Source organism: Candoia aspera, chromosome 5 (assembly GCF_035149785.1).
Source record: "Candoia aspera isolate rCanAsp1 chromosome 5, rCanAsp1.hap2, whole genome shotgun sequence".
NCBI classification, from domain to species: Eukaryota; Metazoa; Chordata; class Lepidosauria; order Squamata; family Boidae; genus Candoia; species Candoia aspera.
This window is the reverse complement of record NC_086157.1, coordinates 33643729-33751672: the sequence shown is the minus strand read 5'-3', so window position 1 is coordinate 33751672 and position 107944 is coordinate 33643729. Positions and strand designations below refer to the sequence as shown.

Genomic DNA, 107944 nt, shown 5'->3' with positions numbered 1-107944 from the left:
CAGCAATTTGTATAGAAAGAAGAAACTCTTGACAGTTTCATACTATTATATTGAACAGTTAAATGCAAGCTGGTTATAAGGACTGTGATTTAACCCCCATGACATTTAAATGTAATATGTAATATTCTTTGGTTTGTATTGGGAAATACAGCTTGTAAAATGTTTCTTTTGCTTTATTAATAGTTGAGGCTGGGTGTTATCCTCTGCCTGCTTGCAATGTAAGTGTAACTTAGGCTGTATTCCCAGATGTGGTTACCAGGGACTAAGCCCCACACTAGAGTTTACTTTTGGAGAATCTTTAGCAGCAAAAATTAATCATATTAATAAGCTGAAAGATTTTTTAAAGAGGCAAAATCCTTCATTACTATGCTATTTAAATGTGGAGCACAGCATAATTAGGTAACTTTGTTTCTTCTGGTATTTCTAATACTACTTTTTGTACTACTATTATTAGACACAGTCTAGCAGGATTTGTTTCCCTGCATTTGATTAAGCAAAAGATTAATGGGCAGTCCAAGGGCTCTTGTCACCAAGTGCAATGGGGTGTGTGAACGTACATACTTCTCAGTGGATGTGGTGCAAGATCACATAATGCTCTAGTGTGAGCCATTAACTTCAGGTGTGTTCTGGATATATTGTTTATATATCATTTGGAATGGTGGTTCATAAGCACTGTAGCAATTCCCTTATTTTTAAAGCTGTTTTGTCATTTAAAAGAAATCCTTTGTTGCCAAAACATTTATCATGTTTATCTGTTGTTTCTAAAAGAAGTATCATATTCCACTTAGAAATGTTTGCTCTCTTTTGAAGTGATTTTAAGTACTGTTTACCCACACACACACACACACACATATACACATATATATATAATTTTATTTATTTTCTATCCCACCTTTATTATTTTTATAAATAACTCTAGGCGGTGAACATACCAAATACTCCTTCCTCCTCCTATTTCCTATTTTTTTATTTTTAAAACCTTTTATTTATGGCTTTAGTGCTTCACAGTTACTTTATTGCAAATTATTTTTAAACAATCACTTTAACAATAGTGAATGAAAGCCATAGATAATAAGCAGATAGCACCTAAAACAAGTTGGTTATGGCATGAAATCTTCATTCACTAAGGAGTTTAGCACGACAAACAGTATAATTCAAATTATGTAAATAAAGCAACTGATTAGACATAGTTGTAGTAGTTTGTTAATAACTGCCAAATCTGATATTCTATTTTGCTACATTTAATGATGAAAAACTTCCAAAGAATGACTTTCAGCCAAGAGATCAGCAGACTTGAATCTGAAAAATCCAAGTGATTTCTGATTCCATCTGAGATCAGGTCTCTGGTCTGTTTATTTTGTTTTATAATTTATATAAAATGAGACTAATAAATATGCTATTTTATACTGACAATGTATAAAAAAATGGAAGTGTATAAAATGGAATGAAATCATTCACCGGAATTGTCATCTGATACAGCAAACGGGTTACAGGAGCAGTATGAGGGATATAATGATTTATTAAGAATTTTTATTCTTGAGAAATTTCTTCCTTTATCATCTAAATTCTAAGGGTCATCTTCATCCAAGGTGACCTACCAAAAGGAAGGAGAATGGGGGAGATAGATTAATATTTAGATAAAAGCACTCAGTTACAGTATATGGAAAATTGGGTCTCATGTTGGCCTGTATCAAAAGAGAGCTTCTTTAAGCATTGGCTTTTTAGATTTGAAAGAGAGGGAGATACAGGCATTATCTTGCTCCCTTTAATGACAGACAAAACTTTGTGAGGAAGGATGGGCACTCCTCTGCTCTTTTTCAGTTGCCCTCTGAAGCCTATCTCTGTATGCAGGGCATGCCCTTTTACTATGAAGGAACGAAAATAAGCAGTTGTTGTTCATAATTTATTGAATAGAGTTATGACTTGCTACTTGGCTAATAATAATGTATTGTTATCCTTATCTATTCTAAGAATGGGAGGAGGGCAGGGTTAGCTATCTGAAGACAAAGAGGAAAATCAATAATTAAAAGCTGCTTGGCTTTTCTGAAATCCTTTTTTGCACGGAAGCTCTGAGGGCCTTGCAAAGTTTGTTGACTTTTGTCACAGAGATACAACTGATTCCAAACTTCACTTTTTGGTACCTGGTTGAAAGTTTGTTAATATATTACAATACATGTTCCAGGTCCTGTCTGTTATAGAATGTCATCTAGTGGGACCCAGGAAGGGTCGCCCTTTTCTGTCATGATGCTCACCCTTTGGAACATCATTCCCGACCCTCCTGGCCTTTAGTAAAGCCTTAAAAACGTGGTTCTGCCAGCAGGCTTGGGATCTGGATATGGGGTAGAGCCTGTGCAGGGGTTATGTTGAGTGTTGGTGGTTTTGGTACCTTGGCAGCTGATTGTGTTTGTGTGGTTTTCATATATTTTAAAATGGTGTTTTATATTGTTTTTTTATTTTATATATCTATTTTAATGGTTGTTATCTGCCTAGAGTCATGTATTTGAGATGGGTAGCCATATAAATTGTGTGTTTGTATGTATTTATGTAACTATATCAGAATCACTTTTACCTCTCTGGCAGAAGTAAATAAATTTTCACCCCACTAGAGAAAGAGAAAAAGAGGGAGGGTGGGATGGATGCACGTGTGCACACACACACACACACACACACACACACACACACACACACACACTGGTGGTGGTGGTCTCTTTGTGTGTATACCCATTCCCACCGCCATCTCTCCATATATGTATTGTCTGTAGTCAGTACCCAGGTACCAGGCAGTTTTGATGAAAGGTAGTACTTTATAATGCCCGTGTGCGCACACACTCACACACACATGGTGACTGGAAACCCCTAATGGACTTTTTGGGTAAAAAAAAAATATGAACTTATGATTTATAGTTTTGATTAGACAGGATAGATTATAGAAAGAAGAGAGTCAAGATGTAACTTTAGAGAGAGAGGTTAAACTATAATTGTACTTACTGTATAACTGCTGTAAAGAAGATCAGTAGCCACTTCTTTATATCTTCCTTTATATCTTTTTCTTCTATTTTTCCTCTACTGTTTTTCTCTTTGCACTTTTAGCTTTTTGTTTTATTTATCCCTTTCTCTTTCCTCTTTCCTCCTCTCTTTCATTCTATTTTAGTTCTTATTGTTAGAATTTTCAATAAAATTATATATATAAAAAAACAAAATACACAACACAGATTCAAGAGCTAAGACATATGAAAACAAGTCTGTTGCTTTGGATGGACTTGGTCATTCAAGAAAGAAAGAAAGAATCGTATTAGTGCATAAATACATCCTAAACCTTCTCCTGCTCCAACAGAAATATCCCTTAGGACATTTGTACATGCAACACTAAAAGCAAATGTGAATCTTCCTTGCCCTGTTGATGCCCACCGTGGCTTCTATCCCTAAAAGAATTGCAGTGCCCTGGATGGAGTTCTTTTCCAGACTCAATTTCAGAGAAAGAAGTCAAAACTACGCCAGCAGCCAATTTAAAATGAAAAAGAGTCATGTTAAGTGCAATTATGCATTTTAAATCTGATCTCACTAGGGTGTCAATTATTCTGACTTGAGAAGGAGCTCTATTATCTACCACTTCATTTCGCACTGCATAGAATTATGCAAAGGCCAGCTGTTTATGTACTTGGTATGCAGACATAATGATTATGAAGCTTTGGGATGGAGTTGGCCACACTCTTCCTTTTTGTCTCCATTGTCATTTGCTGTGCCTGAAAAGCACCCCCAGACAGCCCCTGGTCTTTGACTTGCAACCTAAAAAACACATCACCAATGTGATTATCACGGAAGAAGGGGAGAAGGATGCCACACTTCCTATAGCTTTGCCTTCTCAGCCCTTTCTCCCTTTGCTGATGGTAGATACTTTCATCACAAGAGGTCTGAGTGGTCTGAGACCTTCAGCTGGAGCAGGTTGGTTTTTCTAGCAGGAAAGAGAGAAGCAAACTTCCTAGAGTTATGCTAATTTTGGCCAACGGAACAGGCAACATTATTCTCCCATTTGCCACAATGTTGTTTTGTCCGAGGATCGCTGGAGTGCAGAATGGTCCTCCTGCATGGTTACCAACTGAACCCAGGTAAGACGGAGTGGCTGTGGGTTGATGGCTCCTCTGTATCTGGGAAGTTATCATCTTTAGTTCTGAATGGGGTTGCACTGCCCCATTCTGACCCGGTGCATAACTTGGGGGTACTCCTGGACTCACGACTCCTGCTCAAAGAGCAGGTGGCAGTCATGGTCAGAAGGGCCTTTGCGTAACTTCATGTTGTGCACCAGTTATGCCCTTTCCTGGATTGAGAGGCCCTCCAAACAGTCACTCATGCCCTGGTCATCTCCCATATAGACTACTGTAATGCGCTTTACATGGGGCTACCCTTGAAGAGTATCCGGAAGCTTCAACTGGTCCAGAATGTGGCCACGTGAGCAGTTATTGGTGCCCCAAGATTGGCACATGTGACATCACTGCTGCGCGAGCTGCACTGGGTACCAGTTTGCTTCCGGGTCCAATTCAAGGTGTTGGTTATCACCTTTAAAGCCTTACATGGCATGGGGCCAGGTTACCTGAGGGACCGCCTCATCCCCCTAACATTGACCCGTCCCACCCGGTCATGCAGAGAGGGCATGCTACAAACCCCACCGGTAAGGGAATTCTACCTGGCGGGGTCCAGGAGGCGGTCCTTCTTTGCAGTGGCAGCAGCCCTCTGGAATATTCTGCTCCCAGAGGTGAGACAGGTCCATTTGCTCCTGGACTTCCGGAAGAACCTAAAAATCTGGTTCTGCCGCCTTGCTTGGGGTGGGAGGGGCACCAGTTCATCTTGGGGGTGGCTAGTATCATAGATTTCTCCCCAACAAACAAGATCTGGCTTCTTGGATTTTATATTTTATATCTATTTTATTTTTTTACTGATCTATTCATATTGTAATTTATATGTTTTAATTGTGATTTTATTGTAAACCGCCCAGAGTCCCCTTTTTGGGAGAGATGGGCGGTGATAGAAATTTGAAAAATAAATAAATAAAATATTGTTTGGGCTTGGAAAAGACACCAGGAGCCAAGGATGGCTTTGTTGAGCTTGGAAAAGACAAAGAGATGCCATTGCTAATGTGCCTGCTGCTTTCCATCCCCACTCTTACCTTATTATGCATCCAGACAAATATCTTCTATATCAAGGGCAGTTCTAGAGGCTTTGGAAAAGGATCAGAAAAGCACGTGGGTGCCACACGTTTAGAGTTACAGCCTAATTGCCAGGGAAAATCCCAATTGGGGTTGAAAAAAAAATGAAAATGAGCATCACTGAGAAAGGATGTGACTCATAAAAACCCCGTACTGGCCTTCTAGGGGAACCTTTCATAGTCTGATTCATTTATTTATTTTTTATTGTGGTGACTGTTGTTTTATTTTACTTAAACGTATAGTTATCCACATTTCAGAATTACTCTTACCCACTATACAGTTAATTAAAGCTGCACAAATATGGCACCTGTAATAAAAAAAAAGAATCTTTTACAAAATCTCCTAACAATTGTCCGAGTTAAAATTAATGGGAATATTTTCAAGGCTTTTCTTTTCTTTTTTAAAGTATTCTTTTCAGTAAGTAATATGTAAATCAGATCAGTATGATTTAATTTCCTTGCTCGTAGCCAATTTCTGTTATACTGCCGGTAAAGTTAGTCACACCCTGACTGCCCACAGATGAATCCACCACCAATTGGAACATTCTTATACTGTTCTGTTATTCTTATTTTATTTTTAATATGTTTTATTTTGAACTCTGGTCTGTGACCGTCATAAACTCTATCTGTGTAAAGTCATTCCAGATTGGAACTGTTTAACCATACTGAAGGAACTTTATAACATTATTAAAGGGATGAGCATTTTAACTTCTCTCTTGTCTGCAAAAGAGGCTCTGGAGCCTGCCATTCTAGTGCTTCTAATTTATAGTGATTACCCACACCAAATTATACTGCACACCACACATGCTATCACACCCTTGATGTGAACATATGCGCTAATCAGCAGCAGAAAATACTTCTATGGAACCATTCATTGTTCAGGAAAAGATTACTGGCCCAATTCAACAAGAGAATCAACCTTCCCTTGGTGCCTCTATTCACATCACTGTGGTACCATTCTTGATGCTGATTCTTCATCTATTGAAATAAAATCCCTAGTTATAAGCCAGTCTTTCGCCCAGCATTCATTTCTGCATCTGCATTAGGACACTACTCAGGAGAGTGCTGAGATTGGAAAGCTGTCATTTTCCAGACAATTACCTAGCCCAGGCCTCCCTTGCTTTGTGTATTAGGCTTAAAGCTTAATGCAGCTTCACAAATGCTTTATTAAGTAAAACTTCCATTTTAGAAGGAGACAATGCATCCTAAGGGAAACATGAGGAGTTTACTGCCCCCTTGCAGAACGGAAGAATATTAAAGCAGAGCTAATTAGATGACACCACAGATGAACTCTTCTCTCCAGTTAGGGCACGTAAAGCGTTAAAGCAAAAGATCTGCACGCAGACACCAGTCAAAAAGGAATATGGGGCTTCAGATCCCCAGACTGGCCTCCTCAATGACATTTTGTGTGATGAAATTACCCAGAAAAGGCTGCCACAGTCTCTTTGCAGTTAGCGGATTAAGTGTGTTTGTATTGGTGCTCAGGGACTGATCTATTTCTGACATATTTGGTCTCCCAGACGTCTCCTTCTGATTTTTAACATTCAGAAAGTAAGAAATAGCATTTCATTTCCACCTGAGGATGCAGGGTAGGACAATTAGGCAGCTTATTGGTTTCTGGCATTACAAAGACTCTTCACTATCTCTTCCTGGCAAGAGTCATGTGGGTGGTGGATTGGGGAATCATTGTTTCTCAAATTAGAAATAAGGTTTCTGAATGCAGTTTTACATTTCCCTCCCACCTACTCTCTCCAGTAAACCAGGTTAAATCAACAGATGCAGACAGGCAGGCAGGCAAAGTTGCTCACAAAATGGTCACAACCCTATTGATAATTAAGTTTATCAAGTTTATCAGATTAAGCATGCCCTATATTTCACTTCCAGCTTTCCATTCCTCAACTATGGCAATAAATTAATTCTTGTCTTAAAATAATACTCCCTTGCAGCTGATGAAATGTACTTCAGTCAAGAAAAACTCATATCATAATAAACTTCATAAGCCTAAGTGAACTCTGCAGCAATCTCGCTCCACATTTGGAAATTGTTATATAAGTCATAGTCATAGATGTAAATCTCTGGTAAGCATTTCTACTATCCCACCCTGCCAAAGAGTGTATTGGAATTGGCCCAGCTTAACGAGAAAGTTCCTTATTTCCTTTCTACCATTCTTTCCCTGATAAATTGAAACCCACAAGAAGAGATTGAAAAGACCAATAGCTTTATATCTGAAGGTGTGATAGCTTTTTCCAGTCACACTACAATGCAGAGAAGTAATGTCTGAGTAGGGAGATGCCCAAACCCAGCCTCTCAATCTGCTGGAGGATTACAAGAGGCTGTCCAGTGAGGCTATCATGTCACCAGAAGGGATTGGCATGGGTTTTCATCTCTTCCATGTTTGCTATAGGGATTAGGGTAGGTATGGGGGAAGAAGGCTCTGAGAGGTAAGCTGCTCTCTTCCCACCTGTAATCCCCTTCAAGCAACATGAAACTACCAAAATCATGGTGCTAGAATGCAGAATGGGGATCAGGAGGTGCTGCAAATGGGTGCAAGGAACTGCAAATGTCACTTGGGTTGTCTACCGTATACATTGAGGAAGGTCTGCTGAGTCATGATGCAGGAAGGTCTGATACAGATGTCCTGTGGGTTTCAATTAACCTATGAAAGAATAGTAGAAATAAAAGTGCGATCACAATACATTCATATCTCTAAGCTGTAAAAGGACTTAGTGCCTTCTTCACTGGCCCAGCCGTTACTCATAGAGATCCTCAAGAACAGCCTTTCTCAACCTTCTCAACCCTGGAGGAGTTGAAATATTTTTCAGGCCTTGGGGAACCCCTGCACATTCAGGCTCAAATATAGGCCAGAAATTACAAAATTATTATGTTTGTATCATGGGTAGGCCTGTATATATTCATTAACAGTGTTCTTGAACTAAAAATAAAGAATGAAACCCACCTCTTTAATGTGAAGTTGCCCAAATTTGAAATAATTTTTTAAATAAAATGTGATCTCCCAGGGAACCCCTAGTGACCTCTCGCAGAACCCTAGGGTTCCACAGAACCCTGGTTGAGAAACCCTGCTCAAGAAGGATCAAAGTCTCAACTAAGCATCACAGAAAGATGCACTCACAGAAGCCTTTTCACAGTGGCTTTCCAACCTAATAGAATGTGGAAAAGAAATTATGTAAAGGGGCTGCCAGCAGCTTAACTGAACAGAATGGGACAACATTTACTGCAGAGGGGAAAAGGCAACAACAACAACAAAAAAAGCTTGAGCTCATAAATGGGCCAGCAGGGACTGCAGAGAAAAGTATTTCTGAACATTTTCGCCATGCATCCCTATGGGACAGGTAGTTGGGCACCATTACCACTATCATTACAATTATTATGTATTAACTGCAAAAATAAAATCAAATTAAAATTTAGGCATATTAATATTTTAGCCCAGGTTGTCCATTTTCATAGTAAACAAAAAAAAATTAGGACTGATTCTAATTTCAGCCTTTGAGAGTCTTCTAACATCTTTGACAAGGGAACATTTGTTTTGTTTTGAGCAGAGGTAAAAGTGAACAGTTCTGAATGAAAAAGGTTTGTGGTTGTCTTATTTTGAAAGAACTTGGTTAATAACTTTTCCTGCTTTCCTACAAACTCTAGTTGCTTCAGCTGGAATCTAAATTATCCACTGTAATTTCCTAAAGAGACTGTCTCTTTTCTATTGTCTGGATCAAGTATCTAACAATATGATTTTAATCTTGCAATGTTAGCTTTTGTTAGTACAGAATTTTTTTTTAGGTTGCATTCCAAGTTAACAGGAATATAACTTTTCCAGGTATTAATGAATCTGCTGTTGAAAGGGATAATCTTTGACAAGCCTACTATAATGTAATGCAAGAACTATTTTTTGTTTCAATAGAAGAGAATATATGTATGTCTGAACTGTTGGATTCTTGGGTTGGGTAACATCAACAACCCCAGTTTCCCCTCCATTGATGATGTTACCTAGCTAGGTAATAAAATGTCTACAAGAAAGCAACCAAGTTTAGAGAGCACCAAGAACCCAACTATTTCTGGTGATATGAAGTTCCCTCATTGGGTAGGGTGATGTGCCCAACTTAGGTTTTCTTTAATGAACAAATTTAACACCAGCCCTTGTAGTTTTTGAATGGTGGTTAGGGCACTGAATGGACTAGAAGTGAAGTCCTGTGTTCTCAATGGACTGAAGAACCTCCTGCTTTTCTAACCCTTCCCTGTGGGAATGCGTTCCTGCGGGAAGAGCAGTTTCTCAACGGAAGGATTGCACCTGGAAGTGCCGGGTGCTTGCTTTGCCACGATGGGTGGGAGCAGTAAAATAGCAGTGGGATCCACTTATCAAGGATCACTGTAAGAATGCTCCATAGACAACATGAGGTCAACATGGCCAAAGCAAAAAATGATTTCTTTTCCAGCCACTTTATGCAAGAAGTAAAACAGCTTAAGGCTGCACTGAAGAAAAAATTGGAAGTATACTAGCTTGCATTTTTGGTGGATGTGTCTCTCAATCTCAAGTGAGTAGCATTTCCTGTATGAGGTGTTGTCGGATATCCACCAGTTGTGTTAGGCTTTGATGATGATAATCTCCAGCCAATATACATCTTAGTTATGCTTGTGGCGGCTTGCAATGGTAGTCAATGATATCTAAATGGGGGGAATCAGGCAGTTGAAGCCCTACCCCTTTTTAATGTGGGCCTCACACACACAGCTCACACATGTGAAAAGGGACCCAGCTTCAATCTCTGGTCCTGCCTGCCATTTTGATGTCTGTTGACTGCCCTGGGGATGCCCCTGGTCTGCTGGCAGGGGATGATGGTGGTTCAGGGTGAGGGACCTGGGTCAGGGATTGCTAATACACTCTATTGTTCCTCAATGGGTTCCTGTATGTATGTACACCCATGCATTTTGTGAATGTGGTTTGGCAGCCATGTATGTATAGAGATGTGCAGGAATGATGAAGAGAGAAACCCCTGAGAGAGGGAAACAGTTTTTACTACTTTGGAGTACATTTGGCAGTTGCTGAGTAGCGCTACAGTCCCCACCCCGGTGTTGTTTTGCAATTGTATTGGGGCTGGAACCGCCGTCTCGGGTGTGCTGGCGGAATAGCTGGAACTGTAGTCCTCAGACCTTTCCGGCGCCTCCAGCTGGGAAAGCCGAATGGCTTTGCCTCTTGAAACCTGGCAAGCCGGCGCCGTTACTCCAAGGCGATCCCCCGCCCATTCCATGGCCGGGACCCCCTTCCTTCCCTCCAGCCTGCGAGGGAGCAGCTGGGCAGCGGCCAACGAGAGGCGCCCGCGGGGCCGGCGGCGAAAGAAACGCGCCAGCCGGACTCTCCCGCCGCGCCCTTCCCACTCAGCCGCCTCGCGCGCGCTCTTCTTCCCGCAGGTGACCGAAGGACCGCACCGCGTGGAGCGAGCTCCGCTGAGGCCCCGCCGGGATGCCGCTGCAGCGCCCCGCTTGGCCGGGGCGGGCTGCTCTGCCTGTCGCCGCGCTCGTGGGGCTTCTCTTCCTCTGCCTGAACCCGGGTGAGTCATCTGGGCGGGGGGCGCGGCGGGCAGAGCCTGTGCGCTCGGGAAGAGGAAGGAGAAGGGGAGCGATTGGCGAAAAGAAGGGACGCCGCATGTGGCCCTGGACGCGGGGGGGGGGGGCGCTTAGCCTAGGAGAGACACCCCACCCCGTTCTTGAATGGGGAATGCTCCTTTAATGACGTCAAAGGAACAGGGTCGCACCTGGCTTGCAATCATTCTAATAACAAGAACAATTCCGGGGTAACTCCGGATTCTAGAAATGCTGCCCACCTGGTCGAGCACATCTGTAACTACTGGGAGGCAGATATGTTCCTTTTGCTCCAGCTGTTGCATTTCTGTACCTCAGCTGCTCTTGAAAGGGCCGATCCAATGGCAAAGACAAAGGTCCCGGGGTTTTTTCAAGGAGGATGATTGGCAGGAGTGGGAGCGGAAAGAAAAATACCGCAGTGGGCACAATCATCTGGGTTTGGGATTGGATTTTGGCTGGTTGGGATAGAAAAAGGACATGGTGTTGTCAGCCCCCTTTGCAATAACCACAGGGACTGGCAGTGCTGGTTGGCTGCATGTCAAGGGTACATTTGGAGTCATCACTTTTGATAGAGATCAGTGAAGAAGGGTAGGTAATACACCTCTTCCCTATAGATTGGTGTTTCTCAAACTTGGCAACTTTAAAGATGGGTGGACTTCCAACTTCCAGAATTCCCCAGCCAGCGTGGCTGGCTGGGGAATTCTGGCAGTTGAAGTCCACCCATCTTTAAAGTTGCCAAGTTTGAGAAACTCTGATATAGATGCTCTCAGCCCTGACATGCTGGTTGGGTGCATATAATGGAATTGTAGTCCAACTCATCTAGGAAAGGTGGTATTGAGTAGCAAGAAAAGACTCACAACAGCACCTGTTTTTGCCTTTTTTCCCCTAGCCTGATGAACCAGGCAGGATTGCTTCTTTCTAAAAATGGCTCACACCAAGCCTGGTGGCTGATTCTTTGCTTTTTCCTTTCTTTCTTAAAAAAACAGTGCTACTGCTTACTAATTTTTCAAATTAATGCAACATTTTTTGTGCATGTACAGCTCTAGAAACAGATTCCTTAATAAATCATATGGCATGAATATAAACACATAGCTGTATTCTCAAATATGTAGAGCCTTTTCCTGAAATAGACATGCTTCTTTAACAAAGAGGTTAGCTATGTAGTCTTAGTCATTCACTGATGTTAGGAAATGCACATACTACACCATAGTTTCTTTTAAGTACTGAAGCATTATTTGCACTAAGCACAGAGCAGGAAAATTATTTGTGTTCCTCAGTCACATAATTACATCTTTCTAAAAAGTAATACTGTATAGGAAATGTGCATCATTTATTCACTTAACTACTTAATTTTGTTTTGCTTCATTTAGGTGTTTCAAAGGGAAATAAACTTAAGCTGTTGCTTCAGAGAAGAGAAGGTAAGTCTATCTAAGATGATATGGCTTCTCTTACATGTCAGTTGGAAAAAATAGTTAAAAATAGATAACTACGTATTTTGCCCGCCCAATTTCTTCCCTGTAAATTAAGAGAAAGTGACTTGGCTAAAAAAAATCCCTGGCCTGTTTATCGTGTACAACTCTTCCCATTAAGTTAGTTGACTTGGATTTGCAAGAAAAACATAATGTCTATCCTCTAATCCTTACATCTAAATCTGATTTCTGTAAGAGAAGATGTTGTCACCATTTCAAGTCACAAAACAGAGGTAGGACATATACACCTTTCAGGCCTTTTCCTTTGGCTAAACACAGAGCTACCCATCAATGACTGAGCCAACAAAAAACTATAACAGCCTAAACTTTGCAGAATGGGGAGTGTGAATTTAGAACACTCAATAGTTTGCATCCATATAAGCTTACTGTGAAAGAATGTAGATCTGGTCTTGGGAAGGGGGAAGACATCAATGAACCAGTTATTTGTAGCTCAGGGTTGGAATGTTGTATTTTGGTGTTTACTGACCTTGGTTTTTTCTTGCAAATGTTTCATGGCCAAACTAGGTAATACCATCAGTGCTGCACCTAGTAATCAACATGTAGATAAGAAAGAACTAAGACAGTAGCCAGGGACACAGCCAGGTAGGTCAGTCAGAAACAAGCACGCAAACTACAACAACCCTGTTAAAGACAGCTAGGACAAGCTGCCATGCATAAAAAGCCAGTAAACTTCACTTCCTTGCATCAAAGCCCTGACAATGTTACCTCGTTTGGTAGTAAAATATGTGCAAGAAGAAACCCAAGTTCTGTGAACACCAAAATCTCAAGAGAGCAGTGAACCTTAAGTGGGGAGAAACAGCAACTCAGTCCTGCCAAAGTAGAAAGTGTGAGAAAGAAACTCATAAAAACCCCATCTTGATTTTGTTTGGTATAAGATGGGGCAAAGAGAAACTCTGACAAGCTTTCAAGATTCTGTTTCTGAAGTGATAAAGAGCACTCCTGGAGTCCCTGCCACTTCTGTTTCTTGTTTCTGTTTCCACCTACAGTTGTAATCGAAATTATTCAACCCCCATTGCAAATCAGGTTGATTGTCAAAATGTACAGACTTTCAGCTCTTTGCAATGAAGAAATCAAACAAAAGCAATTGAAATAGCTCAACACAATGAATGTTTCAAGTGGTGTCCCCAAAGTCAACTGAAAATGCAACTTATAATGATTTCTCCAGTCTCAAAATTATTCAACCCCCTGAATAGAATTCATCACAACAGCACACATACAGTATGCAAAGCAGGTGTTGTCTCAAGCACACGTGATGCAACTAATCAAGGGCTTCATTAGCTGCACCAGGTGTGCTTGAGCTGGAACACATGAAATACCTGAAGTGGCTAGGGGGTTGTTGAGTGTCACGTTTGACTGCATGTTAGAAATACAGTATGGCTAAGTCAAAAGAATGGTTCAAAAAGGTAAGAGAAGAGATCATCGCCCTTCACAAACAAGGAACAGGATTCAAAAAGATAGCGAAGGCACTGAATGTTCCTAGAGACACCATTGGACGGATAGTTTGCAAGTTCAAAGTTAAAAGAACAATGGTTACACTACCTGGATGGGGCAGAAAAAGGAAGCTGTCAAAAGACCTGCAGCAAGACTTGGTGGCAACAGGTTTCAGTGAGCACAGTAAGGCGCATACTAAACACAGAAGGTTTCCATGCCAGAACTCCAAGATGTACACCGCTACTGACCCAAAAGCACAAGAAAAGTCAGCTCCAATATGCTCAAAATCATATCAATAATCCACAGAAGTTTTGGGATTCTGTTCTGTGGAGTGATGAAACAAAACTGGACCTTTTTGGCCCAATGGATCAGTGGTATATCTGGAAGAAGAATGAAGCATACGCTGAAAAGAACACTCTGCCTACAGTTAAGCATGGTGGTGGCTCGGTGATGCTCTGGGGCTGCTTTGCATCCTCTGGCACTGGAAACCTGCAGCATGTGGATAGCAAGATGGATTCATTGAAGTATCAGGAAATCCTAGGAGAAAATGTCATGCCGTCTGTAAGGAAGCTGAAGCTTGGGCGTCATTGGACCTTCCAGCAGGACAATGATCCCAAGCATACCTCAAATTCCACTAAGGCTTGGATGCAGAAGAAGTCCTGGAAGATTCTACAGTGGCCATCACAGTCACCTGACTTGAACCCCATAGGAAATTTCTGGTGGGATTTGAAGAAGGTGGTTGCAGCACGCAAACCCAAGAATATTACTGAACTGGAGGCCATTGCTCATGAGGAATGGGCTAAGATTCCTCAGGAATGCTTCCAGAAGCTGGTGTCTGGCTGTACATCTGGTTTGCAGCAGGTCATAACAGCAAAAGGGTCCTCTACTAAGTACTGAAGATGCTTGCCATGAAGGGGTTGAATAATTTTGAGACTGGACAAATCATAAGTTGCATTTTCAGTTGACTTTGGGGACACCACTTGAAGCATTTGTTGTGTTGAGCTATTTCAATTGCTTTTGTTTGATTTGCTCATTGTAAACAGCTGAAAGTCTATACAGTTTGGCAATCAACCTGATTTGCAATGGGGGTTGAATAATTTCGATTACAACTGTAACTGTTGATCAGCATGCTCCTTGGGCAGAACAGAAACATGTTTGGAAAGAGTGTGAAAACCTTTATGGTTTACCTGCAGAACCCCACTACTTAGCAGTTAAGTTGTTGACAGCTGGCTGGCAGGATTTGAAACATGGTTAGACACATGTGTAGCCATTTTTTAAAATTTACCAGCCAGAAGCCAAGACTGCCTAAGAGATGATTGGTCTTGTAGGTGGGCTTGCAAGAGGGCTGCTGTGTCAAAAGCACACCTGTTCAGCAGCTGTGCATTGGAACTGCCCAGTAAAGTAGGAGAGTCTTCCCTATGGGTGGTCCTCAGCTATGGACTAGCTGTATGGGGGACTTGTTTGGGCAAGGGTGTAGTGCAATGTTTTTCAAACTTAGCAACTTTAAGATGTGGGGACTTCAACTCCCAAAATTGCTGGCTGGGGAATTCTGGGAGTTGAAGTCCACACCTCTTAAAGTTGCTAAGTTTGAAAAGCTTAGTGTCTGCTGAGCCAGTTTAGCAACTTATCATGGGAGCCGCCTGGTAAATCCATGTTCTGCCTCCATAGTCTCTGTTCTGCTTTGCATCTGGATGGTGGTATAAAGCTTTCTCTGCTTTAGAGGCAGTTCCCCCTTCCCATTTCCACATATCATTTGCTTTGTGAACTTGTTTTCAGTACAGGTTTAATGGTCTCCTGCTTCAAGATTCAGACCAAGTAAAACATTTTAGCATCCTTAACTAGAACCAATCATTCCACAATATGCAGGGATATTTTAAAGTCATGGTGCAACTTTACCCTGTTTTCAGTTATAGTTTATCTTTTTTTTTTAACAATTATCAGATGCACACAGGATTTTTTTTTACTAAGGTGACTGAGGATTCATAAGCATATGGCAGATTAAACTGCAAATGCTTTACATTTTGACTGTCAGAATTGTATTAATAATTAATAATTAATACAATTACAGTCAAAATGCAAAGCATTAATTAATATTAATATTTAACAGTATAGTTTTGTAGTAGATTGTATTCCTGCCTTTACATTTTCATAGCAATTTGGTAAATGTAGATCTTTTAACTTCCAAGTTCATAGCCTTACAATGAATCAACCAGTTTATGTAGTCTGTTAGATATGGCTGTGGCTTGGAGTACTGTGTGGACCAACCCACTGTGATTTCTAGAGTGTTGTAGGAACTGGCCTTTATATATATATATTCCATAGTTCAGCATAAAGTATAAAGATACCATGCCTGCCATGAACCTATCACTGACCTTCATTTAGCTTATACATACAGCTGCTTCCCAGCTCCTCTTTTCCAACTCAGTAGAAATGTAGTTATTCAATATAGAAACTGTGATTAATTTTAATGATGTTTAACTGCTCAAACAGGATAATAAATCAGGGTATATTAGTTATTAGTTATTTAACTATGTAACTAATCACTAATTATTTGCATAATTACTGGGCAAGTCATCAGGTGTTCAGATTCAAAGTTAGAGTGTCACTGCAAATTGCAACATAAGACTGCTTACAGCTGCACGTTTAATTAAGATGTGTAGCTTTGTTCTGAAATAATCACTTGAAGGGTGATTAAGTGGCCATGTCTGAATATAAGTATGCCAAGGTATATATCCTATGACTAAGCTTTTGATTTACATCTAAACATTTTATATTATCCAATATTATTTGTACTATATTAGGGTACTGTCCCTCTAGATTCTATAGAGTATATAGTACTTGTTTCCAGAACAAAATATCCAGAATTTCTAGAAACTGAAAGCACCTCTGTCTATAGTTATCTTTTTTTTAAAAAAAATCTAATCTTCATTAAAAAAACAGAGTAAGAACTAATTGCAGGTTTCACTTAGTACATTAGTATCTTCATAATAAATTTACGTTATGAAGTTGAAATAGGACACGGTTAAGTTATTAAGAAGAAAAAAGACAGCTAGAATCTGTAGAGACTGAATAGACTTTGTAGGAAACAATTCATCCTAGATTATATTTTCTAACATGAAAAAAGAGTTATGTTAAGAATTTTTTATTCAGGGACTGTGTTGTGCTGATAATATAGCATATTACTTTTTAACAGTGGTATTCAATATAGAAACTGCGATTAATTTTAATGATGTTTAACTGCTCAAACAGGATAATAAATCAGGGTATATTAGTTATTAGTTATTTAACTATATAACTAATGTGCAATCACTAATTATTTGCATAATTATTACTGGGCAAGTCATCAGGTGTTCAGATTCAAAGTTAGAGTGTCACTGCAGTATGTAGAACGAGAACTGTTGGTGGTAATAGACCCTGTGTTTTTGGTCTTTGTTTCAGCCCCTGTTCTGATCAAGGAGGAGGTGTCTGTTAAAGAAGATAAGGCCAAGGAATTCTTAAACAATCTGAAACGTCAGAAGCGCCAACTCTGGGACAGAAGTCAGCCTGATGTACAGCAGTGGTACCAGCACTTCCTCTATTTGGGTTTTGATGAAGCTGTAAGTGGCACAGTTGTGTTTTAGCTTAAAAAAATTAATTCAGGGATCTTAAGCACTGGGGAAATCACTCTGGATTCAGAATAGTTTCTTAATGTTTTATTTTCTTCGAAATAAGGCTTTGTATTTCTGTTTTGGGTAGTTATAGACATGATATGGGAGGGAATTCAATTCAGTTTGAGCCTTTTTATATTCATTAGATACGGGAAACCTGCCCTCTTTATCAGAGGAATCATCCCACTTATTATAAGGGAATTTGAGAAGGTGAAGCTTTGAATACTTGATAATGGTCACAGCAGGTCTGCCTGATAGCTGCTTCAGGAATCCACTCAGAGCAATTTAACTTGACTCTATGGCAAAGTTTCTCCGGAAAAAGCAGATATTTAATGACATGAATGCACAGGAGAGTATTTCAGCATTATGATTTTACTGAGGCATAAATGGAACATGCAAACAAAGCACATTTGTATTGTGGATAAAGTATTTCATATTGCAAACAGCAGCCTGGAATTATATGCTATGTCCCCCCGCCCCCATCCCTGTTGCCAATGATGTCCTAGAAGTAGAATTCCAACAGTTCCTCAGCATGGGAAGTTAATGAATCCATTTAACATGCAGGCATTTTACCTGTCAACTTAAACCACTTTAATTTTAGGAGTGTGTGTATGTGTAGAGAGCGAGAGAGAAATCTGAATCTACGATATAGTTGTTTTTAGAAGGAAAAGGCAGAGAAGCCATACAAGAAAAACTGAATGAGAAAATGCTAAATGCCAAATGCTAAACTGAGAGGATAGGAAGGAATAAGAAAAGGTGGAGTGAAGTCTTATAAATTGGACAAACCATTATAAATCGAAGACGCTGTGGGGTTTGATGTATACTGAATGTGCATCAGGCTTGCTGCAATACTTCAGAATTTGAAAAACCTAATTCATCGAGTTCTATAATTTTTTCTTTTCTACACTAGGTTATACTGGTGTATTTTCTTGATTTCCAAAGAAAAATGTAGAAGTTACTTATAAAGAACACTGGAAGACAGAGAGAGGCTGAATCCTAGATATAAATTGACTTCCCAATCAGCACTTTTGTTTTTTTTTTAAGCAGTTGAATAACCACTTAATGCAAAAGAAGTGAATGGTATCTTTCAATTATGCAGGGCCTTTTTTCTCTTGACTCACTTTTTATGACATTGTCCTGTTGCAGGAATGTTTGTTGGAAAGCAAAGCCTTTTTTTGTTCTAATATTTCTATAGAAAAAAATTGCATTTCATACGGGTTTTGACTAAGAATTGCTGGTAGTTATTAAAATGAAGTCATGTGTTATCCAGATAAATGTTTGTCATAGTAATTAGAGTGCTGAGTTTTGACAGAGGAGAGGCAAGTTCAAGTGTCCATCGGCCCCAGAGCTTGTTAGATGTCTTCACAGCCAACCACAGATCCCGGAAGAGGGAAGGGGGAAAGCGATGAAACATCCTGCATGCCTTGCATCCAACACTGGGATGCAAAATATACATTTCTTCTGGTCATTTTCATGTCAGCGCCATTTGTACCAGACACTTTTGCTACTGTCAGGGCTGTTGTGGGTGTAAAATGAGATGAGGCCCTCATGTATATTGAATTTCCAGTAGAAATGTTGATTGCAATATATAGACAAGATCTGGGTAAACCATAATCACAGCATCTCTTTATTTCTTCTGGCATACAAGCAGAACCAGCTAGTTTACCATGGCTTCACCTGATAAATGTTGGTTAATAGCTTCTAACCAAGCCAGGATCTGTTGTATTTTAAGCCTGTATCAAAAATATTCACAAAATTAGGCAGGTAATACATAAATCTACTCAAGAATACCAGAGTCAACTTTAAAATCACTTTTAAAAATCTGACTGTTATTGTAATAATGCACACAACATCTTCAAGAAAAGAAGACATCAATTCATTTATTTCAAATAACGTGCATAATATTCAACTGTAAAGTGTTGAAACACTATAATGAGCAGTCATGTATGCAGAAAATATATAGTAGCTAAACACTGATAAAATATCTTAAAATTTGAAGCACTATCTTACCTCATTAAATAGTTTGAATAATATCGGGTTTCAGAGTTCAAGGTAAAATGTGACTCACCCTGCCAGCAACACTCTATTCTCCACCCAAAATTCAACTGAATTTCTTGGCTTGTTGGAAATAAGCCTTTTCCTACTTTATTGGTGCAAAGAAATTGTCTGTAATGTTCAATGATCACATAAGCATACACAGAAAGAAATGGAATGCTAATACTTCTAAAGCACTTGGAGCAATCTGTGTTAAATATTAAGCAGAATTTGGCATTCCTATTGGGAACTTCTGTCTACTGCTGACATGAAATAAACTGTATAGAGTTTTGATGTGCTCTTCATAGAGTAGATGTTATATTAATGGAGCTGTGTATCCCACTGACTCTGTTCCTTATACGGTCATGCCGATTCCAAGTGAGGATGTTGCAAAAGTTCTCCTTCAGGAACTCAAATGGGTTGTTAAATTGAGCTGGAGAGAAAGCTGTTCACTTTATAGGTAGTTTGGACAAGTAGCAAAAAGCAGGTTTCTGAATTCTCTCATCATACACCATCTTAAAGATAGGAACTATGCTCAGCTGTTTCTGGAGAGTAGCACTGGCTGCTTTTCTTTGATGAATGCTTTAGCCCTCTCAAATACCAATTGTATGAAACATTGAGTAGAAAGCTTACTAATACACATGATCTCTTCGTTAGCTTTTCCCCAGTTTGATCTGAATCCATCCTGAAGATAGAGGCTAGGACGTCAAAATACATTATTTTGTCAATAGTTTAAACACTAAATCCATGTGATAAAGATAATTCCTGTTTCCAGGAGCAAGGGGGCACTGAAATGGACCATCTCTTTGGACCATCACTATTTTTACTGTACATCCACAATAACCATAGACCTTATAGGTACAGATTTGAGATTCATACAATATTTGAACAATAACTTTCAAAGCTTCGCCATCTTAATATATTCTAGATTGCTGGTCAGCTATCTGTGGATGCTTTAATTGGGATTCCTGCACTGAGAAGGAAATTGGACTTTGGAAATTGGATGGAGTTAATGGCTTCTTCCAGCTTTATGATTCTGTTGCCAAAACTATCAATTAGCTTTTTAAACTTGAAGATTATCCTCCAGAGTATATTATAGAAGACGGTATATAGTACATATACCATTTTGGAAGGAATTATCTGATCAATAATGAAAGAAAAATATATTTCAAGTGTCTAGTAAAGCAGAGCATTCATATTATTTTTATGATGAACTTATGGCTTCAGCAAATTGATTGTCATTTTTTCTCCTTTTCTGCAGAAATTTGAAGATGATACCTACTACTGGTCAAACCTAGGCCGTAGTGGCCATGAATATTATGGTGGCTATTATCATCACCATTATGATGAGGATGCTCCTATTGGCCCACGAAACCCACATACCTTCAGACATGGAGCAAATGTCAACTATGATGATTATTAATCCTTTCTCCTCTGTATCAACTATGATTATTAACCCTTTCTTCTCGGTGTAAGGACACTAGGAAGATTTTTTTTTATTAATTCTACTTTTAATCTGGTTCTTAATTTTAGCTGATCAGAAGGGAGCAAGAAAAAGTGGTCTTGCATATATTCCCTAATACTTGTATCTGCATTAGAATTAAAGCTTTTTTCATAACACATTTTAATTAAGTATTTTGGTGAAATAGTTCTTATGAAGACTAACTGTCCTTACTGAGACCAATATGGCCACCCATTTTATATACAACAACAATGGGCAACTCACCACAACTAATAAAAACATAAATATAGAACAGTGTCACACAATAACATCCTATTTCCCACCACAGTGCCATGACCCCACCATACCAACTTTGCATTTGCTGGGTTCACTCCCATCCTAGTCCAACCCTTGGGGGAAGAGTCAGGTTCATGGCCTAAAGGTTCAAGGCTAAGAGGGTAAGGGTTCTCTGGGTCCCAGGGGGCCAAAAATGGAAAGCCATTCCGTCTTGCTAGGATTGAGTTGTAGTCAGTTCTTCCTCACCAAGGCACTCATAGGCTCCAGGCACTGGGTCAGCGCCTGAACAGCATCACTTGCCCAGTCTAGGGTGGAGATGTATAATTATCATTTGTATATTGATACTGCACCCCATGCTGCCAAGTGACCTCACCCAGAGGTTTCATTAGGTGTTAAATAGGAGTGGTGAAAGACCCAAGCCCTGAGGCACCCCATATAAGATGGGCCTAGAACTAGACCTCTCCCCCATCAACCCTAACTGGAACCAGTGACAGAGGAAAGAGAACAACCGAAAAACAGTGACTCCCACTTCCAACCTGCAAATTCGATCCAGAAGGATACCATGGTTGATGGTATTGAAGGTTGCTAAGAGATCCAGAAGGGCCAGGATGGATGTACCACCCCCATCCCAAGCTTTTCCGAGATCGACAAGCATGACCAATGCCATATCAGTACTTTCACCTCACCTGAACCTTACTGAAAAAGGTCTAGATAATACACTTCATCCAGGGCCCTCCAATGCCAAGCACCCACTACTCTCTCAACAGCCTTCAAAAAGTTGCCACCTCCTGAAAGGCCTTAACCAACCGGGAGGGGACAAGAGTCCAGACATGTGCCAGAGCTTATAGGAGCAAGGACCTTGTCCATTTCCTCAGAATCAACTGACTCAAACAAGCTAGTCACTTCTATAGGACCTGCCCAGCCAGAGTCCAACTCAGAGCAAAGCCAAGTGACTTTGTCTGACAGTCGCATAGAATAAAGCTGCTGGTTGCCTATATGCAGATGCAATAAGAGCGGAGAAGTGAGCTCACTTTGCTGCCCTTCTCACAAGATCAGTCCTAATAAAGGCTCCTACCTGCGCCTGGTGGCTTATTTTCCTCAGCAATGCTCCAGGTGTCTCTTGTGTCATTACCTCTCCTGAAGACCCTTGGTAAATCAGGGAATCTACAGGATCCACAATCACAGAGTCTGCACAGAAGTGATCTGATCTTGTTACATGCTCATTCCAGGCTGCAACTAAGGCTGAACCATGCACCACAGCTTCAGGAATAACCCCACGTCCCCTTTGAAACTCATCAGGTTTCTGCATCCATCAGTTGCATGGGGCCAGCCAGTCGAATAGACCCCTCCTCCCTGCAGTGGGGGTGGCTTATAGAGAACTCCCAGGCCAAGAGGGAGTGGTTTGTCCATTACAAAGAACTGATGATAACATTCCCCAACTCCAGATCACATTGCCACTGCCCCAAGAAAAAACCAGATCTAATGGGTGACTTCCTCTGTGAGCTAGGCCTCTAATAAATCAGAAGAGGTAAAAGCTTGTCATGGTGGCCATGAACTCCCAAGCCACTACTGTTTCCAGGCCAAGAGAAGGTAGGTTGAAGTCCCTATCTTAAATACTCCAATGATGTATATCCATGTATCATATAATGAGTACAATCAGTCTTTTCTACTTCCTAAATGGATTTAATGACTTCTTTTCTGAAAGAAAATGCTTACACACTGTAAATGAAAGAAGTAGCCAAAATTACCATAGTTTCTTTTTTATCTCTGAGCAAACGGTAAGGCATATGCATCCTCATGTATCACTCTCATCAGGACGAGCACAATATGGCTAGCATTATTAAGTACCACTGCAGATCCATTTCACAAAAAACGATTTAGTCCTGCAATTCACTGCACTTAAGTATTCTAGTCAAGAAACCCTTTTTCTTAAATGCTGCCATTTGGAACGACATGGATGTATGGAGCAATTCTATCTGCATGATTTATATCAAGGAGGGTAATTCATAACTTCCTGATCCCACTACCATATCTTGGCAATAAAACTGCTGAAAACTCACAGCATGGTTTTGTATCATTTTGAGAAAAATTATAGTGCAAGCTCTGAAATGCACCTTGGGGGAAAAATATTCTTGCCCAGCCTACTGGCCTGACTACCCTTTCTCTTTGGACCATCACTTTTGCTTCTTTAGAAACACTGAAGTGTTTTCACCAAAAGGGTCTTCTCCCTTGATTTACATTAAGGATTGTTATAAAGGCTTGGAGATAGCAAGCACAATTTTGTCTGAGCACTGTTACTGTAGCTCGACTTCAAGACAAAGGAAGTTGGCTGGCCGTTTCCACTCCCACACATCTTAAATTTTGCCTAGAGTTAAGACATGAAAAAATTGTAATAGGATTCTTTAAGACATTCAAAAACATTTCCCTTTTAAAGAAAACAGGATGCCATTGTTTCTGTAGGAATGTGGGATTCAATTGTGTCCATATTAATGGTATTTAAAACTCTTGTGAAAGTGGCACTGATTCTTGGTTAGAAGTGGGTTAGTACTGCAAACAGCAATACAGTATTGCTATTATAGTATAATTGTAGTATAATTATATTGCTAGAGAAAGGAGAAGTTTTCCGTGTTTGTTCCTCTCCTTCCTCCCCTGCCCAGCTTGCTCTGGAAGATCCCTGGCAATCCAGACCAGGCTTTGAAAGCAGGCAGAAGAGAGGATTCTCCATTCCACAGATGGGGGCAGAAGAAGAAGAACACTGAATTTCATCCATATGTACCTACTTGATTTTTAATTTAATTCCACAGGGTTATTTGTAACTGAATTGTATTCATCAAAAGGTATACTATCTAAAAACTCACATACTATTGTTTAAAAGGATCAGTTACTCAGAGGCAAACAGATATAACATCAGTTTGTTATATCTGTATAATAATATGTCCACAACCACAGGATTTTCATTTACTTAAATCTGTAAGATTCAGTGTTTTATTAAAATAGCATATTTAACCACTGGTAACCAATAATACATTAACTTTTGCCCAGAGTATGCACAATACAGTAGTGATTTAAAATAGCATTTATCCATGGTAATCAGTGGAAATAGTTCAAATTCAAGTGTGCATCTAGAACTAAACATTTGGGGGGGGGGGAAATGGATTTAAAGAATAGATAAAGCTCTTGTACAGATTGTTTACTAAATGCCAGTGTTTGTCACCTGACAATACGGCTACCTTTTCTCCTTTATGCATAGTATCTCTCATTTAAAGTACCCATTTTATAAATAAATTGGCAATTCTGCCCCTCTTATCTTATCCGCAGCTTCACAAAGAAACCAGTAAATAAAACTGTCAAGGACAGTTACAACAAATGATCTCACAGCAAGATATAAAACCTGAAGGTACTAAAAAAGGATGCATCTATTTTACATAAAAAGACAGATTTAAAAAGTGCAAGGCAAGAATTGCAGTTTTCTTGTTGAGGCACATCCACTTCTTTAAAGCAAGCTTCAGAGTGAAATTCCAGTTTTTTTTTCTTCATGATACCTGTTTCTGAAGTCTTTTCCAAAAGACATAAGACATCTTCTTCAATACAAGGTAAGAAATTTTATTTCTTGTCCAATTGAGTTTTTAGTTATGTCTGGTTCTTCCTTTTTTTATCCTAGCAGGTTTTGGTTTAGGAATATATTGGTTATTTGCTTGATATTCCAGTTCTTTCCGAAAATAATGAATTGCTTTATTTAAACCTTCTTCCAACGGAACCTGTTCCGGGGAACAAGAGGAAGAAAGTGATTGTCCGTGTATCCAGAATACTGAGTACCTAATTATAACCCCCGCCTCTGGAAAATATACCCCTCCAACTATTCATGGAAGTTTGCTTGTTTTAAGGAATCCAGTGACATTTGAAGTAGCAAAAAATTAGACATTTACAGGGGACAAATAGAGATTTACATATTTTGTTTCAGCTCCTTTGTTAAAATGACTGGTCTCTGGAGTTTCTCCTAAGTTTAATTAACTTTATGTAAAGAATCAATAGAAGAGACTGGCTATGTTTTAAAATGCCTGTTTTTCCTATTCCTCTAAAGGGAGCACAACACAGAATAAATTTCAATAATTTGCCTTAAATAGTTTGAAATAAATAGTATTACATTTTAAAACTACAACACAATTGATTAACATTACATACCACAGGTTCCCAACCAAGTAATAGCTTGGCTTTCTTGATATCTGGCTTTCTTTTTTGTGGATCATCTTGAGCTTCTGACAGAAACTGGATTTCACTTCCACTGCCTGTAAACACATTTTATAATTAGGCATATTGTTGAGTGACTGCTGTTACAACTTCAATTTCTACAAAGAGGTAATTTCCTTCTGCAAGACATTCCACATCAAAGGTTCCATAATAATACAATGCACACACTACACTTGATCTTAGCCAAAAGGCCGAGAAGTGATACACATTCAAGGTATACATGGACCCCAGGAGTTTTAAGATCTATAGGCCTATAAGGAATTTTTTCCTTTCTTTTTATCATAATTATTACATCCCAACCTTCATTGGGTTTTCTATAGCAGCTCCAAATTAAATCATTTGATTTTTTTATTTATTTGTTTATAAAATGGATCACCTCCCATCTAGCAACTGGCAAGAGACACATGTCACTTAAAGTCTGAAGTTTTATGTTTTCTTTAAAAAGTAATTATGTGTTGTACTTACCAACAAGCTTTTTAATTAATTGGGCAAATTCTAGGATAGAGTGTTCTTCTGGATTTCCCTAAGGATACAACAAGTATGATTAAAATAATGTTCTTAAACACTTATTTTACATTAGAATGACTAGGAGGAAAATACAGGCTTTGGTCCTAGTTTCCATACCATAAAGAGTTCTTTCCTGAATCCTCGTGTCTCTGCCAGCCAACTGCAAAATATATTCCCAATTGCAGAATTCTCTGTTACAGAATGAAATCTACTACAGGGAATTCCCAAAGGGAAAGATGGGAAGATTCCAAAGATTGGAATCCTGCCCTTTTTCTAGCAGAAATTCCTGTTGCTTTCACACTACTCTTAACGGCAAACCTAAGGAAATTCATTTACTACATCATACTACTAAATTCAGTAGCAATGTTTACTATCTGCTTTACTTACTTATTTACTACTATGGCAAGTCAACAGCTTTAGCTACTTTTTGATAGGGCAACAGAATCTCAGGAAGATTAAATATTATGGTGGGAGAATACAGCTATAAAAGTGGGGCACCATATCAGAAACAGGGAACTGGATTTATAAAATGGGGTCTGCAAAGGCTTTATTCGCAAAACTGATGGCATTTAAGGTAGAAAAATGGCACCATGCTAATTTGTCCTCATATTCTTTGGTTGCTCATGTTTTTAATAATAATAATAATAATAATAGCAACAACAATGAGGAGGAGCAGGAGGAGGTGGTGGTGGTGGTGACCAAGAGCCTGCTACAATTTTCAGAACAGGACAGTACCAAAGGCTACAACGCAGCATTGTTTCCAGTCACTCTGAATTTGGGGGTGCTATTTTGTTTCCACGCTACTTTACTCAGTTCTCCATCAAGGTTTATAACAACAAGAATGTTTTGTTTACCAAGTTAACAGGACTGCTAACGTTGCTATTCATTAAGGCCACAAGCCCATTCACAAGGTCACTGAAAAAAAAGAAGACACAGCATGAGAAGGGAATCATTTCCTCACTTATTTATGGTCTGGCCTCACAAAGTGCTGGTGCCAAAGAAAAACAGTTCTCTTGGGGGAAGTTTTACCATAAGTAGTGGTGTCCGTGGGGGGCAGGGGTCAAGGGGCGCAGACTGACCAAGTCCCATCCCTTTTATACATGCAGTACACCACCACCTTCACCATTTGAATGGGAACAGGAAGCTTCTGCAGATGGCCAAGCCCAGAAGTCAAAGCAAGTGAACCACAGCATCTTATTTTGAGTCCACATGAAGGGATGGCGCAAAACACTTTGCTGGAACAATTTTCACAAAAGACACAATGAACCCAAGGTATGTGTTGAGACAATGGGGTGAACGAGTTACCAGGGTGTCAGATTTAGGTGCAGAACTTTAAAATCAGAGTGGGGGACTTTTATTAGACTGAAGGCTAGACTTGGTTTCTGAGCAGCACATCATGGCCCACATTTTAATCACTGGTGTGGCCAAGTCAAGACTCAGATGAATTATACTGATTAAAAATAATTAGTGGGATTACTTCTTTTGGCTTTAATAATGCAAATTAAATAATGACATTTACCCACAACTTTTGGCAGGGGTCAGCATGTGTAGCCATGCTTTAAAGAGGGCAGAAAGCTAATTTTTACTCAGGCAAATGGTTAGTTTGCAGACAGCCTGGGGACAAGCAGATATTCAGTTACCTCTGGTTGTAAGTCTGCTATTCACTGTCTAAGTAGAACATTTCCAAACAAAATGTAGTGTGACTCTTCCACTGTAGTCATCACGGGTGTCCACAGGGGTCAAAAACTCAAGAAGTAGAAAAGACTGATTTCTACCTTCTGGGCTGGGCTCTGGCAAACAAAATCAATGGGGAACTGCATGATTCACTTAACAACCATGTGGTTCGCTTAACCCCTGTGGTGATTTGCTTAACAACCACAGCAAAAAAGGTCGTAAAATTGGGTTGGATTTGCTTAATGACTGCTTCACTTAGCAACCAAAATTCTGGGCCCAATTGTGCTTGTTAAGCGAGGACTACCTGTAATGAACATTGATGGCAAATTCACTCAGTACATCTATCAGATAGGAAAGAGTTTTGATTCCCTGAGCGAACCACAGGGGGGGATTCTCTTCGTATAATTAAGCTATGTGATTTTTTTTTCCCAACAAAATTGAATCAGTGTAGAAGCACAGGCATATGTGAGTGTGGAGCAGCAAAAGCAGTCACAGAATTTAAGAAATTAACACAAGTACTGTGCTTTTTCTAGGTTAGTGCTTAGCCACCATGATGCTGGCTAAAACTGAAAGAATACTCTTTACAATAAAAACTGCATATCCAGATGTTCAGCAGAAGGTGGCAGTAGTGGTTTAAAGCAGAACAGGAAACCCAAGGGCTTCTGACTCTTCTTTTGCCACTTAGGGTCACTTTTTAGTGTTACTCTGTGTGGTGTGTATCTGTGTGTGTGATTATTACTAAGCACTTTATGTTGACTATTTCCCATTTTATAAAAATTACCTACTAAATGCTATGCACAGACAAATAGTGGGCATAAACAGACAGCCTATCCCTGCCAGGGTGGGCTGAATTAAATCTACCCAAGGCCCTGCTAGGCAAGCACTCTACTCTGAAACCGCCTCAGGTGCATAGATTTCCCACGCTCTGCTCCCGACAACACCTGAATGGTTGGCCCAGCACCAAAGCCTCTGCTTGGGCCAAGGTTCGACCAGCAAATATACATCATTGGGACTGACGCAGACTTATTCACACCTTTGGCAGACCTACTGGCCCATTTGCCTCTTTTTTTAATTTTTAAATCTAAAACAACTATTTATTTGCAATACTTATTAACAGCTTTCACTCAAAAGCAGCACCTCAGCAGGGATGCAATGAGAGAATCAGATGCAGAGCATACAGCATGACGCTGGCTGCATTGTTATTTTCAGTGGTGTCCTTTATATTTAACAGTTTGACACATTGTTTAATTATGCTACATATTGTTAGGAACTGCTCCAGGACTGTTGGTACTCAGAAATATTTAGCCAGTGATTTGATAGTAGAAGATACTCGCCATGTAATTTTTTGACTGTTTTTTTAAAATTCAAATAATCCATAAGAATGTTAAGTTCATAACTATGAACTTCAAAAGCTGAGTTTCCTAGGGTTGTAAGTTTAGGATTCTCACAGGCAAAAAGTTAAGCCAGCAATGGCATATTCGGTGTACAGAACTTGTTGGTTGAGTCCTGGTTATCTTTCTTCATGATTTGAAGCCCAAACTGTACAAAGAGGTGTTTACTAAAGAGTAGACATTAAGAGCTAGGTGGACGTACAACTTACTAGCTGTAATGAGAGGTTACTAAGTTCTAGGAGACCAACACGGATCTGATCTGCAAGAATTCCTGCCTTTGAGTAGAGCAAAATTAACATTCAGAATTTGTAGTTATTACTGCTTACAGCAAGATGTTTTATTTTTCTTTCAGTTACTAAGGCAAACAGGCAGGCTAGAAGAAATATTATTATGCTCTCTCCATCCAAATTCCTACAAACAGTGGTTTTTTTTAAAAAAAGCATGGTTTTGAAAGCTGAATCTGTGTGTTATCAGACAATGTGCAACATGAATGAAACTATTCAGGAAAGGTGCTAAAACGTTATATGGCAAAACTGTGGCATGCTGGAAAACATGCCTTCCCACAAACACTTTACATTTATTTTAGTCACTACTGAAACAATGAACATAAAAAAGTTTGCTGGCTAAAGGCCATAATAAAATTAAATTGAATTGAGCATAAAAAATGTATACCTGACATACTGGAATGCTCTGGTTTGAGTGCCAGGCCCATATACCTGGAAGAATTAAAACTGACATAAATTTGGATAGTAAAGATACCACTTTGTAGACATGCAACTACCACCCATCGGTCCTCATGTGTTTGTCCTGATCTACCAAATGGTTCTCTGAGGTTAGATGGAGAATAACCTTATTACATGCCTCTTAAGAACATAGTTTTTCACTAGGCTCACGGAGTGCCATCAACATGCTTCCCAGGTAGTTTTCCACATAACCAAACAAATCTATTTGGTATTTCCCTACTCAAATATTGGGTCCAAGATCCAAGCCAACAGAACAATTTCATATTGATCTATTTCTTCATTTTTATAGGACCTCTGTACAAATTCTTACCAACAAAAAAATCCACTGGTTTTCACCTGTTGCTTTTTGGAAGAATTTGTTTTTCAAAAAAAGTTTCCATAGCAGATCATGCCCCCAAATAATTATATATTTGCTTTGCAAATGAGAAGGAAAAAAAAGTTTTTAAATTGGCTAAAAAAAGGATCTATGTCATCCATGCTGGCTTTTCTGACAATCTATAAAGAATTTAAATTTAAATTTAAACCTTCTTTTTTTAGGGCAAGGTGAGAGACTGAATGCTTCATCGTGAGCCTTAGCAACAGTCTTGTCAACAAGCAGATTACATGCACTCTGCTGGAATATGGTTGTTTGCCAGAAAACAAAACATTTCCATTTTGAGAAGGCTGGATCTCCTGAGATTCCACTGTTCTTCAAAAGGATTTCAATACATCAAAACATCCTTGTCTGAAAATCCTCCTCAGGTTTACTTTTATTTTGCAAAACTGCTCTGCCATTCTAAGATAAAGGGATTACTTCATGTGTAAATGTTTATTTGAATTATTAAAACTCAGCAGTAGTTTTTAATGTTATTTTAAAAGGACTCATTTCAAAGTATTGCTTGAATCACACCAAATGCAATTAAGAAACAGTTTACATGCATATATTTGTCATTTCCTGAATTGTAGCACTAAGTGATAAATAGACATGTGAATATCTGCTATAAGTAAACCACAAGAGATACATGTGCTGTATTAGCAAATGTCAATTCAAGAACACGTTTCAACAGAAACAATTCATACATTGCTTCACTTGATTTCTTACCAACACGCGCCAAGGAATCTTCCATGTATGAGGAACAATTTCTACTACCTTAGGTATCTTAATATTAAATGGCACTTTTGAGTGTCAAATATATTTTTATGTATCCACATTTAAAATACTGATTGTTCAAAAGGACATAAGCTTTGTTTCTGAATAAAGCAGCTTTGAATATACTAATATTACAATCCTATGGAACGAATTCTATTGAACATTAAAACATTATACAACACAATGGGCTTAAGTGATTAAATACCAGGTGAAGCCTTAGAATGTTTTGATTGCTAGTTTAAGATTCTTTACTAAAATACTGATCCTGTGAGATTTCACAACATGGCAGACTTTGATATGTCTTTGCCACATAAAATGGACAGTCATTAAACTGAATGGACAAGAAGGTGAATACATACAGTTAAGGGTTCTCCTTGAAGGGCTTGCAAGATAAAGTTACTAACAACTCTGCCATCGTTCATGTGCATGCGAGGGCCAAATGTATTGAAGATTCGGGCAACTCTTACTTCAACACCTTCCTGAAAGTACAAGAAAAATAGTATCTTGTAAAGATTCTATTACAAAATGTTCATGCTGTGTTCTAATATTTTTGGCATTATGCCAGACTAAGACACACACACACACACACACACACACATACAACTTGAATTATTTATATGGTCCGATTTAATTATAGATCTACTACCCGCCAACCTGGCATCCTTCAAATATCTGTTACAACAGCTCCCACCTTTCCAGCCAGCCTCTAAAATGGGTTGGCAGTAATGAGAGTTGTAGTCCAGTATATCTGGATGCTACAAGCTGGGGAAGACTGGTTAGTAGTATTGTTGTTCAGAGAATTATTTCTCAGCAATTTCTCTTTGCAGGGACAATGTAATGATCTATCAAGAGTGTTCCTGATTAAACTAAATCATTTTTTGTTAGGCTGTTTGGGACATGAAACCCTTCAAACTAGTAAGCAAGACAGATACTCTAGAGGCTGCTATGAATGTTTATAGATCTTGACAACAGCAGGAAATGTTGCCAAACAAGTTCCAATTATTCTCTTTATAATATTTCTAGAAGAAATCTCAGAAAGTATTAGAGTTCACACTGCCTCTTTCAATGTTTGCACAGTCAGTCTGCCTTCTTAGTAGCATGGCAACTGCAGAGTAGAAAGTGGATTACACCACACAGGATGAAATATAAACAATTGTTTAACTAGTTTATTCTTACTTTCACAAGAACCTTGTTCCTATCCAGATAGAACCTCTACTGGATGAAGCAGACTTTTCACTGAAAGCATTAATACAGCTAATTATAAAGCTAAAGCTTATGTTGCTGGAGAAGGCAACAGGGATGTTTGGGAAAATCTAAGGCAATTTAAAAAGCGGCCGAGAGGAGGCAAAATGTCTAGATGAAATTGCTGAGTGCTAGATAGCATCTAGCATCTGACAGCACAGTTTTACAACAACCCAAGAAGCAGTTACTGAGAGAATGGTGTACATCAGGTCACAAACAGTTGACTGTGACCACATAACCAAACAAGAAACAAAAAACAGAAAACCATTGGTGAAAAACACAATTTTTATATTAACATATATGAAAGAGAAGATGGGGCAAATAGACTGAAGACTGCCTTCAGCCCAAAGAGATTATCACCTATCTCACATCTGAGAGATTTTATGTTTCTCTGCAACTGCCTTAGTAATTGTGCTCATTTTTCAAATTCTGGACTATTATGTTAAGACTGAGAGGCAGTTTGCGTAGTGGTTAGGGCAGCAGGCTAGAATCCGGAAGACTGTGAGTTCTAGCCCCACCTTAGAAACAAAGCCAGCTGGGTGACCTTGGGCCAGTCCCCCTCTCTCAGCCCTAGGAAGACGGAAGCAATAGCAAACCACTTCAGAAAAATATTGCCAAGAAAACTGCAGGGACAAGTCTTGGCTGTTGCCAGGAGTTTACATGAACTTGAAGGCACATTCATACACAAAAAGTTATTATTGTGCAAATCTTGCCCTCAATACCTGTTTCATATAGGCATAGCACATGGTTTCAGCAACTCGCTTTCCTTCATCATAACATGCTCTAGGTCCTATAGGATTCACATGGCCCCAGTAATCTTCATTTTGTGGGTGAACTTCAGGATCTTGAAAGAAAAAAAGGGCTTTCAATTATCCAGTAACATATAACAATATTAATTACTTTTGATAGAACATCTTTTTCCAACCTTAACCTCCAGATGTGTTGGTTGTACAGCTGTCTCAGGATAACAATTCAGCAGTTTTTAGTTATGCTATCTAGGAACTGACCAATTGCGGTCCCAAAATAGCTAGAGAAGAAAGAAGGCTGTTCTATAGAATGGATAGCAGAGCTTGGCAAAAATGTTTCCTGAATTTGCTTCCTGCCTTGAAAAAGTCATTTTCTTATCTTTCTGGGGCCATCTGCAATTTCCTGCAGTTTCAGTGCAAATTGTGGGGAGTTCATTTGTTCTTAAGTGGTCCCAGGCAATCAAGGCTTATACATATGGGCTATTAAGAAGTTTAATTAAGAACAAACATAACCCATTTAGAAAAAGGTCAGTGTGGTGATCATATAGCTCAATCATAGCCACTTAAAAGTTACTATTGAACACCAGCATTTTCTACAAAACAGTTCGCAGCTTCAGGATTTTTGATTAAAAAAAAAAGGAAAGAGAATTGCCTCAGTTAATATAAAATAGAAAAAGAGCTATACCTAAAACAACCAGTATTTCTTCCCATTTCTACTTTATTTTCTGGCAACTATAAAAAGCAACTGGAATTCTTTCTTATGAGCCACAGTATCATTTGATAAGGAATTAATTCACTTAGACTTGACTTCTTTTTAAAAATTGGTTTGATAATGAGACACAAAGATCTGCTAAAATGCTTTACTGAAGGTTACTCAGTAAATGATAAATGAACATACCCAGCAATACAAACGGTCCTTTAATTATCTGCAGTGTGGCAAGAACAAACTGTTCGTACACACCATGGTGATAATGTATGGTTTTTAAAGTTATTAAAAATATTTTTACTGCTCTTAAATTGCAGTGTTTATATTGTTTTGGTGCTTTTATAGTGTTTTTAATGGTTTCTGAGCCCCCCAGTCATATATTTAAGATAGGCAGCTATATAAATTGCATGAATGAATGAATGAATGAATGAATGAATAAATTCATATTAGGTAGCCCAAATATTCTGTGCTGTTCCCAAACAGTTCAACAGTCACATCACAGATATGGCCTAAACTGTACATTTTAAATCACTGAAAATCTGAACTAATTTCAGTTTCCATCAATAAAAATCCAAAAAGAAATCAACCACCATTAGAAAAATAAAGGTTTGATTGTACTGCATACCTAAACCATGGTTTAGCAAGTGAACTCCTTCAGATGTTTCGGATTTCAATTCCTATAGGCCCCAGTTAAGATGGCCAGTGGTCAGGAAATATGCGAATTGTACATCTTAATGTCATTAGGACACAGCTTTTCAACCAGGGTTCCGTGAAACCCTAGGGTTCCGCAAGAGCTCACTAGGGGTTCCCTGGGAGATCATGATTTATTTGAAAATTTATTTCAAATTCAGGCAACTTCACATTAAAAAGGTAGGTTTCATTATTTATTTTCAGTTTAAGAGCACTGTTAATGCATATATACAGGCCTACACATGAAATGAATGAGAGTGCCTTGGACTGCAAGAAGATCAAACCAGTCCATACTCCAGGAAATAAAGCCAGACTGCTCACTTGAGGGAATGATATTAAAGGCAAAACTGAAATACTTTGGCCACATCATGAGAAGACAGGACACCCTGGAGAAGATGCTGATGCTAGGGAGAGTGGAAGGCAAAAGGAAGAGGGGCCGACCAAGGGCAAGATGGATAGATGATATTCTAGAGGTGACGAACTCATCCCTGGGGGAGCTGGGGGTGTTGATGACCAACAGGAAGCTCTGGCGTGGGCTGGTCCATGAAGTCACGAAAAGTCGGAAGCGACTGAACGAATAAACAACACAATAATTTTGGCCTATATTTGAGCCTGAATGTGCAGAGGTTCTCCAAGGCCTGAGAAATACTTCAAGGGCTCCTCCAGGGTCAAAAGGCTGAGAAATGCTGCATTAGGATGTCAAACTCTGAACCAAGCAATAGGCCAAACTGAGTATAATCAAATTAAAGAGTAGAACAGTGTAACAGAAAATGTGGAAGATTTATCAGTCTATGCTTTATCACTATACAGCCATTACATCTATGGAATATATGGTAATACTTTAAAGAGGAGACAAGTAGGGTCGGGGAAAAGAATGTAGCTCAGTAATGTCTTTATGAAGTGGGACTTCCCAGATCAGTCACTTCTTACCTCCATATACTTCAGAGGTGGATGCAAGGAGAAGACGGGCTCCAACACGTTTTGCTAAGCCTTAACAAAAAGAGAACATTTTTTTAAAAGGAGCAGACACATCCTTATTTTACTTCAACCAACCCGGAAGTAAAATTTATTTATTTATTTATCAAATTTTTATCACCGCTCATCTCCCCCACACTGGGGACCCTGGGCAGTTCACAATAAAAACAATTAAAATTCCAATAAAATCATAAATACAACCATTAATCAGTCAGCATAAAATGCAATAAAATCCAAGCCATGGCAGATCTAATTCAAACCATAAGGGAATAAAACCGGTCCCTGCAGAACTAGGGAATCAACCAGCTCCAAGAATGGCTCTTCCCCTCCCTATTCCAGGCAAGGCGACAAAACCAGGTCTTCAGCTGTTTTCTGGAGTCCAGGAGGGAGGGGGCTAACCTCACTTCTGGGGGAAGGATATTCCAAAGGGCAGGAGCTGCTGCAGAGAAGGCCCACCTCCTGGACCCCTACAGAATACTACAGATCGGCATTTCTTTCAGTATTGAGCTTCAGAACAAAGCTGACTTGTGATTCAGGAAGCAATTAACTATGGCAAGAAAATCTGTACCAGTTTTAGGAGTTTCTGGAAGAGCATGTAGCCAGATTGTATATTAGCTCCTTAAAACTCAAAGATTTACCTTATCATAAGCTTTAGTGGACTGGAGTTTACTTCAGTGCATGCATTTGTTTTTGCCATGAGAGACCACTATAGTATTAGAGAAGTGGTTAACAATTATTTATAATCTGGAGTCCATTGTTATTTGTGGCTGATGCCACATATCCTTCTGTTCCTTTGGTTTAGTCTCTATGAAAAGTCTACAAACCAAAATGTAATAAAATGAATGAATAAATGCATGACTGGATGGATGGATGAATGAACTAGAGTGAACATGGAAAGTTTACTTTCCTCCTGCCATAAGAAAACCAAGAACATCAAGGCTGAAGGCTACAAGACAAAGAATGTAAGAATCCATAATAATGAATGGCTTTAGCCACACTTGTGTATACATGTGAACAGCCCAACTAATAATCATTTAGTACTCAACAGAGCAAACATTTTAAAACTTGGGGCCTATGAGTACTGAAGTATTCCCAGGCGCCTCTACAAAGATCCACTAGGCTCCCTACCCTATCTTATTTTTAAATTATTATTTGAATTTTAAAAAAAAACACCTACAATGCTCCAAACAAAGCACAGCCCTCTAGTATCCTACTGATTTGCAGGAGTGATCCTTGAGCGGTACAAGATCCCACTGGGATGGCTGAGAGGAATCTGGGGGCCAATATAAGTTTCGGCAAAAGACCTTTTATGAGTGGTTATGTCCTCGACTGCACCGTTTTCTGAATGGGCAAAGCTCCTATTGCAACTATTTTTTGAGTATAACTAAAATTCCAAATGTGCCCCCAGCTATATCTGTGTCAATGTACTCTGCACAATCTTGTTCTAAATAAAGAGTCAGATTTATTTTTTTAGGTAGGTACATCTGGGAATATTATTGGTGAAGACAAGTTCTTTCCTACTTCTGAGGCCAATGCTCAGTGTTTTGGCCTGAAAATTTTATCATACAACTGTCCTGTTACTGTGCACTGTTAAATATCCTTTGCTAACTGTGTCAAAGCAATGGCAAAGGATCAGTCATTCATCAAATTTGTGAATTCTTTCTCAGTTCACTCCGTCACAACTTTCAGTGATTAGCATGAGCTGTATGGCCTTGGTATTATTAGAGTAGATCCTTTGATAACAACTTTATAACCAAATTTCTCAATGGAATGGAATAATCTGAAATTATATTAGACATGAATATTTGCTTATATTCTCTGTTAATAATATTATCTTGCCAATCCAGCCACCGTAAAAGGGCTGCTTCAGCCATTACATTTGCACTCACAAGCACATGTCTTGGTTCAGTTGGGTCACACACACACACACATGCATACAGTACACACACATGCACATGCGCATGCATGCACACACACAAAGACAGGGTGGTCATTCGACAGCCCAAGGCCCCTTTTTGTCAACTCTGGAGTCTATATTGACCATGCTTGCTGAAAACTGACAACACAGTGTCTGATCATGCCAAATCTTCTGTAAGATTTAAAATAGTTCAACTCCAGTTAAAAGGCAAAGAAATTGCCTTAAACTCTCACCCCATTCATATGGGTAATGTGGCCCCCTACACAATGGGGCCAACTTTCTTCAAAATTCTAAGTGGGGTCTTTGGCAACCAAGAATTTACTGCTGAATGAGCCACGTGCTGGCGCATGCTACAATCCCTTCCACAGCTGGATTGTAAACTCTGCCCTCGAGTTGAATACCTGAATGGGTACAAGCAATATGGCTGCAAAACCATATTTTGTCTTAGCATGTTGTGTGAACTGCTTCTGCACAACCAATTCAGAACCACTTTTGGCATTTCAAAAAGATAACCTTTTTTACCATTTCAAATCAAACAGGAGGATCAGTCTGCAACAAGCACACCAGCTACAGAGAGACATGCCAATGCAAAAACTGAAGAATCAGAATGCTGGGTTATCCCTCCTAAGTGAACAGAAAAATACTGCTGCACTTGAAATTTATACTCACCCAACATATTTAATGTCCCAATTGTGTTTGTCTTTAAAGTCTTTATGGGATTATACATATAATTTGGAGGAGAAGCTGGAGAGGCTAAATGATAAATTTGGTCCACTATATGAGAAAAAGTTAAAAAAAAAGAGAGAGAGAGAGAGAGAGAATATTTATCTTACATCAGACTTTAAAAAATCGTAAGATTCAACAAAGTAATTACACAACTCTTCTGAATGTACTAGATATATGCATGCCAAAGCCCTGTTTATTATTGCAAGATCCTCTTGTAACCAATATCCTAAAAGAAACAGAATTAGAGTACAGGTACTGTGATGGAATGCGTCCCTGAAGGGTGTGTGTGATGTGGTGGATTTTGGTGCTGCCCCTAGCTCTCAGGAAGGAGGGAGCACATTCCAGGGAGATAAGAGAACTCTCAGTAGTCCGGAGATTGCTGGTGGGGAAGTAAAGAGACTCAAGGTGGCCCCGCCCTAGAGTCTCTCGAGTGATTTGTGCTTGGATTAGTTAGAGCAGCTTTAGTCTGGCAAGATTCTGTCTGTACGGTGAGAACAATAAAGAACGAGAGTTGGAAGCCACTGACTCAGCGTGGTTCTTGGCCTGGTTCCGACAGGTACATATCTCAGAACTCTGGGTTGGTTCATAGCCCCTGCTCTATAGTATTGGGTAATCAAGTCGGAAACAAGGTGAACTCATTTTGCTGAAGAGCAGTGCATCAAGTATACAATGGAAAATTCAAGCTGCCACCCAGTTTATTATCAGATGATTGATGTGCACAGGTGAAAGTTATTTTTCAACTGCAAGATATTTTGTATTAGGTTACCTGCACGTATAGGCAAGATACATCTTGAGAAGCACAGCACAGATTGAGATAGATAGCCAGAAAAAGTGCTAGTGAACATGAAGAGGCCACTTCCACAGCAGCTGTAATAAGACAACCAGCTCTGCCAGGTAGTCAGTTCTTTAAATCCTCACTGCTTGTAACTGGGGGCCTTCCTTACAAGCCAAAAAATAAACATGCATGGCTGAAGTATGACTTTTAGAAAGCCAAAGGAAGGCAAGGCCTTCAGTCAGAAGAACCAGGAGCTTTAGAAGGTGATTATATATGCAAGACATGAACCAGAAGTAGAAAAAAAGGAATATAATGATTATGAAGTACAAACTATGAATACAGCAAATTTAATAGCTAGTGATGAAAACGAAGAAAATGCACTTTGCACACTACCCAGCTAACCACTATATAAAGAAAGTGAAGTAATTCTTCAAGTCCTATGCCATTACTTCCCAATGAATGTTACAAAATTCTTGCAAAACATCTTGCTAACAGGTTCCTTATGAATTTCTTTTCAAAAGTCAGTTGAGTGAACATTTTGGCTGTCTACATTTTGGTATGCCAATTCAAGAATTAACCTTTTACAATCAATGGTGATTTCTGCATCTATATTGTCATGTTGTTACAGGCTGATGGAGCAGATACTTTGTACTATGAAGCGTCTGATTCTATAAGCAAAGTACTGTGGGCCATGAACGAACTGCAGCTAAACTGATGCAAAGGTAATCTAGGGGATCCAACCAGTCGGAAAACGTATTAATCCCAGCATGTAACATTCTCACTGAAAAACTCTGCTCCCATCCTGTCATTAAAAGAGTATGATACAAGGTCTGTGGGAAGAATTCAAGAAACAACTGAACAAATACTACTCTTTTTTCACTTTCTTAGGATGCTTAAAGCTCTCCTCTGTATTAATAAACAGAACCAGGCCCTCTACATGACTTCATTGAATTCAAATCACAATGAAGAAAGGCAACATTTTATCCCCTTGTTCTTAAGATGCATGCATGGACCGGTGGTGGAGGGCAACCCCCCTACTTGCTATACATGGTCAATATCAAACTGACTCAGATTGGATAAAGGTTAGAGAACTTAGAAATTCATTCAATTTAAAACCATGGCCATTCTAAATTGGCAAGATCTCTAGGTTCCACAGAATGCCTGGTATAATTAGGAGACTTAATCCATCATATCAGTTCTCCAGGTGTTTCTACACTTTCCATTTTAATTGCCTGTACAGGCCAGCCTTTCACAGTGTGATGCTCTCCAGGTATGGGTGAATTCAATGGTATGCAAAACATATCAAATTTGAAACATTTCAAGCTCTGAAAACTTCTGGAATGTTCAGAACAGCATCACACACCTCCAATAAGATAAAAACAACCTGTTTTGGTCTTGAAAGAAGGGTATGAAACCTCTAATTGAGCTTCAAATATCACAATAATTACTCGGTGTATACCACGCTGTCTAAGGATTACGGAAAATGAGATTTAACACAACGTGAGGATACCAGGTAGAAGAAGCTGGTGTAGAGACATTCCAACCAGACAGAGGAGGTACTTCATGCAAAGGCAAGAATGGCTCCTTAGTGTCATACCCAGCACATATGTCTCAGGCTACTCACCTTCAATGTACAGGGGCTCTACGACATCATGATTAATCAGTTCAAAGTTCTCATGGCCAATCCAGTGTTCCACGTTTCTTTTCCTGCCCGTAAAGAAGTTGTCCACAACTGTAACTTCATGGCCATCCATCATTAGTTTGTCAGTAAGATGAGAACCCACAAACCCTGCTCCTCCAGTTATCTGCATTAGGACAGTTTGCATATAAATTTTTCTTCTACTTTAAATGAAAACACCAGACAAAAAGTCCACAAACATTACAAGAGAGAATAACAGCATTCAGAATTTTTCTAACATCTTGGCTGAGGAGCCACATACCAGATTTTCATCCAGATCAATCAAACAAACTGAAGGTATCAACGTTTACAATCTCATGAAAGAAATCTCCCTTTAGGTTAGCACATAAGTTATGTAAGATACAGGAAGAGAAGTAAGGCTTTAGGACACACATACAGTATAGTCACACATTGTGTAGGACATATTGAGAACATTGTTTTTAATCAAGAAGAGGATTCCGCCACCTTCTTAACATGCAAGCTTCTCATGAGGATGTGGGAGCTGACAGAACAGAAGAGGCATGCGGAGACAGAATGCACACAGAAGGGTTACAATGCAGACTGGACGTACAATGCTGCTGCCTCACCATCTTCACTAAGAGGGCTCTTTCCACAGCTACTATTTCACTATTAAATAAAGGAATTAAGCAGAACTACATTTTGAGCAAAGACCCATTTTCTCATGGTTTTCCTGTAAGCCTTCTCATCAGCTTCGCACAGCTAATGGGCAAAAATTGTAGGTCATCTAGTTTGTCATAGAAATACAAAGCTCCTTAGTTGGTGCCATTTAGAATCCTGATTACCCACAACATTCCAAAGACGGTGGAAAATGACTGTGCCCTATTGAACTGTGAAGGAAACAAGTGGGCTTCAGTTCGATATGACAACTTCCTAAGGGTCAACCGTGTAACAGCCAAATGTGGCATTCAGTCAAGACAAGCTAGAGAGCAGCTGTGAGGCTACAAGTGATTGCAGATATTCCAGATAATTAACAGTGGAAGACTTCCTCATACTGAGAAGAGAGGCAAGTCTTGAACATGTGCCAACTTGGCTATTCATTTGTTAATTACTGCCTTTACAATGGTAAAACACACTTGAAAGGGGGACAGAAAATTACAGGTGGAGAAAAAAAGAAATTTTTCTACTTGAATTTGAGAGGTCATCCCATTTAAACATTACAGTTTATGTATTTTTATTTATTAATTTTTTATTTTCTATCCCGCCTTTATTATTTTCATAAACAACTCAAGGCGGTGAACATACCTAATACTCTTCCTTTTTCCCCACTACAACAACCCTGTGAGGTGGGTTGGGCTGAGAGAGAGTGACTGGCCCAAGGTCACCCAGCTGGCTTTCATGACTAAGGAGGGACTAGAACTCTCAGTCTCCTGGTTTCTAGCCTGGTACCTTAACCCCTAGTCTCTATTATTTAGTATTATTTAGCTAAAATGGCTGATAAAATGAATGAAAGGTAAAAAAAACACCAATAACCATCTATTAAGGATTAAAGAATTTATTTTATTTATTTTAGATTCAGTGTATCTACCCAAGACAACTAATAAACAGCGATGTCTTCAACTAAATACATGCTCCTGGTGCAGTGCAACGTTTAATTACTGAAGCAAACATGGTGCTCCCTAAATACACTGAGAATTCTCAGCCATCTTGACAACCCCAAGAGTTTGCAGGCTTCCCAAGAGCATTGTGGAATATGTCGCGAACTGTTCCAGTTTGCAATGTCCTACTGTGCAAGAGAAATTCTACTTGCTACTCATAGGATCCAAGTCATTAATTACTGACCCACCATGTTCAAAGTAGGAAAAATGATCTTTAATGTAAATTAAGATTAAAAGGTTCTACTTTTTTGACCTTTATTATGAGAGTTGCTATGGCACATGAACCACTAAAAGACCAGCTGTATTTTAATGTAGATTAAAGCTTCAGGGCTACATCCTGAACATACCTAATAGATGCCAGATTGGAAGTGTTCATAATACTGAGTACAATATTTTTACAAATAATCATGCCATAACAAGCTAATAGATTTGTGGGGGAAGAGCATGCAACCGAAAATAGTAGGCATGTTGCCAAAAGTTTACTATTTGCATTTAACGTACTGGTCATTTTGATGACAATTTTATACATATTTGAATGTTTGTCAAGGATCATCATCCAAGAAAATCTAGGTTAGATTGATATATATCTTCTTTCTAGTAATTATAACCTTCTGAAGGTGGTACATCCCATAGAAACACTTATTGTATTTATATCCTTTTCCAGTGCAGATGAGCAGAGAGACATCCATGAGAACATCCAATCTGCAGAGATTTCAGTGTCTGTGTGTGTGTCTGTGTGTGTTGAAAGAAGTCAAGATGGAAGACACAACAGTAAAATTGGGGCTCCATTTCTTTTTACATGCATGCAACATGTTAACAGGGGGGCTTCAACCGCACAATTGTGCCTGCCATCTTGATTTTTTGAACCCACCCCAAGAAGATGCCCCTTGATAAGACATACACTGTTCTCCAATTCTCATATATCCACAGTGACTGCTTAAGATCAGTCCCTATAATCTTAACATTTGCCATTAATCTATGATACCTTGTGTTGCTTGGCATTTCTTTGGACAAATGAGGGCTGGCAACTATCCCAGGAAACTGGGATTAGGAAATGTTCCTTAGGAGATTCTGTATAAATATGGAAGCATTAATTTGCACTGTTTGAAACCCTGGTCCATTTTATATGCTATTTCATATACATAATCAGCTTTGTATTGGATACTATGAGAATCACACATGAGTTTGCCATCTGATGTATGTTTTATATCTAAGCATGTATTTGAACACCACCACAAATGCCTGCAAGAACACAATATGATCAATGAAGGAAAGCATTTATACAACCTCCTCATGAACATTCATATTACGAAAGTATTTTTTGTGAGTAGAGCATGAGAATAGGAAACAAGAGATCTGCAGTTTATCTTCTGCATAATTATTTTATTGAGCTTTGCGGATTGATATTATGTGTGTATGAAACAATAGAGAGATTTGTGTTATGATGGAAATGCAATTTGCTCTGAAGCGAAAGGTGGTGTGATTCACCTCAACAAAGCTGTTCCTGTAAACTAGAACTGCTTTGGGTCAGCCCTTCTCCCCAATGACTAGATGAAGTGCTTCTAGGATAGGTCGCTTCAATGCAGGTTATGCCACTGAAGTTGCCAGTCTGGAAGAAGCTGAGAAGGTACCTGGTTGGGCAGCTTTAGCACATGCTGCAGGGCTGCCCACAAGGTATACAGAAGGCCTGAAAGCACTTCAGCCAGCACTGTGGAAGGAGGCTGAAAGGAGATACTAAGCAGCCAGGGGTGAAACAAGGTGACAGTTTTGTTCACTAGTACAAGTATAGGGGCCACATTACATTGTGACATAGGTTCAAAGAGTGCTTAGCTTAAGCCTTTGTCCAATTTTTGATGCAAACTATTTTATGCAAATTATGATTGGTATAAGGCAATTATATTTATGATTGCATGATTGGTATAAGGCAATTGGCATAATCACAGATATGAGGTTAACATTTTCCATGGAAAAAGAAAACACTAGAAATGTTTCTAGAAAACGCTTAATCTCACATATTGATGGTAATCATGATGTATTACTTTAATCATATATTATTTTCGTATAGTTTACTTTTTAGCTAACATAAATACCATTGTCTGACTCTTTAAAAGACTATCTGTGTTAGTGGCTACATTAACAATATGCTGGAATGCATCTGAAGTTGCTCACTCGTATGGTTCACCAGTATTTTGAAAAAAATTTCTTCCAGAATGCAGAAGGATCCATTAGATGTATTATAGGAGACATTGCTCCAATAAATCAGTGCAGATATAATCACACTGCATTATTCATTTAGAGACTCAATGAAATTAAAAGTATCACTTCTCCAAATCCCAGGTTCAAACCTGTTATCCTTTTTTTTTTTTTTGCATTTTAATAGAGAAATGCACATTTCTTATGACTAATTCACTATGGGATTTTTATTTATGATCACTGGTTTCTCTTTTAAGATTACGAAGAGTAGCTTCCAAGGGATTCTCAACTTCCTGGAATATCAATTGAGGCGTGGCTCAATCAATTCCACTTTTATTCGACAATATTAATCGAAGACCAATCTCTTTATTATCTTTCAAAACAAAGAGATATTTAAACAAAAACAAAATTATGTCAAAATTAAAATCCGATCAGGAAGAAGCTGAAAAACCACCTCCCTCTCAGTATCTCCAACATTAGTCTTTTGACCCAGGAAAGGGTAAATGGGAAGGCTCTGGAAGCAAGCTTGGATCTGCAGGCTCCAAAGTCTCTCCAGACGTTGCCTCTTCTCTGAACTGAAGCAAACCACAGAAATTGTGGAACCGGTATAGTTAACTTGCATGCCATTGGAAAGAGCAATGGGGTCAGTGGGATAACCTGGGCTGGATGCTCAACAAAGGAACCAAAATGGGAATAAACAGTTGCTCATTCCACTGCCAAACTGCCCTACTCATGCAAGCCTGCACAGGCACAGGAAAAGATTGACTTGGATCTCTGTACAACTTTTCACAAAGTAAGGTTATTCTGTCTCTTTCCTCTTCTGTTTGGGCCCTACTTCCAGCTTTGTTTTCATTAATTTTATGCTAAAACTGAGAATATCTGATCAGCCTCAAACAAGTGCTGAACTTACCAAAATTCTTTTACGGTCCTTTTCAGATAAGAACTTCACTGGTGGGTACTTCTGAGTAAAACTATGAAGCATTTCAAAACAGAAGCATTGAAACAATATATCAGTATGCACATTAATAAAGGATGTAAGCACTGTAAGGTTCATCAAATACTGTACTAGTTTTTCTCATCTTAAAGCGCTTTGTTGCTTTCCCCCCAAAACTGGATTTTTTTTTTTAAAAAAAAACTGGATTATGAAATCCTTTATTTCAGAATTGTTAATAAAGTGTTTAAGAAGGAGATCTATATTTAATGGTCCCCAAAATGATCCCTGATACTTTTAATGGTTCAAAATATCTCTGAAAGTATGTAAGAGGAAGAGCTTTCTTCCAGGACTGCTGCAATTCATTTTGGAGGATAAATAATACTCATTACAGCAAAAGAAATCTGCCTCTAAGTGATTGTGGCATTTCACAACAGAAAAAAAAAGGAGAGTCAATACTTCCTTGGTCATGTGGTACAGTCAGTGGTCCTCTTCCCACACCCTGCCAGTGTTTACTTATTTTTATTTATGAGATTTCTAGGGCACTCCAATCCACTATTCTTCTATATCAGAAGATCTATTTTAAAACAATGGAGCCTTAGAATTAAACAGGACTTCTTTGTGATGGATACCTCTGGCTTGAACATTCTCTACAGAAATCATTCATTGCTACTGATTCCTTGACTTGTTCCACTGTAGAGATGGAAAGGAGTTCTGGCCCTCCTCACATACTTCTGCCATCCAGACATTGTTGAAGTAGCATGGAAGAAGCCCCAGAGGTCTCTGGTGACGCATGAATTGACCCAAACTTGGATCTCAAGAACATGTTCAGGCTGGCTTCTGAAATTTATTACCAGGGTTGCATATACTTCAGCCATCCACAGCCAATCTCAGAAGACTCACATATATTAAACCTAATGTACCTGCCTTGTGCAGAAACTATACAGGGACACTGACAAGAGACACCAAAAATTATTTAATACATCCTTGCTTTGTAGTAAAGCATGGAATAATAAGATCATACATTTACAGCACATATGGAAAGTCATTTATCAGTATACTGGGAGAAATACTTGAAAGTTCTTATTAGTTCTGCAGCTCAGTACTGATGTTTGGAAAGAAAACAGAGGTGATATTCTGAATAAATATTCTGACAGGCCAGAACATCATTAGCATCACAGCTTTGGAGAGATTCATTATCTTACACTTGATTTACTCCGTATTTATAATTCACTCACTATAAGGACTATTTAGAGATCCATTTTCAGAAAAAAGCAATTCCAGTAATGTAAGCTGCCCAGAGTCACTTGTTGAGATGGGCGGCTACAGAAATCAATCAATCAATCAATCAAATAAATAAATATTAGGTACAAGCATCTCTCCAAGAAGTTGTAGAGAATATTATGTCTGGATGTTCCTAAGACTGGAGCAGGGAGATTTTCCAGCTGATTACACTTATAGACATTATTGATTCCAGCATGGGAAAAAATTGCCAGTACAACGTCATGCATCCACTTTGAAATGGAGGGAGAGAACAGATAGCAAAAGATGGTACTTCATATTTAGATCTGAAGTATCCCTCTGGAACTCTGCCTACTAAATACTTACTGAGACACCAACTTGGTTTTTCAAAATACAAGACAATTTTTAGAATTCTGTAATATCTATCTTATATAATCTATTTGAGAATCGCTGCTTGAATTACTAGGTCATATTTGTTTACAATACACTCTTCCTTTGCAGCTTCTCTCTTTCTCAATGGATGAAAATAAAGAAAGAAATGCTGTTTTGGTGCAAAAATGTACCAGCATCTTACAATAGTATATGGTTCTATACGTTGTCATAAACATAAATATGCAGTGACAGAAAAAAAATGGTGATAGTTTTTAGAATTTAATTCACAGTAACACTTGAATTATGACTTCCTCATTAAAATAAGTTCAGAATTGAAATAACTGCAATAATTTGTTTTCAGTCATATGCAGCCAAAGTATCTCCAAAGAAAACAAACAAAAAGTGTTTTTAACTGTTTGGCAAAGCCTCTATTTATATTTCCGCATTCAATTTGGAATAGGTGCCTTCTAAGAAAATCTTTGATGAATGGAATTTAGAACAAAACATACTGCATGCTATCACAGGTAGTTCCCCAATTTAAGAACGGGTTCTGTTCCCAAGGTCTGTCCTTAAATCGAATTTGTATGTAAGGCCGAACAGTACTTTTATATAATACTGTGTAAGCACTATTGTGTAATTAACTCAAACCATTGTGTATTTAACTTGAATCATTGCGTGTAACTTGAATTTTGCTACAATAGGCTCCGTTCTTAACTATGGGTTGTTTATAAACCGGGCATTGTATATAGGTCGGCTATCAGATATTTCCAGAGATTTGTGGCAATGTACCTTCAAAATGAACTTCAAATATTAATATATCTGGAAAACATTATGTACTGACATTTGCAGAAAAGAATTGGAGGAAGCAAGCAATTTACTGTAGTTCTACCTTCCTCCTTCTAGCAGTGTTATGCTGTCATATTTAACTCTAGATCCATGTCGTTCAGAGGAGAATCTTAGTGTTTTACACTGTAAATCTATTTACACTTACTTGAGGTGTAAATCTGGCTGAACACAGCAGAACTTTAGAATAAATTTCTACAGGATTATGTGTTTTGTTTGATAAACCATCAACTGATGGGTTGCTACTATTTTCTGCTACTAAGGTATATTCCTATCTAGAGCACCACAGAAAATCAATCAAGCTCTTACAGAGTTCCCTGAAGGAAATAATTCCCAATACAGGTAGTCCTCACTAATAGACGTGGTTGTTAAGTGAAACATCACAAAACTGTGCCTGATTTACAACATCAGTTCTACTGCAGTTATTAAGTGAATCACCCGCAGTCATTAAGCGCAATGACATGTGACTGCAACTTGCGAATTCCATTAACTTTGCTTGTCAGAAGCTGGCTGTGAAGAGTGAAATGGCAATCACGTGACTATGGGGCGTTGTGACTGCCATAAATGCACGCTGGTTGCCAAGCACCTGAATTATGATCGCATGACCGCGGGGATGCTGCAATGGCTATGTTTGAGAACTGGTTGTAAATCTACTTTTTCAGTGCTCTTGTTAAGTTTGAATGGTCACTGAACAAGGCAGTTGTTAACTGAGGACTACCTGTACTTAATACTACCATTAGAAGACAGTAGCATTTATTGCAAACAGGTGTCCCTTCAGTACTGAAAGATGTCACTCTGACCAAATATTTTGACTTAAGCTCCTCACCTTAACTCAAAATAAGACAAAAGATGATCTACTGAAAGCACAAATCAACATACCTTTTCTCTAATTCTCGGATCTTTTCCCTTAAAGGTGCAACAACCTAAAAGAAAGTTAAAAGTTAATTTTAATTTTAAATAACTATCTTCTCCATTAAAAACGACAAATTGTACAAAACAGAGGCATTATAAGCCATTTTAAATATTTTAGGGATATCGTTGACAGAGCCTTAATAAGATCTCTCAATAAGATTCTCTCCAGTTACAAAGGGCAGAAGTAGTGGTGGCGAGAAAGGTCATGGCCCAAACCCAAAAACATCAAATCAAATCAATTTTTTTATTGCAGTCATAGACCAGCATAGAACACATCCAGTTTCTCTCACTTCTTTTCTGCTCTCCGTCTGGAACTAATCAAGCTATTGCACAGAGACGCAAGTGATTAATGGCAACTGATAAATGGCAAGCCTGCCCTCTTTCAGGTCTTCCTTAAATACTCTCCCACCCATCATCGCAAACAGCAGCCCTCATTGCATCTGCCATCGATCCTTGTCTGACGAGCACGTTGCTGTGAACACCTTCTTCTCTGACACCCCCTTCCACTACATTACAACCATGGAAGGTAGCGAAACAATGTTAAATTCTATCAAACCATGTTTTAAAAAATCTAAATCTCCCAAAACTGAGCTCCCTTCAGCACACCCCTGGATATACTCAACAGTATCTTGAGTGGACTTCCCCTTGTTCTTTTCATGCCCTCTGCATCCACAAATCTCTTCCAAAGACTCCTTCAACCCTGTGAAAGAGAACTGAGGAATTCACCGGGAGCTACTGAGGGCCCCGTCTCAATTCCATAGTAAACATGAGTACAACCCTATGGCAAATGGCTAGAATTCATTCACTTATGTTTCAGTCACACATTCAGAATGGATTTTTACAAGTTCTACTATTTTACATTATAAACAGTAATTACCTATTTATACTATTCAAGCGTATGTTTCACTGTTCACATCCATTTAATATCATTATGTTTTACACACACACACACACACACACACTGACACACACACACGTGCACGCGCGCAAGCCCTGGAAAAAATTGGGATGGCTCCAAACTTACCTATACTTAGAACAGATCAAAAGAAATCACTGGGACTTAAGTTACTGATGTCACTAAAATAAACCCCCGTGATCTCAACAAAGTTATTGAAGTCTTGATCCAACCCATTTGCATTTTAGCAACAGTAAAGCATCTTTAAAATTAAGAATACCAAGGACAAACCATTAATATGAAATCAAAACAATCTATTTGGATGCTGATGCATACACTACGAGATTGCACAAAGAAAATTGGCCTGAAGATCAGTAGATAATTATGTGTGTTGCAGATAAATATGCATTATGTTTTTAAGAACTGACGTACGTGTTGGTAGCCATCCTAAGATATGGGGACATTATTAAGACAAGCACACTCTGTAAAACCACCTTCCCCCAACGCCAGCCCCCAACAGCCAAATGAGAAGCCTTGCAAAGCTGTCTACCGGGGTGGAGCTGAAGGTTTCTGCAAGTTTTCAAGTGGAAGGAGTGTGAGTGCCCGCAGGACGTGGTTAAAAGAAAAACCAAGATGGCAGCTGCAACGGTATATTCGAAACTCCACCTGGTTTTTATGTGTGTCACTTTGATTGCTCCGTTGTGGTCATCTTGACTTTTTTTTTAACCAGCTCCTACGGATTCTTTTGCAAACATAAGAAATGAAAAGCATCCTGTTCAATTCAAGAGGAAGTATTAAGGGGATAAAGGAGATAATTGATTTATTAGTGCAAAGCAAAATATTAAAAGGGAGCGGAGAAAGAAAAGAAAAGAGAGAACGTAGTCTACTGACCTCTTCGATTTTATTTTCTACTTTTTGATCCCCATTATCCTGGATAGACCTGCTGGGTAGGAAGCCAAAGAAAGAAAACAGCACTTTAAACATGCAAGGCCACAGTAGTCGTGCTGTAAAACATGAATGTATGTTAATGTCTGTGTTCTAACGTTCTTTTAAAAAGAAGCCAATCATTCCACCAGCTGTTAACAGTGACCACAGTTTGCCTGGGTTCAGACATGACAAATCACCATAATGCTGATAAAGTTCAGGGGTCAGCAACTATTATTTATTTATTTGCTGCCTTTCCTCCAGGAACTCAAGGTTATTTCTATGGGAGTTCTGAAATCTTCCAAAATCTTGCCAAGAAAACTGCAGGGACTGCAGTTGCCAGGCATCAACACTGACTTGAAAGCACCAAAAAAGAAAAAGAAAAAAGTCATCAGAAGAACAGAGATGTGAATTTGGGTCCAAGTCTAAAACCTTAGTCACTCACAGGATCCACTGTGTAATTTTACCCAATGTGTTGGGCATCAAAAATTAAAAATGGCTGAGATATCAAGTAATTGCAAATGAAAATACAGGGAACATGCCAGATTTAAGCCATTTTGAAGCTTTTAAATTTTATTTATTTAAATCTGAAGGGGCAGCAGGCACCATACAGACATGTTAGGAATATCTATTTTTCACTCCCAGCCTAACTTCCTCACAATGGCCAAATACATCTCTCTTAAAAACTCACAAGCAGGAAATTCACAAGAGGCTCAGCTATGCTGTCTTCAGAATTTAGAAAACATGATTCTTAACTCTGATGTTCTGTCCTCAGAATTATGTCTAATATCAACATAGTCATGATATCTAAATAATCATAAAATGATTTAAAGTCTAATCATGACTAAGTCACAATGGAAATGGGTTTAAAAATTGGTCCCACTCTCACAGCAGACGTTGAGCACAGCATTACATAACACTTCACTAAAGTTTTATCTTTCACAGATACCTATTTTGACTATTCTGATCACAGGACAAACAGAACTGTAATCAAATATATTACCAAATCAGTAAGCAACATTTATGAATCCCACTGAAAAGATAACTGCTATAGTCAATTAATTCTGACTTACTTAGAAATTCATTTAGGAAGCTGTGGTACTCATTTGAGCACTGGGTCAAAATAGTAAACTAAAATATTTAGTTTAAAGTTATCTTTAATAAGATTGGCTAGGGAAAATCATGGCCACATTGAATGTAATCTTAGCAACAAATTTTAATACAAGCAGCCTTACTACACTCTTCCAGCTTACTTTAGGGTACAGTGTTTCTGCAAAATTAGCACCAATAAACATTTATTTTTATTGCCAAAGTAATCCAAACTGAATTTCCACTGATGATAGTATTCTGCTGCTTTTTTTCTTTAATGAAGAAACATTTTATATAGTAATTTTCAGCATAATTTTCTACACATTTCATAAAAAGTTAACACTGAATGCAGCGCAGGAAAAGTAACTTTGCAGACAATAATTTATTGGTGAATAAAAAGCACTATATTTCAATGAGGTCCTTTTTTAAATATTAATTTTTAGTGGCAGAATTTTAGTGTTGTGCTTCGAAGTATTCCATAATGAGGATAATATTTCTTCTTATTGGACAGTAGCTTCTAAATGTAACTGACAATTTACTTACAAGGGTTATTTTTGCAGATCGTTAAGTAAGATCCTGTGGATATAACGAAGCAAGTCAACTGTGCCTTAATGAGAATGATAGGTTTTATATGTAATAAGAGCCAAAAGTAACTCACAAAATGCAGAAAGAAGAGACACATAGGGTCTACATGAACACAGTGATGTCAAAGGAGCATGGAAGATTCACAGAGATTGACTGAACAGTTTCAGGAGTAGGACAATACTCAGCTAGGCTGAACAAGCTTCTTCCTTCATATTTTCAGAGCTCAGTCTGAGAGCTAGTGTGATGTAGCAGATAAAACATTGCGCCAAGCGGGAGACAGTATGGTTCAGGCAGTGTGAACCTCCGTGAGGGAAGAGGGAGGGGTTCTCTCATAACCTAGACTTCTTCAAAGGACTGTTGTAAGGATAAAATCAGGATATCGATAATTTCCTAAGCTAACTGGAGAAAGAACGGAATAAATTTTAATTAAGAAGAGATTGTGTGAGAGCTATTTATTGACTTATTAAGAGTCAGTTACTATTTCGTCTCCAGCTGAAGCAGGCAAAGGTCAGAGGTATACATTGGTGCAGAAGACTACTTGTGAAATAGCTAATATGCTCTTGGATAAATATCTTAGGCATTACTCAAAGCACTTCTTTATGTTTTTTTCAAAAGCACTTCTTTATACGCTTTTTATTCCTTCAGCAGCAGCTTCAGCATAAAAATACTCCACTTTTGCTTAGAACATGATTTTCTGCCTTGCCAACCTGTGAAAAGGAAAATGATTGGTCTCCTGAAGGGCCATGCATTAAATACATGGAGAAGACAATATCCTGAAACACAATTTCCATCTTTGGATGAATTCTTTCCTTGGAAATCTTTCCCTGCTGAGCTTCCAAAGATGATCCTGTGCAATTGGCTTAATGACACAGAATTCAAATACCTTCCTTTAAAATTATTCACATAAAAGGAATTCTGCAAATAGAAAGGTTTGTGGTAAAACCTCAAAACCTGTAAGTGGTAATCAGTAACAGCTCAGTATGTCGTTTTTAAACATTCCAAATGGCTTTACATAATTAGTTTCAAATCGTCTAAACAGAAATAAAAGCCTGTTAAGCATCTTTTACTTCTGCAAGGGGGTCTTGCAAGCAAAATAAGGGTTTTTCACTTGAGGTACTGTATATGTCACAATACCTCCCCTGCAAAAGGTTTTGTCAACATTACAAATCAAACACATAATTCTTCTCCTGTAGAATTTAGCCAAGACTGCCAGATAATTTCAGTAACTTTGTTTTCAGAATAAGGACAGTACTGGAAGTTAAAAGTTGCCTTTCCATAAAACTATCCAGTGAGCATTAACAAAAAAAGTTTATAGCATTGTCAGGGTCAAAACCAAACACTGCCATTATTTGTATTTTCCTGGCAGCTAACACAATCTCTTACTGATTTTGTGGAAATCAGTAAGGAAAAAATTAGCTAAGGGCCAGAAAAGACAAGTCTTAAGATGAATATCAAATATATAAATGCTTCACCATATTAAGGCAAGAAGCTTATTTTCCTTCAGATTTTGAGGAAATGAACCACCATCACCATTGTCTTTCAGGAAGCCAATCTTTCTTTTCAGGAAGCCATTGCAAAATTCCTAGATGATGCCCACTGAATTCCAAAAATAGCGGGGGAGGGGGGGAAATACTTTTTGTTTAAAAAAATGGAAAGTGTAAAAATAAAAATGATTAAAGTCTTGTGAGATATGTGGCCTCACATGAGCCATTTTTATTTATTTTTAATTTTCTTTCACTTATTTTTTTTTATGTAAACCCCCCATAAAACACATTTGAGGGTACTTGAGACATAGTACCAATTCATGTGATGGATCCTGCCCTCCAACAGGCTGATTCCAGGATTAGACTACTAAATTTGAACTAGGGTTCAGAAAACACAATGTCACAAAGTTCACTAAGTGCCTTTTCGCTTGTCAGCACTTTTCATATGAACCTACTTTCTCAAACATACTCAGGGAGAATTCCAGAATATTTATATTGAGAAACCTGAGGGCCTGGAATAAAACAAGGCGAAATGATTTATTCCTTCTCTGAGGACCTTTTCTTATAAGTTTTGTGTGGAACACTTAAAAAAAATTATCCTACAAAATATTTGCTCTGAAATGTATCTTAGAGTGAGGGTTCACTCATTTAAAGTACATAATTTGAAGATTTGTAGGCAATATCCTCTGGAAGATGTAAGATAACATAGATACAAGTGTTCTAGAAATCTGGTGGATTGCAGCTGACCAATAGGATATAGTCATCTTGGGACTCTGTTCAAGCTGTATGGAAAAGCTATGGCAGTATCCATAATGTATATTTTAATGTAATTTTTATGTGGTTGTTTTTAATGCTATTTATTGTAAACCGCCCAGAGTCCCCCATTGGGGGAGATGAGCGGTGATATTAAATAAATAAATAAATAAATAAATAATGGGGACAGTGTTGTCCTAGATATTAAAGAAGGCATAGAAACCCACAAACTAGAATCCATGAATCAAGGAAACTTTTCCACAAAATAAATGTCTATCCCATGCTTAATATTAGGGAAATGTTATATGCCACGGGGTTGTGCCGTGCTTCAGATTCCAAAGCAAATGCTTTTCTTCCTCAGAAAACATTGTAGGAGCAGTTGTGGAATCTCTGAAAAAGATGCAGCTGCTTAAAGGATTTGCAGAGGTGCTTCATGAGTGTCCCCACATATATTGACGGTTGCTTCCAGCTTAGAATCAGAAGTGCTGCAGAGCCCTGTGCTTCATGGTTCTTAAGAACAAAAAATAAACAAGTGGACAAAAAGGGTAATTTAATGTATATTTTTACTGCTTTAATATATTATAATTTATAAAATATATTTAAAATATTCCAGACTTATGATGGCAAATAGCAAATGGAGCATACATTCCCAACATTATCTATGGATTCAAAATTTCCTGAAATGTTACAACTTTACTAGTATGGAAAAGGAGTAAGAATGTGTATTAGGGTATGCTTTTGTCCATTTTTTTCCAGCGAGCTTTTGCAGCAGAAGGGAGAGTACAATAATGGTTTGGGGAAAGGAAAATATAAGAAGGTTTGTAAAAGTATGAGGAATAGCTGGAAAGTTTGTAAAAGAATGAGAAATTAAACAGCAGGAATACTAATTTGGTTGGAACAGATTAATGTAAGTTTTCTAGTTCCATTTTTCTTCTTCATCTTGTTCTCCTTCTGAAAAACCAACATCTCTCACATTAAGGAAATGTGGTATGTAGCCAGCAGAATAATTCTGGATGGAATCTTCCCTGCTTTAAATCTGGAATTCTGGATGGAGTATTTTCCATGCTTTAAATGTGGAATACCACATCCTGTACTTGATGGAAATGTTCAGCCCTTTTATAAGGGTAAGTGATGCTTGCATTCAACAAATCCACAAATTTGTGATCAAAGGTGACCTCCTCCATCATAGAAATGGATCACACTAGCTACCATTTTCCCCTTTTCCTCTCTAGCAATAAGCAGCAAGGCTGAGAGAAGAGATATTTCCTTTTATTTTGAAAGAAAAATTATTCCTCTATACCTATATAGATGTACAAGAGAAGTGTATAATATTACCTCATGTTGAGTACATTTCCCCATACAGCTGTAAAACAAAGAAAAAAAGAAACATTAATATTGCTTAAAAATAATTGGCATCATTTCATAATACATTTGTTTTAAGACACTAATAATTCTATCTGTGTAACATGTGTTCGTAATGAAATTTATTATATTCTATTTCAGGAATGGAATGGTTTTCTAAAAAACTACTTACTATACATGTATTTTAATTCATCTTAACCCAGGAAGGGGAGAGAAGTGCGTATGTCTCTCAACCATGAACATTTATTTATTTTATTTTATTTTATTTTATTTTTCTATAGCTGCCCATCTCAACAAGTGACTCTGGGTGGCTTACAATCATAAAAATTATAAAACAGTTAAAATAATTAAAACAATTAAAAGTACAAAATAAATACACATGGTCGCCAAGTAAGCAAGGCAAGGATGTTAATATAGCCAAGAAACGGGGCTATTAACACACTTGGGGCCCCAGGCCTGGGCACATATCCAGGTCTTCGTGGCTGTATGGGAGGCCAACAGGGTTGGGGACATCCTGATCTCTGAAGGGAAAACATTCCAGAGGGCAGGCACTATAGCAGAGAAGGCGCACCTTCTAGTCCCCACCAACTGACGGGACCCGTAGCATACCCAACCTACCAGACAGAATTGGACGGGTAGAAACAATTGGGAGAAGATGGTCCCTTAGGTAACTGGTCCTAAGCCGCGAAGGGGTTTAAAGGTGACAACCAGCACCTTGAATTGCACCCAGAAGCACACCGGCAACCAACGCAGCTCATGTAGTAGTGGTGTTACACGTGTCGAATATCTGACAGCATTTACTACTCATGCAGCCATATTCTGTACCAGTTGAAGCTTCTTAATGCTCTTCAAGGGCAGTCCCATGTAGAGCGCATTGCAGTAGTCGAGACAGGTGGTCACGAGGGCACCTGAGTGACTGTGAGCAAAGCCTCTTGGTCCAGGAATAGGAGCAACGGTGCACAACCCGAAGGTGTGCAAAGGCCCTCCTAGCCATGGCTGCCACCTGCTCTTCAAGCAGGGGCTGAGTCTATGAGGACCCCCAGACTGTGCACTGGGTCCATCTGGGGCAGTGCACCCCATCCAGGACCAACAATGGAAAAACCTTGTCACCGGAAGACCCACATACCCAAAGGCACTCAGTCTTGCTTGGGTTGAGTAGAAGCTCATTGCACCCCATCCCGGCCCTTACAGCCTCCAGGCACTGGGACAGGACATTCACGGCATGACTCAGGCAGCCCAGGGTGGAGGTATAAAGCTGGGTATCATCAGCATATTGATAATACCTCACCCCAAACCATTGGATCACCTCCCCCAGCAGCTCATGTAGATGTTAAATAGGAGAGGGGAGAGAACTGAGCCCTGAGGCAACCCACAAAGTAAGGAACGCAGGCTAGATCTCTCCCCGCCATCAACACCAACTGGAACCGACCCCAGAGGAAGGAGGAGAACCAGCGCAACACTGTGCTACCCACCCCCAACTCCCGAAGCCAGTTCAGAAGGATACCATGATCGATGGTACTGAAGGCTGCTGAGAGGTCAAGAAAAGTGAGGATGGTCACACTGCCCCCATCCCACTCCTGCCAGAGGTCATCTAAGAGTGCGATCAATGCCATCTCAGTCCCACAACCTGGCCTGAACCGTGACTGAAAAGGGTCCAGATAATCCGCTTCATGCAAGGTCCTCAGCAGCTGCCACACGACCACTCTCTCCACAACCTTTCCTACAAAGGAAAGGTTGGAGACTGGATTAAAACTATCCAGACTAGTTGGGTCGAGCGATGGCCTCTTGAGGAGAGGGCACACCACTGCCTCTTTAAGAGCTGATGGAACCACCTCAAGGAATTATTAACCACCACCCAGACCCAATCACACACCTCCTCCCGGGCTGCCTTGACCAGCCAGGAGGGACATGGTGTCATGAGTAAGGATGGCGAGCAGGGGGCTCCCATCCAGACTGTTAAGCGCATGTGTAGCACTGAGGAATTGGGCAGCCATTCAAAGAGACACAGATCGGGACCGCCTTAACCTTTGGGGTTTATATGTCTGGGTTTTTCCCACGCTTCTTCAGTTTGTTAGGATGTACAAGCAATAAAACATTAGAGACCAGTTCCTTGTCTCAGCGTGGTTCCTGGCTGTTAGGACACATGGATCTAATACAGAGGTGGCCAAACTAGCAGTTGCAAAGGCCCTGTCCACTTCCTCAGGTGCAACAGGCTCATAGTCCCCCCAGATAACCATGCAAGACTTAGCCCCCATAGCCTCCACTGGTGCTGTCATAAAGCTGGAGTCCAACACAGAGCAAATGCAAGGGACTTTATCCACTAGATGCGCAGCATATTCCTTGCACCTGTAAACCCGGTATTACTCTCTCTGATGAGGAACTTGGTCACCCGAAATAGGGCCACCGGGTGACAATCTGTGGATGCAATAAAAGTGGAGAAATAACCACGTTTTGCTGACCTTACTGCCACGAGGTAGACTCTAATAGCAGGCCTACTTGAGTATCCAGTGGACCAATTATGTATTGCCAGGCTAGCATGCTGCTTTCAACACAGAAGCACTTATATGTCAAAATATTTTAACAACTAGCTCTTAATTTTGACTGCATGTGTCACCCTTGCCAGTCATTGGGCTATTCTTTCAAATGTAATATTTGCTCTCCACTGGATAGTATAGCTTAGTGGCCAACGGAGGCCAAGGCAGAGAGCTTTGATCTAAGAACCTTCTAGCTGATGTCTCATCCCAACATATATGATTATTGACAAGTTAATTGATTTATCTCCAAATAAACACATATGGGCCTAGAAGGACTTTGGATAAGATTCTTTATGGGAGCCTTTTCTCCAGTGCCTGCTACCTGCTGTATTTTAGTTAGTACACCCAAAGTTCAGTTTGATGGCAATGCCACCATTAAGAGAATAACATCAAAGCCAGTGCCAGCAATCCAACCAGCGGTGTCCATGTGAAACTAGCAGCATTGCAATGTAAGCGTGAGGGTTGTTTTCCAAGGTCTGGACACATCTCAGCACAGAAGATAACTGTACAAAATACTTTATTGCAACACACACCTTTCCTGTTGTCCTGGGTTAACTCCACCCTCCTAGGCTTTGAAAGCTGATGTTGCCATGTAAATAAGCCTTTGATGGTTAGTATTTGTAACAAATAAGCTCCTAAAGTTTGTAAAGCATTCAACCTTTGCTTCCCTCCAAAAGCTCCTGCACTGCCTCAACATGGTTGCTCCTCTTCTGGTTGCTCCTGAGCTCCAGGCCAAGATCTAAGCCAAGCCCTGGGCAGGAATCGCACCACAATGGGCTGCTTACCGCAGCTTCTGGTCCTGGCAATTGACTGATTGCCCTCTGGCTTGCCTGCAACAGTCGTACATTCCAGATGCTGCTTCCTGCTTCATCTGCTTGTTGCCTTCTCTTTCTCCCCTACACACACACACACACACACACACACACTTTTGAAGGGTAAGGACCTGCGTGGGGTGAGACTGCTTATAGACATCAGCACTAAAAAGGCCAGGGTGTGGCTCAATTAGCCTGACACCTGGAATGCTGGGCATGGATGCTTGTGAGTAAACTGTGGGTGGGGAATGAATGAATGAATGAACGAGCCCTCTCAAGTTTATGGGCTGTAAACTTTTACTGCCCTTTGGGAGAAGGGATGAGCTGAGCCTATCCTTGGGGAAGTGGGGGGTGGGAAGCATTTCTGCATGGCTACAGCTGCTTTTCCCAAATGCAGACAGCAACCCCAGCTTCATTCCCTCACAGTAAGCCTTTTCTAAGTATGTACATCACAACATCATAGATACGCCCTAAAGGGGCAGAATTTGTGGTGTGACACTGCTGAACCCAGTACTAGGCTGGCTGCTTTCACCAGGCCTGAATAAGATGGCAAATTAAGTCACTTTAGACAATGGACATGCATGAAAATTAGTGCCCTTCCATATCCAATAAATAATGAAATAGCAGTTACTTCAAGGTGAGGCCCTTGCAGGAGGAGAAGGAAGAGAAAATGCAGGGGAAACATATTACCCACTTCTTTTTCAACCTGAAAAAAATATTTGAATTGGCCAAAGGAAAAAAAAAATGGAATAAGGTTTTACTCAAAAAATGTGTAGCATGCCAATTTGCTTGTCATACCTACAGCATGAGATAATATATGCATAGGAATTTCTGCACTAGAGGTTGCTGCCATCTCTATGAATAGAGAATCACGAGGACTTTTGATTTATTGGGAATTACAGACTGATTCTTTTGAGTGATTTTTGATCTAGTTTGGAAATAAGCCTTGTCCAGATGTTCAGCTGGAATGGGAAATTTATTCCTGAGGAAGAATGGTGGAACCTTAATGCCAATATCATTGTGTCTCCATCTGTATCTTCCAGATCCTGACCCAAACCTGGCCACACTGCCAGGGTTTTCCAGCTGTTCCCTTGAATACATAGAGAACTCTGTACATGACCCAGGATAGAGATAAAATAATCCAGAAAACTTGAAGCAATGGAATAAATGGACGGGGGTGGGAACTGAGATACTTTGTTAGCTTTATTGTAAACTGCCCAGAGTCCCACTTCTGGGGGGAGACAGGCGGTGGCAAAATTTGAAAAATAAATAAATAAATAAACAAACAAACAAACAAACAATATACAATATACTGAATTTAATTTTTTGTGTGTGCTTCAAATAGAGTAACAAGCTACTGAACTCTAAGGAATGCAGCTTTTCTTCATTTTTTCTTGGTTAAAAAAAGCAAGCAGGTAAAAAGTTAATGCTAAAAACCTAATAACCTATCAACCTGAGAATAAAACAAAAACTTAAGTGTTCAGAAGTTTGTCGTTCCCTGTATCTAACAAACAGAAAATGTTAATTTTCAGAGAAAAGCTGATAAAAAGAGATGGGGTGATGAATTTTCAGAATATGCATTTTGCCTAATGCGATGTTGCCTAATGTCTCATTTTCTGGATCTGAACTGTCACAGTCAGCAAATCCTTTTTATGCTGATTCTTCTTTTTTTAACTCCTGAAATGGTTTGCCTATATTGATAAAAGCTTTTATATGTTTGTTCATTTCTTGATTTGGTGTGAGCATTTCTAAACTCAGATTAATCTCTTTTACATCTTATTAATTTGTATATATAATTAAAAAATAAACAATAGGAAACATTTCCTAATTCTTTTTAATTTCAGGTTTTGGAAACAAAGAAAAAAGGAAAGGAAATGGGGCTCAGAATAAAACATTTTCCTTGTTTTTTTTCTTTCAAACCTTCAGATCTCTGATCAGATAAATCAGAATCCCTAATAGGAATATTTCTATTCATATTTAAGTGAACACAGAAGATCATTTTTAGCATATTTGGCCCAGAAGACTGCAATTTACAGTGATAGGCTAAACTCTGGAATAATGGATCCCTATTTTTGATCTGTCATTTTCATGATTCCATACTTCTGATAACAACAATTGCCCAGTTCCATATGCTTAATTCAAGAAATCAAACTGTTAATCTTTGACCAGATCATATATACATCTCTAAAATGCACACTAAGAGAAAGAAAACGATCAGTCCTTACTCTGGATAAGAAATGGTACACAAAAGTAAAAAATTGCAAACATTAAGAATAGCTGATTAAACTCAGAATTTATTTTAAAACAACGTTACATAGCAATTTACTTGTTCGAAAAGAAAAGATGGGCAATAAGCAGGGAATGTGTCTCAAGGAGTAACAGACAAGGCATAAAAACATCCAAAATATGTGAACTGTGCTAATAGGATCTGGAGAGAACGCTGCATATGTTTGTGTTCTATTTTAAACAAACTTGTTCTGCTCCCAGCTTATCTATTTTGGCAAAAAGTTTATGCATTGTTTGATAGAATACATGGACACAAAGCTTAAAGAAATGCAGTGGCAATGTTACTTTGATCAAGCTGATATTTAGTCACAAAACCTTTAAGGTTCCATAAACAAAAGGCAATTTTATTATTACAGCCAAAAAACTTCAAAGCCACCCACCCACCCACTTTTAACAGGATATCTAGAAGTCTACTTGTAAACCCATTAGCTACATTTTATCATTAACTACAGTGGACAATAAGGCAATTGTTTTTGCTCAGTCTGCTTGCTGAATCAAAATTAATTCCGTATCTTACTATCTGAAATGTCTACCCTGACGGTTGAAAACACAGTGGACTTAACTTTAGGATAGGCCAGATCAAAAACAGGACGCATACTATAGACAGACATATTTAATTGTACCTTAATGATGTCACTAAGTGTTCCCTTACTCTTCTGGAAGGATTTCAGCTGTACATCAATCCAGAAATGGAACCAAACTGACCATGTGATAGTACAGTCCACACAAATCAGAACCAAATGTTAGGGAAGTTGAAGCAGAACTGTTCCTCACTCAGTTGTTTGATCCTGAGGATTACATTCAACTTGAAAGAGTGAGGCACTGGTTATTCTCAGCCTTTCTCACTCAGTGATCTTCAGATGCATTCAACTACAGCCTCCAGGACTCCTTGCCATTCTGGCAATGCTTGCTGGAAGTTCTGTGACCCAAAACTCTCTGAAGGCTACACAGATATTAGAGGGTGGAAAAAAATCTAGAAAAATTCTTTTTAATGGGTTTTTCTTTTCCTGAAAAACTGAAGGAAAGATTATTTTCATTTTTTTAAGTGATATACAACATGATTAATATTCAGGAGACATAAAACTATACTGTATTTGGAAATACCTCAAGAATAAAGTAGTAGAACAGTAGCAAAGCTTGTCTTAATATGGGTCTTTATTAAAATTATTAAAAAGTAAAATAATCAGAAGCAAAAGTTTAGAGGCTGAGCAAAGTATACCTTCCGATTAAGTGAAGTGATGGATGAATCACAAGCATGCTGGGAACAACTTGCAACAGATGCAGCTGCTTCATAAAAGCTCCTGCACATTGCCAAGCCGTTCTTCTCTAGGCTCTGCATAGCCCTACCCCTCCCAGTTCTTCAGATTTAGAAAAACAGACAACCTTCTTTATGGCAAAAATGTATATTTTGAGATTTGGTTTTTCCCTGTTTTCCTATTTTTACCTCAAAATTAAGTGGTTTACGGGTATGTTTAATTCATTGGAAGACCAAAATACTTCTGCTGAGCTACAATCTTCGGTTTTCAACATTAAATTTACACCTGCCTGCTTCTCTGCAATCAGCAGGAATGAAGGCATGCCACAAAACCTAGAGTTCTACAGGTTGTAGCTCTATTTTTAACAGAAAAGAAGAACACTTAATAGTAAAATTGAAGTAAATATAAATATGCATTGTCTATGCACACTGTTACACATAATACATTTGACAAAATAATGATATGCTTATATTCGTTTAATGGCACAAAAACACAGAATATATACTGTTTTACCACCAAATGTTCATGTTTCCCCCCGAAAAAGTTTTCCCTGATGCTTCAAAATTTCCTGAAATTGTGCATCCCCAGGAGGGGACCAGGCAGGGAAAAACTGATATTTAGAGTCCAGGTTGGAGGTACAAATAAGTGACCAGATCAGACTCTGCCTCCAGCCGAATTTCCCACATTCCTTCCGAGTTCCCACAGAATAATTTGGAACAAAGCTCAATAACACCTCCCCTACCAAATTCTAGTTGGATCTTTTATTTTTTAAAAAATAAATCAATGAATTAAAATTAAACCAACTGTTCCCAATCAATTTAACAAAAATGGCCTTCAAGTTTTTTTTTCTTATCTTTATATCCAACTGGTATGTACACAATTTACAGATCAGTTCATTTTCATCCAGATTAAAAAGGATAAATTAATTAATTCCCACTGCCGATGGAAATAACTACAATAACTACAACTCGGGTTTCCAACTACTGACAGAAACCGGTCCTTTCACCTCAGCAGTGCTTCTTTCTTTATGGAAAGAGTACGCTCAGACTCCAGAACTATATACCAAAATATCTAACAACAACTTTAGCAATAACTGTTGCCAAAGCAGTCATTTCACTGTGATACAAATGGCTCCTCTAGTCAAACACAACCTTACTAAAGAAATAAACAAGATAGAACTGTGCAGGCAATGGTTTTCCCTGTGATACACTATGGAAGTGAAAGATGGACTTTGAAGAAGCAGGTCAGAATGAGTACTGACAGTTTTGAACTTAAGTGCTAGAGAAGGCTCCTAGAGGTACCATGGATAGCCAAGAAAACAAACAAATGGATTGTCGAGCAAATCAACCCAGAATTCTCACTCGAGGCACAAATGGCCAAGCTAACTTATCTTACTTTGGACACACTGTACAAAAACCTAGTTCTCTGGAGAAATCAATAATGGTGATTATTGGGAAAGGTGAAAAAGAAAGAGAAGAGGATGACCAGCAGCAAGGTGGGTGGACTCAGTTACAGTGGTGAGCATTTTTAAACAGATACAGTATTTAAAATGAAATGCGGTTTCTTCAACTCTGACATACTTGCCTATTAAGAACTACAACTAGGAAACTGTATCTACGCATTATGTTGGTGGTGTACTGCTATTTTATTCCAAACATGAAACGGTAGAAGACTATTTTACTAATAGCAAACAAAGAACATGGAGACTATGAAACAGTTAAAACGTCTCATAAGAAAGCAATAGCAGGCATTTTAAGCACATCCATCAGTGGAAGCAAAATCAATAGTCTAAGCCCTCAAAAGCTACTGTATTACCCTTATACACCATGTTCAAGGAAATCAGTAACTGCTAGGTGTATCTCTCAAAAGCTAACTCTTATACAGCATGTTCAAGGAAGTCAGTAACTACTAGGTGCATAACTTTCCAGAAGAAGAAGACATTATAAAGACAATCTACCCCCCCACACACAAATTTGAGAAAGTTATCTCACTAAGTTGACCAATGATTCAAAATTCTGCAGAAACACAACAGTAAAATAGGGAATCCCATACAAAATGATTTGCATGGGAAAATAATCCAAGGACATGATTCTCCTTATCCTGAGAAAGGGAGAGAACCTAAAGCACCTAAATGTGTAACACTTATCACCATTAAAATACACACACATTCATACATGTATTTTTCAGTACTTATCATTACTTCTGTGAAAAACAGAAGGGAGAACTAGTTAATTCTGACAAACATACAATGCTTGAAATCCTAGCATTCACCTTCTTGATACAGTTATATAGTAACAATACCTAGAATATGAAATCTCAGACAAATTGCACTCTGAAAGGAACTGTACACTTTTAATTATTCCACGGCTATGTCTTGGTGATAATTTCTTCTATGCATATTCATGAAGCAGAAAATATATTTTGTTTTGAGGTCAAAATAAAATTTCCCATCCAGAATATTCTGCACAAGACATTTTGAATTGTCTGCATTTCAGGGGAACAAATCTCAAAGCAGTTTACATGTTTTGTGAAATAAAACAAAGCATTTCAAGCATTTCAGCAGTAGGAACCAATAAGAACATAGAAAAAGGCTTTTGCTCTGTACTTTTTCATCTCTGGAATAGAAACAGAGAGGGTAGCAGTTCATGCTGAGTGCTGCCAGCAAGCCAGCTTGCAGAAAGATTGGCAGAGGGGAAAAAAATAAATAAAGGAATACTCCCATTATGGCTTCACTGACCTCCTATACTGCCTTTCTTAAGGCAGTATCTTAAGAAAGAATACTTTCTTTCTTAAATTCAATTAGAAAAGTATTCTTCTTCCCTTGTCCAAGGAATGCTAATGAAAGAAACATAAAAAGAGAAATTATGAGGGTGGTTCTTTGTCTTTGCTTTTTAAAGAACAGAGATCTTAATCTCTCACACACCCATTTCAAATCAATTACCTCCTCCAGGACAGGAAGATATCCTGGCAGAAAATGAATTTCAGTCAGTTCACAACTGTGGTTTATTTACAGAATGTTTTAAAAGTAAACCTCTTTGCATGCCAAAACCTAACTTTGCAAACAATCAGGAACATGGACTGCCTCTTTCTACCCCAACATTTACAAGTTCATCTTCAGATCCTCCTCCTCCCAGCCCGCAACCTTCTTCTTCCTGTATGGCAGCCTGGCATTGCCTGGTTGGGAGAGGAGAGGAAGGTGTAGCTTATGCCTAACAGAATGAGAACATTAGTGAAGAAAAAGTAAGAGTGAGCCTATGCTCAGGACAGAAGCTTTATTCTGGAAAATTAAAAATCCCTCCTTGCCTTGTATGTCCTAAATATAAATTATATTTACATCCTCAATAGCACACAGAACAAAAAAGTAATCATGAGTCATGCATATAGCCTTGTTCAACAAAGCAAATATTCTTCTTACAGGTGAAATGCTAATGGGATGGTGAGTGGCAGCCAACAGGTCAAACCAACAAGTTAAAACATCCTTTTGCAAGAAATCATAACAAGGACTACATCAACAGCACACAGGAATGTGAATGAAGTACACACATTCACACCCCAAGCTTAGCAGGCCAACCAGCAGATACTTTTTGCGTTTTCAAATGCATTATGTAGTTTCCACCAACAACAGGACAAAAATCAATGCAACAATGAATGCCAAAAAGCTCAGCAAGCCAATCAACCCGAATTACTCTTTGTTTTTTCAAACCCCCTTGAGTGCAAAGAAAGGAGTCATTATTCAAGCTCCCAACCAACCAAAGCCAACAGCATAGCAAACTTTTAGGGGAGATACTACCTTACTGGTTTGCTACACTTAGGTGTGTATACGCACACTGTACATGCTCTTTTGTCCTGATGACTGTGAAGCTTTCAGAGTGCCTTTGAGGATGAAAACTTTGAGGATGCATTTTTAAAGGTACTGAACTATACTGCAACAGCAACAAGACCAGAGTACACACAGATACCACCTAAGCTCCACAGGCTATTCAAACCAGTATTATGCTTCTTGCACTGACATTCTACCTGCATTCCACCCATACATGATGTCCAGTTCCCTTGTAAGAATTCTCGCATATTTATATTCACATATGGATGGACACACACACACACACACACACCCCTTCTGGGTATTCAGGTAATGGTGCAATGGGGGCAGGAGAAATGGACAGATCCAGAATGGAACTTTCACCATGCCACGTGTTCCCTAAAATGCCACTCCAAAAATCACCTCTGGATCCCCTCCACATAGCCTAAGCCAACGCAGTAGGGGAATGACTGGTCCTACTGTGTTAGGCCAGAGAGGAAACTCCAAAAATAACACTATAGTGCAAGTGGCCTTACAACTTCCTAAAAAACATGGAACACTCGAAACAGCAACATTTTCTTTCACTAGTGAAGCAGAAGTCACAACTTAATAATTACAGTTCGATTTGTGTATCAAATAAAATAATGGCATAATTTCACAGTGTTATAAAAGAAGTTAAAAATGCTGAGCTTTACTGCTCATACACTTCTACAGTGAGTCCAAAGACTATAGATATCTTACTGCACACCAGGTAGGTGGAGGTGCTAGACCCTGAGAGAAGCTGAACCCAACTACTGGTTCTGTTCAGTACAGAAATTATGCACTGAATTATGTCCATTTCAACTGCATTATAAACCCTAGCTCATGAAGTATGCTACATTTTAATCAAAATAAATTACCAAAAATTACAATTTTTTTGCAATTTTAATGGATAAAATAAAACATTTTTAAAAGCTTTCAAAATATGCCTTTCAAACTCATATTATTTTCATTTCAAAATAATGCTACCATAAGGAGTCACAGAAAGAATGCAATATAGTTAGCATTCATAGGAAAAAAGCAAGTGGAAAACAATTTGTAACCAACAGAAGAGAATATCCATAGCTCAGGGTTGAACTGTGGAGTCTTTGGTGCTTTGCAATTTTGTGATTACAAAATTAATTGTAATTTGTAAGCGTAGTAATACTCAAAAGTACAACTGCTATGTACTTTATGTCCCTTCTCCAAGTTGCTCGAAAGCCCCTGGGGTTGCATCATACTTTTTGAGAACCCTTGCAATAATACGTTATCTCAAATACAAAATACCTATTGGGAGAATTTGAGGCAGATCCATTTGCATCACAAATACACGGCTATCCAAGGCCTTAATATCCTACAAAAGGCTGCAGAAATATATGCACTGGTTTCCTTAAACATGCAAAACTGAAGCATCATAGGTACCTACTAAATCCCAAAGCTACTAAATTCCTGAAATCAGTTGGAAAGCCAGAATCAATGATAACTTTGGAAAAGTCACTCATTCTCAGTGATAATTCACAATAGCTTACATCATGCAAGCAATCAACAGTGGATTATGGTACAATAAAACAGGTTGGACACCAGCATCTTAAGCCTGACTATCACAGATGACACACAAGCCTACTTATATAAAACCACAGTACTGCAAAGACATTGGCAAGCAAGAAACTTTCTTTAAAGCCAACTTTCTTCAACTGATGCGCTCCAGATGCGTTAAGATTATAATTCTTGGTCAGCAGAACCAGCAAGCCTTGTAGCTACAACTACACAGATGGAGAATATCAGCTGGGAAAGATATTCTAAGCTACTTTTCAATAGCACAGAATGTTCCACTGATACGTCTCATATAAAACAAGCGTCCTGCATGCAGACAAGTCCATCAGCTTTGTTTTCTATCAAGAATCACATTATACTAACATTCAAATATTTGTCAGGTTGATTCAGATGACATTGTCCAATCTGGTCTCAAGCTTTCAGACTGTAAACTAAGGTTTACAACACAGGTACCTGGATTTCAGCAGCGCAGGTAAGTGCTATGCACTATTGTGATGTACAATACTTCCTAACCCAAGAAAGATATTCGTGGCAATTCAGGATGAAATGCTGGCATCCCATCAACTGTGGCAGTTCCTTAGCATGCTTCTTATTATACTTCAGAAATCTCTCTTTTGTAAATATAAGAAATAATGACGTGTACGGACTCACTTCATAGGCCGCTACCCAGGAATTACAAGGATTTCATCCCAAAAACATCTAGATCAGTTTTCCTCAACCTCAGCAATTTTAAGGTATGTGGACTTCATCTCCCAGAATTCCCCAGCCAGCATGCTGCCCATCTATCTTAATATCACAATGCAAGTTCTGTCCTTTACATATTTCTGTGAAATGTCATAATGCAAGTACAAAATGGCTGGAGTTTGCATGCTCTGACCTTGCACTTCTGGAATGCGCATGGGCATAGCAGATGCTTTGGATGCATCCAGTTCAAACCTTGAGGATGTTGCCTTGAAACCCTGGACAGCTAGTAAGGGATCCAGAGCCTTATTCACCTACCCTAATGGTGGCCAGCAAATCAGGCCGCAGGTCCTGTTAATTAACCCTTCATGCCCTCTCTAGATATTTTGGACTAAAAGCTTTGTAATCTCCAGCTGGAGTTGTAGCCCAAAAACATCAAGAAGAACCAGAGTCAGCAACAGGATTCCATTTATATTAGCTCTGTTCTGCCTGCAAAGATAGGGCACATTCCTAGAAGTTAGCTCCTTAACTGTCACCCCTCAGGCACTCGCAATTAAAGTAGAGAAAAACCACCCAAAACCACAACGCCAGCGACTCTCAAAGCAAAGAGGCTGTTGTGGTCAGCTATGCAGTCAAGGCCTAAACCGGGGGCACACTGCAGATCGGAAGTCAAAGAATTTTGCTCTGGGACTCCTGGAAAGTTTCAAAGGAAGCACCGGGGGCAAAATGCACGATGAAGAGAGCGCAGGATCCTTTCCCCTTTAAAAATGAAAAACCCGAACGAAGCATCCCGGCAATCTCAAACGACCCCCAAACCTATGGCAAGCCCCGGAATTGCTACATCACGTCTCCCGCCCTCCTCCCCGGCGTTGTTGTGCTTTTCCCGCGTTGTATGCAACACCCCCGATGCTGCCTTCGGCCGGGCGAAGGGGCGCGCGCAAGAAAGCAGCCCGCGCTGCCTTCCCGGGCGCAGGAAGAGCGTGCCAATTTCCCGGCCGGCCCGAGGAGGCCGGATGAATGAAGTGCCCCTCTCCCGTTGCCCCACTTACAGACGACATAGGCGACCAGAGCGAGCCCCATCAACAGCTTCATCCTCCGCCTCCTATTGATGGCAGACAGCACGCGCTGCAGCGTCCCTTTACTCAGCATACCCAGCCAGGCGGGCGAGACACAGCCGAGAGCAGCAGCGCTCGGCACCGCGAGGCATCGGCTGCACCCCCAGGATCCCACAGCCGCCGCCTCCCCCGCCGCGCCCGCCGCCGACCTCCTCAACGCGCCGCGCCACCAGCGGCAGCAGGGACGGTAGCCAGGCCAGTTCCTGGCAGCGACATCACGCATGCGCACATGTCTCCCCCAACCTCTCTCCCCGCCCTCCCTCGCCTTCAGCCCATGCTTCGGCAAAGCAGCTAGACCCAGGCGGCGGAAGAAGAGAACCCGACGTTGAGGTGGCTGAGTATGAAGTCACTTTTCCCTACCACGCATGCGTACGAGATCGCCCTCAGAGAGAGAGAGAGAGAGAGAGAATCATTTCAGGCGCCTCTTGTTTGTTGATGCCAGTATGTGAAAAATTAAATGTGCTTTTAATTTTTACTTAGGATGCAGCAGAAACTGTCAAAGCACAAATATTCTTCCATTGATTCAACCGTAATAGTTATGGCTCTACAGTTTTTGACATTCTCAGGGCACCAAGTATATATTTACGTATACAACCAGCAGCAAGGTGGATGGACTCAGTTACAGTGGCGATGTTGCACTGTTGGAAGGCCCATTGAAAGGACCAGGTCAGGGACAGATCGTCATGGAGAAAATCTTACCTATGTGGTCACTAGGAGTGGAAAATGACTTGATGGTACATAATCAATCATGTATACAGTATATGCATGTATCATACAGATCTTCATGATTATTTCATGGCATTGATCTAAAACTACTGCCAAAATGAAATCATTGCCTGCGACTTTAGTCTTCAGGGAGCATCTTCAGGGAGCATACTGATTGGTATGGGCCATTCCCTCCAAAACGACTTTCAAAAAATCAGTCTGCATTTAAAATACGGGCTGCACTGAAAAGACCACCAATCTGGTGATTCACTGTGCCCCATGGTACAAAGGCAAGAATCTTCAGTGATCCTCATGATTTCTATGCAGAATCCAGCTACTCTGGTGTTATAAAATGTTACCGTTTTTATGACAATATTATTATTTTGTTGGCTTTATTTGTTAGTTGTTATTATGACTGTTCTTTGATGAATTTGATAATTGTGATATTTTTTTGAATTATTGTAATATATTGTGTGTATTTTTTGTTTTGCTTTAGGCTACTTGGAGTCAGATGACTGAAAGAGAAGGAAGAGAAGAAAAAGAAAGAAAATTCACTGCACCTGACATTGATACAAAGGAAACCATAAAAACAATGAATACTGTGATACTTTTCATGGAGCACCAAGAATCCACACTGTATATTTATTTAAATATTTTTATCATGCCCTTCTAGTGCTTACATATTATTTAGATCCATTCACAAAAAATACCAAGTCAAATTAAAGATACTTGAACAAATCCATTACCATCCACTGAATTTGTAACAGAACCATGGATGCAGTTATCTCCTATGCTGCTATGGTACAGATATAGGAAAATGAAGACAGATCCACATTAATTCACATAATAAGTGAACATAGATACTTCCCAAACCACCTATAATTTGATATTGTTTCAGATACATGAATTGAATTGTAAACAAATGTGGCATTCTTTGAGCATTGTGATGCACTAACCCATTTTCAAGAGTCAGATCCTTGTGAGTCCACTTGCTGTTGTATATGATTTTGCCAACTAAAACCAGTTGACCTCTGTATTCATAATATGAACCCTCAATATAACAAACTTGAAATTCTTTGTGGCACAGAACACTGATCGAGTTACATAGAATCATAGAGTTGGAATGGACCATTTGACTGTTAAGTCCAACTGTTTGCTCGGTGCAAGAATACAGATGAAAGAAGTCCTGAAAGGGCTGTCTAGCTCTGCATAGAATCATAGAAATACTAGAAACTTCTATTGTTAAAAAACCAGCCCATTGGTTTTGCAGCTCCCTTTCTGAGAAAATTCAGGGTTTTTACACGGTATAAAAATACCCCACATAGGAAGCAGGATGGGAGGGGGGGCTTTTTTTTTAACCTTCTCATATCACGCAGTTGGAGGTTCACTAATTCTTCAGAGGGCATTTTCAATATTTCAGGCTGTTTGTGAATGCAACACATGGGTGCCTTCAGACTGTTCCTGAATATTGGGGAGTGAAAATGGTGATGTGAGAGGATCCTATGAAATGCAGAACAACACTGCTGATGACTACACCCCCCAAAATGTAGGTTCCTAAAAAGTGTACAGTCTGTCATTTGCAATTCCATTTGTAGCTTACAATTACTGAAGGACTGATTAAGCTGTTGGGTCAATGTCAACTCATAGTGACCAGACAGATACATTTTCTTCAGGGTAATCTGTCCCCAGCCTGGTCCTTCAGGTCTTCCAATGCTGCACCCATCACCTCTGAAATTCAATTCATCCACCTTGCTGCTGGTCATACTCTTCTCTTTCCTTCTATCTTCCCCAGCTTTTGATGGGACCCCATACAGAAGCTTCGGCAATCTACAAGGATTGGGTCTCTTATTTTACAAAATGGGCTCTGAGATTTTACAAAGGGCACCAAGCACAAGCCTGAACCTGGCTTCTGGTAAATCCAATTTGATTTGTGAGTTCGTTGTGATATAAAATGATGAACAATGGATTGATAGTGGTTTCAGATGGGTCCTGTGTAAACATCCTTAATTAAAAAAAAAGCCTGGATCCAAGTTTTTGCACCATTTTGTTACCATGGCAGAACCAAACTTTATTATATTGTGATAATCATGGCTAACGTTATGCAAACCCATGCAATCTGTGATTGGACAGTGCCTTTAGGAGAGGATCCCCTAAAATTATGAGAATCCATATGCATCCATGTCTCAGATTTATGTTTATGCACCACAGTCAAAAATAATGTCAGCTGATAATAGTTTCAGTTGGCTCTTGTGTAAAACGTATGATGGTCTGTGCCTATTTCAGCAGTTGTTCATATAATTTCATATGTATCAAGCCTACAAAGGGCTTCTTCTTTGTTAATTCCCTCTTTACACCAACACTGCAAAATAAGAGTGAGAAATCTCATAAAATGTGGTGAAAAAAATAGTAACAAAAATATCCTTTGTTCATCAGCTGTGTGAATGTTATTTCTAAATGCTTTTCTTAAAGCTCTGTGGTGCATTTGCTGGAGCACATTATTTTTTGCCATGTACACACACAGCCACAGGAACAGAATGGGTTTATGAGGCAACTATTAGTAACCTTTTGCCTAGGGACAGATTGCCACTTGGTTAACTTAAATATTTAATTATTTTCTAGACATGTTGCAGTTTGAGCTGCATTCAATCTGCATGTAGAACAAGGGTTGAGAAACAGGATTATTGCAAAAAGAGATTGCTTTACACTGAAATGGCTACAATGAGATTATAGATATTGACCTCTGCTGCCCTTCATGGTTTTGGACAATCAAATTTTGCTGAGATTGACAGGTGCTTTTAGCACATGGCTAGACCCACAGAGGCCCAGGTTTTAAGAAATGTGAAATATACTTCTTATGAATTAAAAACAAAATGAATTCATCAGTAAATATTATTACATGTCTATTAGACCCCTCAAAGAATGTTTAAAAAGGGACAGACATTACATTTTTTATGCTGGCACTGTAAGAAATTTGAAGGTTGTTTAACTCACGTTATCTGGTCTTGTTCACTGATAGCCTTGTTTTGGTTCAAATCACTCAATATGTCAATACAATTTTTGGATCTTAATATGATGTTGAACTACATTATTAAAACATGGAATTGTAAGTTTCTATACCTTTAATTTTTATTATTTTGTTTTATATTGTAACCTGCTGAGAGTCTATGATTTCAGTGGGATATACATTAATAAAATAGTCATCTCATGCAGAGCATTGCTAGTTCTGCATTTGTAACCGGGAAACCTTGATTTGTTTGCTTGCACTGTTTTGTTTAACCCATGTATTCTTTTTGAGAACTTCACTGTAATAAAATAAAATTCAAGAACTTATTCTACATAACCACTCCTATCACTGAAATTAGGAGGATGAGTGTCATGGTAGACCCACATATTAGAATTTTATTAGGCTATCTGCTTTTAATGTTGATGCAGTTTTGGAGAGTGTAAAACACTGGTATAGAAATATTTCATGCAACACTATACAGGTCGCTCCATTGTGACCTTTATTTATTATTAGCTAAGGATCTGGGGGGGGGGGGTTTGCTGCTATATTTAGTCTTCAAATTAGTATAAAAAATAAAATCCCTAGAGCAAGCATTATAGACTAAACAGGAAACAGATAAAATGCATTGTTTTAAAGACCCTGCTAACATAGAACTGAAACAAGTGGAAATCTTTAATAATATCTGACTTCTATTTATTTTTATTTATTTAAGAGATTTATATGGCTGCCCATACAAAAAGCAACACTGGGGTCATACATCAGTAAGAAACTGATGTACACATTCCCCGTGTGGGGGAGATGGGCGGTGATAAAGTTTGAGAGATAAATAAATAAATAAATAAAAAAAACACTGTACAGTTAAAAACACAACAACTACAGTTAACAGGCAACCGGGAGCCCAAAATATACACTACTTCTCTCTAGGCAGTAAGTCATATCATTCCTGAGGGAACAGCCAAGTTTTTAATGCCTCTGTAAAGGCCAGCAGGGGTAGAGCCAAATGTGTGTCAGCTTTTATAATGCAAATTCACAGACTTTGGACTTGGTCAAAATTAATTCCTCCAGCCAAGAAAAACAAATCCATTTTACATCTCCTTGATGTTCTAGTTTTCTTATTCAAATACCTTATACAGAATGGACTGTTATTCTCAGGAATAAAAGTAAAACTTCTGTTCAGATTACACAGCATACCAAAACCATAGGTTTAAGAATAAAAATCAATAGTCAAAATTAACATAACTGCTCCTGATTGGCATGGCTAGAAGGGCATGTGTGGCTACGTTCAGAAGGTAGTTAAGACTTTTATGAGTGAAGGGGTGGTGCCATCTGTTTCAAAAGGCTGGCAATATGGGGATGGCAAACCTTTCCATGCAATTTTGCTGTTCCAGACAGATGGCGCCACTGTCTCTCTCCACCTGGAATAGAAAATGAAGCCATGGCCAGGTGGGACTTCACCCAACTGTAGCTGATGTGCCAATTACAGGCTTATCTGAATTGGGACACTCTCCATCTCATGGTTAGATTATTGCAGTGCTTTATATGCCTGCTTCTGAACTTAACTTGGAAACTTCAATTAGTCTAAAGTACAGGGGTGCATTTGCTAACTGGAAGTAGCAGATTTAGCCTTTAACATCTATACTATACTCATTGAGCTGGCTACCAACCTGTTTCTGGGTCCATTCAAACTGCTGTTGTCACCTTTAAAGTCCTATACAACTTGGTTCTCCAGTACCCACAGGACCACCCACCCTGTGTGTTCTTGCAGGGAGGGATTACTGAGGATCCCCACCTCATGTGAAATCAATGGTGCGGGGACCAGACAATGTGCCTTCTCTGTAGCTGCTCCCATTCTATGGAACACCTTATCTCTTTCATAAATTAAAGGCCTGGATGTTCTGATAAGCATTCAGGACTTTATGGTGTGCAGACTGCCTTTTAGATAATTGGTTAATTGTTGCCTTTTCTGGTTTTTATTGGATGTATTTTTGTCTTGTTTTGTTTTGAAAATCGAGTCCAATGGAAATAAGTGGTATATAAAACCATGCAATAAATAAATAATAATGAAATTTATGATTATATCATGCTTTATAAGGGTTGATCCAGCTTTTGCTTAAACCCTCAAACAAGAGAGAAGCCAGTCTTCTTTTGAAATATGCTGCTCCAGTATTGAATCCTCTGACTGCGTTAGCAATCTTGTAATAACTCTGCACTGAAATACTGTTGCAGAAGTTGGGAAAGGAATACAATATAAAAATAATGGGCAGTTATAAATAATGTCAGGGAGCAAGCTGGGTAAAAACAGGAATTCGAACAACAGGTGAGGCAAGCCAATAATGTCAAAGCCCAAGTCACATTCCAGATGTGGTCTCTAGATCAAGCACTAGAGATCCAAATAAAAGGTAAGTCAAAGGCACAGAGCAAACTCAAGAACCAATTTACAGATGCTGTTCTGTTTTTTGCTGGAAACGGGATTTTTTAAACTAGAGTTCCTAGTTCCATACTGAGAGACTCCAGTTGCAAGCCTACATGGAAGAAATTCCTCCCATAACCCTAATCTTCCCACTCAGACAAAGTAGGGGTGAGGAGAGAGGGTACTTCAACTTAATCCTCCAATGCTGGTTTGTGGCCTTTGGCTCATGGAGATCTAGGCAATTTCTGAGTATTGGTGATTTCACAGTTCATGTCCAGGGCTTCTTGATGACAGCTGAGTCTCTGGGATATCCAAGTCCGAGTTCAAGCTTATCCTTCAAAGAGGACTACCAGAGACATGACAAACTAGAAGTTTGTCTAACTAGAAGTTACAGCTCAGCAAAGCAAATAATGCTTTTTATTTGGATTAGGCTGTGCTTCAATGGCAGCCTGTGAAATTTTGAGTTACACAGACCTGTTTGCTAGGCTGGATGTTTGAAAGTGAGGAAAAGAAACATAAATAGACCTGTTCTGGGCCCATCTATAGTACTGTGGCCCCCTGGATACAATTCAGCCAAAGTCAAGCAGTTTAAAATTTTCCCACTGGAATTAGCTTTCACAGTGAAGTCAATACAGCTCAAAAGTGATTTCCTTTGGATGGCTCAAGACACTTGCGTGCAAATGTATGCTATTGGCCCTGTTTCCTGATTTAACTGGCTCAGTGGGGTAAATACTAGATGTGGTGAGACCCTTGAAATTGGTTAATTGATTGTGCCAGCTAAACCCTAGGGGGACACATTTAGTGCCAAATAGAGTTGAACTAAGTACACACACATTGTGGAAACACCAAAGCCTGATCAATTGTCCTATTTTATAGACATAGTCCTCCACGGAAAGGACTAAGAGGAAGAGCAGCTGAAAAAGAACATTTCAGTGTTAAAAAGCCATTATTAAAGGTTTTGTTTGCTGCGGGCCTGGTGATTCAGTGTACTCCCCAGATCTGGATTTTCTTTAGATGAGTTTTTCCTCCTATACTCCAAACACCAGTTATAGGGCAACTACGGTGGAACAGGGATAGGCCTCAATCTCCTGCTTGTGAGCCTCCCAGAAGCATCTGGTTGACCATTGTAAGACACGAAATGCTGGATTCATATAGGCCTTGGCCCAATCCAGCAGGGCTATGCTATGAAGCTGCAAAAATACCCTGACCCCACTCAGTTAAAAAAAGAAGAACAACCAGGTGAAAAGCTGTTACAGTACCACTACAACTTAATCTCAACAAGAACAGCTATGGAGCTGGAAGACAGGCAGAATTCCCACCATTTGGGGACCAACTGCTCCAAACGCAGCATTACTGCCCCCAAACAGTCTTCCTTATGATTTCTGTGGTGCGGCAGTGGAACCAGGGATTATCTGGCTCAACCGTGAAAAAAATAATGATGGGAACTATGGGAGCACAGGAGTGTGGCACCAGTCTCAGATCAGTATGTGGCCATTGTGTGGCCATGCCCTCAGGCTGCAATATGCTGTTTTACTTGACCCTAAGTCTCCCTGAGCAGAGAGCAAAGAGCTGTAGGATTGTGATGAAAGTTTGTGGATCATATTTCCTCAAAGCAACTTGAGGAAAATAAAAACCAATGTACCTAGAGTCTCAAGAAAGATGCTTGAGCCTTTGAGCACATTATAATATGTGTTTTGAATACCCTCCAAAATATTTGTCAGTACATCTCTGCTTTTAACAGATTCTCAATGTTTACCACACCTAAGGGAATTTGTTACATGTCTATAAACATTAGTTTGTCCCTGAAGAGATGCCATCTGTTTAATGTGCTTGAAATTAGAAGCAGGCCCTGAGTTTCAAGTGTAGATGTGATTGTTCAGATGTATAAACATGCCATTTTTACTGCTTTGTTTGATTTTTTTTATTATTATGGGTTCCTACCAATACATTTCTTTGATCTTTGTAAGGTCATTTATTGATGCTGAAATACACAGTACCCACTAATTCGCCTCCAGAAAAGTTCCATGACTAACAGCTTCCAGTGTAATATTTACCTGGGCTGGAGATTAATTTAGAATTATACTCAGCATTTGCTTTTAACAACAGTATGCTGTTTTTTCTGCATTTTGTATGAATTACAGCATTATGTACTCAGTATTCCTTACTTAATTTGTGTTGAATCCCACAATCTTTAACAATTTAGATCTAGTGTTAAGCACCTTCAAAATGTTATTTGCTCAACACACAACAGCTTAGGTAGCATGGCCAGTGTTCAGTTGCAGTCCAACAGTATCTGGCATGCCCCAGATCGCCCATCTGTGGGAGAGACAGACAGATCCAGTGTTCGTCATGTTCTAGCAATTCATGCTATCACCACAACAAGAACAAAACACAGGCTGGTATTATATCAGTGAAAGAGAGAACTGTCCAGACGTCACTCAGTTCTCAACGGTGCCATGTGAAGGAAATGGATCAGTTTCATTGATACAAGTGAAAAGAAGTAAAGATCATTCCAGACACTTCAGTTATGGGGACAGACTAGAGAAGCCACTGGAAAGAGAGGAGGTGTCATGAGTAAGGATGGCGAGCAGGGGGCTCCCATCCAGACTGTTAAGCGCATGCGTAGCACTGAGGAATTGGGCAGCCATTCAAAGAGACACAGATCGGGACCGCCTTAACCTTTGGGGTTTATATGTCTGGGTTTTTCCCACGCTTCTTCAGTTTGTTAGGATTCCTGTTATGTACAAGCAATAAAACATTAGAGACCAGTTCCTTGTCTCAGCGTGTTTCCTGGCAGTTAGGACAGGAGGTGAATCTTTCTCACGTTGGTCTATATAACCAAATGCCTATTATTTCATTAATAAATAAAAAAGAATTTTTGATATTTATTTGCTTGTGTAAGTATTTCTACATTATTTATTTATTTATTTATTTATTTATTCTTATCATTCAAATTTAATTACCGCCCATCTCCCCCAAAAGAGGGACTCTGGGAGGTTTACAATAAAGTCAAACTACAGCCATAAATGTTAAAATCTCATAAAAATCAAACACATTACAATTATAAAATGCAATAAATAAATACATATAAAATCCAAGAAGCTAACGTTGCTTTAAAATCCAAATGCTCTTTTTAGGTGACCTGCCATCAATTTAATAAAAATCTGTTAGAATGGTATATGCGGTCCACCTTCCCCTAAGCTTTCACAGGGAGATATATATAAACGTTTCATTATGTCATGCGCTCCCCCCCCCAACCCCATGTATGAGACATTAATATGAAGACACTTGTCTTCCAGGGGGAATTTCTCTACTTTTATTCAGGGTATATCCTCTGTGGTGTTTTTAGTTACGTTGAGCACCAGGAGGCAGTATGTCGGTTTCATCCTTTTTGGAAATTATCAGACATACCTAGCCAGAACTTATTTTATGGGGTTTGAACCCTCCACTGGGAAGTAAACTGTTGCACTTTAGATGATTACATACAGTACATTAGCTTTAGGAGCTATCCAGGTCCTGGTACTCAGCAGTGTTGCAGGAAAAGATATCTATGCAGAGTCTATCACAATGATATGTATAGTCTACCTTCCAAGTTCTCAAGAGAGAAAGGTATACAGATGTTAGAGTGAGATGTAAAACGTCCAAGCTAAAACAGTGCTATGAAATATACCCTAATCCAGCCTTGAACATCCAAATAAAATGAGCAATTCAGAACGACCTAAAACAGAATAGCAACAGAGGCAAAAGAGTCCACCCCAAAAAAATCAAAGTAGAGCAAGTGAACAGAGGCTCCTTAAGGCAGCTTGAGAAGGACTTTCCTAATTGCACCTCTAAAAAGCCCCTGACCACAGTGGCAATGAGGAGGACTCTACAGATGAGTTCACAGTGGATTTTTTTTTTGGGGGGGGGACAACAATGGGCCATGAAAGAGGACTTTCAAACAAGCTTTTTGAAGTTGTTTGTAATGTAATTGTCCAGGTCATTTTGCCCTCCTTTTTTTGTAATGTGGTATACTGCTAATACATTTTTTATTTCTTTTGGATTGGAACCACAATCAAAGCCTTACCTCTCACAGAAACCTGTCTGTACTTGTGCCAAGGTGTGTGCTAAAACAGTGTTCCTCAACCTTGGCAACTTGAAGATGTGTGGACTCTTTTGCAAAGCTGGCTGGGGAATTCTGGGAGTTGAAGTCCACACATCTTCAAGTTGCCAAGGTTGAGGAACCCTGTGCTAAAAGATTTGAGCAAGCAGGAATTCATGAGAATTTTAAAATTAGGACTATGAAAAATGTTAGGTGATGATATGCTTTTAGATTCCACTATGTTGAGCTAACTTGTGGAGGATTCATTTTAAAGTAAAAGCTATTACCTGAATGTCTTCAAGGCTTAAATATTTGCCCATTATTCATGAAGCTGTCTTACATTTCCAAGATGCGGTTTTGGGATGTGAGGTTGTGCTGTAGTCATTGTCATGAGTGCCGTTGAGCTAAAGTCATCAGCGCAATGGCACACATGACAATGACAAGGAAATAAGTGAAGGGGCACAAGTTAAGTAGCCATCAACCCACAACGACTAACGGCTAACAAACAATAGCTAAACGAATCACGGAGCCACCCAAGCCATCAGCGGCAATACAACGGGGATCGCCCAGCTGAAAGCAATCAGCAGAAGAATGGAAACCTGAGGATGGGCGATCCTGGAAACCCTCAACCAATGGCAGGGCAACGCATGGGACAAAGGGGGGTGACGTGACCGTGAGCGAGGGGGCGCTGACCGGCACGGGGTATTTAAACCCCGCACCGGCGCGCTCCTGTCACTCTCAGCTTTTTTCTACCAACGTTGTACCTACCCTGAAATAAACCAGAACCTGATTTGCAAACCAGCGTCTGAACGTTATTCAGAGGTAGGCAGCGCATGACATAAAGCTGAGAGTCATAAACTCAGCCTCGCCGAGCCCCACCGGACGACAACGAGCCGCGGGAGGAGTAGACGGCGAGAAGACCAGCAAGATGAGGCCGGAACGGCGCGGGCAAGGAGGGCGAGCCGCGCGGCAAGAGACAGAGGAGGACCGACCAAGGCCAGAGGCACCGCGGACTCCCGGAGCCATGGACGCCCACCCCACCCGACCCGAGCCTCAGCTCCAACCCCAAGGGGAGATGGCGACGGAGGCAACCCGACCGCGGGAGGGAGCAGCACGACTTCCGAAACCAGCGGAGGACCCCGCGCCCCACATCGCACCCCAGCAACGGGCGTGGAGCGACAGCCCCACGGTGCTCAACACGGAGGAGGACGACGGAGACACCCATCAGACGGAGGAGGAAGCGGACCCGCGGCGGAGGGACGATGAACCCCACCGGCAACCCACCCCCGAGGACGCGCCAACGGAACCGGCCCCAGCGGCGGCGCGGGCTGTGGACGAGGAGGCACGAGCTGAACTCGCGGCCATGCGGGCTCAGCTGACGGAACTCCGGACCATGCTCCAGGCGCTTATGCCCCCCGCGCCACCCAACGACGTCCCCGCACAAGCCCACACCCCGAGCGAAGCACCGAACCCACACGGGCCAGCGGAGAGCCAGCAGACGGCACAGGCGGCCGACACCACACCCCGGGAAGCGAGAGGCGGGGCCGCACAAAACGCCCGGGCCCCAAAGGACTTCCCCATCTTCTTCGATGGGACCCCCTCAAAACTCTCGTTTTTCATTACCAACGCTAGGGAGTTCATGGGGAGGCACGGACACTCCTATGACTCCGAGGCCGACAAGATCGCCGCCGTGGCGATCAAACTCCAAGACAGGGCGGCGGACTGGTACGTCCAACTGTACGAGTCCAGCTCCCCCGCCCTCGCCACCTTCCCTGCTTTCATCAAAGAGATGAAAAACTACTTCGAAGACCCCCTAGCTAAAGTACGGGCGAAAAGCGCACTCCAGAGACTTAAACAGGGCACACGCACGGTCCCTGACTACGCCCTGGAGTTCAAAGCCCTCGCGGGAAAGGTCTGCGACTGGTCTGAGACCACCCTGCTGGAAATCTTCAAAAGGGGGCTCAACCACGACGTTTTCCAATGGGCCCTCTACCGCGACGACCCAGAAACGTTACACGGGTGGATCCACCTCGCGGGGAAAGCCGAACACGCGCACCGCACCTTCCTTATGACAACCACGGAAGACACAAACTATGTGGGGAAAAAGGTACCCGCACCACACGGGGGGATGGCCGGCCCCATATACCCAAAAAAGAGGTTCAACCGGGAGCCCTGCGGGAGGTGTGGCAAATTAGGGCACAAGACGGCGGATTGCTTCGCCAACCGACCGCCGACCAGCGCGCCCAAGCCCGCCCCGAAAATTAGCCCCAAACCACCCAACCCGGGGCCGCCCCCTCACCGCCGAATGACCGTGGCCACAGCGACACCGGAAGAGGGCTGGGACGCGTACTGGGGGGAAAAGGACAATACCGACCCCGACCAGCCGGCGGGAAATGCTCCCCGCCTGCTCTGAGACGCGTGGCGAGGCAGGCGGTGGGACAGCAACGCGGACCACCTCAACGAAACGACAAAAGCTCCGTAATATTGGCAGCAATCCAACTCTCTGCCGGCAACGGAGCCACCACGGCCGCGGCACTAGTGGACTCGGGGTGCTCAAAAAACCTCATCCACCCCGACCTAGTCGCCAAACTCGACCTCCGCTGCTTCCCCCTCCCCACGCCGCTGGCATTCCACCAGCTGGACGGCTCTACAGCGGGAGGGAAACCAGCCACGCTACAAACCGAGCCGGTCACCCTGCAAATGGGCACTCACACCGAGCGCACATCGTTCGTAGTCACGCCCATCGGACGGCCCATTGCAGTCCTGGGGATGCCATGGCTCGCGAAAAACAACCCGCGGATCAACTGGGCGACCCGCACCTTCACATTCGGCGACGGCGAGTATCGAGCACCAGTACCAGCTGGCAAAAGCAACCCCACGGTAGGACGAGCGGAGGCGACCACACAAGACAACGCCGCTACCACAGCAGACCTACCAGAACAATACGCCGACTTCTCCGAGGTCTTCGGAGAGGCAGAGGCAGACCAACTACCCCCCCACCGCAAGACGGATTGCCGGATCGACCTACTGCCCGACGTCCCCCTACCTAGACCAAAGATCTATTCGATGACCCCGAAGGAGATGGCAACCCTCCGGGAGTTCATCGATAAAAACCTAGACAGGGGATTCATAGAGCCAGCATGCTCACCGGTCGGAGCCCCCGTCTTATTCCGGGAGAAGAAAGACGGGACCCTACGGCTCTGCACCGACTACCGGGGCCTAAACGCGGCTTCCCTGTCCAACAAATACCCCTTACCCCTGGTAAAGGACATGCTCGCCCACCTGTCCACGGGCAAAGTCTTTTCCAAATTGGACCTTCGCGAGGCGTACTATCGCATCCGAATCAGGGAGGGGGACGAATGGAAGACGGCGTTTAACTGCCCCCTAGGCGCCTTCCAGTACAAGGTACTGCCCTTCGGACTCGCGGGGGCCCCTGGGGTGTTCATGCAGCTCATCAATGAGGTACTGCATGAACATCTGTTTAAAGGGGTCCTGGTCTACATCGACGACGTCCTCATTTACACAAAAACACACGAGGAACACGTAACCTTAGTCAGGCAAGTCCTCGACAAGCTCAGAAGGGCGCAGCTCTATGCAAAGCCTACAAAGTGCGAGTTTCACAAAGAGCGCCTAGACTATTTGGGGTATCGAATCTCCGGGGACGGCATCGAAATGGACCCCGCAAAAGTCGAAGCGGTGCTAAACTGGGAGCGGCCCCGCAACAGACGGCAACTACAGAGCTTCCTGGGATTCGCGAATTTCTACAGGTCCTTCGCCCGGGGGTTCGCTGAGATAGCCCTCCCCTTAACGGACCTCCTCAAAACCAAAGGGGTGGGGGACACCCGACGCGCCAAGAACCCAGGCACAGTGCTGAATTGGACTCCCGCGTGCCAGACCGCATTCGACAAGCTGAAAGCGCTGTTCACGACGGAGCCAATCCTCGCGCACCCGGACCCAGAACGGCCGTTCGTGGTCCAAGCCGACGCCTCAGACTTCTCCCTGGGAGCCATCCTGCTACAAAAAGACTCCACGGGGCTCCTGAAACCATGCGCCTACCTGTCAAGGAAGTTCTCCGAGACAGAGAGGCGATGGCACGTCTGGGAGAAAGAAGCCTTCGCGGTGAAATCGGCACTAGAGACATGGCGTCACCTACTCGAGGGAGCCACCCAACCATTCGAGGTCTGGACGGACCACCGGAACCTCGAGGCCCTACGAACGCCTAGACGCCTTAGCCCAAAACAGGTCCGATGGGCCCAATTCTTCAGCCGCTTTGATTTCCAGCTGAAGTTCATGCCGGGCAAGAAGAACTTCCTGGCCGACGCCCTCTCCCGGCTGCCCCAAGACGAAGAGCCCGCCCCAGACACCATTGGGACGGTCCTATCCGCCTCGCAACTGGGAATGGCCGTGACCACCCGAAGCGGCGCACGGAGGCAGCTCGACGCTACGGCGCAGCCGACGGCGGGACAACCGGCGACGGAAAGAAGCCAACCGCAACTACCAGGGGGAATGCGCACGGACCTCGCCGCCGCCCTCAAAACCGACCCCTGGTTCCTGGCAAACCCCGACAAGGTAACGATGGCGCAAGACCTGGCATGGGGGGAAGGCAGAATCTACGTCCCGGACTCGCAACGCCAGGCGATCTTGCATAGGTCACACGACGCCAAGCAAGCGGGACACTTTGGGTTCCTCAAGACCCTACACCTAACACGGCGCCAATTCTGGTGGCCCGCGCTCAGGCGAGACGTAAAAACCTACGTGGCGTCCTGCCCAACGTGCGCTAGGGCCAAACGGGCACCAGGCAAACCCGCGGGGCTATTGCAACGGGTGGCAGAACCCTCCCGCCCATGGGAGGAAATCTCTATGGATTTTATAGTGGACCTCCCACCCAGCCAGAAGAAAACGGCCATTTGGGTGGTGAAGGACTACTTCTCAAAGCAGGCCCACTTCATCCCCTGCACGTCGGTCCCATCCTCACAACAACTAGCCAAACTCTTCCTCATCCACGTGTACAGGCTACACGGATGTCCCGCACGTGTGGTGACCGACAGGGGCACACAGTTCACCTCCAAATTCTGGCGGGCCTTCCTGAAGCTGACGGGGACCCAACAGGCCCTATCTACGGCTTGGCATCCGCAGACGGACGGAGCCACTGAGGTTCTTAATGCCACCTTAGAGCAATTTATACGATCATATACGAACTACCACCAAGACGACTGGGCTGAACTGCTCCCGTTCGCCGAAGTCGCATACAACAACGCCGTCCACACGAGCACGGGGAAAACCCCGTTCGAAGTAGTCTCGGGGCGCGACTTCGTCCCCATACCGGAGCTACCTCAACCCCCGGAACCCCAGGTGGACGCCAGCGACTGGGGACGGAAGATCGCGGAAGCATGGCCAGTAATCACGGCGGCGCTGAAGGAGGCACAGGCTGCTTACAAAGAGCAGGCCGACAAGCACCGGCGCCAACAACCGACGTTCCAGGCGGGGGATATGGCCTATCTCTCCACCAAGTTCCTAAAGTCAACCCAACCCTCGAAAAAACTGGGGCCTAAGTACATCGGGCCGTTCCGAGTCACGCAAATAGTGAACCCGGTAGCAATACGCCTGGACCTGCCACACAACCTCCGGAGACTCCACCCGGTGTTCCATACCAGCCTCCTAAAACCGGCAACCACCTCCCGATGGCACCCAAGCACGCCACAGCCCGCACCGCTAATGATCGACGGGCAACACCACTTCGAGATCAGGGACATCCTCGACTCCCGCAAGCAACGAGGAACTCTACACTATCTGGTCAGGTGGAAACACTTCCCCCACCCGGAATGGGTGGCGGCGCACAACGTTAACGCGCCTGACCTGATCAGAGCATTTCACCGGGCATACCCCGACAAACCGCAATCAAGGTCAGCAAAACCAACCCCCCCCTCGCAGGCCCCCCCCCGCCTCCCGTGCCCCAAGGGAAAGGGCCCCCCCCAAGCCCGCGACTTGGGTGGACCTTCCCCCCCCCGGGACTCACTCCCCCCGCCCCGGGCCCACGGGGTGGTGACAAACGATCGCCAGCACCCTCCCCCCACCCCCCGGCCGCGGGGGAGTGGCAAGCAAGTCAACAGGGCAACCTGGGGGCAACGCCCAGGAGACACAACAAAGGCGACGCACTCTAAATAAGAAAAGAAGGGCCCTACCTGGAGCTGAGCAGCACCCGACCAGCCACGCCTCTCGCCTCGCCGAACTGAGCCAAACAAACAGGGTGTGGTTGGAGCATGCGCAAGCCAGGTCAGAACCCGAGCATGCGCACCATGGACACACCCTGGGAAGGCACGTGGTAGAGGGAGGAGCAAAGGGAGGGGCGACAACTACTCCGGCGGGAACTTTGAAAAAAAAAAAAAAAAAAATGTGGCGTTTTGACAGCTCCACGGGGAAAACCAAGAAAACCGGGGGAGAACACTATTCGAAAAGGGGGCAGTATGTCATGAGTGCCGTTGAGCTAAAGTCATCAGCGCAATGGCACACATGACAATGACAAGGAAATAAGTGAAGGGGCACAAGTTAAGTAGCCATCAACCCACAACGACTAACGGCTAACAAACAATAGCTAAACGAATCACGGAGCCACCCAAGCCATCAGCGGCAATACAACGGGGATCGCCCAGCTGAAAGCAATCAGCAGAAGAATGGAAACCTGAGGATGGGCGATCCTGGAAACCCTCAACCAATGGCAGGGCAACGCATGGGACAAAGGGGGGTGACGTGACCGTGAGCGAGGGGGCGCTGACCGGCGCGGGGTATTTAAACCCCGCACCGGCGCGCTCCTGTCACTCTCAGCTTTTTTCTACCAACGTTGTACCTACCCTGAAATAAACCAGAACCTGATTTGCAAACCAGCGTCTGAACGTTATTCAGAGGTAGGCAGCGCATGACAGTCATATGGAGTCTGCTTTGGTTTGTGTTTGTTGCAACATGTATGTGACATTTTGTTACTTTACCAACTCTCTAAAGTAAAGAACATCTGTCTAGATGTTTTCCAAAGACCATAGCTTTTATCCTTACTTGAAATCTTACTGAAATATTATAAGATAGGATTTTAATTATTAGACCCTGCTAATCTTTGAAACCAAAGTTTGTGGTACATTCGTGTAAGAAGACTGAACAGAGTTAGCTTTGCTAGGAGCATATGGGTACACAGTTAAATAAATAAGGGTGATAAAAATACAGGATACAGGTCTACCTGTCAGTAAGATGCTTTTTAGTACATTAGGCCAGACAGAGAATAATTGCTTATATTCTTCTCATCACAGTCAGTGAGATGATAGGTTGATGTGCTAGGTAAGGTTTGCAATGAAGAAAAATATATAGCTGTGTTTATTTCATTTCATCGTTATTTCAGGATATTTTTAGATATTTTTACATTGTGATGCTCAAATCTATTTGTCTTCTAGTTTTAACTTAGGAGAGGCTGAAGAAGTGCAAAAACGGTTTAAGGATGATGTTAATGAACGCTCTCTTTGCACAACAAAGACATATTCAGTCGACTCTAATCTAGAGGAACTACGGCTCTCGAGCTCATTTTAAAACAATAAAACGAGCAAAAACAGTGGTTCAATCTTTGTCAGTCAATACGTTAATCAGCTTCATAGGCTTCATACGTTTTAGCAATTAAAGGAGTCAGATTAAAATATTAAATAGGGTATTAAATTAAGAGCCATGATTTAAAACATTCTTAAAACTCTTTAGCAGTAAACAGCAACCTCTTCCTTTCCTGTTGTTGACCTATTGACAGAGTTTTAAAAGTATTTTCCAGAACAGAAAGTTGTAACTTCTTCCATGAATACATTAGTTTGTTGTTGTTTATTCGTTTAGTCGCTTCCGACTCTTCGTGACTTCATGGACCAGCCCACGCCAGAGCTTCCTGTCGGTCGTCAACACCCCCAGCTCCCCCAGGGACGAGTCCGTCACCTCTAGAATATCATCCATCCATCTTGACCTTGGTCGGCCCCTCTTCCTTTTGCCTTCCACTCTCCCTAGCATCAACATCTTCTCCAGAGTGTCCTGTCTTCTCATTATGTGGCCAAAGTATTTCAGTTTTGCCTTTAATATCGTTCCCTCAAGTGAGCAGTCTGGAGTATGGACTGGTTTGATCTTCCTGCAGTCCAAGGCACTCTCAGAATTTTCCTCCAACACCACAGTTCAAAAGCATCGATCTTCCTTCTCTCAGCCTTCCTTATGGTCCAGCTCTCGCAGCCATATGTTACTACGGGGAACACCATTGCTTTAACTATGCGGACCTTTGTTGTCAGTGTGATGTCTCTGCTCTTAACTATTTTATCGAGATTGGTCATTGCTCTTCTCCCAAGGATTAAGCGTCTTCTGATTTCCTGACTACAGTCAGCATCTGCAGTAATCTTTGCACCTAGGAATACAAAGTCTTTCACTGCTTCTACATTTTCTCGCTCTTTGCCAGTTATCAATCAAGCTGGTTGCCATAATCTTGGTTTTTTTGAGGTTTAGCTGCAAGCCAGCTTTTGCACTTTCTTCTTTCACCTTCATCATAAGGCTCCTCAGTTCCTCTTCGCTTTCAGCCATCAAAGTGGTATCATCTGCATATCTGAGATTGTTAATGTTTCTTCCAGAGATTTTAACTCCAGCCTTGGATTCCTCAAGCCCAGCTTGTCGCATGATGTGTTCTGCGTACAAGTTGAATAGGTAGGGTGAGAGTATACAGCCCTGCCGTACTCCTTTCCCAATCTTAAACCAGTCCATTGTTCCGTGGTCTGTTCTTACTGTTGCTACTTGGTCAATATACAGATTCTTCAGGAGGCAGACAAGATGACTTGGTATCCCCATACCACTAAGAACTTGCCACAGTTTGTTATGGTCCACACAGTCAAAGGCTTTAGAATAGTCAAGAAAACAGAAATAGATGTTTTTCTGAAACTCCCTGGCTTTTTCCATTATCCAGCGGATATTGGCAATTTGGTCCCTAGTTCCTCTGCCTTTTCTAAACCCAGCTTGTACATCTGGCAATTCTCGCTCCATGAATTGCTGAAGTCTACCTTGCAAGATCTTGAGCATTACCTTACTGGCATGTGAAATGATTGCCACTGTTCGATAGTTTGAACATTCTTTAGTGTTCCCCTTTTTTGGTATGGGGATATAAGTTGATTTTTTCCAGTCTGATGGCCATTCTTGTGTTTTCCAAATTTGCTGGCATATAGCCTGCATTAGCTTGACAGCATCATCTCGCAAGATTTTGAACAGTTCAGCTGGGATGCCGTCGTCTCCTGCTGCCTTGTTATTAGCAATGCTTCTTAAGGCCCACTCAACCTCACTCTTCAGGATGTCTGGCTCTAGCTCCCTGACCACACCATCAAAGCTATCCCCGATATTGTTATCCTTTCTATACAGGTCTTCTGTATATTCTTGCCACCTTTTCTTGATCTCTTCTTCTTCTGTTAGGTCCTTGCCATCTTTGTTTTTGATCATACCAATTTTTGCCTGGAATTTACCTCCGATGTTTCTAATTTTCTGGAAGAAGTCTCTTGTCCTTCCTATTCTATTGTCTTCTTCCACTTCCACACATTGCTTGTTTAAAAATAATTCCTTATCTCTTCTGGCTAACCTCTGGAATTTTGCATTTAATTGGGCATATCTCCCCCTATCGCTGTTGCCTTTTGCTTTCCTTCTTTCTTGGGCTACTTCTAGTGTCTCAGCAGACAGCCATTTAGCCTTCTTGGTTTTCTCTTTCTTTGGGATGTATTTTGTTGCCGCCCCTGAACAATGTTGCGAACTTCTGTCCATAATTCTTCCGGGACCCTATCTACTAAGTCCAGTCCCTTAAATCTATTCTTCACCTCCACTGCATATTCCTTAGGAATATGAGTGAGCTCATATCTAGCTGATCTGTGGGTCTTCCCTAATCTCTTTAGTCTGATCCTAAATTGTGCAAGAAGAAGTTCATGATCTGAACTACAGTCAGCTCCAGGTCTTGTTTTTACCCACTGTATAGATGTCCGCCACCTTTGGCTGCAAAGGATGTAATCAATCTGATTTCAGTGTTGTCCATCTGGTGAAGTCCATGTATAAAGCTGTCTCTTAGGTTGTTGGAAGAGAGTGTTTGTTATGCAGAGTGAGTTGTCTTGGCAAAATTCTATCAGCCTATGCCCTGCTTTGTTTTGTTCTCCCAGGCCATGCTTACCTGTAATTCCAGGTGTCATTTGACTGCCCACCTTAGCATTCCAGTCTCCTGTGATGAAAATAACATCTCTTTCAGTTGTGTTGTCCAGTAGGTGCTGCAGATCCTCATATTTCAGCTTCTTCAGCATCTGTGGTTGGGGCGTATGTTTGGATCACTGTGATGTTAGATGGCTTGCCCTGAATTTGAATTGAGATCATTCTGTCATCTTTTGGATTGTATCCAAGCACTGCTTTAGCCACTTGACTATTAATTATGAAGGCTACTCCATTTCTTCTGTGGTCCTCTTGTCCACAGTAGTAGTTCTGGTGGTCATTTGATGTGAAGTGGCCCATTCCAGTCCATTTCAGTTCACTGATGCCCAAAATGTCTATCTTTAATCTTGACATCTCACCAATAACCACATCCAATTTGCCCTGGCTCATAGATCTTACATTCCAGGTTCCAATGGCGTGTTGATCCTTAGAACATCGGATTCGCCGTTCACCACCAGCACCGTCGGCCGCTAGCCGTCCTTTCGGTTTTGAGCTAGCTGCGTCATCACGTCTGGGGCTAGTTGAACTCATCCTCTGTTCCTTCCCAGTAGCATTTTGACCATCTTCCGACCTGGGGGTCTCATCTTCCGATGGGATACTGACATATCTCTGGTTGTACTGATCTATTTAGTTTTCACGGCAAGAATCCTGGGGTGGGTTGCCATTACCTTCCCCAGGGATCGCATTTAGCCTGACCTCTCTGTCATGACCTTCCCGTCTTGGGTGGCCCTTCACGGTTTAGCTCCTGGCATCATTGAGGTGCTCAAGCTCCAGCACCACGACAAGGTAACGATCCTTTGCTGAAGATGAATACATTAAGCTGTTACAAAAGAGACTGACTTTGAATCAGGCTTGTAATGTATTACAGGTAGTCCTCACTTACTGACTGCAATTGGGACTGGCAACTCCGTTGCACAGTGGTGTGGTCGTTAAGTGAAATGTCACATGACTGCACTGACTTATGACATCAGTTCCAGCTGCGGTTGTGAAGTGAATCACCCATGGTCATTAAGTGCAATATCACATGACTGTGACTTGCAACATGCTGCCACCCCATTGACTTTGCTTGTCAGAAGCTGGCTGTGAAGGTTGCAAATGGCAATTACTTGACTGTGGGATGCTGTGATTGTCATAAATGCGAGCCAGTTGCCAAGCACCCAAATTGCAATCACATGGCCGTGGGGACACCGCAATGGCCACAACTTCGAGGACCAGTCATAAATCTCGTTTTTCAGCGCTGTCGTAACTTTGAACAGTTGCTGAATGAGTGGTTGGTAAGTGAGGACTACCTATACACTGGTTTTATGGTTTGAGATTTTCACAATGTGAAATGTATTGCTGCAGTGGCTACCTGCACTGAATTTGAGGTACTTTGCACAATGCTTTTTGGGGAACAGCTCTTATATTGTTGATACAGACGATGGGCTGGGGAGCTGTGAATACATGTTTATCTTAATCAATTAATGGGGGTTATGTGAGCCATACTGGAGTGCTTAATTTATGGAAACTTTCATATATGAGATTATAATATTGTAAAACTGTAACAAATGAAAAAAAAAATGAATTTTTGAGAAGCCCTTTTAGATTATGAAGTCCCAAGATGTGGCTTGCTTAGTTTATACCTAAATCTGACTCTGGGGATGACTTTGCAAAATCTTTTCCATCATTTACCAATTTGATTGTTAGATCTCCATGTTTCATAATTTTTTCCAATGCTTTTTCTTCGATTCCGATGTCTCCTGGTGTTGCCACTTCTATAAAAATTACTCTCTTCTTTTCGGTTATTGTTAAATATGATGTATTGTGTTTCTAGGTTTGCATGCAAAAATCCCATAAATTTCAATATAAATTTCAACAACTTTCTCAATTTTGTGATCATACCTCATTTGGGAAACTTGGAAATGACAGTTTTTGTACAGATGTCAATAAATGGTCGATAAAGGGGCTACAGGTCTCAGCTTGTCTCAGCAAAGCTACTGGAAGAGGATATCATTTGCCACTCAATAAAACTGAAATAAAACTGTTCATCAAAACATGATGGCTCTTTCCAACACTGTGCCATGCCTGTTCAAAAATCAATCAGTCAATCAATCAATTAGTCAATAATAATAATAACTAAAAGCCAACAAAACAACACTTTAAGTGTTCATATTACATAATAATAAACATGGCTTCCCTGTCCATAATATTCCACTTAGATAAACACGAAATAGATTTAAATTCCTATAACATGATGTAATGTGAAGCACTGAAATATTTCCAAAAATAATTCAGTCCAAATCCACTATTAAAATCTATAAAAGCTTCGAAGAGGACGTATTTTACTAATACATTAAAGGTATTCAGGTCTCCAGAAACATAAATAAATGGGAGGAAAGCATAAAGAAAGATCCCACACTGCCACCTGGTGTTTAAAAATATAAAGTTCCCTTTGAGTTGTGCTCAACATCTGGATCAGGGTTTCTCCACTCAACAACTTTAAGATGCGTGGACTTCCGCTCCCAGAACTCCCCAGCCTCCATGTTGGCTAGGGAATTCTGGGAGTTGAAGTCCACACATCTTAAAGCTGCTGAGGTTAAGAAACATGAACTAGATATTTCATGGATTTGTCCATGTAGTGATCTTGGCAACAGGACAAAAGTATTTTGTCATGCCACCTTGAGGGATGTGTTTCAGTTTTGCATAAGTATAGATTGAATCTAAATCATTAACTTCAAACTGAATAGGACAATAAATGTGATTCTTTGCAAAGCAATGAAAATAAAATCTTCACCTAATATTCTTATTTGGGATGACAGAAGAGAAAGAAAAAGAAATGTATTTTCTTTCTTTAGGGAGATAGTTGTTGAGATGAGAGAGATTAAAATGTATCTTTTATTATGGACTAGGGAATAAATGTCCTTGAAACATGAACTTATTATAAGGGATGGTGCAATGTGAAAATTATCATTGAGAGAATGGCAGCATACTTTTGTTAAATGTCTGCAAATTTGCATATAGTTTATTTATACGTTTGCAGCTTAACCTATATATATATATATATGGGTTGATATGAAAACAAAGAAAGGGACCTGTTATTCTTGACACAATCTGGAGGTTCTGAGGCATGGTAAAATTGGGAATGTTCTGATACTGTGATACTCTGCTTTGGTAAGAGAGGGGTATCCATAGTATCCCACAAGCCCCAGAAATGACAGGGCTTCTGATTTGGTGGCAGGAAGTATCAATTGACTGTCCTTTCTCTGTCACAGGGATTGTTCCTACTACCTACTGAGGGCTGATTCAGGTTGGGCCCAGTATCCTGACTTTCACGTATATGGCAGGTCTTGCTATATACTCCAGCAATTCAGTTTTGTGTAAACCGGGCTCGGATTCTCAGCTTTCTTGGCACCCATCATACTAACTCCTCCTTTGGCTGTCTGGGTTTTCCCCAAGGAGGAGTTCTTCTGTTTTGGATAGTATCCTACAAGTCCCAGAAAGGAGAGGAGCAGCAGGTGGTGAGAGAGAATAAGAGAGAGGTGCCGCCAGGGCCTCCATGCTGGGGCTCTCCTTGCTGCTGGGGCAGCAGCCTGGGGGGCTCTGTCTCAGGGCAGGCGCAGGAGATCTGGGGCTGGAGTTTTCAATTTCTTACATGTGTGAGCGAACTTTTTCTTCTTTAACAAGCATCAAAATGAAAGACAGAAATAGTCTTATTTCAGTTGAAGATGAAGTCCATGTGTGCCAATCTCAACTCTGGCCCAGAATTTGAGTATTTGTGCAGCAAAAAACAAGCACAGGTTTCACTTTAAGTTTTATTCTTTGTTTTCAGTTTAAGAACACTGTTAATACATATATGCAGGCCTACACATGAAACAAATGTAATAATTTTGTAACTTCTGGCCTATATTTGAGCCTGAGTGTGCAGGGGTTCCCCCAGGCCTGAAAAATATTTCAAGGGTTCTTCCAGGGTCAAAAGGTTGAGAAAGGCTGCGCTACATAATTCATGCTCATTATAAATAAATATATCCTTACTGTGAAGAAAAAGTTACTTTAAACCTCTTATTTGGAAGGTGTTCCTGATTCCAAAGTCCAGGAGTAAGTAGCAGTTGGAGTAAAAGGGGTGGAGCAGGGTAGGGTGGGGAATTTTCAACAGGAAACTTGTATCCTGGTCAAGATTGTGAACCTGTTTCATCTGTGTTCTCTGCAAAGGGCAAGTGGCTTATCCTTTTAAAAACACAAGCATTTGAACCTATGATACCTTTTCCTTGTAAGGGGCAAGCTGAGAACCTGTAGCTTCCAGAGGACTGCTCTGAGACTCATAGATAGATATGAAGTGCAATACATATATTCCGTAAATAATATTGCCTACAGGGTATGCCTAAAGGGTTGTGACATGCAGCACTGGACACCAATATAGGGGTAAGAAGATCAAATTAAGAATCGATATAACCAGAATGGTTTATTTTATTATTCAGTTTATATCCCACCTTTATTTTGTACAACTCAAGGCAGCATAAGTAATGCTCCCTCCTATTTTCTCCACCAGAACAACCCTGTTCAGTGGAGAGTGAGAACGACTGCCCAGGATCACCCAGCTGGATTCTATGCTGAAAGGACCAGCTCACGGTCTCCCAGGACCTAGTCCAGCACCTGAACCACGACACCAACATGGGTCTTCTGTTTGAAGTTTTACAAATCCAGATATTAATTTTTAACCCATGGTTGTCTGGGATTACATAGAAAAATGCATTTCTCGAACACCTCCTTTTTAATCCTAGTGCCTCCCAATGTTATCTCACTTGCTTATCCTGAGCAGCACTGCCTGGGAAACCCTGTATTGGAGGACTGCCAAGTTCAACTCCCTCCAGAGACTGTTACATAATGAGAAGACAGGACACCCTGGGGAAGATGCTGATGCTGGGGAAAGTGGAAGGCAAAAGGAAGAGGGGCCGACCAAGGGCAAGGTGGATGGATGATATTCTAGAGGTGATGGACTCGTCCCTGGGGGAGCTGGGGCTGTTGATGACCGACAGGAAGCTCTGGCGTGGGCTGGTCCATGAAGTCATAAAGAGTTGGAAGCAACTGAACAAATAGAGACTGTTACCATATTAGTTGTCCTAAGCAAAAGTTGCAAATTGGTTGGTCAAGCTGTCCAGTTTCTTCCCAATTTCTTTTAAAAATACATGAACTAGGTGCCTTTCAGCTTTGACATATACAGTAGCTGTGAGTACAGTGATGAAAAAATATAGAATAAGGAAAAGAAGTATTTAAAAACGATTTTCTAACATGATCTGTGCTAAGAACACACATTACAGGGACTTTTTGCAGAAACCAGTGAGAATAGCTCTACTTCCTTTTTTGGCCCACCACTAGTAATAGAATCTCATATCAGAAAAGGCTTTGTTGAATGGCAGATAAATTCACACAGGCAGGTTCTGTGAACTTTTATTAATCAACAACTCAGTTCCACGAATATGGCACAGATATATTATGTAGAATGCATTCAAATATAACCTTGTTGGGATTACAGAATTCACTGGCAGGCAAAAAAAGTGAACAAGAGCCCAAGAACCTTAAAATAATTCATTCTGAGCAAAGGAACTTCAAAAGAAATTCCACTGGGAAACTGCTGAATTACTATTTATCCAGAAATTCAATTCTGTCAGTTGTGAGTTGAAAGAGATTATGGGGTTTTATTCTACTAAGTGTTAATCAGCTTGCCACTACTTTGTTAATAATGATTATCACTATTTTGCTTTTATTTTAACATTTTCCAAAGTTAGTGTGCTGGAGCAAAAAACAAGAGTTTTGCAGCAATTTAAGAAGTAAACCTACAACGGACGCTTTTATAGACTACATCTAGGAAGTGGTCTTTTGTCCACATGACCTGATATCATAATAAGTTACTGCAGAACTCAATTTTGTTTCTGTTTTTATTTGTCACAGTCTATTCTTTTTGTATTTTATTTGCCTCCTGATTTCTGCTTCTCCAGCAACCAAGTGTAAACATTTTTTTTTTGCCACTTTGGGACTATAATTCACATATTATCATGAAATAGCTTCGAGTAGATGAAAGCTTACACTACAACACAGTGAATGGGTATTAAGATGTCATAGAATTCTTTAGACAAGTATGCAGCTCTTTTACAGTCACTTTGACTGTAGCTGTTGACACGTAGAATCATTTCAGCATTCTTCTGTGAATTTCATTGTGGATATCTGTCAAACATGTTACACATGTTGTTCAGGCTACCACAGCAGGCATCAGAACGGTGGTTTACCTGTTCTTTGGCCACAGTTACTCAGGAACTGGGCAGCCATCTAACTTATTGCTTTGCTAGGACTGATGGTACGATGCAAAATCATGGTCCTGAAATATTTTGCACTTGGTTTGCACACGAAGACAGTTAATTGAGAAGTTCTTCCACTAAATACAAGTTCCTGTCCTATGGAACAGCACATCTTCCAAGGCAAGAATTGCCCCACTTTCACAGCCTTCTGGGAGTTGGTAAAAACCTGGCTCTTTTGGAAGAGCCATCATCACCAAAATTAGCTTGATTGCATTGTATGGTATTATTCCAATATTTTAATATTCTCATTGTATTTTTTATTGTAATTGCTGTACAATGCCTAGAGTCTGATTAGACAGAGTCTGTGAACAAATTGCATAAATGAATAGCATTTCTGAGCTTTTCTTTTAAGTCTGTTGGCTGGAATGGCTTCAGAAAAAAAAGAAAGATGCTTTTTCTTTGCAGAGAGGTCTTAAGAGAGGGCATCGGCCCAGATGAAGACAAAAGCTCAGACTTATAAAAAAGTATCCTATTAAAACATCCATTTAATTTAAGGAAGCATGTTAACACTGAATGTTAATTTAATGAAAGATACACTTTCAGAATTTAGACTGTCTTTGATCTATTTATGTAAATGTATAAAATGCTCTTTCTACAGCACTTGTGGGAAAAACTAAGCTGCTCTCTTTCCCTCTTTGTTTGTTGCCATGCTACACATGGAGGCTGTGTCTCCTTTTTACCAAAGTCTTTCCTGTTGAGTTTGTTTGTGGAGCAGAATAGGCAGTTGTTCCGTCCATTCCTCGTCTGAAAGTGATTTGATTATTTCTGCTGTAATAATCCACACATGGTACTGTTTGGTATATCTTGTTTTTTCAGAATATATTCCAATTCTACTGTTCATACAGTATATATATATTTGTGGGGCCTTTTGGGAATCAGGAATTATAAATAGCAGATGTCCTGCTAGTAATGGTATTCTCGTTTTTCTAAATACAAAGTCAAATTATTTATAATTCCTGTTGAAAACTGTAGAACAACCAATTCCATGTATCTAAAAATAATTTGTCAGCATTTACGTACAGGGTAACAGAGAAAGTAGAAGTTGAGGTGTTAGACTTTCACTGATTGTTCCTTCAGTAACCTTTTTTTTTTTTACTGATTCCACTTGTGACTTTATGGGATGGTCCAAGATGGTGTACTTGGAACCTCTTGTCTATTGATCTCCTCTCTGAATGATCCATTCTTTGTCTCATTTTGATTCAGGGCCTGGCTTACCTAGGACCGTGGGTTCAGTTTCGCTGTTGTCCTCATGTGGATCCCATCCTGTCTTGATATTTTTCTCTTGTTTGTTTTGGCCTTTAGTTGTATGACCTTCATTAGTTTTTGCTTATAAGCATTTTTCCTCTCTTTAAGGATTCCAAAGGTTCATGTATGTAAAGGTTTTCATCTTCTTTAACACCCTTAGAGCTGTGGCTTAAATTCTCTCAGAAATTTAGTCCCCTTAAGCCTTTTGAGCACTGGATCATGGCTTTCTAGCTTTGAGGATTTAAATTAGTATATACAAGGTATAGCAGCTTCAGTGTTCATCTGTTAAAGTTGTATGCACATATCAAAGTATTTCAAGATTTCGAGATAAAGAATTAGCATGGTGTAGTAGTTAAGGTGCTAGACTATGAGTGGTGAGACCCAGATTCTAGTTCTCCCTTGGGTCAGTCACTTCTCAACCCCCAAACCACTGATGCCTTCACCATGTGGACTAAACAAGCACCCTGAAAAAAAAAAGCAGATTCTGCAACTAAGCAGGTCAAACACTAAAAAGAAAAAAGAAGTTTTCCAAATGGCATCAGGATAATCAGCCATGTTAATAATTGATTTATTATTTTTGCTGATTAAAGTCTAGTTCTGCTTGAATGATTCCTCTTTTTTGTAAATCGTTAGCTTTTCCATCTGTCCCTTAGCTAGCAACTCTCAGTTATGATGTGGTATAATGAAACGTCATATACCCAAATCTCTCCCATTGCAGATTTAGCTGGAAGAAATCAACACCTACAGCCCATCTGACTGACTGCTTCAGCCCCAGCTGAAGGCTATATTTCAGTGTTTCTCAACCTTGGCCACGTTCAGACACCCAAAATTCCCCAGCCAGCCTTCCCTTGCTGGTTGGAGAATTCTGGGAGTTGAAGTCCACACATCTGAAAGTGGCCGAGGTTGAGAAACACTGCTCTATTTACTTAGGAAGATGGCTGAGCAGAGAGCTGAAGACCTACTTCAGAATCATAAAGGGACAGGTATGAAGACTTTCTGGAGACTTTTCACCTTTTAGTATTTAAATTACCAAGCCCTTCCATACACTACTCACTGTGCTGCCCTCTCAGCCAGAACAGAGCATTACAGCACATGGTAACTCACATCTTCACTACTTATGGAACAATCACGAGAAAGGATACAGCATGGCCAAGACATGATGTATGATAGGGGGTAATGGGTATCCTGAGCAAAAAAGTGACCGGGTATATGCTTTATGGAAGTGCTGATATGAGATGTCAAAAGCATGAACAATGCTTTTGACTTGGGAGGGGTTCTAATTCTTTCTGCAGAGCTTCAGGTATTCTGGCTAGAGGGATTATTCCCAAAAGATTGTTGGTTGTTTTGGATAGGATTGTAGTGCAGTCTTTATAATATCAGTGGCCATGTTGCAGGTAATACTAAATGTAGATTTATTATCTCCGGAAGCTGAGCAACATAGCTGTAGCAACCATGGTTTATTGTTCCTTCATAGCTACCTCCAGCACTGTGATACAAATTTATTTTACCAATTAGGAGATATAATCAAATGTTGATCTTGATTTCATATCTTGGTAAGTAATCTGAGATGAAAAATAGTTTCCAGGTTCCAAATGTGATAATATGTAAGATGTTCATTAAGCCAAAATTCTTATAAACCAGGCTACTTGTCATGTGTGGCTTTATGTATTTTTAAAATAAATTCTAGTTTCTTGCCATTTTTAGGGACTTTTTGAAAACTAAAAAGCTGAGTTCATGCTTGTTGAGTCACATAAAGGCTTGTGCACTGATACTATTCTGAATAAAATATGCCCCCATATTAATGACTTCCACCATGTCCTGAAATGCATATTGTCACCTCCTCTCCCCATTCACATTTTTAGTATATATGCCTCCAATAGTAAGCAGGCCTCTATAGTGTGCTACTTTTGTTAGAATTACAGAGTTAAAAGGAGTCATTTAGGGCACTGAACTCCATTGCTTGTTCTCACAGAAATGCAAATTAAAGCATCTTTGACACATGCTTTTCCACATTATGCTTGAACTATCATGTGAAGAAATTGCCATCATCCTAGGTAATTAATTAACAGCCTCATGTGGCACAGAGTGGTAGGCGGCAGTATTGCAACGGAAACTCTCCCCACGACCCGAGTTCGATCCCAGTGGAAGCTGGATTCTCGAGTAGCTGGCTCAGGTCGACTCAGCCGTCCATCCTTCCGAGGTTGGTAAAATGAGCACCCAGCTTGCTGGGGAAGGGGACGACTGGGGAAGGCAATGGCAAACCACCCTGCTCTATAGTCTGCCAAGGAAACATTGCGAAAGTGGTGTCCCTCCAAAGGGTCAGACATGACTTGGTGCTTGCACAGGGGACCTTTCATTTTCAGGTAATTCATTCCACTGCTGAACTGCTGTTATTATTAGAATGTATTTTCTAACATTCAACTAGAATCTCTTTTCCTACAACTCAAGAGCCTTATTCTGTGTCCTGCACTGTGGGGCAGAAGAAAACAATCCTTGACCTTCTGGATGTTATTTCTTGAAGATGCTATCATTTCCCCAGTTTTCTGAAAATTCTCCTTCTATATAGCCTTGTAACATTTTGTTGGCATCCCCTAATCCCACAGTTCTTAAATTGGGGGTAATTACCTGGGGGTGGTGGTAATTACATGGGACGCGGTGGCGCTGCGGGTTAAACCGCTGAGCTGCCGATCGGAAGGTCGGCGGTTCGAAACCGCGCGGCGGGGTGAGCTCCCGTTGCTCGTCCCAGCTCCTGCACACCAAGCAGTTCGAAAACATGCAAATGTGAGTAGATTAATTGGTACCGCTTCGGCGGGAAGATAACGGCGTTCCGTGTCGTCATGCTGGCCACATGACCCGGAAGTGTCTACGGACAACGCCGGCTCTAAGGCTTAGAAACGGAGATGAGCACCGCCCCCTAGAGTCGGACATGACTGGACTTTACGTCAAGGGAAACCTTTACCTTTACCTTACCTGGGGGTAATGGAGAAATTTGGAATTACTTGTTTGTGAGTCAAGGATCCCCTTTGAGACTGCTGCTTGTGTGTAATGGGCAGAAGGAATAACCTTGAGGAATGGGAGGAAGAACTGCAACCAAGGCAATGGTCAGATAAAAGAAATCTGAGTCCAGGGCAGAAATGTAATTTGAGAAAGCATCTCAGACTTGTTCCTCCCTAGTTCTCTTGAAGATGGAGGGAGGAGGGGGGAAGGACATTCAGACTTGTGAGATTCTGTTACAAAAGCTTTATAATAAAAGTTTTAGCTTGCGTCTCTTTGGTTTCCAAGTTTGGTCTACCTTGGAGGGCTGACATGGGGTAAAACAACAGTCTCTTTTGTGTGTGTGTGTGGGGGGGGATGATGACATTATTCAAAATCTGGAAAAGAGGTAATTGGGTCAAATGGTTTAAGAACCACTGCCTTAATTACTTTTGTTGCTCTTGTATGCACTTGTTTCTGAATCTTTTTAAAAGTGAATTGCTCAGAATTAGACACATTTTTGGAGATTAGATCTAACCAATGCAGAATATAGAGGAATTGTTGCTTCCTGTGAGTTGGAAATTTTATTTTGACAAGCCCTTTGCATTTGCTGAAATTGGCATTCTGAGGTATATTAAACATAGAACAAAACCTCATGAGGAATTATGAGAACCATTCATTGCAGGAAAACTGGGTTACGGTGCATGCAGAAGGGAAAATATCTTTTGGTACTAGGGACTATTACTGAATGTTCTATTTTAAATTTTAAAATATTGTCCTCATTCAGCTGTGGTAGACAGGAGGCAATCAAATCAGGCTTCAATGATAAATTATGGTTAATGTTTCATTGAGTTACTAATTAGAAATAATTAACAACAAATGGTTTGGAGACCAATGATCTAGTTCATTTTCCAAATTAGATTAGGTGCAATAGAATCAATGATTAATGGACCAATACTACCAAAGGCAGATCACTAAGCAGATTAGCTCCCATAATCAAAGTACTATTGGGCTCATGCCAGCAATGTGGAAAGAAACAGTATTATTATTAATAACAATCATCATCCTTCGTATTGGTTTCAGTGAAGGCAGAATGGATGCAAATCTGCTGATAGGTTATGGGCATATAAAGGAGCTAGAATAGATTGGATACATTATTTGAGAGGGACCAGTTCTTGAGCTTTTGTCTGGAGCTATGTGGGGAGCATCAAGACTAGATCTCCTCAAGCCAACACTTTAAAGACGGACATCCGAATACCTTATTTATAATTTAGTATTTCAACTTTTATGGCCATCCACCCCAGGTAGGAGTGCTCTATTAGTCATTACTGTATATATGTGCGGATAGGCCGAAGATTTTTGGTGCCAAAATACACCCAAAAAATTGAGTTCAGCTTATCTGAGGATGGGCTTATCCGTGAGCATATGCAGTAGGTTTTTCCCTCAGCTTTTTAAAAGTACACGTATGTCCTGTATATACCCATGGAGAAGCCTATCAGTGGATAAGCAGACTACTATGAAAAATGTGCCACCCATGCATAAGCCAATTTTGAAAATTAAAACATACAAACATTTCAAGGGTCAGCTAATCTGCAGGTGGAGCATTTTTCATGGTATTTTGGTTAAAAATTTGAGGCTGAGCCTATCCACAGGTGGGCTTATATGCAAGTAGATACAGTAATTCTACTGCACCAAAATTAATTCAGAAAACAAACCAGCTCACTGGTCTCAAAACCATTTGTTGTTAATTACTTCTAATTAGGAACTCAATGAAACATTCACTATACTTTATCACTGATGCTTGATTTGTCTCGTGACTCTGGGCAGTTAACAAGGATTCAAACAACAGAACAGTTAAAACAAAACTCCAATTACCAGAGTAAAAATAAAACAAAACCCCAGACAATTCTCTCACATCATTCAGTCTCACTGGTGGATACCCCAAAGGCCTTAATCCAGTGAAGGTCTTCAGTGCTCTCTTGAAGGCAGGCAATGTTGGGGCCATGTGGAGCTGGGTGGGGTGGAAAGTTTACTACTTCTGGAATGACCACATGATCGCAGAGATAGCTGTTTTGTAACTCCTTCAGACTAATTAAGAAAACAACCAGTGCTTCTAATTTACAAAAAGAACTTTATTTACAAGAAAGTCTGTACACTATTCATACATAAAAATATATAAAATTAAAATAGAAAATACAAAAGTGTTAAAATGTATACAAACACTTTTTAAAAACATGACTCCTGGAAAATCTCAAACTTTCATTTCTTGAGGAGTGCACATTCACTTAAAAATCATCATACAAAATAATTCTCAAGGCTATTGAAAAGTACACAGTTTTCTACTGAATAGCTCAGCAACTACAGCTTTAAAGAATCTAGTACACAGATAATAATTTAAGAACAAATTGCAACTCATGCCTTCAATGCAAGATTGCATGAACAGAAAGGTGGCTTTGTGCAACTCATTTTTCTTACCTCTTGCTGCAGCTTCCTATTCTTCCTAAAGGCCTTTCCAGAGAGTGGCAAACTTACTGAATATTATGGGCTACATCTTGGAGAGTCACAGTGGGAAGTGGAAAATTCAGCAGGGAAGATTCCCAGTATGGGGCAATTCTCCCAACACAGAGTCCATCCTGTTCAGTAGATCCAGCCACAGCTGAGGCCATTTGTTTTTTGTTTGTTTTTTCCCTAAAGAAGGGGAAGGGAAAGTTTGTTGCATGAACCAGGCTTGCCCTAACTACATAGAATATAGTCCCTTATTAAGCAACAGAAATTTGTGATATTAAAAAATGCATTAAGCTTGCATATCTGTAAGCTTTTAAGAAGCATGGGTTACTTAAAATCTAAACAGTTATTAAGGAGTTTTTGCTACACTGAAACAGCATAATAAGAATCTCTATTTCTGTAAGGGAATTTGTTAAAATTTGCACACAGTGAAATTAATTTATTTCCATGTTATAGAATACCAGGTGAAAAAAAATTGCTTTTAAATAAAATTCAATTGATATTTAATTCACCTTTGTAAGTCAGAGGTGGCTGAACTTCTGAAGTCTACAAAAAATAGTAATGTGAAACTCCATTGTCAACTTGTACATGCTCAGCTGAAACACTAGAAAAACTACACTGGCATACTCTTTTCATATACATGTCTGTGTATTTCAGTTGGTAAAAATTATGGGTTGTAATCAAATTAAATAAGGAACTTTGACTTGCATTACCTAGTCAAAGTTTAATTTGTGGTTAGAAAAACCTTTTTGAATAGAATTCAAACCAGAACATTTTTTAAGTGCTAAGAATCATTTAGAGCCTGAATATTTTCCAATACAGGAAGTCCTCACTTAACAACTGCCCTGCTTAGTGACCACTCAAAGTTATGACAGTGCTGAAAAAGTAACTTTACGACCATTCCTTGCACTTACAACCATCACAGTGTCCTGTGATCATGTGATAGCCATTTGTGATGTTCACAGCTGGCTTCTGACAAGCAGTCAATGGAGAAGCTGGTAGTAAAATCACAAGACACAGTCATGTGATATCTTGCTTAATGACTGCATTGCTTAGCTACGGAGTTGCTGGTCCCAATTGTGGTCGTTAAGTGAGGATTACCTGTACATCCATTTATATTTTATATTTAATAAGCTGAAGTGACTTTCTTTACTAATCATTACTAATGTAGATCTTTTCATTATCAATGCCTATCTTTTCTCAACCTGTACACAATACTATTATCTGCTTCAACTTTGACTTAGGGATGAGAGATATCATAACAACAGGGCTGACTTGATATCTTTGGCGGCCCAATTTAAATATGATGCTGAATATGAAGGATAAATCTGATGATCTGTAGTTTCAAGACCTCTTTCAGCAAAGCTTTACATTCTGCAACCCAGTTTGCTACAATGGCCTTAAAATTGGTCCAAATTGTTCTGTTCACTTTTAATAATTTTAAAGCATTGCAGCCTCACATATCTACAACTCAGCCCTATCTTTGTGCTAGAACATACTTCCAAATAAATGTGCTTAGATGTATTCATTGAAGTTTAAATTCAGGCCTTTTGATTAAACCCTTTTAATCTTGGCTAATGTTTTAGACTATAATTTTCACCATTTCCTTTCAAATAATCGGGGGTGATGGAAGGCAGAGTCCAAAATACCTTTATGGCATTTTTCAGGAGAAGGTTCATAGCTCCTTGAGTCCTCCTAACTATATGCCTACATTTGGACAATACAATTGCTAGAAAAAGTGTTATGGTTTCCTGCTGCTTTGTTGCAGACAGCACTAATAGCATAAGCTATAAAGTAAGTTTCACATAATTATCAAAAGTTTTTTTTAAAGCTTCCTCTAAAAGGAAGAAAGAATACCCTTGCTCTGTCCTTATATATATATATATATTGTGGTCCTGCTCACTCTGCATCTTATTGGTGGCTTTCTCCCTCTCTTGAAAGCAATTCCCATTCTTGTTTTAAATTGTGGGTGGTCAAAAGAAGCCTGGATTTAAATCACAGTTTGATCCTGGCTAATTTAAACTAGCAATAATTTGGACTTTTCAGATGTACGGTAAGGACAAACCAGGGTGACTTTAAAGCGAGAAACCGTGATCTCATCACTATGCCAGAAGAAAGGAGAACACTGCACAAAAGCCAAGGCTCATTACTTCCTGTTATGTACATGAGATGTGATCATATTCACTATATTTAATTTTAATTAATCTAATGCAAATTTAGCTGTCCTGTCTTCAGACATTTATTTCTTTGTTCTAACCCTGCCCACTGTTTTGGAAAGCTGGTCCATGCGTACCAACTCAAGGGGCAAGCATGTATTTTGGCCTAAAAAAAATTGTGCACCCTGATTTAGAGTATGACTTAAGTGTTCCGTTGTTACATTCACATCAATCTTTTCCTCTAGGAATTCAAAGCAACACACACAGCTCCATTCTCCAATTTATTTCCCTCTGCAACAACCCTTTTGAGACTAACAACTGGCCCAAAGTCATCCAGGGACATTCTATACCAAATCCCACCATTATATAATTGAAGGGATACAAAATACTTTTCATCTTCCAAATTCTGTAATTGCCTCAAGATTAAGACTTCCTATTAATTAACTTCCTATTTGAAAGTAAATCCCTTTGAGAGTTCTGGAACATTATCCTGTCTTTAGAGTTGAACCCAGGAAAACTTTCTCTGAGTACACATTCGTAAGAAGGCATTGTTTATGCATGAATAGAGCTATTTATACTCATTATTAAAACTAATTAAATTTTCAGAGTGTGAGGCAACTCAGGTTCCATCAGAGAAATTGAATCCAGAGACTTATCTAAGCAAGGCTATGGATTCTGTGAAGAGCCACACAGAGGACAGAATTCTTCTCCCAGGCCACTGTGGAGACCTGCTGACTGCCAAGGTTCCAACATTCAGTGACCCCACTTTCAACATATCTAGAATTCTGCCTTTAAACATAATAAAAGCTGAAATCCATAGGAAACTGGATTCCATTTCTAAAGTTGGGTTCTACTCTTTTTAAGTGCTTCCACAGAATCAGAGCACACACGTTGGATATAATTTGTCTTAACACTGGTAAAAAACAAGATTTCAGAAAGCAAGACCAATGACAGTTTAAATATGTCTCCAAATCAAATATAAGATTAGAAGAATACAACTAAATGAATATTGTGTTTTTGTCCAGCAACCAAAAATTGGCTCATTAGTTAATTCCCTGCAATATACATACTGTAAAAACATTTCAATTTCACCATTTGAAGGCATTATATATAAAAATTGAGAGAGCACCACATTAAAAAATTCACAGTGGAAAGTATAGATCGTAACAATAACAGAAAATGAGTTATTTACCGAAAGGGTTGAGTGCAGCTTTTCACCTGTATAGCTATCAATACAGAGGTGAGTGAGGCTATCAGTATCATTGTGTCAACTGAAACTTATCTTTCCAATCAGTCCCTGCCTTTTTAAAAACATTTCTTTGCTTTTTAAACCAGCCAATAAAGCAAACTCTTAAACAGAATTCACATGTTTTTGTGAGATTTTTCACTGAATTACAGGAGTTAACAAATGTTAATGCAGTATTTATAGACAGACTAAATGCTCTCTCTCTCTCTCTCTCTGTATTTATATATATAGTAAAGTGACCTAAAAATATACACATTCTATTTAACATCTAGTACACATTCATTTACTGTCTCAAATGGAATAAACTTCCAATAACCAATCACTGATTCTGCTTCCTTCTACTTCTGACATTTTAAGAAGTAATAAGACAGAATTAAGAAGAACAGAATGGCATATCAATATTCTCCTGCTCTTTTTCTCTTATTTCTTCCCTTGGATTACACAGGAGTAAAGTACACAGGAGTTCTTCTCTTGTAAAACCAATAATCTCAGAAGAAGAGGAAGAATATGTATATATTTCTAAAGTTTACAGCCTAAGCCTATGTAATCAGTAGAATAAACAACCACAGCTTAAATGATAGAAGTGGTTGTGTTGGAATCCTGTATTTAAAACTGTCAGATAAGAAGCAAAGTTTAGTTTAAAAATAGGATCTTGGCATCAAGAAGTTTGTGCTACTCCAGGTGATACTTAGGAAAAGACCATTTGGCACCATACATTGAGTAAAAATCCTTGAAGAAATGTCAAATGACATCTAGTTAAAGTGACCGTTCAAGGCAAAAAAATAAAGTAAATAAATAAAAAATGTGACTGTTCATGGCATGCTGCCATGTATCAAACAATTGTCTCTTTAAAAGTAATGTATGCTTCGGCTGCTTATCGTAAAAAAAAAAAAAAAAAAGCAGGTGCACACTGATGGAAATTCTCTTTCCAAACCCAGCTGAGTGCAAATATTAAAAAGCATGTGCTTAATCTAAGAGCAGAATATGTAGTTGGCCATTTCTTTTAATCAGGGCTGCTTATGATTCAGCACACACCATAAAAATGTGCACTATATAAATTATTTTAGTTACCTCACAGTAGTGTTTCCGATTTTTTTAAAAAAAGAGTGCATCTTATACAGTTCTGAAGCACCAGGCTTGTTCATCTTGACTCAAACTAATTTAAAGAATTCATTACAATTTTAGTCATGGTACAAAGTAAGTAGTTTTGGTAATGCCAAATTCTCACTTGCAATTAGATAAGGCAGCCCAATGGACCTTCATGTTTAAGTCAATGGATATCTAATGCCCAAGTGTTGGATTCAGAGGGAGCCTCTGTCTCCTTAGGGGTCTATAATCTTTATCCTCTGCATCTGAATTTCCCTGAGGAATCAGCTTGTCTTTTTGGACTAAAAATGATCAGTTAGACTCAGTTTGCTCTAATAAAATAATTTTTATGATTCATATTAGAATCAGTATCTGTATCTATTTCCTCTCCTAGGAACCTGGACAAAGAAGTGGAATCTTCTGCAGGCAAACCATGTTCTCTTCCACTGA

At 40.3% G+C, this 107944-nt stretch overlaps 2 protein-coding genes across 3 annotated transcripts; one reads left to right on the top strand and one right to left on the bottom strand.

The window, feature by feature from the left end:
• Positions 1–8845: 8845 nt before the first annotated feature.
• On the top strand, positions 8846–21020 carry ECRG4 (ECRG4 augurin precursor). The gene is made up of 5 exons (XM_063304355.1): positions 8846–9207; positions 10616–10755; positions 12157–12204; positions 17146–17303; positions 20650–21020. The coding sequence occupies exons 2-5, from the start codon at positions 10668–10670 to the stop codon at positions 20809–20811; spliced, it is 456 nt and encodes a 151-aa protein (XP_063160425.1). The 5' UTR covers positions 8846–9207; positions 10616–10667; the 3' UTR covers positions 20812–21020.
• Positions 21021–24077: 3057 nt separating this feature from the next.
• UXS1 (UDP-glucuronate decarboxylase 1) lies at positions 24078–69685 on the bottom strand. 2 transcript variants are annotated; one of them, XM_063304921.1, is made up of 15 exons: positions 69465–69685; positions 55449–55476; positions 50170–50221; positions 48351–48394; positions 44994–45054; positions 40221–40401; positions 37765–37869; positions 35133–35192; positions 32783–32904; positions 31178–31297; positions 29619–29662; positions 26736–26796; positions 25840–25897; positions 25309–25412; positions 24078–24884 (listed from the first exon to the last, which is right to left on the bottom strand). In XM_063304921.1, exons 1-15 carry the CDS (start codon positions 69562–69564, stop codon positions 24753–24755), a joined length of 1272 nt encoding a protein of 423 aa, XP_063160991.1. In that variant the 5' UTR covers positions 69565–69685; the 3' UTR covers positions 24078–24752. The 2 variants fall into 2 exon arrangements, with proteins under 2 accessions (XP_063160991.1, XP_063160993.1); XM_063304923.1 differs by having other exon boundaries at positions 50170–50218.
• Between the last annotated feature and the right edge of the window lie 38259 nt (positions 69686–107944).

What these genes read in the sequence shown, in the direction of transcription:
- ECRG4 (XM_063304355.1), top strand. Translation starts at nt 10,668, where the DNA reads ATGCCGCTGCAGCGCCCCGCTTGGCCGGGGCGGGCTGCTCTGCCTGTC. An exon ending in GTTGCTTCAGAGAAGAGAAG is followed by an intron (nt 12,205 to 17,145) that starts GTAAGTCTATCT and finishes TCTTTGTTTCAG; the next exon opens with CCCCTGTTCTGATCAAGGAG. An exon ending in ATTTGGGTTTTGATGAAGCT is followed by an intron (nt 17,304 to 20,649) that starts GTAAGTGGCACA and finishes CCTTTTCTGCAG; the next exon opens with AAATTTGAAGATGATACCTA.
- UXS1 (XM_063304921.1), bottom strand. Translation starts at nt 69,564, where the DNA reads ATGCTGAGTAAAGGGACGCTGCAGCGCGTGCTGTCTGCCATCAATAGG. An exon ending in TAGAAAATAAAATCGAAGAG is followed by an intron (nt 48,395 to 50,169) that starts GTCAGTAGACTA and finishes ACTTTCTTTTAG; the next exon opens with GTTGTTGCACCTTTAAGGGA. An exon ending in TGGGACATTAAATATGTTGG is followed by an intron (nt 35,193 to 37,764) that starts GTGAGTATAAAT and finishes CTTTTTGTTAAG; the next exon opens with GCTTAGCAAAACGTGTTGGA.